This window comes from Pogoniulus pusillus, chromosome 11, assembly GCF_015220805.1.
Source record: "Pogoniulus pusillus isolate bPogPus1 chromosome 11, bPogPus1.pri, whole genome shotgun sequence".
Classification (NCBI taxonomy): domain Eukaryota; kingdom Metazoa; phylum Chordata; class Aves; order Piciformes; family Lybiidae; genus Pogoniulus; species Pogoniulus pusillus.
Window position 1 is genome coordinate 33,617,925 of NC_087274.1, and position 137,043 is coordinate 33,754,967.

The 137,043-nt window shown below is 58.5% G+C and overlaps 2 protein-coding genes across 4 annotated transcripts; one reads left to right on the top strand and one right to left on the bottom strand.

The window, feature by feature from the left end:
• The first annotated feature begins 4,200 nt into the window (after positions 1-4,200).
• EIF2AK3 (eukaryotic translation initiation factor 2 alpha kinase 3) lies at positions 4,201-70,834 on the top strand. 2 transcript variants are annotated; one of them, XM_064151683.1, is made up of 17 exons: positions 4,201-4,556; positions 15,433-15,562; positions 34,833-35,027; positions 38,810-38,940; positions 43,670-43,904; positions 44,128-44,290; positions 46,856-46,993; positions 47,752-47,874; positions 48,674-48,894; positions 49,904-50,016; positions 51,719-51,841; positions 53,475-53,624; positions 55,284-56,052; positions 60,548-60,715; positions 64,037-64,138; positions 67,378-67,440; positions 69,417-70,834. In XM_064151683.1, the coding sequence occupies exons 1-17, from the start codon at positions 4,294-4,296 to the stop codon at positions 69,591-69,593; spliced, it is 3,264 nt and encodes a 1,087-aa protein (XP_064007753.1). In that variant the 5' UTR covers positions 4,201-4,293; the 3' UTR covers positions 69,594-70,834. The 2 variants fall into 2 exon arrangements, with proteins under 2 accessions (XP_064007753.1, XP_064007754.1); XM_064151684.1 differs by lacking the exons at positions 4,201-4,556; positions 15,433-15,562 and adding an exon at positions 32,093-32,224.
• Positions 70,835-72,782: 1,948 nt separating this feature from the next.
• LOC135179641 (octopamine receptor-like) lies at positions 72,783-83,457 on the bottom strand. Of its 2 annotated transcripts, XR_010304063.1 has the most exons (5): positions 82,886-83,457; positions 79,766-80,054; positions 76,888-77,064; positions 73,989-74,777; positions 72,783-72,888 (listed from the first exon to the last, which is right to left on the bottom strand). XR_010304063.1 is itself a non-coding variant. In XM_064151685.1 (4 exons), exons 2-4 carry the CDS (start codon positions 80,035-80,037, stop codon positions 74,102-74,104), a joined length of 1,125 nt encoding a protein of 374 aa, XP_064007755.1. In that variant the 5' UTR covers positions 80,038-80,054; positions 82,886-83,457; the 3' UTR covers positions 73,847-74,101. The 2 variants fall into 2 exon arrangements, 1 of the variants encoding a protein (XP_064007755.1); XM_064151685.1 differs by lacking the exon at positions 72,783-72,888 and having other exon boundaries at positions 73,847-74,777.
• Positions 83,458-137,043: the final 53,586 nt, after the last annotated feature.

Below are 137,043 nucleotides of genomic sequence, written 5' to 3' on the forward strand. Positions count from 1 at the left end.
CGCGCTGCGCGGTGCTGCCGCCTGGCTGCGCGGGGGGCGCAGGCACCGACCGAGGCAGGGGAGGGAGCGGCGCTGCGGGGGGCTGCAGCCGCCCACCCTGCCGCGCAGCCGGTACCGGCAGAGAGCCGGCGGGGCGGGGCGGGGCGGGCCGGGAGGTGCTGTCGGCTGGCTGGAAGAGATGCCTGGGGCAGAGGGGCAGAGGGGCGGGTGTGAGCCACGGCGTGCGGAACGCAGCAAGTCTGGGGCCGGTAGCGGAGTTGTTGGCATACAGAGAGCAACTTTACTGTTGCATTGAAGTGCTTGTCCCGGGGCTTTGGGACCCGAGAAAACCTTGTCCGTGAGAAAAGGCGCAGCTTTTAGCTGCCTCTCTGGTAAGCCAGCTGGGATTAGTCCAGAGGACAGCACTGAACGCTGGTAGAGCCTCGCCCCGGAGAGGAAGCGGCTGCAGCTGGGAGGCTGCTGCTCGGGTCGGGGGCTGGGAGGAGGGACAAGCGAATGAGCTCAGAGACCCTTGCGCAAGGCTGTGGCTGCTGTGCCTGAAGCTAAGTCTCCGTGACCCAGCCGGAAGGCGGAAGGGGGAGTCCGCCTGTGTCTGGGGCTCTGAAGCCGGCTGCGGGCTGTGCTCGCTGCCTGTCCCTTGGCACCCTGCACAGCTGCTGGGGCAGGAGAGGAGTTCCTGCCAGAAGCAGGGCACAGGGTTCTACCTTCTGTGCGCCCTGTGTCTATAGTGGGGCTTAGGATTTACACAGCCCAGCGTCCCAGCGTGGTGGGGTTGGAAGGGACCTCTGGAGAACATCCAGTCCAGCCCCCTTGCCACAGCAGGGCACCCACAGCAGCTTCCCCAGGATCGCACTGGCCAGGGTAGTCTGGAAGCTCTCCAGAGGTGGAGACTCCACAGCCTTTCTGTGCAGCCTGCTCCAGGCTCTAGCACCCTCACACCAAACAAGTTTCTGCTCACGGTAACTAAGTCAGAGTGGTCCTTCAGCCTGACCGCCCCAAACACTGCTGTGCTTCAAGGGGAAGAGGGGCAGGGGAGAGCTGGGGAGGGGCACAGGGCAGCAGAGAGCCAGGAGTGGAAGGAAGAATGAAAGCCCTTGGCTTGGTTTGCCAAGCAGAACAGAAGGGACTTGGTTACCCTTCGTAAACACAGGAACGGGAGAACACTGAGGAGAGAGGAGTCAGTGGGGCACTATTAGCAGAAGGCTGATGGGCACCCTAAGAAATTGTCACTTAAGGGACTCAGAGTGACATGAGGCACAAGGGGAAGGCTTCTGGACTTTGTTAGAGCAAAGTAAAACCCTCCAGAAACCAAAGGCTGCAGAGTGCAGTTCCCTGGCAGCTGGGGAGCAGTGTCCATGGCCTGACTGCCAGCAGCTGGTGCCTCATGGGTGCACACTGAGGCCACACCACCCATCCTGGGGCAGTTTCGGGCCACTCACTGCAGGGAGAACATTGAGGGGCTAGAGTGTGTCCAGAGAAGTGCAGCAAAGCTGGGGAAGGGTCTGCAGAAGAGGGCTGGGGAGGGGCAGCTGAGGGAGCTGGGGGTGTGCAGTGTGGAGAAGAGGAGGCTGAGGCAGAGCTCACTGCTGTTTGCAGCTCCCTGAGAGGAGGCTGCAGGCAGGTGGGGGTTGGTCTATTCTCACATGCAGCAAGTGACAGGACAAGAAGCAGCCTGAAACTGTGCCAGGGGAGGTTTAGGTTGGATGTTAGGAAAAATTTATTGCCCAAGGGTTTCTCAGGCATGGGAACAGACTGCCCAGGGATGTGGTGGAGTCACTGTCCCTGGAGATGTTTACAAGAGGTGGTAGTGGTTGGATTGTGATCTCTAGACCAGTAATGAGCGCACTTGATGATCTCAAAGGTCTCTTCCAGCCTCAACAGATCTATGATTCTATTCCAATTCACTCAAAACAAATGCAAGAAGGAAGCAAACTGTAGGTGGAAGTCTGAAGATGGCAAAGACAGACTCTAACAAGAGTTCACTGAGCTGTCAATGAGCCACTTTCAAAGTCAGGAGGGAAGGAACTTTGGCAACTCTGCTGCGTTAGTGGAAAGAGTCATTAAACAGGAAGGATAAAGAGCCTGAATGAAGACTACTGCTTCACAGCTGGCATTGGGTTGGAAGGAACCCTCGAAGTGCATCTTGTCCAACCCCCCTGCAGGCAGCAGGGACACCTCCAGCTAGAGCAGGTTGCACAGGGACACATCCAGGCTGATCTTCAGTGTCTCCAGAAATGGGGTCTCAAGCACAGCCCTGAGCAGCCTGTGCCAGTGTTTGGCCACTCTGGAAGTGTTGGTGTAAAGGAGAGGTTCTGAGCAGCAGAGCAGTTGTTGGAAGTGAAGCCCATCAGAGCCAATCCACCCCTGGCCAGGCTAAATGCCAGCAGCCCCTACTGATGGGACAGGCCCAATGCTGTGGCCACAATTAAAAGTCAGTAGGGGTGCAGCGTTCATTGGCCATTGATAGGACCACAGAATCAGTCAGGATTGGAAGGGACCACAAGGATCATCCAGTTCCAATCCCCCTGCCATGCCCAGGGACACCCTACCCTAGAGCAGGCTGCCCACAGCCTCAGCCAGCCTGGCCTCAAACACCTCCAGGCATGGAGCCTCAACCACCTCCCTGGGCAACCCATTCCAGCCTCTCACCAACTCTCCCCACCTCCAGCTTTGCTCCATTCCCCCCACTCCTGGCACTCTCTGAGAGCCTCAAAAGTCCCTCCCCAGCTTTTTTGGACATCCCCTTCAGATGCTAGAAGGCCACAAGAAGGTCCCCTGGGAGCCTCCTCTGCTCCAGCCTGCATAGCCCCAACTCTTTCAGTCTGTGCTCATAGGAGAGCTGCTGCAGCCTCTGAGCATCCTCCTGGCCCTGCCCTGGACACGCTGTCTGTAGAGAGGCAGCACACCCGTGGGTGGATTACTTAACAACGATGGCAGACTTCAGTGCATCAGTAATCATTAGCAATCAATGAACTCTCACCTTGTAGTGGGAGCTGCTGCTGTGGAGCCTCTTTGTCTGGGCAGGTTCATCTCTGGGAAACCTTCATGCGCTGGGGCAGCTCTAGGAAGCTGTCGAAGGGCCAGGCTGTGGCTGGCCTCAGGAGGGACAGCTGCATGGTTGGTAGGACATGGAGAGGCAAGAACAGTGCCTGCCTAAAGCAGAAGTGGGCTGTGCCTCAGGGGCGGCCGCTGGCTGCATGAGGGACTGGCTGGACAGCTGCACTCAGAGGGTTGCAGTGGCTCAGTGTCCAAACGGAGACCAGAGACCAGTGGTGTCCCTCAGGGCTCTGTGCTGTTGGACCTCTCTGTCAGTGACATGGACACTGGGACTGAGGCACCCTCAGCAATCTGTGGGTGACACCAAGCTGTGTGGTGCGGCTGGAGGGAAGGGATCCAGCCAGAAGCACCTGGACAGGCTGCAGAGGGCACAAGCCAACCTCCAAGGTCAACAAGGCCAACTGCAAGCTCCTGCGCCTGAGTCAGGGCAATGCCAAGCACAAAGCCAGGCTGCTGCAAGGCTCGGCCTAGCCGCTGGAGCTGCCGTGGGGACACACATCCACCGACCAGCCAAGCTCGCCCGCCGGAGCCCCTGCCTGGGGAATGAGCTCCCGTAGGCAAGGATTAGAGGCACCGGAGGCAGCGCGGACCGCCAGCCCCGGGAAAGCGACGGCCGCTACGGCAGCTCAGCGAGCCGACCCCCGCGGCTGCCGCCCCTCACTCCCTCCGCCGTTCCCGCCCGACGAGTGCATTCGTTTCGGAGGGGTCCCCGCTCCGCCCCGGCCGCGGGTGGTGCGCGCCGCCGGCCCCGCCCCGCAGGGCGCAGGAGCAGCCACGTCCGCAGCGAGGCCGAGGGCCGGCCGCCAGGGGGCGGGACCGCGCCGCCGGGCACCACTCAGCGGCGCGCCTGGTGCCGCGGCCTGCCCAATCCCGGAGCAGGTCGGTGAATCATGCACTCCCGATTGGCCGGAGCGGCGGCGGAGGGCGGGGAGGCAGCGGCGTGACTCCAATTGGCCCGGCGCCTCTGTTGACAAACACCGCTTCTCCCCGCCCTCCCCGCCAGCCGCGCCAATCCAGAGGAAGCGCCAGGCGGAGCGGCGTGGCTTCCGTCCAATGGGCTGCGTCCCCGCCGCGGAAGGGCGGGCGGCGGCGCCGGGGGCGGCTGGCGGGGGTGCCGGTACGTGGCGGGCGGGGCGGGAGCAGCGCGGGCGCCCATTCTGCGGCGGCGGCGGCGCTGGCGGCGGCCGTGTTCATGTCCTAACGGCTGTGCGGCGGCGGGCGAGGCGGGGCCCCTCCATGCGGGGGCTGCGGTGCCGCAGCGCTTTGGCCGCCTTCACCTTGCTGGTGCTGTTTGGCGTGGCGGCGGGCGGCCCGGAGCCGCCAACGGGCGATGCCGCGGCTGTGGAGGCCGCTTTCGGGTTGGGGGCGGCCGCCGCTCCTGCTGTTTTGCCGGCCGGTTCCGCTGACGTGACGGTGGAGGATGATGAGGCCGGTGTGACCTCGGCGGCGCCTGGCGACCAGGAGGCTGAGGAGAGCGGAGAGGCCCGGACCGGCGGCAGGTGGGCCGGGGAGGGCGTACCTGGGGCTGCGAGGGGACGAGGGAGTGGGGGGTCAGCTGCTTGGGTGAGGGCCAGTGCTCGCCGCTGCTGCGGGCAGGAGTCGGCCTTTTAGGCGAGGGGTCAGTGCGTGGAGATGCTGGGGAGGAGTCAGCGCCCCGTTAGGGGGTGCTTGGCATCGATCGGTGCACGGGACGGGGGGCAGTGCCCCGTGAGAGAAGGGAGCAGCGGCTGGTGTCAGTGTGCGGCGGTGCTGGGGCCGGGAGGGCTGTGTGCTGGAGAGAGCAGCTGGGTGCTGCCTAAGGGGCGATGGCAAGGGAGCTGCTCGGTTTTGGGGGTCGTGTGTGGGGAAGAGGCCGTGCGGTGGTGGGGTTCGCTGGAGGGGCTCTTGGCAGGGTGGGGAGCGGAGGCGAAAGTCGGCAGAGTTGCGCTGTGGGGTGTCGGTGTGCGGAGGGCTGCGCTGGGAAGGGCTGCGCGGAGAGCCAAGGGCGCTGCAAGCTGCAGCCTGGGCTTGAGCTGTGGGGCTACGCAGGACAGTGTCTGAAGGTGGGAGGAGAGGCAAAGCGGTCCCCTGAGGGAGCTGCAGGCACGGAGCGAGGGGCGAGGGAAAGGCTGTGGCAGGAAGGAAGGGGCCTCGCCGTCATCGCGGTGCTTGTGCTTTCCGCGGCTGTTAGCAAGCAGAGCGCTTTAGTTCCTAGACGAATAAGCCGCCAGCTGTCGCACCGGGTGACAGACCTCGGCCACTCTGCTCACCCTGGCAGCACCCAGTCGCAGGCCCTCCCCTGGCTGGTTCCTGAGTGGCAGTGCTGTGCCAGCAGGAGGGAGACCCCAAAGCAGTGCTCCTGTAGGCTCGGCTCTGCCCGCCGGCGGCACTCCGCAGTGGTTCAGCGCAGCGCTGTCTGCCTTCCCTCTGCTGAGCTGGCTTAAAAGCAGGCTCTGCTGTGTGCCCGAGGGGAAGCCAAACGTGCGAGACGAATTGCCGGGCAGGTTTCAGGAGCTGGCGGGAGGAAACAAAACACTCAGGAGTCTCACAGAACAAAAAGCTCTGGCAAAAGGAAGAGTTCCCCGAGTGACTCAAGCGCAGAAGTGTTACTGAGTTGTTTGCGCTCTGCTTCCGAATTGGCTGCGGCAGATGAGGTGAGGAGCCGCAGGCAAAGGTTAAAGAAAGGAGCGTGGAAGCTGAAGCGTGGGAAGTTGCTTGGAAACATGAGGACAATCTTTTTCGCTGTGAGGGTGACAGAACCGTGGAGCAGGCTGCCCAGGGGCGTTGTGGAGTCTCCCTCTCTGGAGATACTCAAAGCCTGCCTGGGCATGTTCCTCTGTGAGCTGGTACAGGAGATCCTGCTCTGGCAGGGGCGCTGGACTGGGTGAGCTTTGGAGGTCCCTTCTGACCCCTGCCGATCTGTGACAAACGCCTGCTGTGTCTGAGAACCCATTCTAAAAGTGAAAAGCCCAAAGCTCAGGGTAGCTGAGCAAGAAACCAGCTGAGAACTCGACGTCCTGCTTGCCATGGGGAGAATCTCTTCACCTCTCGGCAGCAGGATGGTTCTTTTGTGTGCCATGCCCTCGGGATCCGGACTGGCTTATTGTAATTCTGCTGGGTTCAGGTTCTAATGGGACTCTCGTTTGGCCCTGGCTATATCTTTTAAAGTGAACCTTCTGTTTGACTAGCAGGAGCGAAGTCAAACACACTGAGGCTGTTCAATAGAGCAATTCAAGGCTGAGATTAAATGTAGCTGTTCTCTAATTGGTTAGTGCATAGGAATAGATTTGCTGTCATCAAATAAAAATAGAACATCTGCCTGGCCATAGTATTTGCCTCATTTCTGCCTTTTTTTTCCTTTGCCATGTGAATTTGTCAGCTAATTGTTCTTCAGCAATAAAATATCTGAGTAGTGTAGCAGGTCAGCACAGCCCGAACAAAACCCCGGCCCCAGCTGCTCTTGCTGCAGGCAAGGGAAGGTGATCAGCTCTCTTCTGAGGCTTCTTTGCGTTCCCAGAAGGAAACGTGAGGGTCAGTGAGCCCTGCTGCTCTGTACCTGCACTCGGGCAGGCTCTGCAGCTGGCACTGCTGTGGGAGTTGGAGCTTGCCCGACAGCTGTGTCTGCAGTGGCCCAATGGCTTCCCAGGGTTTTAAGGTTGTGAGGCTTTTTAAGCTGCCAGCAGAGCAGAGGTAAAGGTTGCACCACAGCGATGCTCAGTGCTGCTTTGTTCTCCTGAAAGAAGACAGCTGATCTGAACATGTACAAAGGGATTGCTTAGTGGCAGGGTGGAGGGGAGCTCGAGAAGTGCTCCTCCTCTGTCCTGTGTACATCCAGTACCTGAAGGGGCTCCAGGAGAGCTGGGGAGGGACTTTTGACAAGGGCTGGGAGAGACAGGAGGAGGGACAATGGATTGAAGCTTGAGGAGTAGAGATTGAGGCTGGAGACAAGGAAAAAATTCTTTGAATGAGGATGGTGAGACACTGGCACAGGTTGCCCAGGGAGGCTGTGGATGCTCCCTCCTTGGAGCTGTTCAAGGCCAGGTTGAGTGAGGGCTTGAGCAGCCTGTGCTGGTGGGAGGTGTCCCTGCCTGTGGCAGGGGGCTGGAACTGGATAATGTTGAAGGTCCTGTCCAACCCTTTCTTCTGCTCTTGGGTGGAGCTGCTACCCTCTGAAGTAGAGCAGAGGTGTGACCAGGCCCCTGGGTCTCAAGGAGTGGGAATGCACCCAAGGGTGTGAAGGGCCAGGGCTGGCCTTTGGTCAGTGGCTGTGGAGGCTGCAGGAGGTGTTGGTGAAGCAAACCTTTCTCCTTGAGCTGTGGTGGCTGGGGCAGGGGAAGTGTGTCCAGATGTCTTCTCATTGCCAAGGTGCCAGTAAGGTCTGACTGTGTAGTGCTGCTGTTGTCTCTGCTGGCTGCTGTCATTACTGATACCTCAGTGTGTGCCATCTTGTCCTGGCCCCTTGCTTTAGTCCTCCTGCTGGCCACCTGTGAGGCCACAGAGGCATTTTCTTCCCTCCGTCACTTGATTCATGTGTTCTGGAGCAGCAGCTGGAGGCCAGGTGAAGCGTGTGAGTGTCTTCAGCATGTCACTGCTGGCTGGCTGCTGGGGCTTGAGTAGCTGCCTAGTTTGGAGGGATACCTTCTGGGGAGGGTATTTGCTTGGGTCTGTTCTGGTCCAGGCCTGTGGCGACTGCTTTACCACTCGGGGTTTGTGTTGGGTGTTTTCCCTCCTGTAGTAGCTGTGGTGGGATTCACCCTCTGCTGGAGTCCCTAATTTCCTCTCAGCACCAGTCCTGCCACTGCAGGAGCCTGCAGCCTGGGTGCTCTTTGTCTCTTCTCCTTGCTTCCTTGGCATGACTGTTGTGACTTTTGACCTTCAACTTGAAGTAGTTGGTAATGGTTTGTGCTTCAGGTAGGGTGATAGGCAGAATCCAAGTCTGCTTTGGTAGTGCTCTTGGAGCACTTGGCTGTTGCTGAAAGATGACTTCTTTGGTCAAGGCAGTCTTGAAGCTTTGCCATTCCCAAGAGGAGGTGTTGGTGGAGCCTCTGTTAAGGAATTGTTTTGCTGAGAACAGCAGAGTTGGTCAGACAGGTTAGGCTGGAGATGAGGGCAGACTGAGACCTCCAGGGAGACCTCAGAGCAGCCTTCCAGTACCTGAAGGGGCTCCAGCAGAACTGGGGAGGGACTTCTGACAAGGGCTGGGAGTGACAGGAGGAGGGACAATGGCTTTGAGCTGGGAGAGGGGAGATTGGGACTGGAGATGAGAGAGAAATTCCTGGCAGTGAGGTTGGTGAGCCACTGGCACAGGCTGCCCAGGGAGGCTGTGGCTGCCCCCTTCCTGGAGGTGTTTGAGGCCAGGCTGGGTGAGGCCTTGAGCAGCCTGGGCACTAGGGAGGTGTCCCCGGGCATGGCAGGGGCTTGGAGCTGGATGATCTTTAGGGTCCCTTCCAACCCCATCTGTGAATCTATTCGTGCTACCCAAAGTGGAAGTGAGCACAGAGATTCCTGCTCCTTGCGAGTTCTCAGCTGGGAGCCCCAAAGCTGCAGGCAGAAGGTGCTGCTGCAGTGAGGTGTGCTGGAGCTGCAGGCACAGCCTCAGGGGCAGCTGAAAGCTCTCCCCCCTGCCGCCGTGCTGCGAGAAGCGGGCAGCATCCGCGCCAGGGCACCTGTGCCAGCGCAGGGCGGGCACAGAGCAAGCTGCCTGCTTCGAAACAGTTTGAGCTCCAGAACTGGTTCCTTGAGGTAGCTGTGCCAGTGTTTTATTTGGCAGTCTAGTGCCTGGTCAGAAAGCTGGGAAGCTCTTGTCACCACCTCACGCTCTCAGCAGGCAAAGGTGCAAGCAGAGAATCTCACAGAGAGATTTGAAGGGGAAAGTGTGATAAGGAGAGAGTTTGGCGCTGGCACCCTTGGACAAATGGCAGCATTTACACTGATTAATAGAGGGTGAGAGGAATCCAACTCGCTGCAGGTTGGGAGAAATCCGAAACCTCATCGAGAGTTCAATTTGCATTAAAACAGAGTAAGAAACAAAGGGTTTTATTACAAGAGTAAAGAGCTTCTGCAGGTTGTTTTTCTGACACAGAGGCCGGTTTTTGTAGAGCCAGATGAAGATAGCACAGAAACACAACTGTTGGGTTCAGACCCCCGGAGTGCCAGGCTGCCAAGGGTCCCCTGCTGCAGCCCTTCTCGGTGGCAGTGCAGCTGGAATGAGCTGGCCCAGCAGCCTGGCAGGCTGAGGCTGCAAACTGCCCCATGCAGGGCACTGCACTGCTTCCCCTGGGAGCTGATTCCAGAGTCTGACTGTGCTCAGGGGGGGACATTTCCTTCTGGAGTGCAGGGGGAATGTCCCCAGCAGTCACTTGCCCCCATCAGCCCTTGTCTTTCCCATGGCACTCCTTGTACCAAGGGAGCCTCCATCCTCCTGGTAGCCACCCTTGGTGTCCTGGTCCATGGTGATAAGGTCTGCCCTGAGCCTTCTCCAGGCTGAACAGCCTCAGCTCTCTCAGCCCTTCCTCGCCTGGCAGAGCTGCCAGGCCTCTGAGCATAAAATTGATCACTTCTTACGAAAAGCAGAGAGCAGCTCCTGATTTTCTTGCAGCCAGTCCCAGTTCTGGAGGCAGATGCATGGTTGCACCCTCTGGCTCTCTACAGCTCCCTGAAAGGAGGCTTCAGTGAGCTGGGGTTGGTCTCTTCTCCATACTACCAGGTCATAGGACAAGAGGAGATGTCCTGAAATTGTGCCAGGGGAAGGTTGGAGATTGGGAAAAATGTCTTTGGTGCAGGAGTGGTCAGGGATTGGCAGAGGCTGCCCAGGGAGGTGATGGAGTCCCCATCCCTGGAGGTGTTCCAGAACCATGTGGCCTTGGCACCTGGGGCCGTGGTTTGGTGGCTGTGGTGGGGTTGGGTTGCTGCTTGGACAGGGTTGTCTCAAAGAGCTTTTCCAGCCCAAGCCATTCTGTGTGATTCAGGTGTGGCTGAGCTGGTCCTGTTCCTGTGTGTCATGGAAATGTTTGCTCAGCAGGTGGAATTTGGGAAGCAAAGTCTGTGCCAGAGCTGGTGGATTGATAAGAGGCTGCCACTGCCCTGGGGTGATGCAGGAGGGCTTGGTCAAACCAGCTCCTCCAGGCGAGTGCTGCGGGAGGGAGCTTCCCTCTGGAGCGGTGCTCCTCCTCCTTCCCAAGCGTTCACCTGAACCCCCAGTCTGGGCACACCACCTTTTGGGTGGCCACAGGCACAGCTGCCAAAGCTGCTGCCTTGGCTGGCAGTGCTGAGGCTCTTGGGGAGGGCTGAGGTTTGCATCTCTTGGGGAGAGATAATAGATGGAAGTGAGGTGCACAAAGGCATCAAAGATGTGTTGCTGGAGGAGAAGCCAGGCGGGAGCAGACAAGGGCAGTGTCCACGGGCAGCTTGGGGGGGTTGTTTTCCGCAGCATTCTCTGCCACAATCCCTCTCTCCCAGCCTGGATGCTGCCTCTCCTCATCATCCTCATCCTCATTGCTGCCTTTCCTCCTCACCCATCTCTCAGCTTCATCACCAGACCCACCTGGGATAATACTTTAATGCAGTGCTTCAGAGAAGTGGTTTTAGCATGAAGCTGGCAGGTTCTTTCCTGTGTGTCCAGAGCCTCAGAGAACCTCAGAACTGGTTCTGTGTCGGGAAGCTCATCCAGTCCAGCCTTCAGCCTGACCCCACCACGGCCCCAGGTGCCACAGCCACGCGATTCCAGAACCCCTCCAGCCATGGGCAGTCCAGCACCTCCCTGGGCAGCCTCTGCCAATCCCTGACCACTCCTGCACCAAAGACATTTTCCTCCTCTCCAACCTAACCCTCCCCTGGCACAGTTTCAGGCCATTTCCTCTCCTCCTATCACCTGAGACCAGGCAGCAGAGCCCAACCCCCACCTGCCTGCAGCCTCCTCTCAGGGAGCTGCAGACAGCAGTGAGCTCTGCCTCAGCCTCCTCTTCTCCACACTGCACACCCCCAGCTCCCTCAGCTGCCCCTCCCCAGCCCTCTTCTGCAGACCCTTCCCCAGCTTTGCTGCACTTCTCTGGACACACTCTAGCCCCTCAATGTTCTCCCTGCAGTGAGTGGCCCGAAACTGCCCCAGGATGGGTGGTGTGGCCTCAGTGTGCACCCGTGAGGCACCAGCTGCTGGCAGTCAGGCCATGGACACTGCTCCCCAGCTGCCAGGGAACTGCACTCTGCAGCCTTTGGTTTCTGGAGGGTTTTACTTTGCTCTAACAAAGTCCAGAAGCCTTCCCCTTGTGCCTCATGTCACTCTGAGTCCCTTAAGTGACAATTTCTTAGGGTGCCCATCAGCCTTCTGCTAATAGTGCCCCACTGACTCCTCTCTCCTCAGTGTTCTCCCGTTCCTGTGTTTACGAAGGGTAACCAAGTCCCTTCTGTTCTGCTTGGCAAACCAAGCCAAGGGCTTTCATTCTTCCTTCCACTCCTGGCTCTCTGCTGCCCTGTGCCCCTCCCCAGCTCTCCCCTGCCCCTCTTCCCCTTGAAGCACAGCAGTGTTTGGGGCGGTCAGGCTGAAGGACCACTCTGACTTAGTTACCGTGAGCAGAAACTTCTCCACTCTAACCCCCCCCAGCTCCCTCAGCTGCCCCTCCCCAGCCCTGTTCTCCAGACCCTCCCCCAGCTTTGGTGCCCTTCTCTGGACTTGCTCCAGCCCCTCAATGTCCTTCTGGGGTGAGGGACCCAAACAGAATCCAGCACTCAAGCTGCAGGCTCACCAGTGCTGATTCCAAGGGGACAGTCCCTGCCCTGCTGCTACTGGCCACACCACTGCTGCTCCAGGCCAGGCTGCTGGTGCCCTTCTTGCCCACCTGGGCCCACTCTGGGTCATCTTCAGCAGCTGTCACTCAGCACCCCCAGGTTCTTCTCTGGGCAGTTTCCAGCTGCTCTGCCCCAAGCCTGGAGCCTTCCTGGGGCTGTTGTGCTGCAGGACTCAGCACTTGGCCTTGTTGAACCTCATCCCCCTGACCTTGGCCCGTTGATCCAGCTTACCCAGGTCTCTGCAGAGCCTCTCTACCCACAAGCAGACCAGCAGTGCCACCCAGCTTAGTGTGTGAGCTGTTTACAGTGCTTGAGAGCAGTCTCCTGCAGCCTGGTTTATCATCAACCTGCGCTTGCTTCCTGTGCCGTTGCAGTAATTGTGTGTGCTCAGCATGTAAGAGCTGATGGAGGCTGCTGCTCAAATATTTGCACAGTTGGTACTTTCCTAACAGTTTCCTTGAGCTGCAGCAGGAAGAGGCTCTTGGGCACCTCAGCAGCAGAGCTGCCACCTTTGTTTTTCTGCAGCTTACAGAGCTGGAATTTTCTGCTTGCTGACAATCACAGGTTGATGGAATGGTTTGGGTTGGAAGGGACCTGCAACATCAGCCACCTCCAACCCCCTGCCATGCTCAGGGACACCTCCCACCAGCACTGCTTGCTCAAGACCTCTTCCAACCTGGCCTTGAACACCTCCCTGTGTAGCCTGTGCCAGTGTCTCACCACCCTCACTGCTAAGAATTTCTCTCTCGTCTCCAGTCCCAATCTCCACTCTCCCAGCTCAAAGCCATTGTCCCTCCTCCTGTCCCTCCCAGCCCTTGTCAGAAGTCCTTCCCAGCTCTGCTGTAGCCCCTTCAGGTACTGGAAGGCTGCTCTGAGGTCTCCCTGGAGCCCTCACTTTCCCAGGCTGAACACAGCCTCCCTGGGCAACCTGTGCCAATGTCTCACCACCAACACTCTAAAGAGTTTCTTCCTCATCTCCACTCTCAGTCTGTCCTCCTCAAGCTTTTTTATGACAGGTGAGGTTCTCCCCAAGTGTTGGGTCACTTTTCTGTGTTTAACTGCAGTGTTTTCCATGGCCTCTGTTGTAGGATGTAAGCCTCTGTCTCTGGGCATGTCTGTTACGGTAATGGCTTCACTTTTCTCCTCTCTGAAGCCAAATGACAGCTCCCATCCTGCCCTTTCTGAGATCCCCCAGCTCCCTGCACTGGCACTTCTGGACAACTTAGCATCTTTGTCTTCAGTTCTCCACAGTGTCCCCTCCTGTTTGGCATAACCAAGTCACACCCAAAGCCTGTCTGTGCACTGCCACCCAAAACCAGTTCGTCTCCCCAGCAGGTTCCACAGGCTCACAGGATGTCAGGGTTGGAAGGACCTCTGAAGATCTTTCTGTCAAACTCTGCCAGAGCAGAAGCAGAGAATCCAGCACAGGTGGCACAGGAACACATCCAGAGAGGGCTGGAAAGGCTCCAGAGGAGACTCCACAGCCTCTCTGGGCAGCCTGTGCCAGGGCTCTGGGACCCTCACAGTCAAGAAGTTCTTCCTCATGTTGAGGTGGAACTTCCTGTGCTGCAGCTTCCATCCCTTGCCCTTGTCCTGTGCCAGGGCAGAAGTGAGCAGAGGCTGTCCCTGTCCCTTCCTTCCTGACCTCCAGCCCTCAGCTATTTGCAGACATTGATCAGATTCTTCTCAGATCAGACCAAGCAGCCCCAGGTCACTCAGCCTCCTCCTCAGGCAGTGCTGCAGCCCCTTCAGCATCCTTGTAGCCCTCCCCTGGACTCTCTCCAGCAGATCCCTGTCCCTCCCAAACCGGGGAGCCCAGAGCTGGATGCAGTATTCCAGGTGAGGTCTCTCTAGGGCAGAGCAGAGGGGAGGGAGAACCTGCCCCTCTTTCTTATGCAGCCTTTGGCCCTCCTGGCCAGAGGGCACACTGCTGCCCACGCAGAGCTTGTTTGTTTGCACAGTTCTTCATTCTCATTCAGAGCAGTGTCTGGAAGGGTCCTTCTGGGTCAGTGCCTGCAGCTCGCTCAGTGCAAGCTGCCTGCGAAGTGATCAAGCTGCCTTGAAGAGTGGTGAGCCTGCTGCAAGCCAGCCCAGCTTTGTCAGGGCAGAGGGAAACAGCCTGCAAAGGGATAAAAAAGGCCCTCCAGAGCTGCCTTGACAGTGTTTTGTCTCGGGGTTGTTCTGGTTTGTTGGGAGGGTTATGCCTTGTTTGTGTTTTCTTTAAAGCCTGAGCTGCAGCCCAGTGAGCAATGCTGCTCCTGGCTGTGCTGCTGGGTGAGGAGCAAGGCTGAAATGGGTGAGCTTCAGGCAGAGCAGAGATCTGCTAGCCTGCCCTTACCATGGCTCTCCAGCCAGAGAAGGTACTTGCAGGTTAAGCTGTGTCAGGAACTTTGCTTTGTCCCCTGCAGAGGTTAGAGGTTGGTTCTGGTGCCCTGCCTGGGCCTGAGGTGAGACTTGGTTTGTTTGAAACTTTGGCAGACCTCCTGCACTTCAGTAGTTCCTGCAGAGGTACTGAAAACTTAGCTGGAGCTTAGTATTTCTTAGGTACTGATTTGCTGGGCTCATGGAATCACAGAATGGAAGGGGTTGGAAGGCACCTCAGGAGATAGCCCAAGCCCTGCCAGAGCAGGGGCACCCAGGGCAGGGCACACAGGAGCACAGCCAGGGGGGCTTGGAAAGGCTCCAGAGCAGGAGGCTCCACAGCCTCTCTGGGCAGCCTGCTCCAGGCTCCAGCACCCTCACACCAAACAAGTTTCTCCTCATGCTGAGCTGCAACCTCCTGGGCTCCAGCTTGTGCCTCTTGTGCCCTGTGCTGTCACTGGGCACCACCAAACCGAGCCTGGCACCTTCCCCTGGCACCCACCCCTCAGCTACTGACAGACATTGCTCAGAGCCCTCTCAGCCTTCTCCTCCCCACACTAACCAGCCCCAGGGCTCTCAGCCTCTCTCCACGGCAGAGCTGTCCCAGGCCCTTCAGCATCCTCCCAGCTCTCTGCTGGACTCTCCCCAGCAGGTCTGTGTCTCTCCTGAACTGGGGAGCCCCAAACTGGACACAGCACTGCAGCTGTGGCCTCAGCAGGGCAGGGCAGAGGGGCAGGAGACCCTCCCTGGCCCTGCTGGCCACACTCCTCTTGCTGGCCCCAGGCTGCTCTTGGCCCCAGGGGCACATTGCTGCCCCAGGCAGCACTTGCTGCCCACCAGCACTCCATGAAGGAGGTGTCTGAGGGTGAGGGCATTTTGGAGGGATGTGCTAAAGAGGAGTGTGGAGGGCCTGGGGACAAGTCGGAGCTGCTGTGAGTGTAAATACCTCAGAAGGTGATGTCAGGCAAGGCTGCAGTGCTGACTCTTGCACCTGGGAGCAAAAAGTCACTGGCCCTTTCGGAAGCCCAGCCTGGCTCACAGCCTGGGCATGAGTTGGTGACATCCAGCCGGAGGCTGCAGCTCTCCTGCTCTCTCGTGGCAGCCTAGAGGGAGGTGCTGAGCGCAGCTGCTGGTTGGCAGTGTGGGAGACTTCCCTGGAGAGCTGGAGCTTGCCTCCACGCAGTCTGGCTGGCAGGCAGCAGGCAGAGGCGCTGTGGCTGCCGCTCTGACAGCTGTGTCTGCACCCTGCAGGTCTCTGGTGGTTATCAGCACCCTGGACGGACGCATTGCTGCCCTGGACCCCGAGAACAGCGGCAGGAAGCAGTGGGATCTGGATGTGGGGTCGGGTTCTCTGGTGTCATCCAGCCTCAGTAAACCAGAGGTAAGGCTTAGTCCCTTCCTGCCTAAAGCTTGGAATCCTGAGCGGGGGGTGAGATGAATGCAGCTTCCTTGTGGGCTGGGGTCCTGGAGTCCTTCAGGCTGGAATCATCAGGGCCACACATTAACCCTGCCCTGCCAGGTTCTCCACTAAAGCAGATCTTGAGAGGCCAGGGTAGAATGACAGCACTGTTGGGTTGGGAAAGCCCTCTGAGACCAGCTGAGTCCAGCCACTCACCCAACCCCACCCTGGCCACCAAACCCTCTCCCCTGGTGCCATGGCCACAGGTTTCTTGAACACCTCCAGGGATGGGGACTCCATCACCTCCTTGGGCAGCCTGTGCCAGTCCCTGACCACTCTGTCAGTGAAGACATTTTCCTGATGTCCTACCTAACCCCCACCTGGTGCAGCTTGAGGCCATCCTCTTGCTTCTGTCACTAGGAGACTAGCACCAACCTCTCTCTGTTGTTCTTTCAGGGAGTTGTAGAGGGTGATGAGGTCTCCCCTTGGCCTCCTCTTCCTCAAACAGTCCTACTTGCCTCAGCTCCTCTTCATCAGATTCATTCTCTAGGCCCTTCACCAGCTTAGTTGCCCTTCTCTGCAGCCCCTCAGTGTCCCTTTTGTAGTGAGGTGCCCAGGGCTGAACCCAGCCCTGGAAGTGGCCTCAGCAGCGCTGAGCACAGAGGGCCCTGCCCTGCCCTGAACTGCTGAACAGCACAGCAGGCTCGGTGTGGGTAAAGTTTGGGAGCTGTTGTCAAACTTGGGGCTGGGAGCTGTTCTGGAGCCCCTTTTTTTGGGGTGCTTACATCATGTTGCCATTGCAACCCAGAGTGTGTCAGTGGCTGAGGTAAGTGATAACTGTCAAACCGGATGATGCAAGTGAGCCTGGGAATTGTTTGCAGGAGCTGAACGAAACCAGTCCCTGGGAATGTGAAGCCAAAGGGAGGATCATCTGCTCTGCCTCCCTGGGCTGTCTTTTGGCCAGTGCTGCCTTTGGTTGGTTGGCTTTTCCCCCTGCTCAAGAGGAGCAACAGTCCTTGTGGCTTAATAGATGAACAAAGGGCTGTGGGGCTTTTCTCCTAGGAAAGCAGCCTGGCAGGAAGCACAATGAGCAGTGCTGAAGGTCACCCCAGGCACGGAGTGCTGCAGGCTTGCATCACTCCTCAGGGAAGAGCTGGCTGCCTTGCTTGGTGCTCTTCACACCAGCAGCTCAAGTAGACAGGCTGGAGATGGGAGAGAAGGGTTTTGCTCTTTCCTCCTGTGCTGAAGAAGTGAGGTGACACCCACAAAGCATTCCTGCCTGCAGCTAGGAGCAAATACTCCAGCTGGGGCACTTGGTGAGGGCAGAGTGTGTGGTCCCTAGAGCCACACTCCCTGGAGTCATGCCCCTTGGAAAAGACTCTTGGGATCAAATCCAACCTTTCCCTAACCAGCCAGGGCTGTGCCTAAATCAGGTCCCTCAGCACTACAGCCCTGCCTCTGAACCTCCTCCAGGGATGGGGATTCAACCACCTCCCTGGGCAGCCTGTGCCAGGCTTTCACCCTTGTGAGAAGTCACTGCAGCCTTCCTGTGGGACCCCTTCAGGTGTTGGATGGCAGCTCCTCAAGGTGCCCCCAGAGCCTTCTCTTCTGCCTTCAGCCTGTCCTCACAGCAGAGCTGCTTCAGCCCTTGGATCATCTTTGTGGCCTCCTCTGGACTCACTCCAGCAGCTCTGTGTCCTTCTTACTCTGGGGACATCAGAGCTGGAGGCAGTACTGGAGGTGAGGTCTCAGCAGAGCAGAGCCAAGGGGCACAATCCCCTCTCACCAGATCTCAGCCTTCCTGGCCTCCTTGGCCCCTCAGGACTGCCCCACAAGGGAACCTGTCCCCCAGACTGCAGAAGTAATGAGAGTTGTAGCTCATGGTCAGGTCTGAGAATGAGCTTTTTAGTCATGGATCCAACTGCTTTTGCCTTTTCAGATCCGTTTTCCTTTCTTAGAAAAAGCACTACCAGGAGAGCTTTCCCTCGGTATATTGTAGGGCAGAACTGAACTGCCTCAGCCCTGGGAGCAGTGTTTGTGCAGAGCTCTGTGCAGAGGCAGCTGGCAGCTGCAGGCTCTGCTCCCTCACCAGTGTTTTCAGTGCTAGACACTTACAGTAATGCTCTGGCATCTGTAAGGAGCTGCTGCTCGGCAGCAGTGTGCTCAGCAGGTTGAGGGAGCAGATTCTACCACTCTGCTCTGGGGAGAGCCCACCGGGGCTCTGGGCATGGAGCTGCTGGAGAGGGTCCAGAGGAGGCCACAAAGATGCTCAGAGGGCTGGAGAACCTCTGCTGTGGGGACAGGCTGGGACAGTTGGGGCTGCTGAGCCTGGAGAAGGCTCCAGGGAGCCCTTAGAGCTGCAGTTCAGTATCTGCAGGAGGCCTGCAGGCAGGCTGGAGAAGGGCCTGTGGGGACAGGACAAGAGGCCATTGCCTCTGGAGCAGGGCAGAGTCAGGTTGGGCACCACGAGGAAGTTGTGCACAGTGAGGATGGTGAGACACTGGCACAGGATGCCCAGGGCTCTGTTCCTGGACACATTCAAGGTCATATTTGATGTGTCCCTGGGCAGCCTGCTCTGGCTGGAAGTGTCCCTGCTGCCTGCAGGGGGTTTGGATAAGATGCTCTTGGAGGGTCCCTTCCAACCTGAGGCAGTCTGTGAACCTGTGGTGAGCACAGTGCAAGCAGAACCCCTGGTTACAAGACACAGATTTGGAATCTGTGCAAATCTGAACCTGATTTTCACTGCAAATGAAGGTCTGAGCCCAGGGTGTTAAGGGTGTCAACAGTGCAAACATTTAATAGGGCCAGAGTGGTTCTGCACTGCTGGATGTTGTCACTCAGCTGCTCTGCTCAGAGTTTGGATCGTTTTCAGTGTGCTGTGACTGCAGAAACCAAAGGCTGGTGCTTAGACAACATAAATGGTAGCTTTTTCCACACAGCCCTTCTGTGGCTGCAGGTTGTGGAAGTCCTAAAATGGCATTGCCTGTTTTTCCTAAGGAGGGTTTGTTATGCATAGAGGAAGCCTTCAGATGGGCTCTCAAACTGCTTCTACAACTGTGGCCAAAGACACTGATGGATTCTGGCAGTTAAGATGCAGAGCCCAGGAGAGACCTAATCTGGGAAGCCAAACTTGAGAGCATCCTTCTAGAAGCCATGAAGTGTGAGGAGCAGAGGCCCTTTTGGACTCCCTGCCATGTAAACAAATGCTGCTGAGATCAGTCAGGGCTGGATGAGAAGCACAAGTGCTGAGTGATCCAAATAAGCTACGTGTAAACACTTACATCCTTATTTTGAGCACTCCAGTGTTTGGTCTGCTGGAGGACTCCATGCAGTGTATTTGGGCAGTGCAGGGAGCAGTTGGCCTCAGAGTTCTGAGGGCAGTTCTGCTCTGGGTTGAAATGCCACTTCCATTGGAGCCCCAGCCTGGCATCTCTGCACTCTGCAGCGCCTCCTCTCCCCTCTGGCCGTGTGACATGGTCAGCCTTTCCTACACCAGGGAGGCTTCTCCTCCTTCTTCCTACACTTTTGAGCTAAGAAAGGTCTCTGCTTACAACCAAAGTAGTATGGAGGGAGGGCATCCAGCCAGGGGGACCTGGACAGGCTGCAGAGGTGAGCCCAGGACAGCTTCAGGAAGGATAACAAGGCCAAATGCAAGCTCCTGCAGCTGGGTCAGGGCAATGCCAAGCACAAACCCAGGCTGGGTGAGCAGTGGCTCCAGAGCAGGCTGCAGGAGAAGGCCCTGGGGGTGCCAGTTGGTGCCAAAGTGCCCAGCAGCCAGCACTGGTCCCTGGCAGCCCAGAGCCAGCTGTGTGCTGGCTGCAACCAGAGCAGGCAGAGCAGCAGCACAGGGAGGGGATTCTGCCTCTCTGCTCTACCCTGCTCAGCTCTCACCTGCAGCACTGCCTCCAGCTCTGGGGAACACAGCACAAGAAGGACCTGGAGCTGCTGGAGAGGGTCCAGAGGAGGCCACAAAGATGCTCAGAGGGCTGAAGAACCTCTGCTGTGGGCACAGGCTGGGAGAGCTGGGGCTGTTGAGCCTGGAGAAGGCTCCAGGCAGACCCTAGAGCGGCCTTCCAGTACCTGAAGGGGCTCCAGGAGAGCTGGGGGGGGGACTTTTGACAAGGACTGAGAGTGACAGGAGGAGGGACAATGGATTGAAACTTGAGGAGGGGAGATTGGGCCTGGAGATTTAGGAAGAGATTCTTGGCAGTGAGGGTGGTGAGACACTGGCACAGGTTGCCCAGGGAGGTTGTGGCTGCTCCCTCCTTGGAGGTGTTCAAGGCCAGGCTGGATGAGGCCTTGAGCAAGCTGTGCTGGTGGGAGGTGTCCCTGGGCATGGCAGGGGGTTGGAGTGGATGATGTTGCAGGTCCCTTCCAACCCAAGCCACTCTGTGTGCTGCAGCAGTAGGAGGATGTGAGCTGCTAACCTGTGCCTTGCAAGCAAAGGCAGGTGAGGAGCCTCCTGTGCCACAGCTGCAGCATCAAAGGTTTGGGCCCCTTTGGAGTGAAGGAAAGGCTGCTGCTGTCTCAGAGTCGTTCTGAGGAGTGGGTTTTACGTTGTCGTGGGTGAGTGCAGGGAAGTGGCCCTGGTGTGGAAGCCTCTGCTGGGTTTCCAGGTACCTTTTAAGGGCAGGCAGCAGATCTTCAAAGGCCGAGTGCGGAGCAGAGCTGCCAGCAGCGCCTGTGCCTGGCTGCCAGGTGCCAGCTCTGCTCTCTGGAGCTCATGTGTTAATTAGGGAAGTGAGGCAGGGAGATTTCAACTGTTCCAGCAGCTCTGTCAAACACTTCAGCTCTTGAAACTGCTGCTTAAGATGCTGACAAGTGAGATGTTCATCATTTGTCATGTGAGCAGATCAATTAGAGGGGAAGAGCTGCTGGGCTGCTCACGGTGTGTCTAGGTACCCACCATGGGAACCTTCCTTCCGTGCCTGCAAGCTGCAAGAGAGAGAGAGAAGGGCAGCTGGCAGTGCTGGAAGGTGGCATCTGCATCTCAGTCTTGTGCAGAGGAGTTACAGAAGTTTGCTTTGCTCTCCAGTGGTCAGATGAAAAGCTCTGCTCTAGAGAAGCTTGCTGCTTGCAGCTGCCAGGGCTCCTGTTCCTTGCATGCAGAGATTGCTGCCTGGGGCTGGGGCTGAAGTTACTCAATTTCAGCCTTCACAGAGTCACAGAATGGGCTGGGCTGGAAGGCACCTCTAGAGCTCATCCAGTCCAGCCCCCTGCACTCAGCAGGGGCTTCCTCCACTGGAGCAGGTTGCCCACAGCCCTCTCCAGCCTCACCTGCAATATCTCCAGGGATGGGCCTCAACCACCTCCCTGGGCAACCTGTGGCAGTGTTCCAGCAGCCTCCTGGGGCAGAACTTGTTCCTCACATCCAATCTCAATCTGCTCTGCTCTGGTTTGCAGCCATTGACCTCATCCCATCCCTGCAGTCTTCTTGTAGCCCCTTCAGGCACTGGCAGGTTTCTATTAGGTCTCCCTGCAGCCTTCTCTTCTGCAGGCTGCACACCCCCAGCTCCCTCAGCCTGTCCCATAGCAGAGCTACTCCAACCCCCTGAGCATTTCCATGGCCTCTTCTGGACCTGCTCCATCAGGTCCATGTCCTTGTGTTGAGGGCTGCAGAGCTGGTCACAGCCCTGCAGGTGAGGTCTCAGCAAGCCTCAGGAGGAGCTTCCCTTTGGTGCAGACACTGCAGCTGACTCGTTGTGGTGAGTGCACCGTCTGAACTCAGACAGAGCAGACTTAGGGAAGAATCAGCTCGTTAAAATAATGATGCTTAATGGCAGTGACAATAGAGAGGTGTCTGTCAGGCAGGAGAAGCAGCTCCCAGCACAGGGGTGAGGCTGCTGTCATTCCCTGACGGGGCTGACAGCTCCTGTAGCTGCACAGCTGCGAGCTGAACTGCTTCATGGGCTTCTGGCTCCTGCTGTCCTGGGCATCTGCTGCAGTGGCTGCCCAGGAGTGGCTGGTGGGACTGACCACAGGATGGGCTGGGCCAGGAAGGACCTCCAAAGCTCATCCAGTCCAACCCCCTGCACCTCCACTAGAGCCTCTTCAGAGCCCTGTCCAGCCTCACCTGCAATATCTCCAGGGATGAGGACCCAACCACCTCCCTGGGCAGCCTCCTAGTGTAGAACCTGGGGCAGAGGAGGTTGGAGAAGAGATGGAGACAGGGTAAAGCCTGCCGTGGAGGAGGGAGATGGCAGGGAGGCTGCCGTGGAGAGGCTGGTACCTGATGTTTGAGCAGAAGGGTGGAAGTGGCACAGCTGATGGGGGGAGGTGAGAGTGACAGCTGGGGAAGACATCTCCCCTTGCAGTGGTGGCAGTGCTGAGGGCGTTCACGGTGACAGGGCAGCTCCTGTGGTGAGATGGCAGAATCCTTTGGGTTGGAAGAGCCCTCCAGGATCATCCAGTCCAGCCCTTCTCTAACTCTGCTGAGGCTGGGGCTAACCCACGCCCCTCTGCACCACAGCTCTGCCTCTTTGCAACACCTCCAGGGACAGGGACTCGACCACCAACATGGGCAGCCTGTGCCAGGCTTTGAGAACCGGCTCACTTGAGAAGTGTCTTCTGATGTCCAACCTAAAGCTCCCTTGGGGCAACTTGAGGCCACTTCCTTCTTCTCCTGTCATCTGATATTGGGAAGCAGAGCCCAACCCCCACCTCACTGTAGCCTCCTCTCGGGGAGCTGCAGAGAGCAAGGAGCTCTGCCTCAGCCTCCTCTCCTCCGGGCTGCTGCAAGCCCCCAGCTCCTTCAGCTGCTCCTCCCCAGCCCCTCTCTTGCCCTTCCCTGGACTCATTCCAGACAAGGGGGATCTGGTCAGTGCTTACAAATACCTAATGGGTGAGCGTGCAGAGGATAGCACCAGACTCTTCTCAGTCACTCAGACACGACCACCCATCCAGGAGGCTTCCATCTGACCACGAGAAGGAGCTTCTTGACTTTGAGGGTGCTTGAGTACTGGAGCAGGCTGTCAGAGAGGGGCTGGAGTCTCCATCTCTGGAGCCTTTCATGGTCTGCCTGGATGTGATCCTCTGTGATCTGTTTCAAGGTGATCCTGCAGGAGATTTGGACATGGATGACCTTCAGAGGTCCTTTCCAACCCCCACCATTCTGTGCTGTTCTGATTCTTGCCATTTTTTACATGCTGATAGCCACATCAGATAAACTTTTCTAGGAGCTTGGACAGATGTCTGCTCATTTTCAGACTTGAGGAGCAGGTTGTTGGGGAACAGCCCAGCAGCATCTGTATGGTTGCTTTCTCCAGGGCCTGAAGGGGCTCCAAGAAAGCTGGGGAGGGATTTCTTACAAGGGCTTGCAGGCAATAGATTGAATCTGGAAGAGGAGAGATTGAGACTGGAGAGGAGGAGGAGATTCTTTATGGTGAGGGTGGTGAGACACTGGCACAGGTTGCCCAGGGGGGATGAGGCTTTGACCAATCTGGGCTGCTGGGAGGTGTCCCTGCCCATGGCAGGGGGTTGGAGCTGGATGATACTGAAGGTCCCTTCCAACCTAGCCCATCCTGTGGTTCTGTTTAGAGAGTCAAAGTTGGTTCTCTTAAGCCTCGGAGCAAGACTAAAGCCAAGTCTCAGCCCAGCAAGCACAGCATCTACAAGTGTCTCTTCATGCTGTGAAGCTCCTTTGCAGCTGTGCACCTCTGGAGCCAGACTGGGAACCTGAAAGTGCCAACGGAGTTGTTACGGGGGCCACTCTCCTGGAGCACAGCTCTTGCCTTGCCTGGGAGAGCTGCTGGTGTCCTGCAGCCTCCTGCCGAGGCTCCGAGAGCTGAGCTGCTGCCTGTAGCCAAGCCTGGGGCACCCCCAGCTGTCAGTGGTGCAGATTTTCTGTCCTGGGCATGGCATCCAAGAGTGGGAGCCGAAACCCAGGATGTGGGGGCTGATACTGGCAGCTGGGGGGGGAGGTCAGAGCTGACCAGTGTGAGAGCTCCCCTGGCAGGCTGCCAGCTGCCTTCTTCTGCAGGGGAAGGGAATGGGATCCTGTGCTGCCTGGAGGAGGAGAGGGGGGCATGAGAGTTTGCAAAGGGCCTGGGAAAGCTGCTCCTGAGTGAGAAACGAGTGTCCAGAATTGTACTTCACAGGCAGGTAAAGGCCAGCTGAGGCACACAGGGCAAATCAGGGCTGAGAGGGAGTGGAGCCTTCCTTGTGCAAGAGCAGAGTGGATGTGGCTGCTCTGGAGCTGCAGAGATGTGTGGGGAGTCCTGGTGGCATGAGTACTGCTGGGCACACGCAGGGTGGACATGGCTGTCAAAGGGGGCAGGCTGGGGAGAGCTGCTGCAGAGACCTGGGGGCTTGGGAGTGCAGTCCTCTGCTGCCTGCTTGGTGAAATGAAATACAGAATCCTCCTGAAAACAGACTTCTGCAGGATGCTCTGTGGGCAGGCAGCCACTGGCCAAAGGTTGGGGTCCCTTGCTGCAAGAAGGACACTGAGATGCTGGCATAGGCTGCCCAGGGATGTAGTTGAGGCTCTGTGCCTGGAGACATTCGAGGTCAGCCTGGAAGTGTCCCTGTGCAGCCTGCTCTAGCTGGAGGTGTCCCTGCTGCCTGCAGCAGCTTGGCCAAGATGCCCTTGGAAGGTCCCTTCCAACCCAGTGCAATCTGTGACTCTGCTGGAGCAGGTCCAGAGAAGGGCAGCAGAGCTGGGGAAGGGTCTGGAGAGCAGGGCTGGGGAGCGGGAGCTCGGGGGGTGCAGTGTGCTGAAGAGGAGGCTGAGGGCAGAGCTCATTGCTCTCTGCAGCACCCAGAGAGGAGGCTGCAGTGAGGTGGGGGCTGCCAGTGAGCAGTGCTGGCACCTGGCAGGTCTGTTACCAACTGACACCCCCAAGGCCTTCCCCTCCAGGCTGTTCTGGTGCCCAGGCTGCGTTTGTGCTGTCACATGTGTGGTAGCAGAGCTCTCTGCAGGCCTCACAAGTGCTGCTCTGCCCGTGACAAAGCCAAGCCACTTTCTCAGTCACTCGAGGCTAATGCCTGTCAGCAGCTTTCATCTGCCACCCGCCCAGGCACGGTCAGGATGCATTGCTGCAGAGCTTGGAAAGGTCATCTGCCATCAGCTCCCTTTCTCTGGGCTGGCTCTCCTGTTCGGCTCCCTCTGTAGCAGCTTGTGATTTAATTACTTCTGGTGCATTGCATGCTTTGTGTTGGCTGTTCCACAGCCCTGCCCTTGGCAGATAATTGATGGCTCACACTCCTAATGCCCAGCCAAGGACCTGCTGCGGCGCAGGGCCAGGCTGGCTTGGGTGCCTGGAGCTCGGCTGCCCTGCCCCGAGGCCTCCTTGGGCTCGCAGCTGGAATCTTCACCTGTAAAAGGAAGGGCCTTTCTCAGCCCCCTAGAGACAGAGCTGGTTGGGTTGGAAATGCCCTCTGAGGTCATCCAGGCCAACCAGCAGCCCCACCCCACCCTGGCCGTCCTGCCGTGCTGAGGTTCATTGGAGTATTTGAATGAGAGAAATCAGATCGTGGGGTGTGAACAGACATCATCATTCACTGGTGTGCTGAGAGGGGTAAAAAGTCAAAACACAAGCAAGGAGCTCTCCCCTTGTCCTGGGATGTGGCCCTGTTGGCTTCTCTGCTCCGAGTGGTCAGATCCAGTCACTTCCTTTTGACCTGATCTGCTCTGATACCTCCCCTCTAATCTCAGCAACTGTTCTGGGGAGAGAAGAAGGCAAGAAAGGAACATGAGAAAGTGAAGGACTTCATAAAGCAGCAAGAGGAGTTGAAAGGGCTCTGGGAGGTTGGTGGATTGTGACGAGTGCCTGTCTGAAAGGCAGCACAGGGAGATGTTTGCGTGCCCCATGGCTCAGCTGCATCACCCATTCCTGGTGCAGCATAAGCTCAGCGCTTACCACCTCAGCTGCTGTGAGACCTGTTGAAGAGAAGTGAAGGTCTAACAGCACAGCAGAAAAAGGTGAAAGAATTCTCCCCCTCCAAAGAGGGAGGCTGGCCGAGGCACTTGGTGCCATGGGTTAATTAGAAGGGTTAGGTGATGGGTTGGGCTCCATGATCCTAGAGGTCTCTGCAGACCTGGTTGGTTCTGCGATTCAGTGAACTAACACCGAAGCTTTGCTTAGGCACCAAACTGTGGCCCCAGGCACCATGGCCACACCTTTAGCACAGAATCAGACAATGGTTTAGGTTGGAAGGGCCCTCAAAGCTCATCCAGTTCCATAGGCAGGGACACCTCCCACTAGAACAGGTCGCTCAAGGTCTCATTCAGCCTGGTCTTGAACACCTCCAGAGAGGTTGTGGAACACAGAAGAATGTGAATCATTTTCTGTGCTCCACAGCCTCCCTGGGCAACCTGTGCCAGTATCTCACCACCCTCACTGCGAAGAACCCTTTGCTAACATCCAGTTTCAGTCTCCCTTCTGCCAGCTTAAACCCATTACCTCTCATCCTGTCATTACAAGCCCTTGTCAATAGTCCCTCCAGGGATAGGGGCTCCACCACCTCCCTGGGCAGCCTGCAGCCAGTGTTTAAAAAACCTGTCAGTGAAGAAATATCTTCTAATACCCACTTCAGCCCTGCCCTGGCACAGTTTCAGGCCACCTCCTCTCCTGTCGCCTGATCCTAGGCAGCAGAGCCCAACCCCCACCTCACCGCAGCCTCCTTTCAGGGAGCTGTAGAGAGCAGTGAGGTCTCCTCTCAGCCTCCTCTTCTCCAGGCAGTTTAGCACCGGGCAGTTAATCAGAGCACTCCTCTAGCTGCTGACAGCTCATTTCCAGCTCCTCCTGCCCTCTCCTGCTTAGGCAGGGAAGTCCTCATCTGCCTCAGTCGCTGCCTCTTCCCTGCGCTCCCTGCAGCCCTGGGACAGCAGAGCCTGCATTTGTTGGCTTCTCCTCTTCTGTTCTCTTTCTTTGCTCTGTGACTTAATTCCTCAGGACACACAGACTCTTGTGTCTTACCTGCAAACACCTCCTGGCCAGGCAGGGCCAGGGGAAGCATCAGGAGAGGTCTGGCTAAGATCACCTGAACCCCTGGGCCCTTGAAGCGAGATAGAATCATAGAATCAGGCAGGCTGGAAGAGAGCTCCAGGCTCAGCCAGCCCAGCCTAGCCCCCAGCCCTGCCCAACCAACCAGACCATGGCACTAAGTGCCCCAGCCAGGCTTGGCTGCAACACCTCCAGCCACAGCCACTCCACCACCTCCCTGGGCAGCCCATTCCAGTGCCAATCACTCTCTCTGACAACAACTTCCTAACAACATCCAGCCTAGACCTGCCCTGGCACAGCTTGAGGCTGTGTCCCCTTCTTCTGGTACTGGCTGCCTGGCAGCAGAGCCCAACCCCACCTGGCTACAGCCTCCTTACAGGCAGCTGCAGACAGCAACGAGCTCTGCCCTGAGCCTCCTCTTCTGCAGGCTGCACCCCCCCAGAGATGGAGCTCTGCTGTTGCTCCTTCTCCCCACCTCTGAAGAGATCACTGCTCAGCTCCCAGCTGGGGCTTTAGAAGCCCAGGTAGGCTGCAGAGGAGCTTGAGGGGTTAGAGATGGTAAAGGGACTGGAGAGCAGGGCTGGGGAGGAGCAGCTGAGATGGCTGGGGGTGTGCAGCCTGGAGAAGAGGAGGCTGAGGGCAGAGCTCATTGCTCTGCAGCTCCCTGAGAGGAGGCTGCAGTGTGGTGGGGGTTGGGCTTTCTTCCAAGTAACAAGTGATGGAGGGTGAGGAAATGGCCTCAAGTTGCCTCAGGGGAGGGTTAAGTTGAAGATGAGGAAAAACTTCTTTGGTGCAAGAGTGGTCAGGGATTGGCAGAGGCTGCCCAGGGAGGTGGTAGAGTGCCCATCCCTGGAGGTGTTCCAGAAACCTGTGGCCATGGCAACTGGGGCTGTGGTTTGGTGGCTGTGGTGGGGTTGGGTTGCTGGTTGGGCTGGATGGTCTCAGAGACCTTTTCCAACCCAAAGAGTTCTGTGAGTCTGTGAGATGGTGGTGGAGGTTAAAACACAGATTTGGAGCATAGTTTGGGTTGGAAGGGACCTTCAAGCTCATCCAGTTCCAACCCCCTGCCGTGGGCAGGGATGCCTCCTTCTAGCCCAGGTTGCTCAAGGCCTTATCCAGTCTGGCTTTGAACACCTCCAAGCTTGGAGCCTCCACAGCTTCTCTGGGCAGCCTGTTCCAGTGCCTCCCCCCTCACGGGAAAGAATCTCTGCCTGGTGCCTCGTGTACCCCTGGCTCCTTGCAGCTGGAAGCCATCCCCCCATGCCCTGTCAGCACAGCGTGCGTCAGCACCCCCGCGCCGCTGAGCGCCCGTCCTGCCGCCGTGCCTGCTGAGCTGCTGCACAGCTCCTCTCCTGAGGGGGTGAAGGATGGAGCATGGCTCAGCCTGAAGCAGCCCCAGCAGCAGCTCTGGGTTGTCTCAGCAAGGGCTGCTCCCATGTTCCAGCAGGCTGTTGCAGGCTTTTCTTCTGAGCAGAACCTAAGGAGGGGGATGGAATCCTGTCACAAGGAAGTCTCTTTCCCAGCACCCTGCGTTTTTTGATGATGATTATTAAAGAGCAGAGTTTTTAAAAGTCTGTTGCCATGGCAGCAGAGCAGGCTGGCAGCTCTGTAGTCACAGCCCCAAGTCTTGTCTGAGTGTGATTAAAGCAGGGCTGGGGTTCTGCTCTGCCAGCCTGCAGAGGAAGGCTCTCTGCCATGGCTCAGCATGGACTGGGGCCTGAGCTCTTCTGAAGCTGGACCACTCTGCTTACCACTCTGCAGCTCCCTCCTTGCTTCTCAAGGGATGGCTAAGTCTTTTGATGGAAAGGTTAAGGCCAACAAGCTTCTGTGGACCCCAGCACGAGAGGGCCATGGACCTGCTAGTGAGGGTCTGGAGGAGCCCACAGAGATGCTCAGAGGGCTGCAGAACCTCTGCTGTGGGCACAGGTTGGGAGAGCTGGGGCTGTTGAGCCTGGAGAAGAGAAGGCTCCAGGGAGACCTCAGAGTAGCCTTTCAGTACCTGAAGGGGCTCCAGGAGAGCTGGGGAGGGACTTTTGACAAGGGCTGGGAGTGACAGGAGGAGCAGCAAAGACCTTGAGCTGGAAGAGGGCAGATTTAGTTTGGGCATCAGGAGGAAGCTGTGCACAGTGAGGGTGGTGAGACAGTGGCACAGGCTGCCCTGGGAGGTGGTGGAGTCCCCATCTCTGGAGACATCCAAGATGTGTCCCTGTGCAGCCTGCTCTAGCTGGAGGTGTCCCCAGTGCCTGCACAAGAGGCCCTAGGAGGGTCCCTTCCAACCCAATGCAGTCTGTGGCTCTGCTGCTGGAGAGGACAACTCTGCAGCCCCTCTGTGCTGCCAGCTGCTGCTGTTTGTGGTGTTTCAGCTGTGTCAGACCTGGGAGCTTACCCCTGAGCAGATGCTTCAGATCTCAGCATCTGAAGTGCAAGCCCCTGGCAGGATGTTGCTTTGAGGGGAGAGGAAGGAGGAGTTGGCAGAGTTCTGTAGCCCTCAGCCCAGCACAGGATGCCAGCAGCACTTCGTGCACTGCTCCTCCACGACGTGCAGGGCCAGGGAAGTTGTGTGCATGGCTGGGCCCAGGCTCCTCTGATCCATGACACATGGAATCAATTGGTGGAGTGTGGGGAGGGTGGAAGGAGAAGAAAGCCTGGAATGGATAGAAAGTGTCAGAAGGTGAGCAGGAGCAGCCAGTGTGGATCTGCCAAAGGAAATCATGTTGGAGTGAGCTGGTGGCCTGCAATGTGCTGGCTGCATGGACCGGCACAGGAGAGCAGTGCATGTTGTCTGCCTGGACTTCAGCAAGCTCTTGGACACTGTCTCCCATTACATCCCTGTAGGCAGGCTCAGGAAGTGTGGGTTAGAAGAGTGGACACTGAGTGGGTGAGAACTGGCTGAAAAACAGAGCCCAGAGGGTGGTGATCAGTGGTGCAGAGCCCAGCTGGGGGCCTGTGGCCAGTGGTGGTCCCCAGGGGCTGGTGCTGGGCCCAGGCTTGTTCAGGTTCTTCATCAACAACCTACACAAGGGCACAGAGTGAACCTCTGCCAGTTTGCTGTGGCACCAAAGTGGGAGGGGTGGCTGAGACCCCCCAGGCTGTGCTGCCATCCAGTGAGCCCTGGGCAGGCTGAGAGCTGGGCAGAGAGGAACCTCCTGAGGTTCACCAAGGCCAAGGGCAGAGTCCTGCAGCTGGGCAGCAGCAAGAGCAGGCAGCAGCACAGAGTGGGGGGCAGCTGCTGGAGAGCAGCTCCCTGGAGAGACAGCTTGGGGTGCTGGTGGGCAGCAAGTGCTGCCTGGGGCAGCAGTGTGCCCCTGAGGCCAAGAGCAGCCTGGGGCAAGCAAGAGGAGTGTGGCCAGAAGGGCCAGGGAGGTTCTCCTGCCCCTCTGCCCTGCCCTGCTGAGGCCACAGCTGCAGTGCTGTGTCCAGTTTGGGGCTCCCCAGTTCAGGAGAGACACAGACCTGCTGGGGAGAGTCCAGCAGAGAGCTGGGAGGATGCTGAAGGGCCTGGGACAGCTCTGCTGTGGAGAGAGGCTGAGAGCCCTGGGGCTGGTTAGTGTGGGGAGGAGAAGGCTGAGAGGGTTCTGAGCAATGTCTGTCAGTAGCTGAGGGGTGGGTGCCAGGGGGAAGGTGCCAGGCTCTGTTTGGTGGGGCCCAGTGACAGCACAGGGCACAGCAGGCACAAGCTGGAGCCCAGGAGGTTGCAGCTCAGCATGAGGAGAAACTTGTTTGGTGTGAGGGTGCTGGAGCCTGGAGCAGGCTGCCCAGAGAGGCTGTGGAGCCTCCTGCTCTGGAGCCTTTCCAAGCCCCCCTGGCTGTGCTCCTGTGTGCCCTGCCCTGGGTGCTCCTGCTCTGGCGGAAGGATTAGAGTGGATGATCTCTGCAGGTCTCTTCGTTATGTGGTTCTGTGATAAGGATTTCATGTGGGCAGCTCTGGTCACTTCCATGCTCCTGTCAGGTGTTTCTGGTTGAGCTGTACAGCCTGGTGGGAAAAGTGCTGCTGAGGTTTGAGAAGCACTTCCAGTGCTTGTGCTGTGCAGAGCTGCTGTGTCCCCAGCCCCCAGGTGAGGTCCCTCGCACAGCTTCCCTGGCTTGGGCTGGCTCTTAGCCCTTCAGAGGAAGGCAACCTGATCGTGCTTCAGGAGGTGCAGCAGGAACGCCTGCTGTGGTGTGCCAGGGTGGCCAGGGGCAGCCTCTGCACAGGGCCTGCTGAACAGCCTGGGCTTGTCTGCTGGTGGCTGCTGTGGCTGCTGTGTCAGCAGGAGTGATGGGCTCACAGGGAAAGCTCTGCTGGAAGCCTGCACCTGTCCTTCCGCGTTCCCTGCTGCAGCTCCCTCTCTGCCCTTGGACACAGCTTAGAAGGGCACTTTGCTGATGTCCTGCACTGCCTTTGCAACCCACTCTGTTCCTCCTGGGCTGCTCAAACAGCTCTGGAAGCTCTGAGGAGTGCTTTGCTCTGCCACCAGTGCTTTACCATAGAATCACAGAGTTCAGCAGGTTGGAAGAGAGCTCCAAGCTCAGCCAGCCCAGCCTAGCACCCAGCCCCAACCAGACCATGGCACTAAGTGCCCCAGCCAGGCTTGGCTGCAACACCTCCATGCACAGCCACTCCACCACCTCCCTGGGCAGCCCATTCCAGTGCCAATCACTCTCTCTGCCAGGAACTTCCTCCTCACACCCAGCCTAGACCTGCCCTGGCACAGCTTGAGGCTGTGTCCCCTTCTTCTGTTGCTGGCTGCCTGGCAGAAGAGACCAAGTTGTTGGCAGAGAGTGGCCATGGTCTGGTTGATTGGCCAGGGCTGGGTGCTGGGGTGGGCTGGATGAGCTTGGAGGTCTCACCCACCCTGGCTGATTCTATGGTTCTAGTGCCAGGCACAGCAGATGCCTGTCCCAGCTCCCACAGCCCTCGGTGCCCCAGCTCTCTAGAGCCCCTTCTGCTGTCCGTTCTGTGTCCCCCCGCAGCCTCACCCTGCCGCCCGAGCTGCCTGCGCTGCCCTCTCGGGCGGGCAGGGGCAGGGGCAGGGGCAGGGGCAGGGGCAGGGGCAGGGGCAGGGGCAGGGGCAGGGGCAGGAGCAGCGGCAGGGGCAGGGGCAGGAGCAGCGGCAGCGGCAGCGGCAGGGGCAGGGGCAGGGGCAGGGGCAGCGGCAGCGGCAGCGGCAGCGGCAGGGGCAGGGGCAGGGGCAGGGGCAGGGAGCCTGCCGTGCGCTGGCAGTGCCGCTGCCCGCCGCGGGGGCTGCGCGGGAGCTGCATTACCTCAGCGCTGTCGGCCTGGAGACTGAGCCGCCGCCGGCGCTGATAGGCTGCGGCCGCCTGCGCGCAGCCAATGGAGCGCTGCGCTGCCGCTCCGCACGGGCGCCGGAGCGGGGGGGCCGCGGGGGGCCGCGGGGTGCCGCGGGGTGCCGGGGGGTGCTGCGGGGTGCCGGAGGGTGCCGCGGGGTGCTGCGGGGTGCCGCGGGGTGCTGCGGGGTGCCGGAGGGTGCCGCGGGGTGCTGCGGGGTGCTGCGGGCTCGGCTGGTGTGGCTCTGAAGTGTTGGTTGCGCTAGGCGGGGCCGCGGGCTCGGCGGCGGCTTGGCGGGGCAGGCAGCCCGCGGGCGTAGCTGTTTCCATGCGAGCCGAGCGGCGTGAGAGCATCCTGCTAACCTACATTTGCTGTGCCAGGAGATTTGCAGCTGACTGCCTGGGTGACTCACCGCCGGGCTGAGGGGATGAGGTAATGCTTCAGAGATACAGGCTGATGTCATTCCTCTACCTGAGCCGCATGCCGATGCTGCCTGCCTGTGCTTTCAAGGAAAGTCCCTCCCCGCCTGCCCGTGCTGGAGGCAGAGCGGAGCGCAGCTGCTCGGCAGTCACACAGAGCTTTGGCGCCTTCGGGATCAGCCACTTCCAGCCCCACTGCCCACCGTCTGGGGCAGCTTCCACCAGAGCTGGTCAACCTGCCTCGGAGCACTTCCAAGGAGGGGATATCCACAGCCTCCCTGGGCAACCTGTTCCAGTGTCTCACCACTATCAGTCTGAAGAATTTCTTCCTCCAGTCTGAGTCTGCCCTCCTCAAGTTCCAGATGGTGCAGACTGCATTGGGTCAGAAGGGACTCTCCGAGGGCTTCCTGTGCGACCCCCTGCAGGCACAGGGACAGTCCCAGCCAGAGCAGGCTGCACAGGCACCCAGCCAGGCTGACCGTGAATGGCTCCAGGGACACAGCCTCAAGCACAGCCCTGGGCAGCCTGTGCCAGTGTCTCACCACCCTCACTGTGCAGAGCTTCCTCCTCGTGTCCAACCTAACTCTGCCCTGCTCCAGTTTAAACCGTTGCCTCTTGTCCTATCTCCGCAGGCCCTTCTGAACAGTCCCTCCCCAACACTCATCTGTGTGGTGGTCTGGGCTGCAGTGTTTTGTTTGAAGGAGGATTTTCTCTGCCATGAGGGAGCTGGAAGTGTTCAGCCTGGAGAGAAGGCTCCAGAGGGACCTCAGAGCTTCCTGCCAGTGCCTGAAGGGATCCTGCAGGAAGGCTGCAGAGGGACTTGTGCTGAGAGTGTCTGAGACAGGCCAAGGAGGAATGGTTTGGAGCTGAGGCAGAGCAGGGTTAGAGTGGAGCTGAGGAAGAAGTTCTTCATCAGGAGGGTGGTGAGAGCCTGGCACAGGCTGCCCAGGGAGGCTGTGGCTGCCTCCTGCCTGGAGGTGTTGAAGGCCAGGCTGGATGAGGCAATGAGTAACCAAGTCTAGTTGAGAGGTGTCCCTGCCCGTGGCAGGAGAGTAGGAGTAGAGGATCGCTGCTTATGCACAGGGCTTGGACAAGATGATCTTTGGAGGTCTCTTCCCACCTGGCCCGTTCCATGACTCTGAGGTCATGTTTGAGCTGAGCACTACACACGCACTACACACTCCTTGCTTCCTGCCATGTGAAGTGGCTGAACCATTCTCCTCATGCTGAGGAGAGCTGCCCACATGGACAGGGCTTGTGGAGAAGCCTCATTACCATCAGCCCTCTTAATGCCTCTTCTCAGAAGCTGAGCTGCTGCGGGTTGCAGTTTCTCAGTGGTGTGGGTGGGCACAGCCACTGTGGCTCCAGTGAGCAGTGCTGTGTATTAGTTCTGGTCTATCCTGCTGCTAATGAGCTTCTGCAGCAGTCCCTAAGCACTCACTCACAGTGACTCATGCTTCCCAACAAGGGGCTCCCTGCAGGATGGACACCAGGGCCTGGGCAGGACTGGGCTGCTCTCTTTTTCTAGCACTCGTGTGCTTAAGGAGAGGCCAAGGAGCAGTGTGCTGAAAGCTGAGGAGTTCTGGGGAGGAGAGGTTGGATTTAACTCTCTGTAAAGGCAAAAGGGAATGTGGGCTTGAATGCCTCTGCTCTGATCTCTCACCTGGAGTGCAGCACTGCATACAGCCATGAGAACCCCAAAAGAAGGACATGAACCTGCTGGAGAGGGTCCAGAAGAGGCCACAAAGATGATCAGAGGCCCGGAGGACAGGCTGGGGGAGTTGGAGCTGTTCAGCCTCAGGAAGAGAAGGACTGCATGGAGAGCTTAGAGCTGCAGTTCAGTATCTGAAGTGGCTCTGGGAAGGCTGGGGAGGGACTGTTCAGAAGGGCCTGTGGGGAAAGGACAAGGGCAATGGTTTGGAGCTGGAGCCCAGCAGAGTTATGTTGGACATCAGGAGGAAGTCCTCCCCAGCTCACCTGTAGGTACTGGAAGGCTGCTCTAAGGTCTCCCTGGAGCCTTCTCCAGGCTGACCAGCCCTGATTCTCTCAGCCTGTCCCCATAGCAGAGGTTCTGCAGCCCTCTGATCGTCTTTGTGTCCTCCTCCGGACCCTCTCCGACAGCTCCAGGTCCTTCTTGTGCTGGGGGCCTTAGGGCTGGAGGCAGGTGAGGGCTGAGCAGAGCAGATGCAGCCAGCACACAGGTGGGCAGGGAGGGCTCACAGCAAGGGGAGCAAACAGTGCAGCAGAACCCTCCCTGCACTACCATTGTCTGGGAGCTGTCAGGAACCATCTGCACAGCTTGCAGTGGAACCAGGACCTGTGTCTTCAGGAGTGCAGTTTGTCTGAATTCTGATCTGTGAGCTGGTTGAGCTTTAAAGTGTTTTGCTTCAAAGGGAACAAGTGCCACAGGCTGAACTTCTTGGCTTAGACGAGTGGCAGAGAGCTGTGGGTGGAATGCCTGAGCACTTCCTGTCCTCAGCAGAGCTCTGCAGGAGAAGCCTCTGAGCTGCAGAGTGGGATGCAGTGCAGGGCAGGGCAGCATTGCTGCTTCCAGCTGTGGTCTGTCTGCTTCGATCCAGCCGTGGTTCAGCGGTAGCCAACCTTCCCTTCCATCCTTCCAGGTGTTTGGCAATAAGGTGATAATCCCTTCCTTGGATGGGGACCTGTTCCAGTGGGACCGGGACCGAGAGAGCATGGAGGCTGTGCCCTTCACAGTCGAGTCCCTGCTCGAGTCTTCCTACAAGTTCGGTGAGGACGTTGTCTTGGTTGGGGGAAAGTCTCTGACAACCTATGGGCTGAGCTCATACTCAGGGAAGGTAAGAGCCTGAAAAGTTGTCTTCTGTGTCTGTGTTTTGAGCACCGTTGCAAATAGGATGGTCTTGAGCTGTGGACTGCAGGGCAGCTCTGAGCTGACAGCTGCACAGCAGAGGGGAGCAGAGTCTGCGCCACCTGGGAACCAGGGCAGTGGCTTGGGGCTGCTGCACTTAGAATCACACAATTGGGTTGGAAGAGCTCTCTGAGATCACCCAGCACCCCCATGGCCACCAGACCATGGTCCCAAGTGCCATGGGCACACCTTCCCTGAACTCCACCACCTCTCTGGGCAGCCTCTGCCAATCCCTGACCACTCTTGCACCAAAGAAGTTTTTCCTCCGCTCCAACCTAACCCTCCCCTGGCACCATTTCAGGCCATTGCCTCTCGTCCTGTAACCTGATAGTAGGGAGCAGAGCCCAACCCCCCCCTCACTGCAGTCTCCTCTCAGGGAGCTGTGGAGCACACTGAGCTCTGCCTTCAGCCTCCTCTTCTCCAGGCTCAACACCCCCAGCTCCTTCAGCTGCTCCTCCCCAGCCCTGTTCTCCAGATGCTTCCCCAGCTTCGTTGCCCTTCTGTGGACCTGCTTCAGCCTCTAAATGTCCTTCTGGGGTTGAGGGCCCCACAACTGAACCCAGCACTCAAGATGTGACCTCGCCAGTGCCCAGTCCAGGAGGACAATCCCTGCCCTGCTCCTGCTGCCCACACCATTGCTTGATCCAAGCCATGCTGCTGATGCCCTTCTTGTCCACCTGAGCACACCCTGGCTTTTGATCAGCAGCTGTCACCCAGAACCCCCAGGTCCTTCCCTTCTGGACAGCTTTCCAGCCGCTCTGCCCCAAACCTGAGGCGTTGGTTAGGTGCAGGACCCAGCCCTTGGCCTTGCTGAACCTCATACAGCTGCCCTTGGCCTGGCCTGTGGATCCAGCCTGGGCAGAGCCTTCCTACCCTCCAGCAGATGAAGACTTCCACCCAGCATGGTGCCATCTTCAGACTGACTGAGGAAGCCTCCATGCCCTCCCCCAGGTCACTGATAAAGACACTCAGTGGAGCTGGCCCAGCACTGAGCCCTGGGGAGCAGCACTGGTGCCCACCCCTGCAGCTAACTCCATCCCCCAGCAGCCAGCACCAGTAGATGATGTTGCTGAGCTGCTCACTGCAGCCTCCTCCTGTCTGTGAGCTGCTGCTGTGCCCCTGTGCTGCCCTGCACACTTCCCTGGCTGGCTGCTGAGTGATTCAGCTTTGTCAGCCAGGGCTGAACCTTTCCCTCCTTGTTAGCTCACTTCTGTGATGAGCTTGCTGGAGCCAGCCCAGGGGAAGGGACAGGGGGTGTGTGACCAGAGGGGACTGGGGGGAAGAAAAAGGGATGACCCAGCTCTGCTGAGCTGGAAGAGAGGTGCAGTTTTAGCACTGAATCACAGAATGAGTTGGGTTGGAAGGGACCTTACAGCTCATCCAGTTCCAGCCCCCTGCCGTGGGCAGGGACAGCTCCCACCAGCACAGCTTGCTCAAGGCCTCATCCAGCCTGGCCCTGGACACCTCCAGGTAGGGCACATCCACAGCCTTCCTGGGCAGCCTGTGCCAGTGTCTCACCACTCTCACTCTAAAGCATTTCCTCCTCATTTCCATTCTCAATCTCCCCTCCTCAAGCTCAAATCCATCCCCCCTTGTCCTGTCACTCCCAGCCCTTGTCCAAAAGTCCCTCCCTAGCTCTCCTGGAGCACCTTCAGGTACGAGAAGGCTGCTCTGAGGTCTTCCTGGAGCCTTCTCTTCTCTTGGCTGACCAGCCACAACTCTCCCAGCTTGCCTCCACAGGGGAGGTTCTGCAGCTCCCTGAGCAGCTTGGAGGCTCCAGCAGCTCCAGGTCCCTCTCTTTGAAGTTGTATATTTTGAAAAATAAAAGCAAAAAGCAAACCAAAACCACCCCAGAAAAGCAAAGGAGGCTGGAAAAAGGCAGCGAAATGAATTGCAGTGCTCAGAGTCGCAGAAGGGACAGCCCCTCTTTGATGTCAGATGTCACCAGAGTGCTTCTAGAGACCTCCTGTGGTGCTGACCCTCTGCCGGGTCAGAAGCATTTGGTGCAGTTTGAAACCAGACAGACGAAGAGGGAATGGCCTAAGCTGCTCCAGAGGAGGTTTGGACTGGACATTAGGAAACATTTTTCCTAGCAAGAGTGGTCAGACGCTGGAATGAGCTGCCCAGGGAGGTGGTGGAGTCGCCAGCCCTGGCTGTGTTTCAAGGTGGTTTGGCTATGGTGCTTGGGGCTATGGTTTAGGGTGCACCTTGCAGGGCAGGGATAAGGGTTGGACTTGGTGAGCATGGGGGCTTTGCCAACCTGAAGGGTTCTGTGGTTCTATCATGAAGGGAGGCTGGGCTTGAAAACATGGAAACTTCCAAGGTGTGTTCTGCCAGGGATGACTTTTCTCCTGCTGACCTTGGATTCTGGGGTAGCCTATTGCAGGGGTGGTCAGTGGTGATGGAGAGCAGAGACCCAGTGTGAGTGTGGATGGAATCATCTTGATTTCCTCTCTGAGAGCAGGGGGCCCTGGCACCCACAGCTGGCTGCTCCCCCAGGGTGCAGGACGTGGACCTTACAGCCTCTGCTTGGCCTCCAGCCCTGTGCCCCCAGCAGCAGGGCAGTGTCTCCCAGGCAGTGCCTGGCTCTCAGTAGGAGCTTTGCAGGCTTCTGTCTTTGGCAGCGCCACAGCAGTGGAGATTTCCTGAGTCACTGGAGCAGGCTGCCCAGAGAGGTTGTGGAGTTTCCTTCTCTGGAGACTTTCCAACCCCTCCTGGATGTGTTCCTGTGTGCCTGCCCTGGGTGATGCTGCTCTGGCAGGGGGGTTGGACTGGGTGAGCTCTGCAGGTCCCTTCTAAGCCCTACCATTCTGTGACTCTGTGCAAGAGGCTCCAGGTCCCTTTGCCAGACACCACTGCCCAGGTCAGCCACCTCCTGTGAGGCCAAGTCTCTGCTGCTGCCAGGGTTAGGCAAGGTCCTCAGTGCCCTTTAATAGCTGACAGGGCAAAAGGGGAATCACAGAATTGGGGGATTTGGAGGGGACCTCAGAAGAGCATCCAGTCCAACCCCCCTGCCTGAGCAGGATCACCTGGAATGAATCACACAGGAGCAGTGCCCAGGCAGGTTTTGGATGGCTGCAGAGGAGGAGACTCCACAGCCTCTCTGGGCAGCCTGCTCCAGGCCTCCAGCACCCTCACAGGTGAAGTTTTCCCTTATGTTTGCATGGCACCTGCTGGGTTCCAGTTTGTGCCCATTGCCCCCTGGCCTGTCACTGGACACCGCTGAGAAGCCTCTGGCTTCGAGCTCCTGACACTCGCCCTGCAGCTGTTGATGAGCATCAATGAGACCCCCTGCCCAGTCTCCTCCAGGCTAAGCAGCCCCAGAGCTCTCAGCCTTCCCTCCCAGGACAGATGCTCCCTCACCTCCCTGGCGCTCTGCTCTTCCATAAATCAGTAGCTTGATGTGGAGCTGATGGATCTGTGCTGACAGAGGCACGGCAGGAGGCAGAGTCGCACCGTGGGACACACAGAGATGTTCTTTTGAGGGCTGTGGAAGCAGGGAGGAAAGAGAGGGCTAAGAGTAGCCCAAAGTGGAGCTCTCTTGGCGCCCGTGGAAGCTGTGCCTGTGCCCAGGCGTCGCTCCGAGCCAGGCGTGCAGCAGCCGCGGGCGCGCAGCCAGCAGCGTCCTCTCAGCGCCCTTGTCCTGGCCGCGACGCTGCTTTGCTTGGAGCCGCTCGGAAGCATGTGCGAGCCTCTCGCCTTGTCCCTCAGGTGAAGTACATCTGCTCAGCCGTGGGCTGTCGGCGCTGGGACGACGAGGAGACGGAGCAGGAGGAGACTCTGCTCTTGCACCGCACGCAGAAAACCGTGCGGGCGGTGGGACCGCGCAGCGGCACCGAGAAGTAAGTGCAGGGGCTGCGGAGGGCAGGGAGCGCTGCTCGCTGCCTGCTGGCTGCGCGGCGGCTCGGAGGGGCTCCAGGGGGCACGGAATCGCCATCGAGTCCCAAGTGTCACCGAACACCTTCTGATCAGCTAACCCCTGGCACTAAGTGCCTCATCCAGCCTCCTAAACACCTCCAGGGATGGGCACTCCACCACCTCCCCGGGCAGCCCATTCCAATGCCAATCTCTTGCTTTCAAGAGCTTCTTCCTAACACGCAGCCTGAACCTGCCCTGGCACAGCCTGAGGCTGTGTCCTCTTGTTCTGTCCCTGAGTGCCTGGGAGCAGAGCCCAACCCCACCTGGCTACAGCCTCCCTGCAGGCAGTGGTGGAGAGCAATAAGGTCTGCCTCCTCCGGTCCAGTGCCCCTGCTACCCAGGACCACCCAGGGGCACATCTCTCTAAAGGAGACTCCACAACCTCTCTGGGCAGCCTGTTCCAAGGCTCCCTCAGAGTTTTCTCTCGTTGAGGTGGAACTTCCTGCGCTCCACTTTGTGTCCATTGCCCCTTGTCCTGCACCGGGCACCAGTGAGCAGAGCTTGGCCCCTTCTTGGCACTCACCCTTCAGATGCTGCCGTTTGCAGCTGGGCTGCACTTGCAGTAGCTCTAAGGAGTGAACCGAGCAGAGGTAAAGTCTGCTCCCGGGAGCAGGCAGGGCTGTGTGCAGCCTGTGTTTTGCACACCTGGCTCTGCCAGGAAGCGAGAAGAGCTTCATTCCAGTCACAGAGTCCTGGGATGGGTTGGGTTGGAAGGCCCCTTGCAGGTCACCCAGTTCCACCCCCCTCCATGGACAGGGACTCCTCCCACCAGAACAGGGTGCTCCATGCCCTGCCCAAAACCTTTTCAGTCTTCAGTTTTTAAAGTCTCATTCTGAAATCTGCTTTGGTGGTGCTCAGAGCATAGGTCCTGTCCTTGAGCTGCTGTGGGGACCAGTTGAGGCTGTGGCCTTGCTGATGCTGTCCCATGGGAGTGTGAATGCAGCAGGATGGCTGTAAAATCCAGACACCTTTTCTGCTCCAGAACACAGGCTGACAAGGCTGCTCTGCTTGGCCTACAGAGCTACAGCTTGGAATTGCAGGATGGCTTGGGTTGGAAGGGACCTCCAGAGGTCATCTAGTCCAACCCGTTGCCGTGGGCAGAGAGGCCTCTCAGCTAGACTTGGCTGCTCAAGGTCTTATCCAGCCTGGCCTGGAACACCTCCAGGCAGGAGGCAGCCACAGCCTCCCTGGGCAGCCTGTGCCAGGCTCTCACCACCCTCCTACTGAAGAACTTTTTCCTCAGCTCCATTCTAACCCTGCTCTGCCTCAGCTCCAAACCATTCCCCCTTGTCCTGTCTCCAGACCCCCCTCAGCAAAAGTCCCTCTGTAGCCTTCCTGCAGGATCCCTTCAGGCACTGGCAGCAGCTCTGAGGTCCCCCTGGAGCCTTCTCCTCTGCAGGCTGCACACCCCCAGCTCCCTCAGCTGCTCCAGCCCTGGGAGCATCTGATGCTTTCCTCATGGGCTCTAGAAGAGGCTCAGTGAAAATGAGCTCTGATCTCCAGCTTGTCAGTGTTTGTCTGGAAGGAGAATGGAGAGAATCTGGAAAGCATCCAGGGAGAACAAAGCATGGAAAAAAAGACCTGAAAACCGAAGCTGCCCTCAGGCCCCTCTGCAGCCTTCCTGTAGGCTCTTTCAGGAGCAGGTGTAGCACAGGAGCAGCCATTCCCTGTGCCCTTGCTCCCTCTCCTGTCTGCAGCAGGCTTTGGCAGGCTGTGCAGCTGCTGTGTGTCACATTGGCCTCATTACAGCTGTTATGGATTCCAGCTTTGATGCCTGCAGAGCGAAGCCTTGGCTTGTGTGGCTCCTGGGCTCTGCTCTTGGCAGGGGAGGGATCTGCTCCAAACCTGTTCTCCCCTCTCACAGCTCTTTCAAAACCAGGCTAGCATCTGCACCAGGACCCTGCTGGCACTGTAGGCAGGAGCAAAGATTCCTTCCTGGTGACACAGTAAAGCTGCTCTGGAGTTCACAGGGTAGAGCTGGGGTGGGGTTAATCCAGAGACTAAATCCTGAGTGTATAAAACCTGCCAGACTTTTACCAGAAAGGTGTCAGCTCTTCAGGAGACAGTTTGGGCTCCTGCTGCTTGCCAAAGTGGCCTCGAGAGGTTTTGGGTAGCAAAAGAGTGTTTGAGAAATGTTTCCCTCCCTTCTTGCCGTTCAAGACACACATTTGCCATCTGCATCCTCTCTACAGCACTGGGCTGTGGGGGACAAAGGGAAGACAAGGAAGAGTGAAAAGAGACAAATAACAAAGAAGTAAAAAAGAGGGAGAAAAGAAGAAGAAATGAAAGAAGACAAGAGGAGAGGAGGGGGAAGAGGAGAGAAAGAGGGAAAAGAAAAGAGGAAGGAAAAGGAGAAAGGGAGAGAGAAAAAGGGAGGGAAAAGAAGAGGGAAAAAGGAGGGGGAATGAAGAGGAGGGAAAACAGAGGGGGAAAGAAAAGGAGGGGAAATGGAGGGGAAAAGAAGAGGAGGGAAAATGGAGAGTAAAGGAAGAGGAAAGAACAAAGAGGAAAGGAAGAGGAGGGGAAAAAGAGAGGAAAGGAAGAGGAAGGAAAAAGGGGAAGAAAAGGAGGGGAAAAGAAGAAGAGTGGAATAGGAGAGGAGAAGAAAAGGAGGGGAAAAGGAGGAAAAAAGAAGAGGGAAAATGATGAGGAAAAGAGGGGGAGGCTGCGGGAGCCAAAGCAGATGTACCTGCTTTATTCTTTGCCCTTCTGAAAGTGTTCAGCCTCAGCCCCAGTTTGGTGTGCAAAGGCGTCTGAGCTGCTGGCTCTGAAGGTCAGCTCTGTGCTCCTGCAGCTGTACCTGGCTCAGACCCTGGCTTGGCTTCTGTGAGATTCAATCAAGCAGGGTAAAACAAAAAGCACTGCCCCACCCTGAGCGTGGAGAACCTCCTGGGGCTAATTAACTCCACTTCGTTAATGAGGAGAAATGTGTGCAAAGAACTCTGGGGGCGGTTCCGGGGCCCTCACTCCAGTAAGGACATTAGGGACTGGAGCAGGTCCAGAGAAGGGCAGCAAAGCTGGTGAAAGGTCTGCAGAACAGTGCTGGGGAGGGGCAGCTGAGGGAGCTGGGGGTGTGCAGTGTGGAGAAGAGGAGGCTGAGGCAGAGCTCACTGCTGTCTGCAGCTCCTTGAGAGGAGGCTGCAGTGAGGTGGGGGTTGGGCTCTGCTGCCTGGTCTCAGGTGATAGAAGGAGAGGAACTGGCCTGGAATGGTGCCAGGGGAGGGTTAGGTTGGAGGAGAGGAAAATGTCTTTGGTGCAAGAGTGGTCAGGGATTGGCAGAGGCTGCCCAGGGAGGTGGTGGAGTGCCCATGGCTGGAGGGGTTCTGGAAACCTGTGGTCATGGTTTGGTGGCCATGGTGGGGTTGGTGGTTGGACTGGATGTGTGCACTGAACCTTTGCTGCCACTGGCCCTGCTCCAGCTGCCTTCTCACCTTGCCCACCATCTTGAGCCAGAGTTCTTAGCTTGTTTGGTGTGGCCAAGTTATTATTTTCCCCCATGATTTCATCCAAGACTTCATCCCTTCAGAGCTCCAAATCAGCCTGCAACTGTACAGAGGCATGAAGCACAACAAGGCCAAGGGCAGAGTCTGGCATCTGGGAAAGAACAGCCACATGGACCAGGATAGGCTGGGGCTGACCTCCCGGAGAGCAGCACTGGGGAAAGGGACCTGGGGGTGCTGGTGGGCAGGAGAATGCCACAAAGGCCAAGGGCAATGTGGGATGGATTGGAAGGGCTATGGTGAGTAGGTCCAGAGAGGTTCTCCTGCCCCTCTGCTCTGTCCTGGTGAGGCCGCATCTGGAGCCCATCCCAGAGCCAAAGCTGCTGCAGGCAGTGAACATCTCCTGTGGGGCCAGGCTGAGGCAGCTGGGGCTGGGAGCTGGCAGCAGAGCAGCCTGAGGGCTGCCCTCCGTGCTGTGCTGAAGATGTGCAGGGCAGTGTGGGCAGGACACAGCCAGGCTCTGCCCAGGGGTGGCCAAGGGCAGCACAAGGGGCACTGGGGGCAAGCTGGAGCAGAGGTGCCATGGTCTGAGGGGCCCCAGGTTATCCCAGACTCCCTAAAAAACTGCAGAGACAAAGATCCATCCCAGGGGATGAACCAGTAATGGGAGGTGCCAGGGAACAGGAGGGGAAACCTTGTCACTGAGGGTGCTGGAGAAAGCTGAGAGGGAGCTGAGCAATGTCTGTAACTGCCTGAGGGGTGGGAGCCAGGGGGAAGGTGCCAGGCCCAGTGACAGGCCAAGGCACAAGAGGCACAAGCTGGAGCCCAGGAGGTTGCAGCTCAGCATGAGGAGGAACTTGTTTGGTGTGAGGGTGCTGGAGCCTGGAGCAGGCTGCCCAGAGAGGCTGTGGAGCCTCCTGCTCTGGAGCCTTTCCAAGCCCCCCTGGCTGTGCTCCTGTGTGCCCTGCCCTGGGTGCTCCTGCTCTGGCAGGGGTTGGCCTGGCTGAGCTCTGCAGGTCCCTTCCAAGCCCTAACGTTCTGTGATTCTGGATTAGCGCTCCCTGCCCTGGCACAGTTGTGTCCACTGCCAGTGAGAGCTTGCTGGCAAAATGTGGACCGTGTCTAGCTTGTTGGGACTAAGAGCCTGCTGGGTGGAGCATGTGGAAGTTGCTTGGACTCAGTTTCCATCCAGCTTTTGCTGTTTCCCTTGCAGGTGGAATTTCAGCGTCGGTCACTTCGAGCTGCGCTACGTCCCAGAGCTCGAAAGCAGAGCTGGGTACCTGGAGGGCAGCTTGAAATCAACTGTGGGCAAGGAGGACACCAAAATCATTTCAGATGTGGAGGAGCAGGAAGCTGTGATGAAAGACACAGTGATAAAGGTCTCAGTAGCTGACTGGAAGGTGATGGCTTTTAACAAACGAGGAGGACATCTGGAATGGGAATACCAGGTAGGGGAAAGGACAGCAGAGAGCTGCGGCATGGATGGTGGCTGTGAGCCTGGGGGTCAGGAGTGGGCTTCACAAAGGAGCAGACAACTGCTGGGCACTGAAGTTCTGGCTCAGAAGCACTGCAGAAGGATCCCGAGGAGCGTTAGTGCTGTGGTTAGCATTGTCCTTCTCCCCTCTCTGCTTCCCCCAGCGGTAATGTGGCACTCGCCTCTCTCCTCTGCAGTTCTGCACTCCCATCGCCTCTGCGTGGCTGGTGAAGGACGGCAAAGTGATCCCCATCAGCCTCTTCGATGACACGAGTTACACTGCCAGCAGCGAGGTGCTGGAAGATGAGGAGGATCTGGTGGAAGCTGCCAGGGGGGCCACAGAGTCCAGCGTCTATTTGGGTGAGGCACTGCCTGCAGCCTTCTCTGTAGGGAACTGGGCTGAGCCCTTGCTCTGCTCAGCCTGGAGTGCAGCAGATCAGCCAGTCCAGCCTTACCTCGGGACCAGCCTGCTGTCCCTCAGCACCACCTCTCTGCCTCTTTGAAACACCTCCAGGCATGAGGACTCAACCTGGGCAGCCTGTGCCAGGTTTGGAGAAGCCTTTTGGTCAAGAAGTTTCCTTCTCATGTCCAACCTAACCCTGCCCTGGGGCAGTTTGAGGTCATTTCCTCTTGACCTAGCCCTTGTTACTAGGTAGAACCCAACCTCCTCTCAGGAAGCAATGAGCTCTGCCTTCAGCCTCCTCTTCTCCACAGTGCACATCCCCAGCTCCCTCAGCTGCTCCTCCCCAGCCTTGTTCTCCTGACCCCTCACCAGGTTCATTGCACTCTTCTGGAGCTGCTGCAGTGTCCACCTTGGAGTGAGGGCCCCAGAACTGAACCCAGCACTCAAAAGCGTGGCCTCCCCAGTACTGATTCTAGTGAGAGAATCCCTGCCCTGGCTCTGCTGGGCACAGCACTGCTGATCCAGGCCAGGCTGCTGCTGCCCTTCTTGGCCACCTGGGCTCACTGCCTGCTGTCCATCAGCACCTCCATCTCCAGCCCACTCATGTGCCACATTCATTTCTCCTCTCTGCTCCTTACAGTACCTTCCCATGAAGACAATCCCTGGGAGATTTGATGTGACTGTCAGCATTTGTTTGGGGTGGTTTGTGAGAGCTGGCAGGAGAGTGGCCCTGGGCCCTTCCTCTCTGCTGGCTGTCCCTGGGTACTAAATGTTCAGACCCTTTCTGGGCCGCAGCCTTTTCTGTAAGTCTTTACCCTGTTAGTGTGTTCCATTAGAACCCTGGGAGGAAGCTAAATTGTTCCAGCACTGCTGGTAATGGCTGTTGAGGAATGGTGTGGTCAGCAGGAGCAGGGAGGTCATTCTGCCCCTGTACTCTGCACTGGTTAGACCACACCTTGAGTGCTGTGTTCAGCTCTGGGCCCCTCAGTTTAGGAGGGACATTGAGATGCTTGAGTGTGTCCAGAGAAGGGCGACGAGGCTGGGGAGAGGCCTTGAGCACAGCCCTGCGAGGAGAGGCTGAGGGAGCTGGGATTGGTTAGCCTGGAGAAGAGGAGGCTCAGGGGTGATCTTATTGCTGTCTACAGCTACCTGAGGGGTGGTTGTGGCCAGGAGGAGGTTGCTGTCTTCTCTCAGGTGGCCAGCACCAGAACAAGAGGACACAGCCTCAGGCTGCACCAGGGGAGATTTAGGCTGGAGGTGAGGAGAAAGTTCTTCCCTGAGAGAGTCATTGGACACTGGAATGGGCTGCCCGGGGAGGTGGTGGAGTCACCGTCCCTGGAGCTGTTCAAGGCAGGACTGGACGTGGCACTTGGTGCCATGGTCTGGCCTTGAGCTCTGTGCTAAAGGGTTGGACTTGATGATCTGTGAGGTCTCTTCCAACCCTGATGATACTGTGATACTGTGATACTGTGATACTGTGTGTGAATTTGAAAGGAGCCTCAGCTCTGCAGAGCCTGAACTCCTTTAGAGCTGGCATTTCTCTGTAGCAGCTCAGGAGGTGCTTCATGGTTAGGAATGTTCTCATCTCCTGTTTTTCTGCAGCAAGGGGAATGCATCACTTGAGTGCACCCAGCCTAGCAAGCAGAGTCAGCATCTCAGATTGGCAGAGGAATTCAACAGGGCAAAGTGCAAGGTCCTGCCCCTGGGTCGAGTCAGTTCTCAATGTCAGCCCAGGCTGGGGATGTGATGTTGAGAGCAGCCCTGCAGAGAAGGGCTAGGGGGTGCTGGTGGGGAGAAGATAGACAGGGGCCAGCAATGGGCACTGGCAGCACAGAAGTCCAAGGGCATCCTGGGCTGCATCCAAAGCAGTGTGGGCAGAGCTGGAGAGGGGATCCTGCCCCTCTGCTCTGCTCTGGGGACACCTCATCTGCAGGGCTGTGGCCAGCTGTGGGACCCCAAGATGAGAGAGACCTGGGGCTGCTGGAGAGGGTGCAGAAGAGGCCCAGAGATGCTCGGAGGGATGGAGGACCTCTGCTGTGAGGACAGGCTGGGAGTTGGAGCTGTTGAGCCCTGGAGAAGAGAAGGCTCCAGGGAGACCTCAGAGATGCAGTCCAGTATCTGGAGGGGACCTGCAGGCAGGCTGGGGAGGGACTGTTCAGAAGGGCCTGTGGGGATAGGCTGAGGGCAGTGGTGTGGAACTGGAGCAGGGCAGAGTTAGGTTGGACATGAGGAGGAAGTTGTGCACAGTGAAGGTGGTGAGACACTGGCACAGGCTGCCCAGGGCTGTGCTTGAGACTCTGTCCCTGGAGCCATTGAAGCTCAGGCTGGCTGTGTCCCTGTGCAGCCTGCTCTGGCTGGAGGTGTCCCTGTGGGCAAGATGCCCTTGGAGGGTCCCTTCCAGCCCAGTGCCATCTGTGAAGCTCCTTTCTGTGCTGTTTTTAACCACCTATCTTAACTGAGCAGTTCTCCAAGGATGAGGAGAAGTACATCTGAGCCCTGACCCCCTCTGGTTTGCCACTCAGGTATGTACAGGGGCCAGCTGTACCTGCAGTCCTCAGTCAGGATCTCTGAGAAATTCCCAAGCAACCCCAAGGCTCTGGAATCCAGGAATGACAACTCCATTATCCCTCTGCCCAAGATCAAGTGGAAGCCTTTGATCCGTGAGTACCAATTTGCAGTTGCCTTTCATGCCTGCTCCCTGCACACACAGCACAGCTTCCTGCTTGCCAGTCCGCTTCAAACCAGGGCAGTGTTCCCCTCTGGAAGCTGCTCCAGGAGCTAGCTCTGTGCTGCATTAGTGGTTGGTTTGGGGCAGACAAATGGCTACTGTTTGCTTTCTTTCCCTGTTAACTTGACAGGACCAAATCTCAAGGGGCAAAAATAATAAAGCTTTTTGTTTTCCAAAGCAAAGTTTCGATCACAGAGGGGAAGATGTTTGCAGTGATGGGGATGAGTGAGTTGACTTGTCCCAGACCAGTGTTTAGTGGGGGGGGAGAGATATTCACAGATGGCATTGGGTTGGAAGGGACCCTCCAAGGTCATCTGATCCAACTCCCCTGCAGGCAGCAGGGACACCTGCAGCTGGATCAGGCTGCTCAGGGCCACATCCAGACTGATCTTGAATGTCTGCAGGGTATTAGTAACTGTTCCCATCAGATGCCCTTCTTAGTGTTTCCTTGCACTCCTTGGGGTTCTCTTGGTCCAAGAGGTGCTTTCTAAGGCTCTGCACTTGTATGAAATCATAGAATCAAGCAGGTTGGAAGAGAGCTCCAAACTCATCCAGCCCAACCTAGCACTCAGTCAACCAGACCATGGCACTGAGTGCCCCAGCCAGGCTTGGCTTCAGCACCTAAACGCATGCAGGAGCAGAAGCTGTCTGACAGTTGAGCTGAGAGCAGTCTGCCTTCTCTCTGCTCAGATTCTCCTTCCAGGACTCCCGTGCTGGTGGGCTCTGACGAGTTTGACAAGTGCCTCAGCAACGACAAGTTCTCCCATGAGGAGTACAGCAACGGAGCGCTCTCGGTGCTGCAGTACCCCTACGGTAGGTGGGGGCTCTGCCCTGGGACGTGCCACAGGGAGCACAACTGCATCCTGGAATGGTTTGGGTTGGAAGGGACCCTATAGCTCATCCAGTTCCAGCCTTTGAGACGTGGGCAGGGTCAACTTCCCCTAGCCCAGGTTGCTCAAGGCTTTATCCAGCCTGGCCTTGAACATAGGTCTGAGCAGAGCAGAGGGGCAGAATCCCCTCCCCTGTGCTGCTGCTCTGCCTGCTCTGGCTGCAGCCAGCACACAGCTGGCTCTGGGCTGCCAGCCACCAGTGCTGGCTGCTGGGCACTTTGGCACCAACTGACACCCCCAAGGCCCTCTCCTCTAGGCTGCTCTGGAGCCACTGCTCACCCAGCCTGGATTTGTGCTTGGCTTGCTCTGACCCAGCTGCAGGAGCTTGCACTGGGCCTTGTTGTCCTTCCTGAGGCTGCCTTGGGCTCACCTCCACAGCCTGTCCAGGTCCCCCTGGCTGGATCCCTTCCCTCCAGCCTGTCAGCCACACCACACAGCTTGGTGTCACCCACAGACAGCTGAGGGTGCCTCAGTCCCAGTGTCTGTGCCACTGACAGGTGTTAACCAGCACTGGTCCCAGTACAGAGCCCTGAGGGCTGCCACCTGCCCCTGGTCTCCATGTGGGCATTCAGGAGGGACCAGCACTTGCTGATGTGCCACTGAAGCTCCTGGGGCATGCAAGCAGACCCCTCCTTGCCTGCTGAGGACTCGTGCCAGGGAGAGGACCAAAGCATTGGTGGTGCCCCCAAGCCACTGTGCCCCTCTCTGCCCTTCCCACCCAGACAATGGCTACTACCTGCCCTACTACAAGCGGGAGCGCAGCCGGCGCAGCACCCAGATCACCGTCAGGTTCTTCGAGGACGCCGGCTACAAGAGCCTCCGCAAGAAGGACCCTGTGCTGCTGCTGCACTGGTGGAAGGAGATCGTGGGCACCATCCTCTTCTGCATCGTGGCCACCACCTTCATCGTGCGCAGGCTCTTCCACCCCCAGCCGCACAGCAGGGTGAGCGCTCGGCCGGGCTGGGGCCTCGGCGCTGCCGCAAGCTGCTCAGGCTTTAGCCCTGACTCATGGAGCCATGGCATGGGCTGGGCTGGGCTGGGAGGGGGCTTAGAGATCACAGTCACAGGATGGGATGGGATGGGATGAGATGGGCTGGGCTGGAAGGCACCTCCAAAGCTCATCCATCCCAACCCCCTGCACTCAGCAGGGACATCCTCCACTGGAGCAGGCTGCCCACAGCCCTCTCCAGCCTCACCTGCAATATCTCCAGGGATGGGGCCTCAGCCACCTCCCTGGGCAGCTGCTGCAGTGTTCCAGCAGCCTCCTGGTGCAGAACTTGTTCCTCACATCCAATCTCAGTCTGCTCTGCTCTGGTGTGCAGCCATTGCCTTCATCCTGTCCCTGCAGGCCTTTGTGAACAGTCTCTCTGTAGCCTTCTTGTAGCCCCTTCAGGCACTGGCAGGTTTCTGTTAGGTCTCTGCAGAGCCTTCTCTTCTGCAGGCTGAACACCCCCAGCTCCCTCAGCCTGTCCCCATAGCAGAGCTGCTGCAACCCCCTGAGCATTTTTGTGGCCTCCTCTAGATCGTCTCCACCCCCTGTCATGGGCAGAGTCACCTCCCACCAGCACAGCTCACTCAAGGCCTTATCCAGCCTGGCCTTGAACATCTCCAAGGAGGAGACATCCACAGCCTCCTTGGGCAGCCTATTGCAGAGTCTCACTGCCCTCCTACTGAGGCACTTGCTAAGACCCAGCCTAACCCTGCTCTCCCTCAGCTTAAACCTGTAATGGAGAGCCTAAAGTCCAAAGTTTGTTCAGCCACCACAGCTCCAGAGCTGGCAGCTGCCATGCACCGTTGGCCTCCTTGTTCAGAGTGCATCAACCAGAGCTTTGGAGATGCTTCCAGTGACATCATTTTGTGCCATAGCTGAGGGGTGCAAACTGCCTCAGGGGCTTGAGGAGCTGATTGGTTTGCTTGGGTTTCGTTGTTCTTGCCTTGGTGACCCCCCTCAGCTGCGGAAGGAGTCGGAGACGCAGTGCCAGACAGACAGCAAGTACGAGCCTGCTGCTGAGAGCGTCCAGGACAGCAGCTGGAGCGACCTCAAGAGCTCCGGATACGTGTCCAGGTGAGCTCAGCCAGCACTGCACTGCAGGGTGTGCCAGGGGCACCTCCCTCCAGCCCAGCCTGCTCAAGGCCTCATCCAGTCTGGCCTTCAGCACCTGCAGGGAAGGGCATCTGCAGCCTCCCTGGGCAACCTGTGCCAGTGCCTTGCCACCCTCACTGCCGAGAACCTTCCCAGTCTCCAGTCTCAGTCTGCCCTCCTCAAGCTTCAGTCTGTTCCCTCTCATGCTGTCACTGCCAGCCCTTGTAAAAGGCAGAGAATCCCAGAATGGTTAGACTTGGAAACGACCTTAAGGATCATCTCCCACCTCCCACTAGCCCAGGTTGCTCAGAGCCTCACCCAGCTTTCTTGTGGCCTCCTTCAGGCACTAGAAGGCTGCTCTAAGACCTCCCAGGGGATGTCAGTGTGAGAACCACCCAGGGGAAAGAGCAGATTCTGCTCTTGTCCTCCAGCTTGGCAAATAGTCAGCAGCTGCCACAAGGCACCCTGCCAGCCCAGTGCCAATGGCAGCCTGCAGCTGCAAGCGATCCCAGAGGGCCTCCTGGACTCCTGTGATCAGGAATGTTGCTCTCATATCTCCTGCTCCTCCATGAAATGGGAGATTGCTTCGTGAAGGTTTTGATCAGTTCTGCCTTCCTGTGTCCCACTCTGTGCCCACTGTCCCTTCTCCTGTCACTGGGCTCTACTGAAAACATGTCAGCTCCAGCTTCTTGCCCTCACCCTTTAGGGCTTGCTGAGCACTGAGCAGATCCCTTCTGGGGCTGCTTTTCTGCAGGCTCAACAGCCCCAGGGCTCTCAGCCTCTCCTCCTCACAGAGCTGCTTCAGGCTGGATTCCCTCCAGTAGTTTCCTGTCTCTCTGGACCTGGGGAGCCCAGAGCTGGCCATGATACCTGCATCCTTTTCAGGGTAGAGTGGAGGGGGAGCAAAAACTCCCTCAACCTGCTGGCCACACTCCACAGATCAAAGAGTCACAGAACATCAAGGGTTGGAAAGCACCTCCGGAGCTCAGCCAGGCCAGCCCCTGCCAGAGCAGGGCACCCAGGGCAGGGCACACAAGAGCACAGCCGGGGGGCTTGGAAAGGCTCCAGAGCAGGAGGCTCCACAGCCTCTTGGGCAGCCTGCTCCAGGCTCCAGCACCCTCACACCAAACAAGTTTCTCCTCATGCTGAGCTGCAACCTCCTGGGCTCCAGCTTGTGCCTCTTGTGCCCTGTGCTGTCACTGGGCACCACCAAACAGAGCCTGGCACCTTCCCCCTGGCACCCACCCCTCAGCTACTGACAGACATTGCTCAGAGCCCTCTCAGCCTTCTCCTCCCCACACTAAGCAGCCCCAGGGCTCTCAGCCTCTCTCCACAGCAGAGCTGTCCCAGGCCCTTCAGCATCCTCCCAGCTCTCTGCTGGACTCTCCCCAGCAGGTCTGTGTCTCTCCTGAACTGGGGAGCCCCAAACTGGACACAGCACTGCAGCTGTGGCCTCAGCAGGGCAGGGCAGAGGGGCAGGAGAACCTCCCTGGCCCTGCTGGCCACACTCCTCTTGCTGGCCCCAGGCTGCCCTTGGCCACCTGCCCACACTGCTGCTCCAGGGCTCACTGCTGCGTGAAGTGTTGCACAGGAAGGTTGCCCTCTCAGCCACAGGTGGCTCAGGGTTCCAGCTGTACTAACACATTTTCTGCCCCCTCCTTTCTTCTGTGCCTCCCTCCCCCAGGTACCTGACAGATTTTGAACCCATCCAGTGTCTGGGGCGTGGAGGCTTTGGAGTAGTCTTCGAAGCCAGGAACAAAGTGGACGACTGCAACTACGCCATCAAACGGATCCGGCTGCCCAACAGGTACCCGGGGCTGCCTCTGCCAGCTGCTGCTGCCCTGCCTGCTCAGCTCTCCACGGGGAGCAAGGACAGGCTTGTCCTGGGGGGCTGGCCTGGACTGGCATCGCAGCAGAGGGGTGACCTGCTCAGCTGAAGTGCTTGCAGAGCAGGAGCCTTGTGAGGATGCTGCAGCTCCATGGGAACTCACAGATCCATAGAGTGGGTTGGGTTGGAAGGGACCTCAAAGATCATCCATTGCCATGGGCAGGGACACCTCCCACTAGCCCAGACTGCTCAAGGCCTCATCCAGCCTGGCCTGCAGCACCTCCGGGTCAGATGAAGGCCTGAACTGCTTTGGTTCCCTCGCTGATCAGAGCCTTTGGCAACAGCATGACTTATTTGTGGCACTGTTAATTTGCTTCTCTCCTTCCTCTCCTTACCTTTCCTACTTTCCTTTTCTTTTCCCTCTCTCTCCCCAGCTTCTCTGGCTCCATTCCTCCATTTTGTTTCATTTTTTGGCCCCACAACCCCTCCCTTTTCTTTCAGTCGTAGGTGGTCAAGCCATGCTGCTGAATTACCCTACCCAGAGCTTGCAGCAGTTCCTTTTAGTGGGAGATGGGAGACTGCTTCTGGAAATCTCAAGTTAGAACAGCACCAGGCAGGCCAGTAGAGGGAGGGGGTAAAGCCATGGCATCCAGACTGCCTTTGGAATGTGTTGCACAAGTGTGGCTCTTGGACAGGGAAGGAATTTATGGTAGCCCAAATTCTTCTTTCTCAGGCACGTTCAAACCCATTGACTAAAAGCATCTGACTTCATCTGATCCACCTGGGGTCTTCTGAAGAGAAATGAATTAGCTCAACAGGCCAGCAGCTGACTTCCTGTCCACAGAGTGGCAGGGGGTGGAAGGGACCTCCAGAGCTCAGCCAGTCCACCCCCCTGCCAGAGCAGGAGCACCCAGGGCAGGGCACACAGGAACACAGCCAGGGGGGCTTGGAAAGGCTCCAGAGCAGGAGGCTCCACAGCCTCTCTGGGCAGCCTGCTCCAGGCTCCAGCACCCTCACACCAAACAAGTTTCTCCTCATGCTGAGCTGCAACCTCCTGGGCTCCAGCTTGTGCCTGTTGTGCCTTGTCCTGTCACTGGGCACCACCAAACAGAGCCTGGCACCTTCCCCCTGGCACCCACCCCTCAGCTACTGACAGACATTGCTCAGAGCCCTCTCAGCCTCGTCTCCACACTACCCAGCCCCACACTGGAGATGCTCTTTCTGCAGTCTCCCTGTCTGTGCCATTAAAAAAGAAGCCCCAAGGTGTCCCTGCCTGTCTCCCTTGCTGTCAGTGTCTTCTGCATTCCTCTAGAAGTGTTTAGTGCTCTTTTCCCTGTTCCTTTGAAGAGTGAAGAGCAGGAAACTCTTCTCCTGAGCTCTGCTGCCTGTCAGGGTTTGAGGAGGGCTGGCTGAGAGCTGAGCTTTGGGAGCACCCCCTGCAGCTGCAGCCCTCCAGAGGAGTTCTCAGGGCCTGAAGGTCTGTCTGTTGGCATGGGGAGCACCACTGCTGGCCTCTCCCTGCTCAGCTAGCTGAGATTGAGCTCCTGTGCAGAGATCAGTGTGCCATGCTGCTGCTCTCTGACCCTGTGCCTGTTGTCTCCTGGCCTGGCAGGGAGCTGGCGCGCGAGAAGGTGATGCGGGAGGTGAAGGCCTTGGCCAAGCTGGAGCACCCAGGCATCGTCCGCTACTTCAACGCCTGGCTGGAGGCTCCCCCCGAGAGCTGGCAGGAGAAGATGGATGAGCAGTGGCTGAAGGATGAAAGGTAACTCGAGGGGGTTAACAATTCAGTCTGAGACTGGGCAGCAACAGAACTGGAGAACTGGTGAAGAGCCCAGAGCTGGTTGTGAAATGTGCCTTGGCAGCTTGTGCTGGGAGAGCTGGGGCTGCTCAGCAGGGAGAGGAGAGGGCTCCAGGGAGACCTCAGAGCTGCACTTCAGGATCTGCAGGGCACCTGCAGACAGGCTGGGGAGGGACTGTTCAGAAGGGCCTGTGGGGAATGGACGAGGGCAGTGGTTTGGAACTGGAGCAGGGCAGTTAGGTTGGACATGAGGAGGAAGTTGTGCACAGTGAGGGTGGTGAGACACTGGCACAGGCTGCCCAGGGCTGTGCTTGAGGTCCCATCCCTGGAGCCGTTGAAGCTCAGGCTGGCTGTGTCCCTGTGCAGCCTGCTCTAGCTGGAAGTGTCCCTGCTGCCTGCAGGGGTCGCACAGGATGCCCTTGGAGGCTCCTTCCAAGCCAATCCATTCAATGATTCTGTGATTCAGGTATATCACACCTGGTCATTTTTGGGTCCTGCCTTGTGGCTCCTTCTTTCAGTTCAAGACACACCTTGCAATGCTTAAAACAACCTCTGTGACTGAATCTTCCCACGGTTGGAGCATTGCTTTTACACTTTGGCATCTCCCTCTTCTTTGCTCCTTTCATTCAGTACTTCAGTGGTTTCATGTCAGCAGCAGTCTGGGGGGGATTGCGAGAGTGATCATTTATAAAGCTTAGTAGAAGTAGTTAAAAATGGAAAGTGAGATGAAGGAGCTGGAGGGTGTTAGGAGACAGGCAGAAGTGGGAGTGTGTTAGCATTTAAAAAAGGAAGCCTCATCTCAGACTGTTTCCTGGCCTCACAATAACATCTGAACGTGCCCAACCCTTTGTAGAGTGTAGCAACATTTATGGTGTCAGGCACCAGTGACCATCTCACAGCCTTCAAGGTGGCTCAAAGAGTCACTGTCAGGCATCTGAGTGTGCAGGGCTGCATCTCCTCCTGCTGCAGATGAGCCTGACTCTGTGTTGGGAGTCCAGGCACTAGATCTTGCTCAGTGGCCTTTGATCAGCTCTCTTGTCTCACTGAGAACATCAGTCCCTGCCAGCTGAGGCCTGCTGCTTAGTGGTTCCCACACCTGAGCACTCAGCCTCATGGTGTGACATGGCCCTGCAGAGGAGGTCACCAGGATGCTCAGAGGGCTGGAGAAGCTCTGCTGTGGGGACAGGCTGGGAGTTGGGGCAGTTGAGCCTGGGGAAGGCTCCAGGGAGAGCTCTTACAGTACCTGTAAGAGAGCTGGGGAGGGCCTTTGGACACTGACTGGGTGTAACAGGACAAAGGACAATGGATTGAAGCTTGAGTAGCAGAGATCGAGGCTGGAGATGAGGAGGTGATGGTGGGGGACACTGGCACAGGTTGCCCAGGAAGGTTGTGGCTGTCCCCCTCCCTGGAGGTGTTTGAGGCCAGGCCTTGAGCAAGCTGTGCTAGTGGGAGGTGTCCCTGCCCATGGCAGGACTGGATGATGTTGAAGGTCCCTTCCAACCCAGCCCACTGTAGGAGGCTCTGGTGTGGTCCTCAGTAGCAGCAGTTCAAAGCTGGGCTCCTGCAGCGCCTGTGAGCGGATTGCAGGTCCCTGGTGTTGACCTCTTGGTTGTGTTCCTGCAGCACTGACTGGCCACTCAGCTCTCCCAGCCCCATGGATGTGCCATCCTTCAAGATCAGAGCAGAGCCTTTCTCTGCCAAGGAGCAGGTGGAGGTGGCTGCCACTTGCTCGGAGAGGCTGGCCTCCGTGGGAATACCCTGTGGGCAGTCTGACACCTCTGGAAGCCACTTTTCTCCTCTGGAGTTCTCTGCCACGGACAACAGGGACTTGCAGCAGTCAGAGGACCCTCTGCTGAACCTGCAGGACAGTGTCCTGACAGGCTGTGATGCAGAGGACAGCACCATCAACAGCAACGTCCTGGAGCACTCCCTGGGAATGTGCTCTTCGGCTGCTCCTGGAGGGCACCTGAGGGAAGGGACCTCCTCCTCCATTGTGTTTGAGGATTCAGGCTGTGGCAACGCCTCCAGTAAGGAGGAGAAGGTTGATGTTTCACACAAGGAGAGCTTTTCTGACGGGAAGGCAAGAGGTGCAAAGGAACCTGAGCATCAGAAGTCTACTTCAGGAAGTCCTCTGTCTGTGTCTCCGCCGAGGCCAACCAGCCTGAGCCTGGACCTTTCTAAGAACATTGCAGACAAAGTCAAGCCTCCCTCCCCAAAGGTCTACCTGTACATCCAGATGCAGCTCTGCAGGAAGGAGAACCTCAAAGACTGGATGAGCAGGAGGTGCAGGATAGAGGAGAGGGAGAGGACGGAGTGCCTGCAGATATTCCTGCAGATAGCTGAAGCTGTTGACTTCCTGCACAGCAAGGGCCTGATGCACAGGGATCTGAAGGTTGGTACTCAAGGGGCACAGTAGCAAGGCAGTTGGTTCGGGGGGGGGGGGGAATTTATTTACTACCATGATCACCACAGAATTCAATAGGGCCAAGGGCTGGGTCCTGCACTTGGGTCACAACAGCCCCAGGAAGGCTCCAGGCCTGGGGCAGAGTGGCTGGAAGCTGCCCAGCAGAAAAGGACCTGGGGGAGGTTGGTTGACAGCAGCTGAAGATGGTCAGGATGTGCCCAGGTGGCCAAGAAAGGCACCAGGAGACTGGCCTGGATCAGCAGTGGTGTGGCCAGCAGCAGCAGGGCAGGGATTGTCCCCTTGGAATCAGCACTGGTGAGCCTGCAGCTTGAGTGCTGCGTTTAGTTAGGGCCCCTCACTCCCAGAAGGACATTGAGGGGCTGGAGCAGGTCCAGAGAAGGGCACCAAAGCTGGGGAAGGGTCTGGAGAACAGGACTGGGGAGGGGCAGCTGAGGGAGCTGGGGGTTGATCAGCCTGGAGAAGAGGAGGCTGAGGGGAAACCTGGCTCTCTGCAGCTCCCTGGGAGGAGGCTGGAGCAAGGTGAGGGTGGTCTCTTCTCCCAAGGAACAAGTGACAGGTCAAGAGGAAATGAGTTCAGGTTGCCCCAGGGGAGGGTTAGGTTGGACATTAGAAGAAACTTGTTGATTGAAAGGGTTCTCAGAGACTGGGACAGACTGCCCAGGTTGGTGCTTGAATGCCCACCCCTGGAGGTGACTGGCAGAGGCAGAGCTGTGGTGCTGAAGGCCATGGTCAGCCCCAGTCTGGGCAGTCAGGCAGTCCCTGGGCTGGATGCTCTGAAAGGGCTTTGCCAACGCAGAGTTCTGTGATTCTCTGCCCGCCTGAGCTCTGCACCTGCTGGCTGCAGCTGGTTAGCTGCCTGGCTGTGTCCTGGGGGCGAGCAGCCCCTCGGTTACTGCTCTGAGGTGACCTGTGACTGACCTGTCCCCAGGCTGTCCTGCAGCAGCCGCTGGGGCTGCAGTTCCCCGGGAGGCCTGGACTGGCTCCAGTGACATCACAGGGTCGTGGTCCCTCTGCTGCTTGCCAAACCTGGGCAGCAGCAGCCCCAAACCTGCCTGCTCCTCATGCAGCAGTGCCAGGCTGTTAGCTCAGTGCCAGGTCCTGCTTTAAACTGGCAGATCCCGAGTGTGGTTCCTGGCACCAGTTGTTTCTGGTGTGTGGGAGCAGTGTGGAAGTGGAGCGGAGTCCTGCTGGAGCAGCTGAGTCTCATCAGCCACCTCGCCGGGGGGTGCCAAAAGCAGAGTGAAGGCCTGGAGGTGCAGCACTCCGGGGGAGACAGAGGAAGCATCGCTCAGTGCAGTGAGAGCCTCTGGCAGCAGGGCTCCTTGCAGCTGGCACACAGCAGTCCCCCTGGCTCGGTGGCATTTTGGGGTACAGGTTCTTGCTGCAGGGCTGAGCTGGGTGCCAAGGGAAGCTGCTTTGGATCCACTTCTGCCAGCTCAAGTGCAGCAGATAAATGATGGTGTCAAGTCTACAGATGGATTCTTGATACCAGTCCAGGCTGGGGATGATGAGGCTGAGAGCAGCCCTGCAGAGAAGGGCTTGGGGGTGCTGGTTGGGGAGAAGCTGGACAGGAGCCATCAGTGAGCACTGGCAGCACAGAAGGCCGAGGGCAGCCTGGGCTGCATCCAGAGCAGTGTGGGCAGAGCTGGAGAGGGGATCCTGCACCTTGCTCTGCTCTGGGGACACCTCACCTGCAGGGCTGGGGCCAGCACTGAGGGCCCCAAGATGGGAGAGACCTGGAGCTGCTGGAGAGGGTGCAGAGTAGGCCACAAAGGTGCTCAGAGAGCCCTCTGGGAACCTCTGCTGTGGGGACAGGCTGGGAGTTGGGGCTGTTCAGCCTGAGGAAGAGAAGGCTCCAGAGGGACCTCAGATGCACTTCAGTATCTGGAGGGGACCTGCAGGCACGCTGGGGAGGGACTGTTCAGAAGGGCCTGTGGGGACAGGAAGAGAGGCAATGGGTTGAAGCCTGAGGAGGACAGATTGAAACTGGAGATGAGGAAGAAGTTCTTGGCAGTGAGGGTGGTGAGACACTGGCACAGGTTGCCCAGGGAGGCTGTGGATGTGCCCTCCCTGGAGGTGTTCAAGGCCAGGCTGGATGAGGCCTTGAGCAAGCTGGGCTGGAGGGAGGTGTCCCTGCCCATGGCAGGGGCTGGCACTGGATGGTCTTCAAGGTCCCTTCCAACCCAACCCCTTCTGTGAATCCATCTGAGCGTTGCTGCCGCAGCTCAGCACCGACAGTGTCTGTCTGTCACTCAGAGCAGCCCCCGCAGGGTGGCTTCTGCTGGACGCCTGAGGGGCAGCTCCTGCTCCTCTGGGCTCAGCTCAGGGGGCACTGGGGGCAGCAGCTGAGGGAGCTGGGGGTGTGCAGCCTGGGGAAGGGGAGGCTGAGGCAGGGCTCACTGCTCTGCAGCTGCCTGAGAGGAGGCTGCAGTGAGGGGGGGTTGGGCTCTGCTGCCTAGGGTCAGGTGAGAGGAGAGGAAATGGCCTCAGGTTGCCCCAGGGCAGGATTAGTTTGGACATCAGAAGAAACTTGACTGAAAGGGCTGTGGAGCCCTGGCCCGTCCCTGGAGGCGTTTCTCAGAGGCAGAGCTGTGGCGGTGAGGGCCATGGCAGAGCCCGGTCAGGCTGCAGGCCATGCCTCGGAGCTGGGCTGACTCTGGCCTCGCCCAGCAGGAGAAGCTGCTGCCCAGCCCGCGGGGCAGAGGAGGGCACCGCAGGTCAGCTCCCGCTGCAGGGTCAGGCTCAGCAGCGGTCGTCGGTGGATGGCAGAGGAGCTGCAGGAGGGCTGCCTCGGGAGCTGGCTGTGCTGGGCAGGGCTGCAGTGCCAGCTGCGGAGCAGACCTTCCGCGCTGCAGCGCCCTGCCCTCCCCTGCACAGGCCCGGGGCGAGGGGGAGCCTTAGCAGCGGCAGGGGCTCAGGGGCAGCCTCAGCAGCGGCAGGGGCTCAGGGGCAGCCTTAGCAGCGGCAGGGGCTCAGGGGCAGGCTCGGCAGCGGCAGGGGCTCAGGGGCAGGCTCAGCAGCGGCAGGGGCTCAGGGGCAGCCTCAGCAGCGGCAGGGGCTCAGGGGCAGGCTCAGCAGCGGCAGGGGCTCAGGGGCAGGCTCGGCTGCGGCAGGGGCTCAGGAGCAGGCTCGGCTGCGGCCGGCGCTCAGGGGCAGGCTCAGCAGCGGCAGGGGCTCAGGGGCAGGCTCAGCAGCGGCAGGGGCTCAGGGGCAGGCTCGGCAGCGGCAGGGGCTCAGGGGCAGGCTCAGCAGCGGCAGGGGCTCAGGGGCAGGCTCAGCAGCGGCAGGGGCTCAGGGGCAGGCTCAGCAGCGGCAGGGGCTCAGGGGCAGGCTCGGCTGCGGCAGGGGCTCAGGGGCAGGCTCGGCTGCGGCCGGCGCTCAGGGGCAGGCTCAGCAGCGGCAGGGGCTCAGGGGCAGGCTCGGCAGCGGCAGGGGCTCAGGGGCAGGCTCAGCAGCGGCAGGGGCTCAGGGGCAGGCTCAGCAGCGGCAGGGGCTCAGGGGCAGCCTCGGCTGCGGCAGGGGCTCAGGGGCAGGCTCAGCAGCGGCAGGGGCTCAGGGGCAGGCTCAGCAGCGGCCGGCGCTCAGGGGCAGGCTCAGCAGCGGCAGGGGCTCAGGGGCAGGCTCAGCAGCGGCCGGCGCTCAGGGGCAGGCTCAGCAGCGGCAGGGGCTCAGGGGCAGGCTCGGCAGCGGCAGGGGCTCAGGGGCAGGCTCAGCAGCGGTCGGCGCTCAGGGGCAGCCTCAGCAGCGGCAGGGGCTCAGGGGCAGGCTCGGCTGCGGCAGGGGCTCAGGAGCAGGCTCGGCTGCGGCCGGCGCTCAGGGGCAGGCTCAGCAGCGGCAGGGGCTCAGGGGCAGGCTCAGCAGCGGCAGGGGCTCAGGGGCAGCCTCAGCAGCGGCAGGGGCTCAGGGGCAGGCTCAGCAGCGGCAGGGGCTCAGGGGCAGGCTCAGCAGCAGCCGGCGCTCAGGAGCAGCCTCAGGGTCTCAGGAGCAGGCTCGGCTGCGGCCGGCGCTCAGGGGCAGGCTGCTGCCCGCCGGGGCTGCTCCTCTGCGCCTGGCTCCGCTCCACCGCTGCCCGCCGGCCCCTGGCCGTCGTCTGCGGGCACAGAAGCCAAAGCTGAGCTGTGGCACCTGGGGCTGAAGCCCAGCAGTCAGCACCAGCAGCTGCTGGGAGTTTGCCCTGTGAGGGAGAGCTTCTCTGTGCTCTTCCCAGCAGCTGCTGGCTTCCCTGCAGCCCTCGGTGCTGCCAGGACACCTCTCCCACCTGAGCACTCTGGGGCCTAGTGCCAGGATAGTTCCTTCTCTCACAGCTTCTCAGCTGGCGCTGCCAGCCTGCTGCCAGCCTGCTGCTGCCTGCTGAGCCTGCCTGGCCTTGGCAGCAGAGCAGAGTGGGCGAGGATGCAGCGGGAGCAGGACACCTCCTGCAGCCCTCTCTCTGCCTCACACTTCTGTTTCTTCTTCCTCTCAGCCTTCCAATATATTTTTCACCATGGATGACATAGTGAAGGTTGGGGACTTTGGGCTGGTGACTGCTATGGACCAGGACGAGGAGGAGGAGTCGGTGCTCACCCCAATGCCAGCCTACGCCAGGCACACAGGACAAGTAGGGACCAAACTCTACATGAGCCCAGAACAGGTTTGTGCTCCCTGCTCTGAATCTGCACTGGGACACCTGGAGGTCTTCCAGGCCCTCTTTTGAGGCAGTTGTTGCCAGCAGGCTGTTCAGCTGGGTCGGGGCAATGCCAAGCACAGATCCAGGCTGGGCAGTGCCAGGCTGGAGAGCGCCAGGCTGGAGAGCAGCCCTGAGGTGAGGGACTTGGGGGTGCTGCTGGAGGAGAAGCTCAGCAGGAGCCAGCAGTGTGCACTTGCAGCCCAGAAAGCCAAGCAGAGCCTGGGCTGCAGCAGCAGCAGAGTGGCCAGCAGGGCCAGGGAGGGGATTCTCCCCCTCTGCTCTGCTCTGCTGAGACCCCACCTGGAGTCCTGCATCCAGTTCTGGAGCCCCTGGGACAAGAGGGATGTGGAGATGCTGGAGTATGTCCAGAGCAGGGCCAGGAGGATGCTGAGAGGCTGCAGCAGCTCTGCTGTGAGCACAGCCTGAAAGAGTTGGGGCTGTGCAGGCTGGAGCAGAGGAGGCTCCCAGGGGACCTTCTTGTGGCCTTCCAGCACCTGAAGGGGGCTCCAAAAAAGCTGGGGAGGGACATTTTAGGCTGTCAGGGAGTGGCAGGAGTGGGGGGAATGGAGCAAATCTGGAGGTGGGGAGAGTGAGGCTGGAGGTGAGGAGGAAGTTGTTGAGCAGGAGAGTGGTGAGAGGCTGGAATGGGTTGCCCAGGGAGGTGGTTGAGGCCCCATGGCTGGAGGTGTTTGAGGCCAGGCTGGCTGAGGCTGTGGGCAGCCTGCTCTAGGGTAGGGTTGGAAGTAGCTGCTCCTTGTGGTCCCTTCCAACCCTGACTGATTCTATGATTCAAATTCTCACCCCTCAAAGCAGAGTTTGCAGTTAAGTTGAATCCCAGAATTGATATTTGTGCATTTAGATGGAAATTAATCCCAATATAGCTTCAGATGGAAATTAATCTCAATATAGACTTGGATGGGAATAAATCCCAATATGCATTCAGATGGAAATTAATCTGAGTATAGCTTCAGATGGAAACATAGATTTAGATGTAAATAAATCTAAATATAGATGAAGATGTAAATGAATCTGAATTTAGTTATAAACAAATCTAAATGTAGATTTAGATGTAAACTAATCTGAATTTAGATATAAATAAATCTAAATGTAGATAAAGATGTAAACTAATCTGAATTTAGATATAAATTATATTTAGATAAAGGTGTAAACTAACCTGAATTTAGCTGTAAATAAATCTAAATGTAGATTTGGATGTAAATACATTGAAATATGGATGGATTGAGATATAAACCTAAATGGGAATAGATTTAGGTGTTAATAATTATCAATATAGGCAGATTTAGATGTAAATCAATCTAAATACAGGTAGATTTAGATGTAAATCTAAATGTAGGTAGATTTAGGTGTGAATAATTCTGAATGTAGATAGATTCAGGTGTAAATAAGTGGAGATAGATTTAGGTGTCAGTGAATGTAAATGGAGGCAGATACAGATGTAGAGAAATCTAGGTGTAGATTTAGTTGTAAATTAACCTAAATGTAATAGATGTAAATAAATCTAAATACAGATAGCTTTAGATGTAAATAAATCTAAGTACAGATAGAGTTAGGTGTAAAGAAATCCACCTGGAGGGAGACATAGGTATAGATCTAGGTGTAAATTAACCTAAGTATATAGGGGTAAATAAGTCTGAATACAGATGTAGGTGGGAATTTAAATACAGATTTAGATGGAGATTTAGGTACAGGTAGCTTTAGGTGTAAGGAGATTTAAATACAGATAGATTTAGGTGTAAATCTAAATATGGGTAGATTCAGTTGTACATTAACCTAAATATAATAGATGTAAATAAATACAGATAGTCTTAGGTGTAAATAAATCTGAATACAGATAGATTTAGGTGTAATTAATTACAGGTAGATTTAGATGTAAATGAATCTAAATACAGATAGATTTAGGTGTAAAGAAATCTGAATACAGACAGAGGTGTAAATAAGTCTAAATACAGATAGATTTAGGTGTAAAGAAATTGAAATACCTATTTAGATGTTAGTTTAAATATGGAGTGAGATGTAAATAAATCTAAATAAAGATAGATTTAGCTGTAAATTAAGCTAAATATAGGTTTAGATGTGAATAAGTAAAAATAGATTTAGCTGTAAATTAAGCTAAATATAGGTTTAGATGTGAATACATTTAACTATAGATAGGGTTAGATGTAAATTGAATGGAGTCAGGTGTCAATAATCTCTAAAGAGAGATAGCTTTAGATGCCAATAATTCTAAGATACAGATAAGATTTAGATGTAAATGTAAATAGATTTCATTGCAGATAGATTTAGGTGTCAGATCTTACTACAGACAGATTTAGGTGTCAAGTCTAACTACAGATAGATTTAGGTGTCAAGTCTAACTACAGATAGATTTAGGTGTCAAGTCTAACTGCAGATAGATCTAAGTGTCAGTAAATCTAAGCAGAGACAGCTTTAGTTGTCAATCTGAACAGGGACAGACTTAGCTATAGAGCAGAGTGGCTGCTGGTGGCTGCTTGAGTACCTTCCTTGCTCTTGCTCTGAGTGCAGCTGAGGGGTAAGTGCCTGATGTGCAAATGGACTGAGCAAGGACACTCAGCTCTGCACGAGGTTTGAGTTGGAACCTGTGAGCAGGTGAAGCTTTCCCAGCCTTGGAGACTTAGAGGGTGTTTGAATTCAGGGATGCAAACAGCTTGCATGCAGCTCTGCACACAGCAGCTATGCCCTGGGCTGCAGCAAGAGCAGTGTGGGCAGCAGGGTCAGCGAGGGGATTCTGCCCCTCTGCACCCTCTGCTGAGACCACACCTGGAGCACTGTGCCCAGTTCTGGAGCCCCTGAGACAGCAGATGCTGGAAGGTGTCCAGAGAAGGGCTGGAGCAGAGGGCTGGAGCTGCTCTGAAGTGGGTTGAGGCTGTTCAGTCTGGAGAAGAGAAGGCTCCAAGGAGACCTTATTGTGGCCTTCCAGTATCTGAAGAGGGCTACAAGAAAGCTGGGGAGGGACTTTTTAGGGTGTTGGGCCTGGGGGGAATGGAGGGGAGGTTTAGATTAGAGGTTAGGAAGAAGTTCTTCAGCATGAGGGTGGTGAGAGACTGACACAGGCTGCCCAGGGAGGTGGTGGAAGCTTCATCCCTGGAGGTGTTTAAGGTCAGGCTGGATGTGGCTCTGGGCAACCTTATCTAGCGTGAGGTGTCCCTGGGCATGGCAGGGGGGTTGGAGTTGGATGGTCCTTGAGGTCCCTTGGGGTGTTGTCTTCCTCCAGCCTGGCTGACCTAACCCGTGTTGCACTTGCAGATCTGTGGGAACACTTACTCACACAAAGTGGACATCTTCTCCCTGGGGCTGATCCTCTTTGAGCTGCTTTACCCTTTCAGCACGCAGATGGAGAGGGTCAGGGTACGTATGGCACTGGCTTCTCACTGTGGTGCTTTGCTTCAGACAGCTGCTCCCTTGGGCAAACAGCTCCAGGAGCAGCTGCTCCGGTTTGGAACAGCCTTGCAGTTAGGAGCACAACTTCTGTGTCAGCTCTGAGCAGAGCCCCTGAGTCCCTGCAAGGAGATTGCAGTCTTCTGGTGTGTGCAGTTGAGTTGAGGCCTCCGTTTCTGCACAGAGCTCCTCTGTTGGCAAGCCAAGAAAGAGCAAACTATTGAACTGGCCAAGAGTGCAAGCAGCAAATGCAGCTTGTGGCTTGGTTCTCGTGCCAGAGCTGGAGCCACACTGTGAATTCCTCCTTCCCTGCTCTGCATCTGCAGTGCTTGACACCCAGAGCTCAGTGACAGCTCTGCTCGAGCTGTGTCTCGCAGCTTCAAGCACTCTTCACACCCGTGCCCTGCATTGCTCCCACTGTGAATCTGGGAGGAGGTCTGGAGTGCACCACGACCCACCCTTGCTGTTAAAATGCACTTGAGATCCATCTGGCCCAGTTACAAGGTCACAGAAAACAGGAGCTACAGACAGGAAGGTGTTTCCCTTGTTTATGGTGACCAGGAAGGAGTCACTTGAGCTTGAATTTGAGCTTGGAGCGCTTCATTTCTCCTGTGAAGATGGATTGGCTTTAGCAGAGATGCCAGGAGCAGCTTGACCCATGCCATTAGGGCAGCCTCACCTGTGCTGGTGTTGGATTCTCTTGCTTCAAGTGCTCTGGCTTTTGATAGGACAACAAAGCATGGTCTGGAAGAGGAGTGACAGTGCTTGGTTTGAACCCCTCCTACTCACACCAGTTGCATGCTCCCCAAACAAACCCAGTTTTACTGAGCTGTGCACTCAGCATGGAGCTCTCTGCTCCGTTCTCCCTAGTCTCAGGTGATCGAAGGAGAGGCAATGGCCTGAAGTTGTGCCAGGGAAGGGTTAGGTTGAAGAGGAAGAACAATGTCTTTGCTGCAAGAGTGGTCAGGAACTGGCAGAGGCTGCCCAGGGAGGTGCTGGAGTCCCCATGCCTGGAGGTGTTGAAGAAACCTGTGGCCATGGCACCTGGGGCCATGGTTTGAAGGCCGTGGGGGTGCTGGGTTGCTGATTGGACTTGGTGGTCTCAGAGGGCTTTGCCACCCAAAGAATTCTTCCATTCTCTCCTGGCTTCTGATGTCCTGCAGCAGTCACTACAAGCTTTGCCCTTCCAGTTTCTGTCCTGAGCCTAGAAGCAGAGCAGATGATCAGAGGGGATCTTAAACTGCCTCCAGCTCTGACGTTTTACTTGGTGAGGATGAGGCCTTGAGCAACCTGGGCTAGTGTGAGGTGTCCCTACCCATGGCAGCAGTGTTGGAGCTCTTGAAGGTCCCTTCCAGCACAGACTGCTCTGTGAGTAAGTGGGCAAAGAGCCTGCCCCAGCTTCCCAGGCTTCTCACTGCCCTTCTGCTCTATTTGGTAGCACCACCAAGCAGTCCCAGCCCTGCACTGCCCACACCTGCAATTCAGCTACTCCAGCAGCTGTGCCCACATTGGTACACTGAGCCTCTCCCTGGCATCAGGCAAGCATTGGCCCTGCTTCCTGAGGCAAAACCTTCTCTGCCTGATGAGGCAGCCCAGCAAAATCTGTGACAAAGAGCTGGAAACAACCCCAGAGCAGAAGACTGAGACCTGCTTCTGTCTGAGGCTATCAGCACTGAGGCTGGGGCAGGGCATTTTGTTTCCACATTAGATGTTTGGAAGCAGATCTCTAAAGGCTGAGTGATGAGATAGAGGAGAGCAAAGTCCTAGTGGGCAGCAGGATGCCCAAGAACCAGAAATGTGCCCTTGTGGCCAAGAAGGCAAAGGGCAATGTGGGATGGATTGGAAGGGCTGTGGTGAGTGGGTCCAGAGAGGTTCCCCTGCCCCTCTACTCTGTCCTGCTGAGGCCACATATGGAGTCTTGTGTCCAGTTCTGAGCCTCTCAGCTCAAGAAGGACCTCAGGGAAGTGCTGCAGAGAGCCCAGCCCAGAGCCAAAGCTGCTGCAGGCAGTGAACATCTCCTGTGGGGCCAGGCTGAGGCAGCTGGGGCTGGGAGCTGGCAGCAGAGCAGCCTGAGGGCTGCCCTCAGTGCTGTGCTGAAGATGTGCAGGGCAGTGTGGGCAGGACACAGCCAGGCTCTGCCCAGGGGTGGCCAAGGGCAGCCCAAGGGGCACTGGGGGCAAGCTGGAGCAGAGGAGGTGCCAGGGAACAGGAGGGCAATATTTGTGCCTGTGAGGGTGCTGGAGCCTGGAGCAGGCTGCCCAGAGAGGCTGTGGAGCCTCCTTCTCTGGAGCCTTTCCAACCCCCTGGATGTGTTCCTGTGTGCCCTGCCCTGGGTGCTCCTGCTCTGGCAGGGCTTGGCCTGGCTGAGCTCTGGAGGTCCCTTCCAGCCCCTGATGTGCTGTGGTCCTGTGAAGGTTTTGAAGCATTTCAGTACCATGGAGCTCAGTTCTCTTCAACAGCAGAGGGCTGGCTCTTGCCCACCCTGCTGACTGCTCAGCTGAAAGCATATTTCAGTGCAGCACTCAGGGAACTGAGTTCTGCTTGAACATTTTCTGTTCAAACCTTTACCAAAGCTGCTCCTTCCTAAAACAAAGAGCTAAATGTTGCCCTTCTGTGCTAAAAAGCGTCCTGAGGTGGGTGCTGGGTTGCTGGCAAACCTCCCCAGCGGTGCTCAAGGCCAGGCTGGATGGGGCCTTGAGCAGCCTGGGCTGGTGGGAGGTGTCCCTGCCCATGGCAGGGGTTGGCACTGGCTGATCTCGAAGGTCCCTTCCAGCCCAAGCCATTGTGAGTCTCTGAGCAGCGGGAGAATGCTGTCAGCAGGTGGAGCCAATGCCCTTGGCATGCAGGGCAGGCGGAGGGCTGCCAGCCACCTGAGGAGGACGCAGGCACGGGCACAGTGAAGGCGCTGAGGAGCCTGCTCTGCCTGAGCTCTGGGCTCGGGGGTGCTGCACAGAGGTGCTCCAGGCTTTGCTGAGTGACCTGGCTGCAGGAGGCAGAGCTCTGGAGGGGTGGTTCTTGGTGCAGCCTGGGTGCTGCTGGGTTCAGACTCAGCCTGCTCGAAGGGCCAGGGGCATCAGGTTGTGGTTTTTAACCACAGGAGACTTCCAAAAGCAGTTTTCCCATCGGGCTGAATTGTTTGCACAGTTTGGGAACAGTCATGGTTGGTGTTTTGGAAGAGTTCCCATCTTTCTCCTCCTGTTCTTTTGCAGACCTTGAGTGATGTTAGAAATCTGAAGTTTCCACCACTGTTCACTCAGAAATATGCACAAGAGGTGAGTCTGACACTGGGCACTGCAGCTGCTGCTTGCCTCACTGCAGCTCTTTGCTTTGCAGGTACAGCTGAGGGGGAAGGAAAGGCTATTGTGCAGTGTTTTGTGCTACTGCCCAGATGGGGATGGAGTTAGCTGCAGGGGTGGGCACCAGTGCTGCTCCCCAGGGCTCAGTGCTGCCCCAGCTCCACTGAGTGTCTTTAGCAGTGACCCGGGAGAGGGCACTGAGGCTCCCTCAGTCAGTCTGCAGATGGCACTACATTGGGTGGCAGTGTTGATCTGCACAGGAAGGCTCTGCAGAGCCCCAGAAAGGCTGGGTCCAATGGCCAGGGTCAGTGGGATGAGGTTCAACAAAGCCAAGTGCCAGGTCCCGCACTTGGGTCACAACCACCCAGGGAGGCTCCAGGCTGGGGGCAGAGTGGCTGGAAACTGCCCAGCAGAGAAGGACCTGGGAGTGCTGGGGGACAGCTGCTGAAGATGAGCCAGGGTGTGCCCAGCTGGGCAAGAAGGGCACCAGCAGCCTGGCCTGGACCAGCAGTGGTGTGGCCAGCAGCAGCAGGGCAGGGATCATGCCCATGTGCTTGGCACTGGTGAGGTCACACGGGGTTCAGTTTTGGGCCTCTCACTCCAGGAAGGACATTGAGGGGCTGGAGCAGGTCCAGAGAGGGGCACCAAAGCTGGGGAAAGGTCTGGAGAAGAGGGCTGTGGAGGGGCAGCTGAGGGAGCTGGGGGTGTGCAGTGTGGAGAAGAGGAGGCTGAGGCAGAGCTCACTGCTCTCTGCAGCTCCCTGAGAGGAGGCTGCAGTGAGGTGAGGGTTGGGCTCTGCTGCCTAAGGTAATAGCAGGGGAAGAACTGGCCTGAAATTGTGCCAGGGGAGGGTTAGGTTGGAGACTGGGGAAATGTCTTTGGTGCAGGAGTGGTCAGGGATTGGCCCAGGGAGGTGGTGGAGTCCCCATCCCTGGAGGTGCTCAAGAGAGGTGTGGCCATGGCACCCGGGGCCATGGTTTGGTGGCCAAGGGGGTACTGGGTTGCTGGTTGGACTGGATGAGCTCAGAGAGCTTTGCCAGCCCAAACAGTTGTGTGGCTCTGTGATTTCCTGCCACATGCCCATGTTCTGAAGCAGGAAGTGCAGAGTCCTAGGCACGTAAGGATGTTGGTGGTAGCTCCATCCTAGTAGCCAGGGATCCTGTCTTGCTGTGCAGCTGCCTGGGGCACTGGGATCAGCTGTGCTCAGCTGCAAGGGCACCAATGCTGCCTGGGTGTGAGACAAAGCCTCCAGCTGCCTCAGGGGGCAAAGGAAAACCTCCAGTTCAGCATGGAAGACCACTGCCTGCTGGATTGGAAGGGAAGTGGAGGCCTAGGAGGAAGGTACTGACTTGGAAAGAGGTGGCTGTGGCTTGGAAATTGATGGTGGCAGCTTAGAAGGTGGTGGTGGCTTGTAGGGAAGGTGGTAGTGGCAGCTCAGAAGGAGCTGGTGGTCTGGAGCTGGTGGCATGTAGGGAAGGAGCTGTGGTCTGGAGCTGGTGGCATGTAGGGAAGGAGCTGGTGGCCTGGAGCTGGTGGCATGTAGGGAAGGAGCTGGTGGCCTGGAGCTGGTGGCATGTAGGGAAGGAGCTGTGGCCTGGAGCTGGTGGCATGTAGGGAAGGAGCTGTGGCCTGGAGCTGGTGGCATGTAGGGAAGGAGCTGGTGGCCTGGAGCTGGTGGTCTGTGGGGTAGGAGCTGGTGGCTTACCCAGGAGGCTGCACAGGACCTCTGAATTCCATTTCCTGAGTTCGAGGTTTTTGGGTTGCAAACAATGTCCAAGGCTTCCACAGCTGAACCCTGGGCCAGCTGGGACTGGCCTGTGCCCATGGCCTCGGCACAGACAGCTCCTGATGTGCACCACCACCGAGGGCACCTGTGGCTCTGCTGCCCGAGCTCCAGCAGCGCCGGGGCCGCGGAGGCTGCTGACTGCCCGCCGGTGCCTGCTCTCTTGCAGTACACCATGGTGAAGGAGATGCTCTCGCCCAGCCCCACCGAGAGGCCAGAGGCGGCAGCAGTGATCGAGAACCCTGTGTTTGAAGAGCTGGAGCTGCCCCCCAAGCCGGTGCTGAGGCAGAGGTCACGGACAATGAGCCTGTCGGGGAACAAGCACTGCAGGCAGCCCAGCAAATGACTGCTCAGGACCCCCCTGCCCGCCCAGGCTGGGTGGGCTGGGGCAGCAGCAGCATGCCCAGCAGGATGCCCAGCCTGGCAGTGGGTCACCAAAGCTCTTCCTGCTGTGCTGGATGGAGAAGATGTCTTGGCCAGAGTTGGGTTTCCTTTGCCAGCCAACAAAAGCCACACTTCCCACATTCCACTTCCTCTCCTGGGCAGGGGGTGCAGCCCCTGTGCCCACCACTCTCCTGCCCCAGTTTCCTTCCTTTGCTGGGGGGTGGGGGGCATTTCTTTTCCTTTGGGAAGCTTGTAAATGTCAGCTTGCTGGGTAAGGGAGAGCTGTAAGGTGTAAATAGAACTAAATCCTGTATTTTTATAGAGCAAATTACAGTCTCTAAGCCTGGTGAGGATCTCTCCTGCTCCTTGGTGAAATGAAGATGATTTTGCAATGAGCTGCGACTCCACTTTTGTTGTCTCTGCTGGGGGAAACTGGGGACCTGCACTGTTTTTAAAGCAAAAACCACCCCTGAATCCCACAGCTGTATCAACTGGCACTGGCCAGAGCCAGCCACCCCCTCCCTCTGCACTCTGCTCTAGCTTAGGGAATGCATTTTAGCCCGAGAAGGAAAAGGAGCTTCTGCTGGTTTGGCCATTAAGAAGGGCTTGGGCTGGGTTTTTAACCTTAAGGCAGTGGCTGGAAGAACCCTAGTTGGAAACTAAAATCATCTAGGAAAAGCTTGAGGTTCTGCAAGCTTCAGGCTGATGAAGTCATCCCTGTCCTGGGGCAGCTGCTGCAGTTGGACTTGGGAAAGGCAAAAACATCACAACACCAGGCAGCAGGGCCCTGTGTGCTCTGCTGCTGGAGCTGCCTCCTGCCCTGCTCCTGCTCCTGCCTCTGCCCTTCTCAAAGCTCCTTCTCCAGCCTCTTCTCCTCCCCTGCTCCTTCTCCAGCCTTTTCTCATGCCCTTCCTCTGCTCCTGCCTTTCTCAAAGCTTCTTCTCCAGCCTTTTCTCTTGCCCTGCTTCTGCTCCTGCCTTTCTGAACACTCCTTCTCCAGCCGTGTCTCCTGCCCTGCTGCTCCAGCTCCCGCCTCTCCTCCTGCCCCGCTCCCGCGGTGATTGTGTATGGCAGCCAGGCTCAATCCGTTTGGGTTGGTGGTGTACAGAAGGCACTTGCTGTCACTGTCGAGTGCACTGAGATTATTGTGACTTCTTTCAAGTCTGAACGATTTAATAAACTTCTCTTTGTTTTATTTATAAACCCCTCCCCCCGGTGTCATCGCTCTGTGCCCAGCCCGCAGGAGAGAGGGAAGGTGGCAGCAGGCTGGGTGCTGCGGGCAGCAGGCTGGGCGCGGCGGGCAGCAGGCTGGAGGGAAGGTGGCAGCAGGCTGGGCGCGGCGGGCAGCAGGCTGGAGGGAAGGTGGCAGCAGGCTGGGCGCGGCGGGCAGCAGGCTGGAGGGAAGGTGGCAGCAGGCTGGGTGCTGTGGGCAGCAGGCTGGAGGGAAGGTGGCAGCAGGCTGGGCGCTGTGGGCAGCAGGCTGGAGGGAAGGTGGCAGCAGGCTGGGCGCTGTGGGCAGCAGGCTGGAGGGAAGGTGGCAGCAGGCTGGGCGCTGTGGGCAGCAGGCTGGAGGGAAGGTGGCAGCAGGCTGGGCGCGGCGGGCAGCAGGCTGGAGGGAAGGTGGCAGCAGGCTGGGTGCTGTGGGCAGCAGGCTGGAGGGAAGGTGGCAGCAGGCTGGGCGCTGTGGGCAGCAGGCTGGAGGGAAGGTGGCAGCAGGCTGGGCGCTGTGGGCAGCAGGCTGGAGAGAAGGTGGCAGCAGGCTGGGCGCGGCGGGCAGCAGGCTGGAGGGAAGGTGGCAGCAGGCTGGGCGCGGCGGGCAGCAGGCTGGAGGGAAGGTGGCAGCAGGCTGGGTGCTGTGGGCAGCAGGCTGGAGAGAAGGTGGCAGCAGGCTGGGCGCGGCGGGCAGCAGGCTGGAGGGAAGGTGGCAGCAGGCTGGGCGCGGCGGGCAGCAGGCTGGAGGGAAGGTGGCAGCAGGCTGGGCGCGGCGGGCAGCAGGCTGGGTGCTGTGGGCAGCAGGCTGGGCGCGGCGGGCAGCAGGCTGGAGGGAAGGGAGGGCAGCCAGAGGGACCTGCACGGGCTGCAGCCGTGAAGCTCAGCAAGGCCAAGGGCGAGGTCCTGCCGCTGCAAGCACGAATCCAGGCTGGGTGGGGAAGGGGCAGAAAGCAGTGCTGAGGAGAAGGACTTGGGGGTGCCGGGTCAGAAGCTCAAGGTGAGCCAGCAGTGGGCACTGGGCTGCATCTGAAGCAGCATGGGCAGCAGGGCAGGGAGGGGATTCTGCCCCTCTGCAGCCCCCAACACAAGAAGGACTTGGAACTGTTGGAGCGAGTCCAGACGAGGCCACAAAGGTGCTGAGAGGGCTGAACAGGCTGGGAGAGTTGGGGCTGTTGAGCCTAAGGCTCTGGGAGGACCTCAGAGCAGCCCTCCAGTAGCTGAAGGGACTCCAGGAGAGCTGGGGAGGGACTTCTGAGCAGGGCTGGGGGTGCCAGGAGGAGGGACAATGGCTCTGAGCTGGGAGAAGCCTTGCTCCAGCAGTGTCCCCTTGCAGCTTAGCCTGGGCACTTCTGCTGGTTGCCTGCAGGCTGCAGCAGCCGTCCCTGGCCTGAGCAGCTGCCTGCACACTCCAGAGGGGCTCTTCCAGAAGCCACCCCTCAAGTGTTGCATGTGCACAGAAGCTGGGTCTCAGGGCAGGCTCTGGGTGCAGCAGTTCCTCACCCGAGGCTGCTCAGGAGCACTGTGGCCGGGGCCTTTGGCCGCAGCCTGCACCCACTGCACGCCGCAGCCTGCGCTGCCAGGGTGGCGCTGCAGCAGCTGCTGCTGCTCCGTGCGGTTCACAGCCAGGCAGGTGCTTGGGGCTGGGAGGCTGCGAGCAGTGCCCCTGCCCACGCAGCACGGGGGGGTTGGAAGGGACCTGTAGAGCTCGCCCAGACCAACCCCCTCCTCTGCCAGAGCAAGGTCACCTGTGGCAGGCCACACAGGAACACATCCAGACTCCAGAGCTGCAGATGCCACCACCTCTCTGGGCAGCCTGCTTCAGGGCTCTGCCACCCTCAGCACCTTTGGTTATGGCTCTGTGGCCCAGCAGTGCTCTCCAGCTGCAGTCACAGCACCAAGGCATGGGCACCACAGTGCCAAACACGCAGGCAAGCGTCTCCCTAGCTGGGCTTGGTCACCTGGAGTCCCCTTGGAGGCCCCTGCAGACTCTGTGCTGCCAGCATCTCTTCCCCTGGGGCTGCCAGGCAGGAGAGGCCCTTCCTGAGCTGAGAAGGGACGTCACAGAAGCCACTGAAGGCTCTGAGCCTCGCCCTGTGTCAGAACACTCTGACTGGGGCACCAGAAGATATTTGCCCACAGCAGTTCACAGCCTGAGTTGTAAAGTTGTAGGCAGGTGGAGAAACCAGAACAGTTCATCCCAGAATAGGTTGGGCTGGAAGGGACCTCAAAGCTCATCCAGTGGGCAGGGACACCTCCCACCAGCACAGCTTGCTCAAGGCCTCATCCAACCTGGTCTTCAACACCTCCAGGGAGGTTGTGGAGCACAGAATCACCCAATGTGATCAAAGATAACACTGAGTGTTTCTGTGCTCCACAGCCTCCCTGGGCAACCTGTGCCAGGGTCTCACCACCCTCAGTGCCAAGACTTTCTTCCTCATCTCCAGTTTCAATCTCCCTTCAGGCTTCAATCCATTGTTCCTCCTATCACTCCCAGCCCTTGTAAAATGCCCCTCCCCAGTTCTCCTGTACCCCTCTTCAGGTACTGGAAGGCCAACCCCAACCATTCTATGAATCTCTGAACCCTGAGCAACAGCCCAGGCAGCAGAGTGGTGCCTGTGTGACCAAGTGGCTTCTGCTCTCTGACCACATCCCCGGGGCCCCACACACAGCCTGACACAGGAGGGTCACTGACCCTGGCCAGCTTTGTCATATCAGCTGGAGGGGCTTGAGCACTGTCCCACCTCCTGGTGTAGCTCAGCAGGACCTACAGAAAGAGGTCACATCACTGAGGGCCTTTGCCCCAGCATGAGGAGTGAACCTGCCTTAGGAAGCACCAACAGGAACAACGACCCCAGGAGGAGCTGCCCCCAGCACAGCACCATCCAACCCTTCCACTCCCAACAGGCCTTTAGGATCCTCCAGTCCAAGCACTGACCCAGCACTGCCCTCTCACCACTAAACCACCTCCCCCAGCATCCTTTAAATGCCCCTGGGGATGGCTGCCTGGCCCAGTGCCTCACCACCCCTTCAGCCCAGAACTGCTTCCTAACATCCAGCCTAAACCTCCCCTGCTGCAACCTGAGGCCATTTCTTCCTGCCCACACCCAGGTTCCTCTGCAAAGCTGTGGAGGATGAAGACACACACCTGTGCCACATGCCCCCAGCTGCAATATTCCAGCCCCTCCTCGCCCTGTTTTTCTCCCATGGTTTCTCCACTGGGATGTGCTCTGGACCCCAGCAGCTGGCTGGGAGTCCTCCTCACTTGGGTTTGCCCTTCAGGACGCCGTTGGGCCCCGGCACCGCGATGCCGTAGTCGAGGTCTGGAGCAGTCCTGGAGAAGGTGGCTATGGACACCACGTCCTCGCCAATGGCCACCTGAGACCTGTGCCTGCAGACCAGCAGCTTCTTCAGCGCCCGCTGGAAGTCCCTGTTGAGGAAGGCATAGAGCATGGGGTTGATGGTGGAGTTGCAGTAGCCCAACCAGGTGATGATCTTGAAGGTGCTGGCCACAAGGGCGCTGGTAGAGCTGGCACCGCTGGCGGCCAGCCAGATGTTGAGGATGAAGTAGGGCAGCCAGCAGAGCACAAAGGCTGAGATGATGATGCTGATGGTCCTGGTGGCCTTGTTCTCCAGCTGCAGGTGGTTCTGCCGCTGGCTGCTGGGGTGGTAGTGGATGTCCAGGGCCTGGGACACGATGCGAGTGGCCTTGAGGCGTGAGGCTCGGTAGATGAAGAAGTACATAGTGCACATCAGCAGGGAGGGCAGGAAGAAGGCCAGGGCAGAGGCCACCAGGGCAAACACCCAGTTGGTGACAAAGATGCACTCCCTGCCCGCGTCGAAGTCCTCCCCGGGGATCTCGTTCCAGCCTTGCATGACAGGGAGGAAGGAGATGAGGGAGGAGTAGACCCAGACCATGCAGGTCATCAGGATGCATCTGCAGGAGGGGAGAGGACAGGGGAGAGGGGCTCTGAGCAATCTTGTGCTGCAACATCCAGGGCCACTCAGCCCCCTGGCAACCTGTGTGGGACAGCACAGCTCAGGGGGGACAGCCAGTCCCAGTGAGTGGCTCTGATGGGGCTGTGGCTGCAGGACTGGGCTCAGGCTGAGGGGTGCTCAGAGCTGCCTGAGAGCAGAGGAGAGGTTTCCCCCAGGGCTTTTGGTACTATTTAAACCCACAGCAGGCAGGTCTCTGCAGGTATTTTTTCCTTGGAGCAGCCTTTGAGGACTTGGTGGGGACCTCCAGGGAAGATGAGGAGCAACTTCCACCAGGGCAAGCGGCAGGACCAAGGCAGTGGTTTAAACTGAGAGAGGGGAGGTGTAGATCAGACAAAAGGGAGAAATTCTTCCCTGTGCTGAGGCATGGAGCAGGCTGCCCAGAGAAGTTGTGGAGCTTCAAGCCTGGAAGTATTCAAAGCCAGGCAGGATGAGGCCTTGAGCAACCTGAGCTCGTGCAGGTGTCCCTGCCCATGGCAGGGGGTTGGAACTGGATGGTCTTGAGGGTCCCTTCCAGCCCAACCCACCCTAGGATTTGGCTGCAGCTTTAGTGGTGGCCATTGCCTTATCCTCTGAGGAGCCACAGGGGTGGAGCTGACAGACCCCAGCAGCACTTGCTCTGCAGTGTGCCCCCTCCTCATTGTGCCCACTGCCAGCACTCCCCAGATCACACACAGCAAGAGCTGCAGTGGGTGAGACACCCCCAAAAGGGCCTGAACCCACCTTGGCCAACACCCTGCAGCTGCATCATCCTCCCTGCCACCCCCAGACAACCTGCCCAGCCCTGCAGCCCTCACTTCAGTGTCTCCCAGGAGGCTTTGGCAGGAGCTGAGAAGCTCCTCCTGTTTTCCCTGCACTCCCCCCTCGGCAGAACTTCAGAAGGCATTGTGAGGCTGCCAGGAGGAAGCCACCACTGCTGCCTGGCTGCTTCTGGGAGTCACTTCCCTGGGCCCTGGGCAGGGTCTCGTTAAATGCCTGCAAAGAGCAGAAGCTCCTAGAACCAGAGAATGGGTTGGGGTGGAAGGGACCTCAAAGCTCATCCAGCTCCAACCCTCTGCCACAGGCAGGGACATCTCCCACCAGCACAGCTTGCTCAAGGCCTCATCCAGCCTGGCCTTGAACAGCTCCAGGGAGGGAGCATCCACAGCCTCCCTGGGCAACCTGTGCCAGTGTCTCACCACCCTCACTGCCAACAATTTCTTCCTCATCTCCAGTCTCAGTCTCCCATCCTCAAGCTTCAATCCATTCCTTCTCCTCCTGTCACTCCCAGCTCTTGTCAGAAGTCATTCCCCAGCTCTCCTGGAGCCCCTTCAGGTACTGGAAAACCTGCTCTGAGGTGTCCCTGGAGCCTTCTCCTCTGCAGGCTGCACACCCCCAGCTCCCTCAGCCTGTGCTCACAGCAGAGCTGCTCCAGCCCTGGGAGCATCTGATGCTTTCCTCATGGGCTCTAGAAGAGGCTCAGTGAAAATGAGCTCTGATCTCCAGCTTGTCAGTGTTTGTCTGGAAGGAGAATGGAGAGAATCTGGAAAGCATCCAGGGAGAACAAAGCATGGAAAAGAAGACCTGAAAACCGAAGCTGTCCTCAGGCCCCTCTGCAGGGACATGGAATGGACCTTCAAGATCATCCAGCTCCAAACTCCTGCCATGGGCAGGGACACCTCCCACTAGAACAGGTCACTCAAGGCCTCATCCAACCTGGCCTTGAAGCCCTCCAGGTAGGGCACATCCACAGCCTCCCTGGGCCACCTGTGCCAGTGTCTCACCACCCTCACTAAAGCATTTCCTCCTCATTTTCAGTTTCAATCTGGTTCCTCCCCCATTTTGCAACCCACCTATAGCTCAAACTGTGCTTTCCCAGCAGCACCATCAGCCCAGCCCAGCTGCATTCTCCTTTCCTCTGCACCACATCAAAAACCTTCTGTGAGGTGTGAAGTGTTGTGAGGGTCCTTTGGCCACATCGCTCTGCTTTGGGGCACCAGGCCCGGAGTCGGTGCAGACCACAGCCCAGTGACACTCTGGAGGGAGCCAGGGTGAGCAGCAGCTGCACTTACCTGCCTCGGGACATCCTCCTGGGGTAGTGGTAGGGAGTCACCACCGAGCAGTACCTGTCCAGGCTAATGAAGCACAAGGTGACAATGGATGCCGTGCAGAACATGACATCAAAGGAGATCCAGACCTTGCAGAACAGCCTCCCAAACAGCCACATCCCTGTCACCTCATAGATGATGCTGCAGGAGGGAACAGGGAGACGTCAAAGCCAGAGGGACTCAGCCCAACCCTCATCCAACTGCCCAGCCTGGGGCTGACCCTGGCCCTCAGCACCGCACCTCTGCCAAACACCTCCAGGCATGGGGATCCAACCTCCTCCCTGGGCAGCCTGTGCCAGGCTTGGCGAACCCTTTCAGTCAAGAAGTTTCTTCTAATGTCCAACCTAAATCTGCCGGGGGGCAACTTCAGGCCATCTCCTCTTGTCCTATCACTTGTCCCTTGGGAGAGGAGCCCAAACTACACCTCACTGCAGCCTCCTTGCGGGGAGCTGGGGAGAGCAACGAGCTCTGCCTCGGCATCCTCTTCTGCAGGCTGCACACCCCCAGCTCCCTCAGCTGCTCCTGCCCAGCCCTGTTTATCGCAGTGCCCTGTGCAGCACAGGCTTTACCAGGGCTCCCTAACTCCTGAGGCAGGGACCATGCTCTCTCCAAAGAGAAACATCCATTTGCTTCTGGTCTCATGCTCCAGACTGAGAGGATTTCAGCTCCAGGCTGGGGAACAGCTGCCCAGAGGCAGCCTGCGGGGCTCAGCCACGCTGCAGCTCAGCTGCTCAGTCACCCGAAGCCAGCAGAAGCAGGCAGATACTGCCTGGGAGAAGTGAGCAGGGACAGAAGGGACACTGGCAGATACTGCCTGGGAGAAGTGAGCAGGGACAGAAGGGACACTGGCAGCTGTGGCAGGGCTGAGCCATGCTCCAACAGCAGCCTTTCAGCAGCCTGCTGCAGCACTTCTTGGGTGGCAGCGTGAGAAGAGCTGAGTGCACACAGCCTGCTGAGCTGCCACCCCCCACTGCAGCACTGCAACATCACTGCCAGCCCCACAGCAGCAGCACTGCAGCAGCACTGCCATTCCCCTGCAGCCTCACTGCCACATCAATGCCACTCCCCCGCAGCTGCACTGCCACATCACTGCCATCCCCTCACAGCCTCACTTCCACATCACTGCCCCCGCCACAGCCTCACTGCCACCTCACTGCCCCCCCCCCCCCCAGCCTCACTGCCACCTCACTGCCCGCCAGGTGGGCTCTGTGCTCCAGCCCCGCGGCAGAGGGCTCAAGGCAAGCCCTGCTCTGCAGCCAGCCAGCAGCAGTTCATTACAGCCATTTGCAAAGGCCCTCCTGGAGCCGGGCAGCTGCGGGGCAGGGCTTCCCGTGGTGGGATCAGAGACTCACCTTGGTGGCAGAGCCCTGTCAGATCCTCCAGCCCAACCCTCCTCTGCCTCTGCCGAGGCTGTGCCTGACCCTCAGCACCACAGCTCTGCCTCTTCTCAGCACCTCCACGGACGGGATTCAACCACCACCCTGGGCAGCCTGTGCCAGCCAAGAGGCTTCTTCTAATGTCCAGCCTAAACCTCTCCTGGGGCAACTCGAGGCCATTTCCTCTTCATCTGGCACCTGCTACTCGGGAGACCAGCCCCGACCTGGCTCCAAGCTGCCTTCAGGCAGCTGTAGAGAGCCAGCAGCACCGCCTGACCCCAGCACATGAGCAGCATGGAGGATCCCACAGCACACACAGGGCAAGGCTTCATGGCTCTTCTCATGGCACCAGGGGCACCTCCAGCCAGAGCAGGCTGCACAGGCACACAGCCAGGCTGACTTTCAACGTCTCCAGGGACAGAGCCTCAAGCACAGCCCTGGGCAGCCTGTGCCAGTGTCTCACCACCCTCACTGTGCAGAGCTTCCTCCTGATGTCCAACCTAACTCTGCCCTGCTTCAGTTTCAAACCACTGCCTCTTGCTCTATCCCCACAGCCCCTGCAGAGGGACTTTTGACACAGGTTTGCAGTGACAGGGTGAGAGGCAATGGACTGAAGCTTGAGGAGAAATTGAAACCGGAGATGAGGAAGAAATTCTTGGCAGTGAGGGTGGTGAGACTTGGCACAGGTTGCCCAGGGAGGCAGGATGCCTCCTTCCTGGAGGTGTTCAAGGCTGGGTTGGATGAGGCCTTGAGCAAGCTGTGCTTGTGGAGGGTGAACCCCCAAGCTCCCCTGGAGACCCTTCAGGTACTGGAAGGTTGCTCTAGAGTCTCCCTGGAGCCTTCTCTTCTCCAGGCTCAACAGCCCCAACTCTCCCAGCCTCCTGTAGGGGAGGGTCTCCAGCCCTGTGAGCATCTTTGTGGAGTACTGGGCCCTACAAAAAAGCTGTGGACAGGCTGGAAAGTGTCCAGAGAAGGGCCAGGAGAATGCTCAGTGGCCTGGCAGCTCTGCCAGGTGAGGAAGGGCTCAGAGAGCTGAGGCTGTTCAGCCTGGAGAAGGCTCAGGGCAGACCTTGTCACCATGGACCAGGACACCAAGGGTGGCTACCAGCAGGATGGAGGCTCCCCTGGTACAAGGAGTGCCATGGGGAAGACAAGGGCTGATGGGGACAAGTGACTGCTGGGGACATTCCCCCTGCACTCCAGAAGGAAATGTTCCCCCCTGAGCACAGTCAGACTCTGGAATCAGCTCCCAGGGGAAGCAGTGCAGTGCCCTGCATGGGGCAGTTTGCAGCCTCAGCCTGCCAGGCTGCTGGGCCAGCTCATTCCAGCTGCACTGCCACCGAGAAGGGCTGCAGCAGGGGACCCTTGGGTCCCTCCCAGCCTGCCACTCTGTGACTCATTCACAGGCGGCAGAGGTGACACTGCCCAGGCTCTGCTGTCTGATCTTACCCTGCAGCACTTCTTACCTAAAGGGCATGACCAGACAAGCCACGAGGAGGTCTGCCATGGCCAAGGACATGATGAAGATGTAGGTGACGGTGCGAAGCCTCTTCTCCACCACGGGGCAGATGAAGACCACTGTGTTCCCCAGCAGGGTGAGCAAGTCGATGAGGGCCAGAACCAGCCCAACCACCACCTCCTGCAGGCCGATGCCCACCAAGCTGTCACCTCCTTTCACAAAGGATGAGGCAGCAGAGGAGAAATTAGACAACCAAGATTCATTTTTGTCCACCAGCATCTTCCCACCGCTGGAAGCTGAAAGAGAGGAGAAGAGCAAAGGAAGCAAATCAGCGCAGGGCTGGTTGGGCTGCGTGGGGAGGCTTCCTCTGCTGCCAGGAAGAACCCACACACCCTGCTGTGCCATCACTGTGCCATCACTGTGCCCTGCTCACAGCTCCAGCAGAAGGCTCTCAGCTCCTGAGGACAAGGCTGAAGGTGCAGCTCTTGCTGAAGTCCTCCCCATGGCAATGGCAAGGCCTCCTGTGAACAGAAATGCAGCAGCGGGTGAAGGGTGAGACCAGAGGAGCCAGAGACAGGGAGAGCAGAGAGAGCAGGAGGCTGCAGCCAGAAGGGAAGCAGCTCAGCTAAGTCAAGGTAGAGCCAGTCCAGAGGAGGCCACCAGGATGCTCAGAGGGCTGCAGCAGCTCTGCTATGATCATAGGCTACAAGAGTGGGGGCTCTGCAGCCTGGAGAAGAGAAGGCCTGGAGGTGACCTCGGAGTGGCCTTGCAGGATCTGAAGGGGGCCACAGGAGGGCTGGGGAGGGACTGTTGGCAAGGGCTTGGAATGACAGGACGAGGGATGGGTTTGAACTGGCAGAGGGAAGACTGAAATTGGATGTTAGGACAGGGTTCTTTGCAGTGAGGGTGGTGAGACACTGGCACAGGTTGCCCAGGGAGGTTGTGATCTTTCATCACACTCTGTGCTTCTGTGCTCCACAGCCTCCCTGGAGGTGTGCAAGGCCAGGCTGCAGGCTGGATGAGGCCTTGAGTGACCTGTTCTAGTGGGAGCTGTCCCTGCCTATGGCAGGAGGTTGGAACTGGATGAGCTTTGAGGATCCTCACAACTTAAATGATTCTATGATTCTAAGTCCCACTCCAGGCACTGCCCAGTCACAGCCTGGGAGCTGAGCTCTGGACATATGCACATGGATGCCCTTCACTGCCCATCACCCACCATGGAGCAGGCAGCATCCTCTGCCAGCTGGACCCTGGTGGCCTTCCAGGACTTCCAGGAGTGAGAAGAAATGTGGGGACAGACCCTTTAGCAGGGTTGTTGTGCCAGGACAGGGGGTACTGGTTGGAACTAAGGGAGGGAGACTCAGAGTGGAGAGAAGGAAATGTTTGAGATGGTCAGACAGTGGCCCAGGGTGCCAGGAGTGGTGGTAGATGCTCCATCCCTGGAGATCTTCCAGGCTGGGTGGGACAGGGCTCTGAGCAAGCTGCAGCATGGACTAGATGACTTCTGAAGCTCTCTTCCAACCCAAAGCATTTTGTGATTCTGTAATCCTAAGCTTCCTTAAAAGCTCCCACCACAGAGGGAGACTCCTTTGCTTGGAAGACACCTTTAAGATCAAGTCCAGCATTGCCAGGTCACCACCAAACCATGGCCCTCAGCATCACATCTCCATGGCTTTGAAACCCCTCCAGGGATGAGGACTCCACCACTGCCCTGGGCAGCCTGGGCCAGGCCTTGACAACCCTTTTGGAGAAGAAATTGTTCCTCATATCCAACCCAAACCTCCCCTGGGCAGCTCGAGGTGTTTTCCTCTTGTCTCTGGGAGCAGAGCCCAACCCCACACAGAATCACAAAAACACCCAGGCTGGCAAACCCCTCAGGATCACCAAGTCCAGCCTAGAGCCCTACTCGACAAGATTCACAATAAACCATAGCCCCAAGCACCACATCCAAACCACCCTGAAATACCTCCAGGGTGGGTGACTCCACTACCTCCCTGGGCAGCTCATTCCAGTGCTCTGGCCAGCAGCACAGCCACAGCAGCTCACAGGAGAATTCCAAAGCTCCCATATCTCAGTGCCTGGCCTTAACATCAGTCTTGCAGCCTTCCCCATTAGGAGCCCCTGGGATAAATGCCCAGCTGTCCCACGGGGTGGGGACGCCCCAGCTCCCCAGGGGACCCCAGCTGTGCTGTGCACATTTGGCACCTGATGGGCTAGATCTTGCTCTCAGCCTGCCCAGGCAAAGCAACTCCATCCTTTCAGCAGCTTCCCCTTAGCACACAGAGAGAAGAGCATACCATAGCATAGCATCAAGTAGGTTGGGAGAGAGCTCCAAGCTCAGCCAGCCCAACCTAGCACCCAGCCCTGCCCAACCAACCAGACCATGGCACTCAGTGCCCCAGCCAGGCTTGGCTGCAACACCTCCAGGCACGGCCACTCCACCACCTCCCTGGGCAGCCCATTCCAGTGCCAATCACTCTCTCTGCCAACAGCTTCCTCCTAACACCCAGCCTAGACCTGCCCTGGCACAACTGAGACTGAGTCCCCTTGTTCTGGTGCTGGGTGCCCAAGTTATTCTGCAGACAAATCCCCAGGAGAAAGTTCACCTCATCACTGAATGCTTTGCTTTGACTGCAGCAGAGGGGGAAAAAAAGCTCTGCAGCCTCAAGGCTGACTGCACATTAAGAGGAATGGTGAAGACTGGAAATACATTTCCTGCAGACCATGGCCCCCACCACCCCAAGCAGCACCGAGGGCACGGCAGTATGGACCAGTCCTGCTCCAGGACCCCCAAACATCCTCCTCCTCCTTTCTGCTGCCGGCCGGGGCTGCAGCAGCTCAGCCGCCTATGGAGCAGTGCGAGCAGAGCTGATGTCTGGTGAGACAGGAGGGGGCACATGCCTCGGGATGCTTCCACCTGTACAACAGGCAGGTCTGAGGAGGCCGGGCAGCAGGAGACCCTTGGCACGGGCTCTCTTCTGTCCCTCTGCCCCCATCCGACTTTCCCGGATGAAAGGCAGCACTTCTCTGGACACAAATGGTTTCTTTACACCCCAACACCAGTGCAGAACAACTCCTACAACCTCTCCATCAGCTAACCAGCCCCAGCAAAACACAAAGTCCTTACCTTAAAAGCCCGCTGGTGAAGGCAGCCAGCGTGGGGCAGCTGCAGCACGGCTGGGACGGATGCCTCCTGCTTGGCCCAGCTACCAGGGGCTCTTGTTGGCTCTCAGATGCCCGTCCACGGAGCCGCTTCCAGCCTGGCTGTGCGAGGAGTGCCCCCCGCAGTTTATGCTCTTCCCCAGCAAATCTGAGTCTATCGCAACCACCCCTCTGCGGAGCGAGGAGAGAGCGAAGCGAAACGAGGGCTGCAGAGGCTGGGTGCCCTCGGCGCTAGGGGAGCGAAAGAACCGGGGTGCCAACCTGGGGGCCAAAACCCACCAGCCCCCAGGGCGCAAACCGCCAGTCCCCAGAGGCCAAATGCTAATATCTGGGGAGGGCAAGAAACCAGCCCCCGAGCAGCACACCCCCAGCCCTCGGAGGGCAAAGCTTCGGTGCTGCCGGAGAGCACATTCTGCAGCCCGGAGCGGGGCGGCACTGCCCGGGAGGAGGCGGCAGGCTCCGGCCCGGCAAACGGCCTTCTGCGGCGGGAGGGAAGCAGCAGGAGGAGCCCTGCCCAGGGCCGCGGGGGTAGTTTGCGGGGTCCTTTGGCCAGGGTGTCGGGGACTGGCTTGGTGAGAGCCCACCGAGAAGGGGATCCTACATGAAGAGGACGAGCAGCGGCGGAAGCCCGGGGCCGGAGCCGCAGAACCCGCGGGGAGTGGGAGAGGGCCCCGGCGGCAGCGCCGCTTACCCAGAACGGCTGCCGCTGCCGCCTCCCGCGGGGCCCACGGCCGGCAAAGGCACCAGGAGCGGCCGCTAAGCTCCGCCGCACAGCCGCCCGCGCTCCGCCCGCTGCCGGCCCCGCCCCGCCCCGCCACCGGCCCCGCTCCGCCGCACAGCCGCCCGCGCTCCGCCCGCTGCCGGCCCCGCCGCGCTCCGCCCCGCCCCGCCCCGCCACCGGCCCCGCCCCGCCCCGCCACCGGCCCCGCTCCGCCCCGCCACCGGCCCCGCTCCGCCCCGCCACCGGCCCCGCTCCGCCCCGCCACCGGCCCCGCTCCGCCCCGCCCCGCCACCGGCCCCGCCCCGCCGCACAGCCGCCCTTGCTCCGCCCCGCTGCCGGCCCCGCCCCGCTGCCGCTCCGCCCCGCTGCCGGCTCCAGGGCGCTGGAGGCTTTTTTCCCTGCCTTCGGAGTGGTCCCTGCCGGGCACGGCGAGGGCCAGCTGGGTTAAAGTAGCACAAGCAGAGAGGCGTTCAGCAGAGTCGCCAGGGGCTGCTTTGCTCTCCAACAGAACCAGAATGCTAAACGCCCGCAGCCATCGGGAGGCATGGCAGAGCCGCAGCCTGCCGAACTGGAACGGACCTCAAGCATCTCCCGGTTCAGCCTTTGCTGACAGAAACATAGACCCAGCCCCTTCACTTAAACAGCAGGAGAAACTTCTTCACTGTGAGAGTGCTGGAGCCTGGAGCAGGCTGCACAGAGAAGTTGTGGAGTCTCCTTCCCCGGGAACATTCCAAACCCACCTGGGCCATTGTGACCCTGGGCAAGCTGCTGTTGGTGCCCTGCTTGAGGGGAGGGAGGGGCTGCACTGAGGACAGAGTGGTTGGAGATCATCCAGGCAGAGAGGGATCTGGGGGTGCTGGGAGAGAGGAGCTGAAGATGAGCCAGCAGTGCCCAGGTGGGCAGCAGAGCCAATGGCATCCTGGGCTGGCTGAGGAGCAGTGTGGGCAGCAGCACAAGGGAGGTTCTTGTGCCTCTGTGCTCAGCACTGCTCAGGCCACCCCTGGAGTGCTGTGTCCAGTTCTGGGCTCCTCCATTGCAGAGAGCTGCTGAGGTGCTGGAAGGTGCCCAGAGAAGGGCAGCAAGGCTGGGGAGGGGCCTGGAGCACAGCCCTGTGAGGAGAGGCTGAGGGAGCTGGGGGGGTGCAGCCTGCAGCAGAGGAGGCTCAGGGCAGAGCTCATTGCTGCCTGCAGATGCCTGCAGGGAGGCTGTAGCCAGGTGGAGTTGGGCTCTGCTGCCAGGCAGCCAGCAACAGGAGAAGGGGACACAGCCTCAAGCTGTGCCAGGGCAGGTCCAGGCTGGATGTTGTTAGGAAGTTGTTGTCAGAGAGAGTGATTGGCATTGGAATGGGCTGCCCAGGGAGGTGGTGGAGTGGCTGTGGCTGGAGGTGTTGCAGCCAAGCCTGGCTGGGGCACTTAGTGCCATGGTCTGGTTGGTTGGGCAAGGCTGGGTGCTAGGTTGGGCTGGCTGAGCTTGAAGGTCTCTTCCAACCTCGTTGATTCTATGATCTCCAGAGGTCCCTTCCAACCCCACCATGCTGGGATTATCATGGGATCATAGCATCGCAGGAGAGCTCTGCAGATCAGGTAGTCCAGCCCCCTGCTAAGGCATGGGAAGATGCCCAGGCAAGTTTTGAAAGTCTCCAGAGAAGGAGGCTCCACAACGTCTCTGGTGCCCTGTCACCTCCAGAGTACAGAAGTGTCTCCCTAAGTTCAAGTGAAACTTCCTGTGTTCTAGTTTGTACCTATTGACCCTGCCCTGGCACTATTGTTCTTTGCCTTGGCACTGGCCACCACTGCCTCTCTGCCTGGCTGCTCTCAGCCACTCTGGCCCCAGCCTCTAGTGCTGCTTGGGGCTGTTGTGGCCAACGCACAGAACCCTGCACTTGGCCTTGATCAGTCTCATCCCATTGGCCTCTGCCCACCCATGCAGCCTGGCCAGGTCCCTCTGCAGGGCTCTGCTACCCTCCAACAGCTCCACAGCTGCTCCTAGCTTGGTGCCATCTGCAAACTCCCTGCTGCTGGACTCAATCCCCTGCTGCAGATCATCTGCTTTGAGAGCATCCCTGTGGAGAAGGACTCGAGGGCACTGGTGGGTGAAAAGCTGGACGTGAGGCAGCAATGTGTGCTCACAGCCCAGAGCCTGGGCTGCACCAGAAGCAGCCTGGTCAGCAGGTCGAGGCAGGGGATTCTCCCCCTTTGAAGTGTAGCTAGTTTCTCCTGGCACCGTGCCCAGACAAAGGCCACCAGCCCGTTGCACTGAGCCTGACTCAGTCTCCCCAGCAAGGCAAAGAACATCTGTGCAGGTAACAGCTCACCTATGTCAGACCTAGGGACTAGGAAGCTGCCATGGGAGGAAAGGCTGAGAGAACTGAATCACAGAATCAATTAACCAGGTTGGAAAAGACCTCTAAGATCATCAAGTCCAACCTATCACCTAACCCTTCTAATTACCTAACCCATGGCACTAAGTGCCTCATGCAGCCTCCTCCTAAACACCTCCTGGGTTGAGGACTCCACTGCCTCACCTGGTAGCCCGTTCCAGCAGCCAATCTGTCCTTGAAGAGCTTCCTCCTGACATCAATCCAGCTGAGTCTATGGACACAATGCAGCCAGCCTTGAGCTCAAACCCAGCTTTACAGATGGATTCATCTTCAGGTCCTCTCGAAGGATTTCCTTAATGGAATCCAGAAAAAGCATTGGTTAATGCTCTTGCAGTTAGATCTGCCCTTGCTGGTACAGTTTCCAACCCATGGCTAAATCACATTTCTTCCCTGGACCTGGCATAAGGCAATAACAATGAACACATCATCTAAACCATGAAGGCTAATTAGCAAAACCACACCAAGAAGTTCAACCTGCACAAAAATCACATCAAAGATCTTCAGGGCTTGTTCAGCCTGAAGAAGGCTTGGGGGAGAACTTCTCAGCATGTTCCAGGACCTGGGGGATGGCTAGGAAAAAGAGGGAGGCCTCCAGGGAAGTGGTGAAGCCCCCAGGGAAGTGGTGAAGCCCCCAGTGTTGGATGCTTTTAAGGTTGGGCTGGACAGAAATCTAAGAGAGGGAGACTCAGACTAGACATGAGGAAGAAGTTTTTTACACTGAGGGCGGTGGGAGCCTGGCACAGGCTGCCCAGAGAGGTGGCAGCTGCCCCATCCCTGGCACCAGTGCAGGTCAGGCTGCCTGGGTTCCGAGCAGCCTGCTCCAGCTGCAGGTGTCCCTGCTGGCTGCACGGCAGTCTGGATGGACTTTTAAAGCTTTTAAAGCTCTCTTCCAAGCCAAAGCATTCTATGACTCTATGACTCGCCCGGGTGGGAGGTGGTGGGTGGGGCCTGCTGCCCCTCTCCCTGGTGCCTGCGGTCCTGCTGCTCTGCCTCCCTTGGGCACGGTGTCCTTCCTCTGCTTGTGGCTTCTCTCCAGGCCGTCGGAGTGGAGCCTCTAGGCAGTAGAGAGCAACGACAGAGGCCTGCAGTGCCTGGAGAGTAGCAGCAGAGATGGCAGCAAGCTGACACAGAAGGCAGGCAGCAGCAAGGGGAAGAAGCAAAGCGCTGCAACTGCTGCCTCAGGCACTGGTACTAATGGCACCGGCGGCCAGGCTGCCCTGCCCGTGTGTCACAGACCAGCGCGGCCCGCGGTGACTTCGTGCTGGCTGGGGTCTGCAGGGGGGGGCAAGCAGGAGCTCCTCGGGGGGCTGGGGATTGCTTTTTCTTACGTGCTGTGCAGTGCTGCCCGGAGAGGGAGGAGTGAGGGAATGGGAGCTTCATGGGCATCCTGATCTCGGCAGCAGCAGTCACAGGAAACGCAGCTCCCAGAGCCCTCTGCACATCACCAGCAGCCTGAGCTCGGCAAATCCGAGCAGCAGCAGAGCTGTGCTCTTGCACGCACGGAGGTACAGCCGAAGGTGAAAGGCAGAAGTCTCCTTCCTTCGCCCAGTCCGAGGGCACAGGGAATGCTTTGGGAAGCACTGCTAAAAGCCCTGGGAAAGGGGACAGGGGCTCAGGGTGATGTGTTTTGTTGCCAAGTGGGAGGATACGGAAGAAACACCGTGATGGGGCTTGGATGTCAAGGCTTCAGCAGTGAGGATGCTGCCGGGGGCACAGCCTAACCCCAGCACACAGGGAGCTTGGCCAAGAGCACAGGGAAAGACAAACCCAAAAGGCTGCAAATCAGATTGACTCACAGAGTGCATCAGGTTAGGAAGGAGCCTCCAAGGGCATCCTGTGCAACCCCCTGCAGCCAGCAGGGACACCTCCAGCTACAGCAGGCTGCACAGAGACACATCCAGCCTGATGTTCAGTGTCTCTAGGGACAGAGCCTCAACCATCTCCCTGGGCAACCTGTGCCCGTGTCTTACCACCCTCACTGTGCACAACTTCCTCCTGATATCCAACCTAACTCTGCTCTGCTCCAGTTTCAAGCCATTGCCTCTCATCCTATGACTCCAAGGCTCCTCAACAGTCCTTCCCCAGCACCCCCAAGGCCTTTCCTTCAGGGCTGCTCTCAGCCTCATCATCCCCCAACCTGGATTGTTATCAAGGATCACCCCAACCTAGGTGTGGGACCTTGAACTTTGCCTTATTGAACCTCATGAGATTGTCCTCAGCTCACATCTTCAGCTTGCCCAGGTCCCTCCAGATGGATCCCATCCTTCAGTCTTCTCAGCTGCACCACTCAGCTTGGTATCAGCACCAGACACTGGGTAAATGGCCCTGTAGGAAGGACAGACTTGGGGCTGTGTTTCCCCTTCCTTTGTCTCAAAAGCAGGAGCCTGTGCTGATGGAACTGCCTCTTCTTCAGCACCTTCCCCAGGGCAGTGGCATGAAAGGTGGGAGGCAGAAATGAGCATCTGCTTTCCTGCCTGCCCTCATCCAGCCAGGCCTGGAGCTGTGCAAAGAGTTGTGTCTGCCAATGTGAAACCCTTCACTGGACAGGGCTCCTGAGCAGAAGCCACCAAAGATGCCTGCCAGCTGCTGCAGCTCTGGAAGGCAGCTGCCTGAGCTGAGCCTTCTGCCAGGCATCACTGGTGCGCCACAGCTGCTGTCTCTGCCAGGAGCTCAGTCATGGGCTGAGGGCAGGACCTGCGCTGCTCTTGCACTGTGCTGCCTTCACACCTCCTGTGCTGCTCTGCCCAGACACTGCTTGTGCTTGAATTCTGTCTCACAACTTCCCTTTCATTTTCCCCCCTCAGACTCCCTGTGTTTGTTTGCTCTTTCCAGTGGGGTCTGTCATTCTCCTGCCTTGATATAGTCACTCCCAAAATCAACACTCAAGGGTTGCCCTAACTGCCTGCTGCAGGCACCCATCTCAGCCCTGCTGTGCTGCTTCCACTCACCTCTCTGGCCTCAGAACTGGTCTCACTTTTCATAGAGTCACAGAGTGGGTTGGGTTGAAAGGGACCTCCAAGCTCATCCAGTTCCAAGCCCCTGCCTTGGGCAGGGACACCTCCCACCAGCACATCTTGCCCAAGGCCTCATCCAGCCTGGCCCCGAACACCTCCAGGGAGGTTGTGGAGCACAGAATCACAGAATGTGATCAAAGATCATACTGGGTGATTCTGTGCTCCACAGCCCCCCTGGGCAACCTGTGCCAGTGGCTCACTCCCAGCAATTTCTTCCCCATCTCCCGTCTCACTCTGCCCTCCTCAAGCTTCAATCCATCACCTCTCATCCTGTCACTGCTAGCCCTTGTCAGAAGTCCCTCCTGTGCTTTCCTGTAGGCTCCAGTGGCTCTCCAGGGGTTACTCACCCCTCATTTATCCTGTTCCACTTGTATTTAATTTCTACCCTGGCAGTAGAGAGCACAGGTGAGCCCCTGGCCTTCCACACTGGCTGCCTCTGTTGTTTCTGTTGATGCACCTTTAAGTCTTCATCCATGTACTGCCTGCACTACAGCCTGTGTCATTCTCTTGAAAAATCCTCCTCCTCCTGGTGTGCAAAGCAAGTAGAAATCCCCAGAATGCCAGAATGTCTCTGGCTGGCAGAGCCCTCCCAGCTCAGCCAGGCAGACCTTGGTCCAGCACTGCAGGCTCAGCACCAAGCCAGCTCCCTCAGCACCAGCTCCACAGCCTGCTGCAGCACCCCCAGGGATGGGGACTGCAGCACTGCCCTGGGCAGCCTGTGCCAAGGGCTGAGAACCCTTCCAGTGCAGGACTGTTCCCTGAGCTCCAGCCTGAGCCTCCCCTGGGGCAGCCTGGAACCATTTCCTCTGCTGCTGTCCCTTGGCCCCGAGCAGCAGAGGCTGCCCCTGCTCACTGCAACCTCCCTGCAGGCAGCTGCAGAGAGCAGTGAGCTCTGCCCTCAGCCTCCCCAAGCCTGCAGCCTGCACTCCCTCAGCCCCTCCTCAGAGGTCCATATTCCTAAGACCACAGCCACTGGTGGAGCCCGGGACAGTGTCTGGCAGGCAGGTATTGCTGCAGCACCCCTCGCTGGAGGCAGAAGGATGGATGGGCTGTTGTGGAATTACATCAAGAAGAAAAGCTGAATCTGGCTGCAGCAGTGTTTGCAGGCACCAGGGGAGCTTTATGGAGTTGCTCAGAGGTTTTGGTGTTGGGGAGCAGTTTGGGGTCATTGGCTAAATCCCACTTGCAGAGGAAGAAGAGCAATTGTGATTTCAAAGCTTCCAACCCAAAGCTCTAAACTGCAGTGTTTGTCTTCTGTCCAAGGGCTGACCCACTCCAGTCCTTCTTGGTGATGAGGCTGCAAACATCATAGCTGGAGCAGCTCTCCTGCAAGCTAGGCTGAGCTTCAAACCACTGCTCCTTGTCCTGTCCCCACAGCTCCTCCTGAACAGTCCCTCCCCAGCCTGCCTGCAGGACCTGTAGCGAAATGCAGCTCTGAGGTCTCCCTGAAGCCTTCTCCAGGCACATCAGCTCCAACCCTCCCCATAGCAGAGGGTCTCCAGCCCTCTGAGCATCTTTGTGGCCTCCTCTGGACCTCCTCCATCAGGTCCAGGTCTCTCTTTTGTTGGGGGTCCCACAACTGGCCCCAGCCCTGCAGGTGAGGTGTCCCCAGAGCAGAGCAGAGGGGCAGGATCTCCTCTCCAGCTCTGCCCAGGCTGCTTTGGAGCGGAAGCAAAAAGACCTCTTCACGGGCAGTGAAAGGAATGAACAGGCCCTGAGGAGTTTGTCTTATCTTGCTCAACCCCAGCTGCCTGCACAGCTCCCACCTCTCAGCAGCATGGTCTGAAGGCCAGGGCTGCTTCCACGGGGGAGGCACTGATCTGGGTCTGCCCTCCATGCCCTTGTTGGCCTTTGTGACCTGTCAGACTCAGTGATCACCGAATCACAGAGTCACAGGCTGGGCTGGAAGGCACCTCCAAAGCTCCTCCAGCCCAACCCCCTGCACTCAGCAGGGACATCCTCCACTGGAGCAGGCTGCCCACAGCCCTCTGCAGCCTCACCTGCAATGTCTCCAGGCATGGGGCCTCAACCACCTCCCTGGGCAACCTGCTGCAGTGTTCCAGCAGCCTCCTGGTGCAGAACTTGTTCCTCATATCCAGTCTCAGTCTGCTCTGCTCTGGTTTGCAGCCATTGCCCTCATCCTCTTCCTGCAGGCCTTTGGAAACAGTCCCTCTGCAGCCTGCTTGTAGCTCTCTTCAAGTGCTGGCAGGCTGCTGTTAGGTCTGGAGAAGAAGAATCTGAGCATGGCACAAGTGGCAGAGCAAACAGCCACACCTGGCAGCACCAGAGGACAGCAGGATGCTGAGCACAACTCAGAGTGGCTTTCTTCTCCTGCGCCCTGCTACTGCAGCAGCCACACAAAGCAAAGCCCAGACCTGCCCCTGCTGACTCTCTGCTGCCTTTACTTGAATTTCTCCCCCGTGACAGCCCTGGGAAAGCCTGCAGAGTGGGGCCACGAGATGCACACATTCACAGAACAGGTTGGGTTGGAAGAGACCTTCAAGCTCATCCAGTTCCAAGGCCCTGCTGTGGGCTGGCTCAAGGCCCCATCCAGCTTGTAGTAAATTAATAAGGAAACAAATCAAGAATGACTCCAGGTCACCTCTGAAGCCCTGGAGAACTTTGGAGGACCACATCCCTTCATGGGCAGAGCATTTCTCACCTGCTCTTCCTCAGCTCTCTTGGCACTGGGTTGCTGGCACACACCACAGTGCCAGGACCTGTCTGGTCCACACATTCACAGATGGCATCAGGTTGGAAGGGAGCCTCGAAGGGCATCCTGTGCAGCTCCCTGCAGCCAGCAGGGACACCTCCAGCCTCATCTTCTGTGTCTCCAGGGATAGGACCTCCACTACCTCCCTGGTGCCAGCGTCTCACCAGCCTCACTGTGCACAACTTCCTCCTCATGTCCAACCTCACTCTGCCCTACTCCAGTTCCAAACCACTGCCCTCATTCTGTCCCCAGAGGCCCTTCTGAACAGCCCCTCCCCAGCCTGCCTGCAGCTCCCCTGCAGATATTGAACTGCAGCTCTGAGGTGTCCCTGGAGCCTTCTCTCCTCCAGGCTGAACACCCCCAGCTCCCTCAGCCTGTCCCCACAGCAGAGGTTCTCCAGCCTCTGATCGGCTTTGTGGCCTCCTCTGGACTCTCTCTGGCAGGTCCTTGTCCTTCCTGTGTTGAGGGCTCCACAGCTGGCCCCAGCCCTGCAGGTGAGGTGTCCCCAGAGCAGAGCAGAGGGGCAGGATCCTCTCTCTCCATCTCTGCCCACCCTCTGCTGTCCTCTGCCTTTGTTGCTGGGCAGACAGAGCTGTGGTTTATTTTTAGCTTTAATTGAATATTTCCTTTCAAATCTTGTCAGCACCAGCCCAGATGAAGGGGAAGGGAGAGAAACACAAGTGTGATGTTGCCTGCTTTATGCTGAAGAGCACAAGAGCAGCAAATCCATCAGCTGTTGGGTGCTTTTTCTTGCCAGGCAGCCTGGGAGAGCCTTGTTTACTGCTGTGATTCATAGCTGAAGAGCCAAACGCTGCCTGGCAAGGCTGATGTGTCTGACATCTGCATGTGGATTTTTCACCTGAGGAGCTCAAAATGTTTACAAACCAATTTTTGTGCAGCAAATATCCTTTTGCTGCTGCTGCTGTTGTTGTTCATTATGATCACGAGCTTCCCCCTGCCCCCCGGTGCTGCTCAAAGCAATCACAAGCAGCACCACATTGTTTGAGGCTGTGTACTTTAACTCCCTTGCCAATAGGAGAAACACTTCTGCTCACTGCAGTGCCTTGCTGCCTGCTTCCAAAGCCTTGTGGCACTGGGACAAGGGGCAGAGGTTTTGAACCAGAGCAGGGGAGATTTATACTGGACCTCAGGAGGAAATTCTGCACTGTCAGAGTGGTGGAACCCTGGAACAGGCTGCTCAGGGAGGTGGTGAAGGCTCCATCCCTGGAGGGGTTCAAGATCAGGCTTGATAGGGCTCTGTCTGGGCAGCCTGATCTGGTTGGGAATGTCCTTGCTGGCTGCAGAGGGGTTGGACTGGATTCATAGCTTCATAGATGCACAGAATGGGTTGGGTTGTGAAGGGACCTTCAAGACCATCCAGTTCCAACCCCCTGCCATGGGCAGGGACACCTCCCGCCAGCACAGGCTGCTTAAGGCCTCATCCAGCCTGGCCTTGAGCACCTCCAGGGAAGGGACAGCTCTGAGGTCTCCCTGGAGCCCTCTCTTCTGCAGGCTGAGCAGCTCCAACTCTCAGCCTGCTCCCATAGTGGAGGTGTTCCAAGCTCTATGATCAACTCCTTGGCCCTTGTCTCTTCCATCCCAACCCATTCGCAGGATCACAGAATCAGCCAGGGCTGGAAGGGAGCACAAGGAGCAGCCAGCTCCAACCCCCTGCCATGCCCAGGGACACCCTACCCTAGAGCAGGCTGCACACAGCCTCAGCCAGCCTGGCCTCAAACACCTCCAGCCATGGGGCCTCAACCACCTCCCTGGGCAACCCATTCCAGCCTCTCACCACTCTCCTGCTCAACAACTTCCTCCTCACCTCCAGCCTCACTCTCCCCACCTCCAGCTTTGCTCCATTCCCCCCACTCCTGCCACTCCCTGACAGCCTCAGAAGTCCCTCCCCAGCTTTTCTGTAGCCCCCTTCAGATCTTCAGATGCTGGAAGGCCACAAGAAGGTCCCCTGGGAGCCTCCCTGCCCTCTCTAACCCCGACACCACCTCGGCTTGCCTTTGCCAGCCCCACTGGTGGGGAGGCCTTGCAGCTGCAGGGCTGGTGCTGTGTGTGCTGCGTGCCCAGGCGGTGCCCAGGTGCCACCTGAGCCGCACAGCTGCGCAGGCTGAGCAGACCTGAGGCTGTGCTCAAGCAAGCAGCACGAGAAGCTGCTTCCCTCTGATGGCAAACCAAGCCTGGCAGTGGTATTCTGCTCCAGAGCCAGGTAAGCCCTGGGGACATTAAAGCAGCATGGGCTGGAAATGAGATGCTGCACTCCAAGGATGTATTAGCTCTTGCTGGATGCCTGGGACGGTCATAAACTGCGGATGGGAAGAGAGGGGGCAGGATATAAATGCAGGGGAGTGAAGGCAGGTGAAAAATGGAACTGTGTGCAAGGCAGCAGAGTCCCTGCACACAGCACCATGGAGCTGCTTGGGCTGGCAGAGACCTTTGGCACTGTCACGTTAGCCCCGCAGCGAAGCATGGCCCTCAGCCCCGCTCCCAAACGGCTTACAGCCCCTCCGGGCATGGGGACTCCACCACTGCCCTGGGCAGCCTGCTCCAGGCCTCGACATCCCTTCTGGGGAAGAAATTGTCCTCTTGTCCTACCTAACCCCTGCCCCGGGGCAACTCGAGGTGTTTTCCCCTTCTCCTAGCCCTTCTGTGGGAGCAGAGCCCAACCACCCCCAGCTCCAGCCTCTTCTCAGGCAGCGCAGAGAGATGAGCTCTGCCCTCGGCCTCCTCCTCCCTGGGCTGCACACCCCAAGCTCCCTCACTGCTGCTCCCCAGCCTGCTCTCCAGACCCCTTCCTGGCCCTCCTCCAGCCCCTGACGTCCTTCCTGGAGCGAGAGGCCCCGAACCAAGCACAGCACTGCGGCCGCGGTGCCCCCAGCGCTGAGCACCTGGGCACAGTCCTGGCCGTGCAAGTGCCAACCCCCTGCCATGCCCAGGGACACCCTACCCTAGAGCAGGCTGCACACAGCCTCAGCCAGCCTGGCCTCAAACACCTCCAGCCATGGGGCCTCAACCACCTCCCTGGGCAACCCATTCCAGCCTCTCACCACTCTCCTGCTCAACAACTTCCTCCTCACCTCCAGCCTCACTCTCCCCACCTCCAGCTTTGCTCCATCTCCCCCACTCCTGCCACTCCCTGGCAGCCTCAGAAGTCCCTCCCCAGCTTTTGTGTAGCCCCCTTCAGATGCTGGAAGGCCACAAGAAGGTCCCCTGGGAGCCTCCTCTGCTCCAGCCTGCACAGCCCCAACTCTTTCAGTCTGTGCTCACAGCAGAGCTGCTGCAGCCTCTCAGCATCCTCCTGGCCCTGCTCTGGACACTCTCCAGCATCTCCACATCCCTCTTGTCCCAGGGGCTCCAGAACTGGATGCAGGACTCCAGGTGGGGTCTCAGCAGAGCAGAGCAGAGCAGAGGGGCAGAATCCCCTCCCTGGCCCTGCTGGCCACACTGCTGCTGCTGCAGCCCAGGCTCTGCTTGGCTTTCTGGGCTGCAAGTGCACACTGCTGGCTCCTGCTGAGCTTCTCCTCCAGCAGCACCCCCAAGTCCCTCTCCTCAGGGCTGCTCTCCAGCCTGGCACTGCCCAGCCTGCATTGGTGCTTGCCATTGCCTCCACCCAGCTGCAGGACCTTGCCCTTGGTCTTGTTGAACCTCCTGAGCTTGGCTTGTGCCCACCTCTGCAGCCTGCCCAGCTCCCTCTGGATGGATCCTGCCCTCCAGCCTGGCTGAGCACCACACAGCTTGGTGTGGGCAGCAAACCTGCTGAGGCTGCACTCAGTGCCTCTGCCCATGGCACCCACAGAGATGTTGAACCAGGCTGGTGCCAGGACTGATCCCTGAGGGACTCTGCTTGTCACTGCCTGCACTTGGCCATGGAGCCATTGACAGCCACTCTTTGGGTGCCCACCAAGCCAGTTCTGTCTCTGTCTCATGGTCTTCCCATCAAACCCATGTGGCACCAGCTTGGAGAGCAGGCTGTGCTGTGGGACAGTGCCAGAGGCCTTGCTCAGGGCCAGGTCAATGCCATCAGTTGCTCTCCCTCATCTGTTCATGGTGTGACCTGTTCCTAGAAGGCCACCAGTTCTGTCAGGCAGGACTTGCCCTTGGTGCAGCCATGCTGGTTGCAGCCAATCACCTCTTCACTCTTCTCCTGTCTCAGCAGTGCCTCCAGGGGGATCTGCCCCAAGGGATCCAACATGTCTGAAACAGGTTGGGCTGAGAAGCTGGAACGAGCAAAAACTGCCTGGACAGATCCCAAACAGCAGGATATGAGAGAAGAAAGTTTGCAGAGCCTCCTCTGCACCAGGATGAGGGCAGGATTTAGGCAGCACAGACTGGGGCTGAGGGCAGGATTTAGGCAGCACAGACTGGGGCTGAGGGCAGGATTTAGGCAGCAGAGAGTGGGGCTGAGGGCAGGATTTAGGCAGCAGAGACTGGGGCTGAGGGCAGGATTTAGGCAGCAGAGAGTGGGGCTGAGGGCAGGATTTAGGCAGCAGAGAGTGAGGCTGAGGGCAGGATTTAGGCAGCACAGACTGGGGCTGAGGGCAGGATTTAGGCAGCACAGACTGGGGCTGAGGGCAGGATTTAGGCAGCAGAGACTGGGGCTGAGGGCAGGATTTAGGCAGCACAGACTGGGGCTGAGGGCAGGATTTAGGCAGCAGAGAGTGAGGCTGAGGGCAGGATTTAGGCAGCAGAGACTGGGGCTGAGGGCAGGATTTAGGCAGCAGAGACTGGGGCTGAGGGCAGGATTTAGGCAGCAGAGAGTGAGGCTGAGGGCAGGATTTAGGCAGCAGAGACTGGGGCTGAGGGCAGGATTTAGGCAGCACAGACTGGGGCTGAGGGCAGGATTTAGGCAGCAGAGAGTGAGGCTGAGGGCAGGATTTAGGCAGCAGAGAGTGAGGCTGAGGGCAGGATTTAGGCAGCAGAGAGTGAGGCTGAGGGCAGGATTTAGGCAGCAGAGACTGGGGCTGAGGGCAGGATTTAGGCAGCAGAGAGTGAGGCTGAGGGCAGGATTTAGGCAGCACAGACTGGGGCTGAGGGCAGGATTTAGGCAGCAGAGACTGGGGCTGAGGGCAGGATTTAGGCAGCACAGACTGGGGCTGAGGGCAGGATTTAGGCAGCAGAGACTGGGGCTGAGGGCAGGATTTAGGCAGCAGAGAGTGAGGCTGAGGGCAGGATTTAGGCAGCAGAGAGTGAGGCTGAGGGCAGGATTCAGGCAGCACAGACTGGGGCTGAGGGCAGGATTTAGGCAGCAGAGAGTGAGGCTGAGGGCAGGATTTAGGCAGCAGAGAGTGAGGCTGAGGGCAGGATTTAGGCAGCAGAGAGTGGGGCTGAGGGCAGGATTTAGGCAGCAGAGAGTGAGGCTGAGGGCAGGATTCAGGCAGCAGAGAGTGAGGCTGAGGGCAGGATTCAGGCAGCACAGACTGGGGCTGAGGGCAGGATTTAGGCAGCAGAGAGTGAGGCTGAGGGCAGGATTTAGGCAGCAGAGAGTGAGGCTGAGGGCAGGATTTAGGCAGCACAGACTGGGGCTGAGGGCAGGATTTAGGCAGCAGAGAGTGAGGCTGAGGGCAGGATTTAGGCAGCAGAGAGTGAGGCTGAGGGCAGGATTTAGGCAGCAGAGAGTGGGGCTGAGGGCAGGATTTAGGCAGCAGAGAGTGAGGCTGAGGGCAGGATTCAGGCAGCAGAGAGTGAGGCTGAGGGCAGGATTCAGGCAGCACAGACTGGGGCTGAGGGCAGGATTTAGGCAGCAGAGAGTGGGGCTGAGGGCAGGATTTAGGCAGCAGAGAGTGAGGCTGAGGGCAGGATTTAGGCAGCAGAGACTGGGGCTGAGGGCAGGATTTAGGCAGCAGAGAGTGAGGCTGAGGGCAGGATTAAGGCAGCACAGACTGGGGCTGAGGGCAGGATTTAGGCAGCAGAGACTGGGGCTGAGGGCAGGATTTAGGCAGCAGAGACTGGGGCTGAGGGCAGGATTTAGGCAGCAGAGACTGGGGCTGAGGGCAGGATTTAGGCAGCAGAGAGTGAGGCTGAGGGCAGGATTTAGGCAGCACAGACTGGGGCTGAGGGCAGGATTTAGGCAGCACAGACTGGGGCTGAGGGCAGGATTTAGGCAGCAGAGAGTGGGGCTGAGGGCAGGATTTAGGCAGCAGAGACTGGGGCTGAGGGCAGGATTTAGGCAGCAGAGACTGGGGCTGAGGGCAGGATTTAGGCAGCAGAGAGTGAGGCTGAGGGCAGGATTTAGGCAGCAGAGAGTGAGGCTGAGGGCAGGATTTAGGCAGCACAGACTGGGGCTGAGGGCAGGATTTAGGCAGCAGAGACTGGGGCTGAGGGCAGGATTTAGGCAGCACAGACTGGGGCTGAGGGCAGGATTTAGGCAGCACAGACTGGGGCTGAGGGCAGGATTTAGGCAGCACAGACTGGGGCTGAGGGCAGGATTTAGGCCTCTGGAGGTGCCTTCCAACCCCTGCCGTGCTGTGGTTCTGTGACATTCTGTGTGCAGAAGAGGCGCAGCGGAGGCTGATTCGAAGCAGGACTTCGGAGCGCTGCTTGCTCTGTGCTTGGGCAGCGCACACAGGACCCCGCGGCAAGCGCACAGCAGCTTACAGCAAACGCTCGGCTAGGGGAGGGGCCTGGAGCTGCATCTTTCATGTCTGATAGAGGGGAAGGGGATACTTGCTTGTGAACCTTCATCAAGCTGATTGCCTGTAGGCTGCCGATGCTTTCACCCAGGAAATGAAAATCCCCACCCAAAGGTAAAGCCTGGCTGCTCTGGCTGGGAAATAAATCACACTCAGGGAGCCCCAGCCAGCTCTAAAGTGTACTCCAGGAATATTCCACAAGTTAATCTGGAGTTAAATTGCTCTTCTGTAAAACCAAATCCACCTGGAAGCAATAAAGGGCAGGTGCAGTGTTCATAGGTTTCCAAAGAGGAGAAGCCTCCATCTTCAAGGGGTTGCTAAAGCCCTTAGCTGGAGGCTCCAAGCAGTGTCTCTGCACTGGCTTGTGGTGGGACAAAACTGCCTGCTGGTGGCTTGGATGGACACAGCTCTGCTGGATAAACACTGCTGGGTGAAAGGGCTCAAAGGGTGGTGGTCAGTGGAGCAAAATCCAGCTGCCAGCCAAGGACAAGTGGTGTCCCTCCTGCCTCAGTGTTGGGACCACTTTATTGATGCACTTGATGCAGACAGAGTGTGCCAGCAGGGAGTTCACAGGTGCCACCAGGTGAGTTGGCAGTGTTCATCTGCAGGAGGGTAGGGACAGCATGCAGAGGGACTTGCATAGTTTGGATCCATGGTCAGTGTCAATGGGGGGAGATTCAACAAGGCCAAGTCCTGTTCAACATCTTTCCTGATGATCTGCAGCAGGGGATTGAGTCCAGCAGCAGGGAGTTTGCAGATGACACCAAGCTAGGAGCAGGTGTGGAGCTGTTGGAGGGTAGGAGAGCCCTGCAGAGGGACCTGGCCAGGCTGGATGGGTGAGCAGAGGCCAATGGGATGAGACTGAACAAGGCCAAGTGCAGGGTTCTGCACTTTGGCCACAACAACCCCAAGCAGCACTACAGGCTGGGGCCAGAGTGGCTGAGAGCAGCCAGGCAGAGAGGGAGCTGTGGGTGCTGGCAGAGAGGAGCTGCAGAGGAGGCAGCAGTGCCCAGGTGGGTAGCAGAGCCAATGGCATCCTGGGCTGGCTCAGGAGCAGTGTGGGCAGCAGCACAAGGGAGGTTCTTGTGCCCCTGTGCTCAGCACTGCTCAGGCCACCCCTGGAGTGCTGTGTCCAGTTCTGGGCTCCTCCATTGCAGAGAGCTGCTGAGGTGCTGGAAGGTGTTGAGAGAAGGGCAGCAAGGCTGGGGAGGGGCCTGGAGCACAGCCCTGTGAGGAGAGGCTGAGGGAGCTGGGGGGGTGCAGCCTGCAGCAGAGGAGGCTCAGGGCAGAGCTCATTGCTGCCTGCAGCTGCCTGCAGGGAGGCTGTAGCCAGGTGGGGTTGGGCTCTGCTGCCAGGCAGCCAGCAACAGGAGAAGGGGACACAGCCTCAAGCTGTGCCAGGGCAGGTCTAGGCTGGGTGTGAGGAGGAAGCTGGCAGAGGGGGTTGTGCCATATGAAGGGCAGCTGGGTGCAGGTGGTGGCCTGGTGCACACAGAGCTGAGCAGGGGCCTTTGTAGCTTGGGCACTTGGGATGTCAGAGGTATGGAGCATGGGCTGCAAGTGCTGCTTCTCCTGCAGGCACAGCACTGCCCCTCTAACGGGGTCGGCACACAGCCCCCTGCATGCACACAAGTGTAAAGCAGGCTAAGGGAGAGAAGATCAAGACCAAGCCCCGGGCACAGGCTGAGCAGCTGGACCTGGCTTGCATCCACACTAATTAAAGCTAATCTTCTGGAGCAGGTTTGTCTTGGAAAGGCAGGGAGGAAGCTGCCAGTTCAGTTATGTCTGCCACAGTGGTCCAGCAATCACAGATTCACAGAGCACAGAACGGCAGGGGTTGGAAGGCACCTCCAGAGCTCAGGCAGTCCCACCCCTGCCAGAGCAGGGGCCCCCAGGGCAGGGCACACAGGAACACAGCCAGGGGGGCTTGGAAAGGCTCCAAAGCAGGAGGCTCCACAGCCTCTCTAGTCTCTCTCCAGGGAGCTGCTCTCCAGCAGGTCCCCCCCAGTCTGTGCTGCTGCCTGTTCTTGTTCCTCCCCAGCTGCAAGGCTCTGCCCTTGGCCTTGCTGAATCTCAGGAGGTTCTCCTCAGAACTTCAGCTGCTGTCTCTGCCCCTCTGGTCCAGCAGCACAGCTGTGCCTTCAGGATTCCTCTTAACCCCATTCTTCAGGGCCAGTTCAAACGTGGGAACAAGAGCAACAGCCCACCCCCCATTTTCAGGGCCACCCCCAGAGGACACCACTCATTTCTGATACTGATGGAGTCTTGCAGTGGGCGAGGGACAGAGGAGTGAGGTCCTCCCACTTCCACGGGGAAAAGAACACAGGCCCTGAGTGAGCAAGCCTCTGGTGCAGGCTGTGCAGTTAGCATGGAAAATGTGAAGCCAGGAGCAGCTTTATGAGAGGGTGACTCAGACTTTGGTCATCTCCACGGAGTGGTCACAACAGGCAGGAGCAGGGAAGCAGCTGCATTGCAGGGCTGGGCTGACTCAGCCCTGGAGGTCCCTCTGCAGCATCCCTGACTAGCAGCTGCAGACCTGGGAGCCCAGGGCTCAGGCTTGGGCACTTTTTCTCTCCCTCCCAGAGCTGAATTCTGGGGGCAGGGTCCCCTTCAGTGCAGCATTCACTCAGAGTGAAAAACTCCCTTGGCCACGAGGCCATTTAAAACTTGAGGCAGGTTGCAGCTGGCACCAAGCTCGGTGGCTGTGTCCATCTGCTGCAGGGCAGGGAGGCTTTGCAGCAGCACCTGGACAGGTGAGAGCCATGGGCCAAGGCTGTGTGGAGTTCAGCAAGGCCAAAGCCAGGTCCTGCCCCTGGGTCACAACAGCCCCGTGGGGAGCTACAGACCTGGGGATGTGTGCTGGGGAAGCTGCAGCTGGGAGAGGGCCCTGGGGGTGTTGGTTGGCAGTGACTGACCAGGAGCCAGCAGTGCCCAGGTGGCCAAGAAAGCCAATGGCATCCTGCCTTGGATCACAAGCAGGGTGGGCAGCAGGGACAGGAGGGGATCACTCCCTGTGCTCAGCACAGGAGAGGCCACAGCTCGAGTGCTGTGTTCAGCTCTGGGCCCCTCACTGCAGAAGGACACTGAGGGGCTGGAGCCTGTCCAGAGCAGGGCAGCGAGGCTGGAAAAGGGCCTGGAGCAGCTGGGGGTGAGGAGGGGCTGAGGGAGCTGGGGGTGTGCAGGCTGCAGCCTTGGGGAGGCTGAGGGCAGAGCTCATTGCTCTCTGCAGCTGCCTGCAGGGAGGTTGCAGTGAGCAGGGGCAGCCTCTGCTGCTCGGGGCCAAGGGACAGCAGCAGAGGAAATGGTTCCAGGCTGCCCCAGGGGAGGCTCAGGCTGGAGCTCAGGGAACAGTTCTGCACTGGAAGGGTTCTCAGCCCTTGGCACAGGCTGCCCAGGGCAGTGCTGCAGTCCCCATCCCTGGGGGTGCTGCAGCAGGCTGTGGAGCTGGTGCTGAGGGACCTGGCTTGGTGCTGAGCCTGCAGTGCTGGGCCGAGGGCTGCCTGGCTGAGCTGGGAGAGCTCTGCCAGCCACCTGTGCTCTGTGACCCTGTGGCTGACTGCAGCTGCACAGCAGAGGTGCAGGGATCAGGCACTGCACCTTCTCCAGGAGAGTTTCCCCTTGGCCCCAGGAGGTGGCACCAAGGCACTCACACAGCATCGCCTCCACCTTGCCCAAAGCCTCCTTCCTCGGCTGTGCTGGGGATGGGGAATGGTGCAAAGTTGGCACTGCCTGGGTTGTGCCTCTTGTGATGGGACCAGAAGAATGTCCTGGAGGGAGACATTTCTGGATGCTCTGCGGGTGCCCTCACCTGGGTTTGAGGTGGATTGTCCTTCTCGTGGCTCCAGGGGCTTGCCCACTAGAGCACAGCTTCCACCCAGGCTGTGCTCCCCCTTTTTGGACACACAGCAGCACCAGGTGCAGCTTGGATCAACCATAGGAAACGTGGTCCTGGGCAACACCTTGAGTGCTGTGTCCAGTTCTGGGCTCCTCCATTGCAGAGAGATGTTGAGGTGCTGGAAGGTGTCCAGAGAAGGGCAGCAAGGCTGGGGAGGGGCCTGGAGCACAGCCCTGTGAGGAGAGGCTGAGGGAGCTGGGGGGTGCAGCCTGCAGCAGAGGAGGCTCAGGGCAGAGCTCATTGCTGCCTGCAGCTGCCTGCAGGGAGGCTGTAGCCAGGTGGGGTTGGGCTCTGCTGCCAGGCAAGCAGCACCAGAAGAAGGGGACACAGCCTCAAGCTGTGCCAGGGCAGGTCTAGGCTGGATGTTGTTAGGAAGTTGTTGTCAGAGAGAGTGATTGGCACTGGAATGGGCTGCCCAGGGAGGTGGTGGAGTGGCTGTGGCTGGAGGTGTTGCAGCCAAGCCTGGCTGGGGCACTTAGTGCCATGGTCTGGTTGGTTGGGCAGGGCTGGGTGCTAGGTTGGGCTGGCTGAGCTTGGAGGTCTCTTCCAACCTGCTTGATTCTCTGATTCTATGACTCTATGAGTCTATGATTTTATCTGATCTCCACAGTCTGACTCCTGTCCAGATTTCCTCTGTGCTGTTTTCTTTCCCCCCTGGACTTTATTGCTGGTGTTAAGATCTGGTCCCTCCATGCTGCAGCCCTTTCTGAATCCTGCTGAGCTCTGTTCTCACCTGGGACCATGAGCCCAGCTTCTCAGAACCACAGGAAATCACAGGGTCATGGAAAGGCCCTTCCAGATCACCCAGCCCCACCGTTCTCTGACTGCCCAGGCTGGGGCTAAGCCATGGCCCTCAGCTCTGCCTTTTAGACACCTCCAGGCGTGGGGACTCCACCACCTCCCTGGGCAGCCTCTGCCAATCCCTGACCACTCCTGCACCAAAGGAGTGCAGGATTGCATTGGGTGATTCTGTGCTCCACAACCTCCCTGGAGGTGTTCAGGGCCAGGCTGGATGAGGCCTTGAGCAAGCTGTGCTGGTGGGAGGTGTCCCTGCCCATGGCAGGGGTAGGCACTGGATGAGCTCTGAGGTCTCTTCCCATCCAGCCCATTCTGTGACTCTCTCATCGCTGAACTCCTCGGGCATGCCTCACCCAAAGCAAGGGCTGCTAGGCGCTAGGAAGAGACTGCTCCACACCTCTAGCCCAGGCTAATTTCGGCATCTGTGACACAGAAGAGCCGGGACAGAGCAGCGAAAGCAGAGGCTGTGCTGGGCACGGCGACGCCAGCCCCTGCCAGCCCATCGGCGGCTCTGCATTGCCATCTGCAGGGTGGAAGCAGCTCCGCTCCCGCCTGCGGAGCTCCCAGGCGCAGCAAACTGTTTGACACTGGCTCGGAAGTGAATTGGAACGAGGCTGATATAAAAATGATCAAATAGTTCATTAAATAGAGAAGGAAAAATCCCCCAAACGTATTGGCAGCTACAGCCACAGGATCAGGCAGGGCTGGAAGGGAGCACAAGGAGCAGCCAGTCCCAACCCCCTGCCATGCCCAGGGACACCCTACCCTAGAGCAGGCTGCACACAGCCTCAGCCAGCCTGGCCTCAAACACCTCCAGCCATGGGGCCTCAACCACCTCCCTGGGCAACCCAGTCCAGCCTCTCACCACTCTCCTGCTCAACAACTTCCTCCTCACCTCCAGCCTCACTCTCCCCACCTCCAGCTTTGCTCCATCTCCCCCACTCCTGCCACTCCCTGACAGCCTAAAATGTCCCTCCCCAGCTTTTTTGTAGCCCCCTTCAGATGCTGGAAGGCCACAAGAAGGTCCCCTGGGAACCTCCTCTGCTCCAGCCTGCACAGCCCCAACTCTTTCAGGCTGTGCTCACAGCAGAGCTGCTGCAGCCTCTCAGCATCCTCCTGGCCCTGCTCTGGACACTCTCCAGCATCTCCACAGCCCTCTTGTCCCAGGGGCTCCAGAGCTGGATGCAGGACTCCAGGTGGGGTCTCAGCAGAGCACAGCAGAGGGGCAGAATCCCCTCCCTGGCCCTGCTGGCCACACTGCTGCTGCTGCAGCCCAGGCTCTGCTTGGCTTTCTGGGCTGCAAGTGCACACTGCTGGCTCCTGCTGAGCTTCTCCTCCAGCAGCACCCCCAAGTCCCTCTCCTCAGGGCTGCTCTGCAGCCACTCACTGCCCAGCCTGCATTGGTGCTTGCCATTGCCTCCACCCAGCTGCAGGACCTTGCCCTTGGTCTTGTTGAACCTCCTGAGCTTGGCTTGTGCCCACCTCTGCAGCCTGCCCAGCTCCCTCTGGATGGATCCTGCCCTCCAGCCTGGCTGAGCACCACACAGCTTGGTGTGGGCAGCAAACCTGCTGAGGCTGCACTCAGTGCCTCTGCCCATGGCACCCACAGAGATGTTGAACAAGACTGGTGCCAGGACTGATGCCTGAGGGACTCTGCTTGTCACTGCCTGCACTTGGCCATGGAGCCATTGACAGCCACTCTTTGGGTGCCCACCAAGCCACTTCTGTCTCCTTCTCATGGTGTTCCCATCAAACCCATGTGGCACCAGGTTGGAGAGCAGGCTGTGCTGTGGGACAGTGCCCGAGGCCTTGCTCAGGGCCAGGTCAATGCCATCAGTTGCTCTCCCTCATCTGTTCATGGTGTGACCTGTTCCTAGAAGGCCACCAGTTCTGTCAGGCAGGACTTGCCCTTGGTGCAGCCATGCTGGTTGCAGCCAATCACCTCTTCACTCTTCTCCTGTCTCAGCAGTGCCTCCAGGGGGATCTGCTCCATGATCTTACTGGGCACAGAGGTGAGCCTGCCTGGCTCCTCCTGCCCACCCTGTTTGACAATGGGAGTTCTTTCCCCTTTCCCGGTCAGTGGGGACTGCCCCAGGCTACCAGGGCTTTCGGAGTAGAACAGAGAGGGGTTTAGCAGCCTCACCTGCCAGCTCCCTCAGCACCCCTGGGTGCACCTCATCGGGTCCCATGCACTTGAACACTTTCAGATTCTTCAGGTGATCACGAACCTGCTCTTCACTTCTGGTGGGCAGTTCTTCCTGCCAGCCCCTGCCATTATCTTCCCTGGCTCCAGCAGTGTGGCTGCAGGCCCTTGCACTGAAGGCTGAGTGTCTGGGTTCTAATTTAAATTCCCAGAGCCTCAAATAGAGCTGACAGAACCAATGACAACTGCTAGGATGCCCTTCCCTCTTCCCCTTCACTCCCAAAGGAAAGGAATCAAATAGAGAGAGTAAAGGTAATCACTCCCACGTGAACAATCTCACTGCCATTTGGGAGTTAAAAGGAACTGAACAGTAAGTGAAAGGTGTTTGAGGCAGGGGAGTTACAAAGGTGCAGGGAAGGGAAAGAAAGGTACAAACCATGCACATACACAGCCAGGTTTGCTGGCAATGGCTTTGGCTGCCCCGTGCTGCCGATGGCCACCTGGTGAGACAGAGCAGCAGGAGACAGGAAGGGTGATCGGTGGTGAGCAGGAAGGCAGGGGAGAGAGAGAGGGAGAGCAGGAACTCTCTCTGCTTTTGTGGGTCTCAGACAGCAAGAGGGACTGGGCTAAACCACCACCTGGTAGCTTTCAGACCCACCCCTGGGGAGGGCTCAGGCCCACCTGGGGTCAGGTTCCAGATCACTCCCCAGGAGGGTTAACCCTGCATGCTGGGGCAGAGAAGCTGTGGAGAACAGCAACCCTTCCAATGGCACCCTGCCTGTTCCACCTGCTCCTTCCCATGGCACCCTGCCTGTTCCACCTGCTCCTTCCCGTGGCACCCTGCCTGTTCCACCTGCTCCTTCCCCTGGCACCCTGCCTGTTCCACCTGCTCCTTCCCCTGGCACCCTGACTGTTCCACCTGCTCCTTCCCATGGCACTCTGACTGTTCCACCTGCTCCTTCCCGTGGCACCCTGCCTGTTCCACCTGCTCCTTCCCCTGGCACCCTGACTGTTCCACCTGCTCCTTCCCATGGCACTCTGCCTGTTCCACCCTCTCCTTCCCGTGGCACTCTGACTGTTCCACCCACTCCTTCCCATGGCACCCTGACTGTTCCACCCGCTCCTTCCCCTGGCACTCTGACTGTTCCACCTGCTCCTTCCCCTGGCACTCTGACTGTTCCACCTGCTCCTTCCCGTGGCACTCTGACTGTTCCACCTGCTCCTTCCCGTGGCACTCTGCCTGTTCCACCCTCTCCTTCCCGTGGCACTCTGACTGTTCCACCTGCTCCTTCCCATGGCACTCTGCCTGTTCCACCCTCTCCTTCCCGTGGCACCCTGACTGTTCCACCTGCTCCTTCCCGTGGCACTCTGACTGTTCCACCTGCTCCTTCCCATGGCACTCTGACTGTTCCATCTGCTCCTTCTCGAGGCACCCTGACTGTTCCACCTGCTCCTTCCCGTGGCACTCTGACTGTTCCACCTGCTCCTTCCCATGGCACCCTGCCTGTTCCACCTGCTCCTTCCCGTGGCACCCTGACTGTTCCACCCGCTCCTTCCCGTGGCACTCTGACTGTTCCACCTGCTCCTTCCCGTGGCACTCTGACTGTTCCACCCTCTCCTTCTCGAGGCACCCTGACTGTTCCACCTGCTCCTTCCCGTGGCACCCTGACTGTTCCACCTGCTCCTTCCCGTGGCACCCTGACTGTTCCACCTGCTCCTTCCCGTGGCACCCTGACTGTTCCACCTGCTCCTTCCCGTGGCACTCTGACTGTTCCACCTGCTCCTTCCCCTGGCACTCTGACTGCTCCACCTGCTCCTTCCCGTGGCACCCTGACTGTTCCACCTGCTCCTTCCCGTGGCACTCTGACTGTTCCATCTGCTCCTTCCCGTGGCACCCTGACTGTTCCACCTGCTCCTTCCCGTGGCACTCTGACTGCTCCACCTGCTCCTTCCCGTGGCACTCTGACTGTTCCACCTGCTCCTTCCCGTGGCACCCTGACTGTTCCACCTGCTCCTTCCCGTGGCACCCTGACTGTTCCACCTGCTCCTTCCCGTGGCACCCTGACTGTTCCACCTGCTCCTTCCCGTGGCACTCTGACTGTTCCACCCACTCCTTCCCATGGCACTCTGCCTGTTCCACCCTCTTCTTCCCGTGGCACCCTGACTGTTCCACCTGCTCCTTCCCGTGGCACTCTGACTGTTCCACCTGCTCCTTCCCGTGGCACCCTGACTGTTCCACCTGCTCCTTCCCGTGGCACTCTGACTGTTCCACCTGCTCCTTCCCGTGGCACCCTGACTGTTCCACCTGCTCCTTCCCGTGGCACTCTGACTGTTCCATCTGCTCCTTCCCGTGGCACCCTGACTGTTCCACCTGCTCCTTCCCCTGGCACTCTGACTGCTCCACCTGCTCCTTCCCGTGGCACCCTGACTGTTCCACCTGCTCCTTCCCGTGGCACTCTGACTGTTCCATCTGCTCCTTCCCATAGCACCCTGACTGTTCCACCTGCTCCTTCCCGTGGCACCCTGACTGTTCCATCTGCTCCTTCCCGTGGCACTCTGACTGTTCCACCTGCTCCTTCCCATAGCACCCTGACTGTTCCACCTGCTCCTTCCCCTGGCACTCTGACTGTTCCATCTGCTCCTTCCCATGGCACCCTGACTGTTCCACCTGCTCCTTCCCGTGGCACTCTGACTGTTCCACCTGCTCCTTCCCATGGCACCCTGACTGTTCCATCTGCTCCTTCCCGTGGCACTCTGACTGTTCCATCTGCTCCTTCCCATGGCACCCTGACTGTTCCACCTGCTCCTTCCCGTGGCACCCTGACTGTTCCATCTGCTCCTTCCCGTGGCACTCTGACTGTTCCACCTGCTCCTTCCCATGGCACCCTGACTGTTCCACCTGCTTCTTCCCGTGGCACCCTGACTGTTCCACCTGCTCCTTCCCGTGGCACCCTGACTGTTCCACCTGCTCCTTCCCCTGGCACCCTGACTGTTCCATCTGCTCCTTCCCGTGGCACTCTGACTGTTCCACCTGCTTCTTCCCATGGCACCCTGACTGTTTCATCTGCTCCTTCCCGTGGCACTCTGACTGTTCCACCTGCTCCTTCCCCTGGCACTCTGACTGTTCCACCCTCTCCTTCCCGTAGCACTCTGACTGTTCCACCTGCTCCTTCCCGTGGCACTCTGACTGTTCCACCTGCTCCTTCCCATGGCACTCTGCCTGTTCCACCCTCTCCTTCCCGTGGCACTCTGCCTGTTCCACCCTCTCCTTCCCGTGGCACTCTGACTGTTCCACCTGCTCCTTCCCATGGCACTCTGACTGTTCCATCTGCTCCTTCCCGTGGCACTCTGACTGTTCCACCTGCTTCTTCCCATGGCACCCTGACTGTTTCATCTGCTCCTTCCCGTGGCACTCTGACTGTTCCACCTGCTCCTTCCCCTGGCACTCTGACTGTTCCACCTGCTCCTTCCCGTGGCACTCTGACTGTTCCACCTGCTCCTTCCCCTGGCACTCTGACTGTTCCACCTGCTCCTTCCCCTGGCACTCTGACTGTTCCACCCTCTCCTTCCCGTAGCACTCTGACTGTTCCACCTGCTCCTTCCCGTGGCACTCTGACTGTTCCACCTGCTCCTTCCCATGGCACTCTGCCTGTTCCACCCTCTCCTTCCCGTGGCACTCTGCCTGTTCCACCCTCTCCTTCCCGTGGCACTCTGACTGTTCCACCTGCTCCTTCCCATGGCACTCTGCCTGTTCCACCCTCTCCTTCCCGTGGCACTCTGACTGTTCCACCCACTCCTTCCCATGGCACTCTGCCTGTTCCACCCTCTTCTTCCCGTGGCACTCTGACTGTTCCACCTGCTCCTTCCCATGGCACTCTGCCTGTTCCACCCTCTCCTTCCCGTGGCACTCTGACTGTTCCACCTGCTCCTTCCCATGGCACCCTGACTGTCCCACCCGCTCCCTCCTGCGGGGCTCGACCTTCCCCCGGCTGCTCCTGGCCACTGGCACCTTTCCAGGGCACACGTCGGGCCCCCGTGCAGCCGGCAGGGTTGGCTGCAGTCTGTCTGTGCAGGCAGGGGAACGCTGAATGACTGGGGCAGGGCTTCTGGAAACGGCTGCAGAGTCACAGTATCACAGTGTCACAGCATAAGCAAGGTTGGAAGAGACCTCACAGATCATCAAGTCCAACCCTTTACCACAGAGCTCAAGGCCAGACCATGGCACCAAGTGCCACGTCCAGTCCTGCCTTGAACAGCTCCAGGGACGGCGACTCCACCACCTCCCCGGGCAGCCCATTCCAGCGTCCAATGACTCTCAGCGAAGTCCTGCAGCGCGAACCGAGCCTCAAGGCTGAGCACAGGCTGCAGCAGTTCACTCACTGGCAGAGCCTCAGCTGTCGCGATCCGAACGCCCTGTGGAAGCCCGAGGAGGGGAAGCACAGCCCCCGGTGCGCCGTGGCCTCCCCTCGGGCGGTGGGGAGCGGCAGGGCCCCGCCGCCTCCCGAGCCCGGCTGAGCACGGGACACGATCCACGGGAGCCAGGCAGGTCCTCCGCGGCGACCAGGAGGCCGTGGGAGCGGGCACCCGGGCGGAGGAGCACGCAGGCTTGCCGGCTGGAGCGGCCCCATCGGGTGCTGTGCACGGCACGGGAGTTAGCCCTGCGGCTGGGGCTGGAGCTGGGGCTGGGGCTGGGGCTGGGGCTGGAGCTGGGGCTGGGGCTGGGGCTGGGGCTGGAGCTGGGGCTGGGGCTGGGGCTGGGGCAGGCGGGTCCGGGGGCACCGCCCGTGGCTAGGTCGTTGCCTGCACTCGGGTGCGGCTGAGCTCAGGGGGCAGCTGTACCCCAGCCCGGGGCGAGCCGTTCCAGTCGCTGGGCTGGCTCAGGCAGGGCCAGGGCTGCCGTTCGCGGGGAGGCAAGTCCCCAGCTCCGCGCAGGGCACAGTGCGGTGGCACAGGGGCACGCAAGGCAGACAGGCGGCAGCCAAAACAAGGGCAGCAGCAGCAGCCAACGGACACACCGGCTAGGTTGGCCAAACAAGCCGGCTTAAAAGCATCCTGATGAGTCTTTGACCAACAGCATCAGACCAAGACAGCCCTAGAACCGACCCCTCACCAAGCGAGGGAGATGCACAGGCCCAGCATCCCTGCCCCGTGCCCGCAGAGCGGAGCAGGCTGCAAAGCAAGGCCAGATGTGGCGCCTGTGGCAGACCCAGGGGCACCGAGGCTTTTGCCTGCTCTCCCGCGCCTCTGCCCCCCGGGAAGAAGGGAGGGGACACACACCGAGGAGGGCACTCAGCTGGGTGCTTAGGACATGTCTTGGAGATGTACTCTAGGTATCATTTGGACCTTCCACCACAAAGCCAACCCCAGCTCACCCGGCGCTGCCGCAGGCTGTTGCCCAAACGCTGTGAAGATGGTGCCAAGCATAGTGGGGGGGGGGAGGAGGTCCCCGAGGCTGGTGCCCAGCTGCCCTGGGAAACACGGGTGGTGGGTGCCCCCTGCCAGCACAGGAGGCTTTGGAGAGCAGTGCTGTGGGCCACTCCTCACCTGCTGGTGCCAGGCAGAGTTAATGGGGCAATGCTCTGTCAGGGACAGAAACAGAGGCTGCCTGAGTGATTTGAGCTCTGCAGCCTGCACTGTCCCCCACAAAAGCTTTTTCTGACAAAAAAAAAGAAAGCTCAGGTTATGGAAGATTTTAATGTGCTCAGCAAGGTCTCTGCCAGCACCTCCCACACTGGTGTGTCTGGAGATGAAGAGGTCTGCAGACTCCCAGAGGGTCCAGCTTGGAGGGCCATGGAGCTGTAAGCAGAGGACAGCACAGGTAACAGCCTAGAACAGAGCAGAACAGGGCATGGGGTGATGGAAGTGTTCTGGCACAGCACAGGAGAGGTTGCTCAGACCTTGTCTTGGCAGCTCCCTGTGACCCTGTGAGGGTGCTGGAGCAGGCTGCCCAGAGAGGTTGTGGAGTCTCCTGCTCTGGAGACTTTCCAAACCCACCTGAATGTGTTCCTGTGTGCCCTGCCCTGGGTGCTCCTGCTCTGGCAGGGGGCTTGGACTCAATGATCTCAAGGTCCCTTCCAACCCCTCCCATTCTGACTCCCCTCTCTGGTCTCCAGGCAGTGTTTGACCACCCTCTGTGGAGAAAAATGGTCTCCTAATAAGACCTGTCTGGAAAACGACTCGCACAGGAGCACAGGAAATCACAGCTCCTTAGAATCTGGGGCTGGAGGTTTAGCCTGCTCAGGCCAAGCCTCCTGCAATGAGCAGGGCCAAAGGCCAATGTTCAGCATCAGAGCATCCTCGGGTGGGAAAACACCTCTAAGGCTGTCAAATCCAATCACTGACCAGCAGCAAACCATGGCCACTCTTTCCTTCAACACCTCCAGGCATGGGGACTCCACCACCTCCCTGGGCAGCCTCTGCCAATCCCTGACCACTCCTGCACCAAAGACATTTCCCCAGTCTCCAACCTAACCCTCCCCTGGCACAATTTCAGGCCAGTTCTTCCCCTGCTATTACCTGATCCTAGGCAGCAGAGCCCAACCCTCACCTCACTGCAGCCTCCTCTCAGGGAGCTGCAGAGAGCAGTGAGCTCTGCCTCAGCCTCCTCTTCTCCACACTGCACACCCCCAGCTCCCTCAGCTGCCCCTCCACAGCCCTCTTCTCCAGACCTTTCCCCAGCTTTGGTGCCCCTCTCTGGATCTGCTCCAGCCCCTCAATGTCCTTCCTGGAGTGAGAGGCCCAAAACTGACCCCTGTGTGACCTCACCAGTGCCAAGCACATGGGCATGATCCCTGCCCTGCTGCTGCTGGCCACACCACTGCTGGTCCAGGCCAGGCTGCTGGTGCCCTTCTTGCCCAGCTGGGCACACCCTGGCTCATCTTCAGCAGCTGTCCCCCAGCACCCCCAGGTCCTTCTCTGCTGGGCAGTTTCCAGCCACTCTGCCCCCAGCCTGGAGCCTCCCTGGGGTGGTTGTGACCCAAGTGCGGGACCTGGCACTTGGCTTTGTTGAACCTCATCCCACTGACCCTGGCCATTGGACCCAGCCTTTCTGGGGCTCTGCAGAGCCTTCCTGTGCAGACCAACACTGCCACCCAATGTAGTGCCATCTGCAGACTGTCTGAGGGAGCCTCAGTGCCCTCTCCCGGGTCACTGCTAAAGACACTCAGTGGAGCTGGGGCAGCACTGAGCCCTGGGGAGCAGCACTGGCGCCCACCCCTGCAGCTAACTCCATCCCCCAGCAGCCCTGGGCCAAGACACCAGGCAGCATTTTACCCAGCAAAGCATCCACTGGTGCCCTCCTCTGGTCGTGCTGCAGCCCCCAAGCTCTCCCTGTTCTCTCTCAGCCATGCTGATGTCTGTGCCAGGCCTCACTACTCTGCAGATCTTCCCCCGTGCAAGCTCAGCCTCAGTCCTGGCTCTCAGGCCACAATTTGTAGGATCAGAGAATCTTTGATTCCCCTCCCAGGTAGTCCTGGTACTTACCAGCACTCACTGGGCTGTGTCCGTGGCAGTGCCTTTGCCAGGGCAGAGCCCAGGGCACAGCCCCGCTGCTGGGAGCTGAGGCAGGCAGCTGCACCTCCGCTGGAAGATGCTGTAGCTGTCCTCGTACTCAGAGACCCAGCGATGCCTGCAGGGGCCCAGGGGGTAGGAGTCAGAGTCAGACAACTGTTTGGCCTGGAAAAGCCCTCCAAGGTCCAAAATCCATCCCAGCACCCCCACGGCCACCCAGCCATGGCTCCAGGTGCCACGGCCACACCTTTCTTCAACACCTCCAGGCAAGGGCACTCCAGCACCTCCCTGGGCAGCCTCTGCCAGTCCCTGACCACTCTGGCACCAAAGAAACTTTTCCCAATCTCCAACCTAAACCTCCCTGACACAATTTCAGGCCATTTCTCTCCTCCTATCACCTGAGACTAGGGGGGAGAGCCCAACCCCCACCTGGCGTCAGCCTCCTCTCAGGAAGCTGCAGAGAGCAGTGAGCTCTGCCTCAGCCTCCTCTTCTCCACACTGCACACCCCCAGCTCCCTCAGCTGCTCCTCCACAGCCCTCTTCCTCTCCAGACCCTTTCTCAGCTTTGTGCCCTTCTCTGGCCCTGCTCCAGCCCCTCAATGTTCTTCTTACAGTGAGTGGCCCAAAACTGAACCCAGCACTCAAGCTGTGGCCTCACCACTGCCACATCTAGAGGGACAATCCCTGCCCTGCTCCTGCTGGCCACACCATTGCTGGTCCAGGCCGGGCTGCTGGTGCCCTTTCTGGCCGCCTGGGCACACCCTGGCTCTTGGTCAGACAGCTGTCACCCAGCACCCCCTGGTCATTGCTTGCCAGGCAACTTTCCAGCCGCTCTGCCCCAGAGGAGAGCTCCATCCTCTGCTTTAGGCAGCTGGACAGGGTGGCCTCTGCTCTGCAGCAGCTGAGCACCCATGCAGAAAGTGCGCCTGAAAGCAGAGTCTGATGGCATGGGCAGAGAGGGAGCAGCCTGCCTGCCGCAGCAGGGCGGCAGGGGCTGGACACACGCAGCGCTCCCGCCTCGATCAGCCGCTGCGGGGGCCGGGGCTGCAGCCCCCCAGCAGCAGGATCCCAGATCCCAGGAGCCCCTCAGCTCTGGGCTCCGTGCGGCGGGGTGCCGCGGGGAGCTGCGGGGGCTGGGGGAGCTGCGGGGGCTGGGGAGCTGCGGGGGCTGGGGGAGCTGCGGGGGCTGAGGAGCTGCGGGGGCTGGGGGAGCTGCGGGGGCTGGGGAGCTGCGGGGGCTGGGGGAGCTGCGGGGGCTGAGGAGCTGCGGGGGCTGGGGGAGCTGCGGGGGCTGGAGAGCTGCGGGGGCTGAGGGAGCTGCGGGGGCTGGGGAGCTGCAGGGGCTGGGGGAGCTGCGGGGGCTGGGGAGCTGCGGGGGCTGGGGAGCTGCGGGAGCTGAGGGAGCTGCGGGGGCTGGGGAGCTGCGGGGGCTGGGGGAGCTGCGGGGGCTGGGGAGCTGCGGGGGCTGGGGAGCTGCGGGGGCTGGGGCAGCAGGGGCAGCAGCCGGGAGCTGCTGTTGAGGCGAGGCACAGGAGCCGAGGAGCAGTTCCTGCCTGCTTGCTCACAGCGTGAGGATGTCAGCCTGCGGGGAGCTCCTGCCCTGACTCCGGAGCGCCTGTCCCAGGAGAAGCCCAGGCACGGAACGTTCAGATTTGTCTCCCACCCTTGGCCCCGCAGCGACTTCAGGCAGCTTCCTCGCCCGGGGCCGAGGCTGACCCAGGAGCAGCTGTGCCCGCTGCCAGCACCCCGGGGAGCCCTTCGGAAGGCTTTGGCCCCCAGGGCACCATTCGGGCTTGCTGGGTGACAGCACCGCGCAGAGACGGAGCCGCCAGCCCGGTGAGCTTCGCAGCCTCCCTGCCTACTCCAGCCCTCCCTGCGCTGCCGGCAGCAGCCTCCCCCCGCGGCCCACCGCTCCCTCACCGCTGGAAGTGGTCTGCAGGGAAGATGTGAGGAAGGCTCTCCCTCGCCCCGCAGGATGCGCCAGGGGCTGCTGGCCAGCGCCCGAAAGCTCTGCTGTAGGCACTCCTCCAGCCGCGGCCCCGGCGCTCTGCTGAACGGAGGTCAGACAGCTTCAGCTGGGACCCGCTGCAAGGTCCCAGCCTCCTGCACCGCACTCTGGGCGCTCCCCTCCGCCTGCCCCGCTGCCTGCTCATCCTTTCAGGAACCCACGATCGAAGGATCAGCTGGAAATAACGCTGGACCAAGCAGAGCCTAATTTGGAAGAGACTGTGCCACTCCAGCTTCCTCCAGCTTAGCAAAAGCCTCCTCAGCTGCAACAGCAATTTCCCTGGGGAAGGTTACCTGAGCTGTTGGCACCCCTGAGGCTGTGAACTGCCCAGGTCAGGCTCTACAGAGCAGATATGCAGATAATCACAGCATGGCAGGGCTTGGAAGACACCTCCAGAGACCATCCTGAGCCCAAGCCCCCTGCCAGAGCAGGGGCACCCAGGGCAGGGCACACAGGAGCACAACCAGGGGGGCTTGGAAAGTCTCCAGAGCAGGAGGCTCCACAGCCTCTCTGGGCAGCCTGCTCCAGGCTCCAGCACCCTCACACCAAACAAGTTTCTCCTCATGCTGAGCTGCAACCTCCTGGGCTCCAGCTTGTGCCTCTTGTGCCCTGTGCTGTCACTGGGCACCACCAAACAGAGCCTGGCACCTTCCCCCTGGCACCCACCCCTCAGCTACTGACAGACATTGCTCAGAGCCCTCTCAGCCTTCTCCTCCCCACACTGCCCAGCCCCAGGGCTCTCAGCCTCTCTCCACAGCAGAGCTGTCCCAGGCCCTTCAGCATCCTCCCAGCTCTCTGCTGGACTCTCCCCAGCAGGTCTGTGTCTCTCCTGAACTGGGGAGCCCCAAACTGGACACAGCACTGCAGCTGTGGCCTCAGCAGGGCAGGGCAGAGGGGCAGGAGAACCTCCCTGGCCCTGCTGGCCACACTCCTCTTGCTGGCCCCAGGCTGCCCTTGGCCCTCTTGGCCCCAGGGGCACATTGCTGCCCCAGGCAGCACTTGCTGCCCACCAGCACCCCAAGGTGTCTCTCCAGGGAGCTGCTCTCCAGCAGCTGCCCCCCAGTCTGTACTGCTGCCTGCTCTTGCTGCTGCCCAGCTGCAGGACTCTGCCCTTGGCCTTGCTGAACCTCAGGAGGTTCCTCTCTGCCCAGCTCTCAGCCTGAACTTGTACACTTGCCTTGCAGCCCCACACACAGCAGCAGTCAGCTCCAGCTGCCTCAAGGCAGGATGTAGCCCAAGCAATGGCATGAAGACTTCCTGAGCTCTCTTCTGCTTCAAAGTGAGCTAAGCAGCACCGTGCCCTCTGCCCTGACAGCACAGGGATTGCCATTCCCCTACCCCACCCTGCACCTCTCTCAGCTCTGCACAGGACAGATCCAGTCTTCCTGTCACTGGTGGCCACTGGCTTCAGCCAGAGAGGGACTTTATTTCTTATCTTTGCAGGAGGGTGAGCTGGGTGCCAGCTGCAGGAAGGAAACCCTGAGGAGCCCTCCTCGCACTCCCCAGCAGGGGAGCAGCTCGCTGCTGGCACAGCATCTTCCAAGCAGACTTAGAATCATAGAATCATAGAATCAACCAGGTTGGAAGAGAGCTCCAAGCTCATGCAAGCCAACCTAGCACCCACCCCTGCCCAACCAACCAGACCATGGCACTAAGTGCCCCAGCCAGGCTTGGCTGCAACACCTCCAGCCACGGCCACTCCACCACCTCCCTGGGCAGCCCATTCCAATGCCAATCACTCTCTCTGCCAGCAACTTCCTCCTCACATCCAGCCTAGACCTGCCCTGGCACAGCTTGAGGCTGTGTCCCCTTCTCCTGTTGCTGGCTGCCTGGCAGCAGAGCCCAACCCCACCTGGCTACAGCCTCCCTGCAGGCAGCTGCAGGCAGCAATCAGCTCTGCCCTGAGCCTCCTCTGCTGCAGGCTGCACCCCCCCCAGCTCCCTCAGCCTCTCCTCACAGGGCTGTGCTCCAGGCCCCTCCCCAGCCTTGCTGCCCTTCTCTCAACACCTTCCAGCACCTCAGCAGCACTCTGCAATGGAGGAGCCCAGAACTGGACACAGCACTGCAGGGGTGGCCTGAGCAGTGCTGAGCACAGGGGCACAAGAACCTCCCTTGTCCTGCTGCCCACACTGCTCCTGAGCCAGCCCAGGATGCCATTGGCTCTGCTGCCCACCTGGGCACTGCTGCCTCCTCTGCAGCTCCTCTCTGCCAGCACCCCCAGCTCCCTCTCTGCCTGGCTGCTCTCAGCCACTCTGGCCCCAGCCTGTAGTGCTGCTTGGGGTTGTTGTGGCCAAAGTGCAGAACCCTGCACTTGGCCTTGTTCAGTCTCATCCCCTTGGCCTCTGCCCACCCATGCAGCCTGGCCAGGTCCCTCTACAGGGCTCTGCTACCCTCCAACAGCTCCACAGCTGCTCCTAGCTTGGTGTTATCTGCAAACTTACTGCTGCTGGACTCAGTCCCCTGGTGCCCTTTGGGCAGCCTGTGCCATGGATATGATGGAACCAGCTGAGTTTGGCAGAAACTCTTTGTGAGCAGTTGGTGCTCACCTGTTCAACCCAGGGCTAAGCCACAGCAAACTGGCAGAGGTTCACTCTGTGCCCTCGTGCAGGTTGTTGATGAAGAACCTGAACAAGCCTGGGCCCAGCACCAGCCCCTGTGCACCACCACTGGCCACAGGCCCCCAGCTGGGCTCTGCACCACTGATCACCACCCTCTGGGCTCTATTCCTGAGCCAGTTTCCAACCCAGCTCACAGCCCAATCAACCAGCCCACTCTGCTGGACCTTCCTTATGACAAGGTCTTCTGGATGAGGTTGTTCAGCCCTGATTTCCTGCAGCCTTTGATGCCTGATGGGTGTCCCTCAAGGCAGATCTGGCTGTGGTGTCTGTGCCTGCTCTTTCTGGACGTTGAATTCTCAGTGGTGGGCAGATGGACAGTTTGGACCTTTCCTGCAACTTTCACTTTCCCTTCCCCTTCCTCAGTCTCTTTCTGCATTCAGTGAAGGACCCCCAAGCCAGGCTGAAGGCCAAAAGTCAATTGCCCAGGACAGCTGCCACAGCCTCCACCTACTGACCTTCTGCCAAGCCAGAGGAGCTCCTGTCCCTGTTGTGCTGAGCGTGGCACAGCAGTGCCCGGTGGCTCTCCAGGAGGAACCGCTGGTAGGTGGTCCAGCCTGGCACCAGCTTCTGCCTGCACAGCAGCTTCCCTGAAAGATGGCAGAGCATTAGTTTGGTAGCACCAGAGGTTACTGCCCCAAAGCCTACCCTGGGCTGAGAGCAAGCAATAACAACAGCGAGTTGGAGCCTGAGCTGGCATAAATCAGAGCAGACTTATTTGCTGCAGCAGAGCTTTGATGAGAAGCACCAATTTTGCATCAGCCTGGTTCATGAAGCCAGCAGAGGAAGAGTTTGTGGTGCTGTGAACCATGGTGTCTCCGTGATGCTCTGGAGTGCTGGAAGCAGGTGGGACCTCTGCAGGAGGTCTGTATGTGAAAGGCTCTGTGGGGAGTGCTGCACTGCTGGGCCACGGAGCAGAGAGGGAAGGGAAAAGCCCCCAGCAGACTGCTCCCTGGGACAAGAGAGGTTCGGATGTGCTTGGTGAGGAGATGCTTGGAACCCTCAGGTAAGGGGAGGCTAAATGGTGACCTGCCCAAATGGAGAGTGTCCACTGAGCTCTGCTGCAGGCTTGACTTCTGCTGACTGGGGACACAGGAAACCTGCCAGGGTTTGCTTGCCCTCATCCTCAAGGAGGCATTTAAGCTACAGGAGATGACTGTGCCTTTTGTCCCCACTTCATCATGAGATGATCAGAGGATGTTAGGGGTTGGAAGGCTGCCCAGGGAGGTGGTGGAGTCACCGTTCCCTGGAGGTGTTCAAGAAAAGCCTGGATGAGGCACTTAGTGCCATGGTCTGGTTGATTGGATAGGGCTGGGGGATAGGTTGGACTGGATGATCTTGGAGCTCTCTTCCAACCTGGTTGATTCTATGATTCTATGATTCTGTGATCTCTGGAGATCTTCCAATCCAACCCCTGCCAGAACAGGAGCGGAGAACCCAGCACAGGTCACACAGGAACACATCCAGAGAGGGCTGGAAAGGCTCCAGAGAAGAAGGCTCCACAACCTCTCTGGGCAGCCTGTGCCAGGGCTCTGGGACTTTCACAGTCAAGAAGCTCTTCCTCATGTTGAGGTGGAACTTCCTGTGCTGCAGTTTATACCCATTACTCCTTGTCCTATCCCAAGGCCCAAGTGAGCAGAGTGTCTCCTCCCTCCTGACCCCCAGCCCTCAGCTATTCACAGACACTGATCAGAGCCCTCTCAGCCTCCTCATCAGATCAAGCAGCCCCAGGTCCCTCAGCCTCTCCTCCTCAGGCAGTGCTGCAGCCTCTTCAGCATCCTTGCAGCCCTCCCTTGGACTCTCTCCAGCAGATCCCTGTCCCTCCTGAACTGGGGAGCCCAGAGCTGGATGCAGTGTTCCAGGTGGAGCCTCACCAGGGCAGAGCAGAGTGGGAGCAGAACCCTGGAGAGGACATCCCTGCTCATGTGCTGCTTGATCTTGGAGCATTGCTGAACAGTGCTGCTCTCTTCTATCTCAAACAGCATCTCCAAGGAAGGTCTCTGCTGCTCTGGGAAGGTGGAGCATGGCTGGGTGGTGCCTGGTGACCCTAATTTTGTTCCCCTGACTTCCACCAGCATTTCCATCCTCACGAGCAAGCTGCCCTGCAGTGTGGCTGAGGGCTGCCTCTCTGCCCCTTGGTGGCATTTGCTCCTAGGGAGATATCCCTGGGAGAAGGGCACTGAAGGCTGATGGTTTGGACCACCCAAGTCCTTCATGCTCAGCCATGGAGTCCTTTTGCTTCCCTGCACTTCTGATGGGCCTGCAGCATGGGGTTAAGAGCAGCTCCCCCTGTCCCAGAGGAGCTGTGCAGGTGAAGCCCTAGCCTTGCTGGCAGGGGATCTCCATGCACCATGCATGCCTCTGCAGATGTTTCAAGGGCTCTGTCTCACTAGGTCTGCACTTTATGCTGGCCTGGAAGCTGCATATCAGTTTCAATAAGATGCTGGGCCCATGCTGCTAGTCCTGGGCTGCATCAAAAGCAGCAAGGCCAGGGGAGAAGATTCTGCCTCTCTGCTCTGCTGAGAGCCCATCTGGAGGACAGTCTGGGGACAGGCTGAGACAGCTGGGACTGTTCAGCCCAAAGAAGGCTCCAGGGGGACCTTAGAGCTGCCTTCCAGTATCTGAAAGAGACCTACAAGAACACGGTAAAGGCAATATTGACAAGAGCTGGGTGTGACAGGACAAGGGGGAATGGATTGGAGCTTGAAGAGGGGAGATTGAGATTGGAGATGAGTAAGAAACTCTTGCCAATGGAGGTGGTGAGACACTGGCACAGGTTGCCCAAGGAGGCTGTGGATGCCCTCTCCCTGGAGGTGTTCAAGGCCAGGCTGGATGAGGCCTTGAGCAGCCTGTGCTGGTGGGAGGTGTCCCTGCCTGTGGCAGGGGGTTGGCACTGGATGATCTCTGAGGTCACTTCCAACCCAGACCTTTCTGTGGTTATGATCCTGGCCAGGCTCAGCTCTGCACCCGCAGCTCACCAGGCTGCTGCCACCTGTGCACATCCAGCCAGGGTGGGTGGCAAGCAGGGCTCAGCTGGCTAAAGCCCAGGCAGGCAGAGCTTTGGGTAGCTGAATGTGGCCAGTCAGCCGCCAGCCAGGGCGGGGGTTAGCTGCTGCTGCTGCAGCCTGGGCAGCCGCTGGAAGGGCTGGCACTAAGACGACTCCTCTGGCTCACCCGGCGCCCGTGGCCTTTCCATGGCCGCTGCCCCTGCCGCTGGCAGCCCGGCGGCAAGGCAGTGCTTTCGGCGGCAGCTGTCCGCAGCAGGAAGGGCTGCAGCCAGATGCTCTCCGTGCTGCGAGCCCTTGGGGCCAGAGGAGCTGCCTCCTGCCGTCCTCCACCCCGCGCCACCAGCGCGGCTGCTGCCGCTGGGGCTCCCTGCTGCGACCACCGCTCTGCTCTCCTCAGCAGCGCTGGCACTGCAGGGCACTGCCAGCTTCTCCCGGGGGATGGCAAACTCCTTGGCTTTTAGCTGGGCATCTGCAACCTGCAGCTTCTGCGGAGAGACAAGTGCCATGTGAGCGGAGAGGGGAAAGAGGACTGCTGAGGTCCGGTCTGGCTCTGGCGATGCTCCCTGCCTGCCCTCCAGTGGCGCCAGACCCCCGGGCACAGGACGGCCAAAGGGCAGGCCCGTGGCTGTCACTGGAGAGGCACAGAGCAGCACAGCTGGGCCCCAGGTGGGAGGCAGGGAGCCTCAGAACAGCGGTTTGCTGGTGGCAGAGGGAATGCCTAGAGGGTTCCTGCCAGGGAGAAGCTAATGGGGCTGCTGGCATGGCTGCTCTGGGGGCCTGCTGGCTGCAGCACCTGGCACAGTTTCAGGCCATTGCCACTCCTTCTAGCACCGGAGACTAGGGAGCAGAGCCCAACCCCCAACTCACTGCAGCCTCCTCTCAGAGACAGCAACGAACTCTGCCCACAGCCTCCTCTTCTGCACACCCCAGCTCCCTCAGCTGCTCCTCCCCAGCCCTCTTCTCCAGACCCTTCCCCAACTTTGGTGCCCTTCTCTGGCCCTGCTCCAGCCCCTCCTATCTCTCCTATCTCTCAAACAACACCGAGACCTCCAGAGGCAGCGTGGAGACTTCCCCAAAAAATCCTGAACGGTTTAAAATCGTTTCAAGAAGCAGAAGCAGAGAAGGGAAAGCTCTGGAGGTGGCTGCTGTGGACACTGCGCCAGCAGCAGGGGTTAAACCCTGCCTGCCCGGCCAGGATCTGCTGGCAGCAGAGCAACCACCGAAGGCTGGGGGTGCCCGGGAAGCCCTGGCCAGCCCCCGAGCAGTGGGAGCCACGAACGGGGCCCTTAATGAAGGTTGCTGGCAACAGGAGCCCCCGGGAGAGAGTGGAGCGGGCTCCCCAGGCTGCTGCCAGGCGTGGATGGCAGTGGCGGCCACGGCCAGCCCCCCTGCCCCGGCGGGCACCGCCGCACAACGACTCCTCTGTCGCTATCCCCCCCCTCGCCCTCCCCAGCACCGACCCTTTTCCCTCCCGTCGGAGCCCAGAGCCCCGCAGCGGCCGAAGGTGCCCCCTGCCAGGTGCCCCAGCGCAAGGCACAGCTGTCCCCAGGGTGCTGCCACAAGCAATTAGACCAGGGCCTGCCGAGCAGGCAAATCAGATTAAATAGCTCGGGGGGGGCAGGGGAACGTAAACAGCCCCACCGGAGCCTTCCCAGGCCTGTGTCAGGGCAAGCAGCCACGGCCAGCCCCGCCGTGGCTCTAATCCTAAGGACTGCATCAGCCCACGGGGAGGGGCAGAGGCCAGGCGCAGGTTCTGCAGGCAGTCCTCAGCGCCCGGACTTAATGAGCGTAATTAGCACTGCTGCCCCAAGGGCTCCTCCGGAGGGTGCGGGGCAGGTTTCCTGCAGAAGGCATGGGGACACAAGCCCAGGGCACCTGGGCGCGGTGGCACCTGCCGGTTACGGCCGCCACAGCAGCACCCACCCCGTCTGCAGCTGTCCTGTGGCCGTGCGAGAGGAGCTGAGGGCGAGGGCTGAAGAGCCAGGGCACGGAGCAGCCCGGGTACCTGCGGGTCCGGTGCCCCGGCTGGCCTGCGGTGCTGGCACCAGCGGTAGTCTCTCCGGTAGGAGCTCCTGTACGTGCCGGCGGACACGGGCGGCTGCGACCAGAAGAGGCAAGTGCGAGGAGCTGCCAGGACGTGGGGGAAGCCTTCGAAAGCGGTGATGTTAACTCAAAATGCTCCCGTGCAGCTCAGGAGGGGATGAGCTGCTCTTTCTGGGCACAGCCTTTGTCCCCTGGGCCAGCGGGGGCCAGTCCGACAGGGACAGCTCCCTGCTCCGTTGAGCCCTGAGGAGCACAGCCAGGGGAGTCCCTGTGCTCGTTCGGCAATGGCCCCCGGGGACTCCTGATCCCTGGCAGCCCCTCGCAACAAACACTCTCCTCCTGCCTTTCTCCAGCCCCCTGCGCCTGCCCAGGTGCCCGCGGGGAGAGCGCTAACAAAAGCGGCAGCAGTGCTTTGATCAGCTCTGAGGTCCAGTGTCACCCAGGTTCAACCAGCATCTGCTTCCCCTTTCTGTCCCACGAACACTTCCCAGGTGCTCCCCACAGCCTTCAGGTGAAGCACTGCCCAGAGCTGCTCCTCAGCCTGCAAGCTCTCCAACATCAGGACAGTTCTGCCAAGGCAAATGCCAGTGACTCTTGCCCCAGTGCCAGGGATGAGCCAGTGGTGCCTGCCCCAGCACCCAGAGTCACCACAAGGCAGATTTCTGCAGGTGGGAAGGGGAGACCTGAGCCAGGAGGGCTGAGCCAGGAGGGCTATCTCAATGCTGGAGCATTAGATGTGCAGAGCTGTCACTGCACAGCAGAGGGCTGGGGTGGCTGAGCTGAAGGGGTCCCTGCATCTCCACAGCGACACAGGCATGCCTGCCAGGAGGGCTGCTTGCCAGCCAGAGGCACAGAGATGTGCCCCCAGGCCCCTGTGATAGGAAGGGGCCAACTTGCTCCTCCTGCCCTGCCGCCGGCATCACCCATTCCTGGCCAGGGTCTGTCTGCTTTCTTCTTTTCTGGCATTGAGCTCTTGTCCCACTCTGTGCTTCTCAGCCCAAGGCCCAGCACCTGGGTGTCACCAGCCCCCCTTGTATTCCCAGCCTGGCAGACCCTGCACCGCCAGCACTCGGTACCAGAGAGGGTGAGTCCCAAGTGTCCTTCACCTTCCATCCACCTGTTCCACTCGTTGTGTGCTCCATGGTGACCCAGGAACCTGGACCAGAAAAGTCAGTCAGCAGCCAGCAAACCCCCTCCTCCTCACCTCCCCAAGGATTTGGGCATCTAGAGCCCTGCGGCTGGGCACTGGCAGGAGGAAGGGATTCAGCTGATGCCATAGGTGCTGCAAGAGCCCTGTGCACCCCAAGTCAGCAGTTAGGGGACAGCTGACTTACTCCAGCTTCAGCAGTGCAAAAGATGCCTGCCCTGCCCAGCAGCCAGCACCTATGGCATCAGACACCTCAGAGGATGCATCCTGGTGGGACCCAGCAGGGAACACAGAGGGTTGCTCTCCACCAGCAGCAGAGACAGCCAGAGGCTGAACACAGGTGTCCTGTCCTGGGCCGGGCTGTGTGTGCAGTGGGGTCCCCCAGGGCCTGTGTGGCCACAGTGTCTGCTGGCACACGGCAGAGCTCTGCCCCTTTGTGAGACACTCATGCTCTAGAACACTGCAGGCTTTGGTGCCAGGGGAGGGGCCCATGAAGGTGTGGACTACCTGCAGGGAGGCTGTAGCCAGGTGGGGTTGGGCTCTGCTGCCAGGCACCCAGCGACAGGAGAAGGGGACACAGCCTCAAGCTGTGCCAGGGCAGGTCTAGGCTGGATGTGCCCAAGCCTGGCTGGGGCACTTAGTGCCATGGTCTGGTTGGTTGGGCAGGGCTGGGTGCTAGGTTGGGCTGGCTGAGCTTGGAGCTCTCTTCCAACCTGCTTGATTCTGTGATTGTATGACCGAGGGTTTCTTGGAGGAGACACTCCACAGTCACAGCCGGGGAGCTGCTACCCACTCCTGCTGCTGCAGCCAGCCACGCTGGGGAGGTGTGGCCAGGAGAGGGACAAACCTGCCCTCAGCTCTCGAAGCATGCTCAGCTCCTGCTAAAGATGGGAGCAAATGATGGGGACACTGGGGAGAAAAAGACCTGCTTTGTGGGTGCGTGGAGCAGAAACCCCAGCACAGAAGGGGTAAGGCAGGCAGGGACTTCTGCTGGGTCTTGCAAGGTGGCCAAGTCTCTCTTTGAGCTGATCCTTCATGGCATGTTTAGCCCAGCTCAGGTGATCAGTGTTCTTGAGGATGCAATTCCTTCCTCAGAAAGCCTGAGCTTGGAGGGCTCAGTCTCATCCAAGAGTTCAACATCTGAGCCTGGCTCTTGGTTCAGGACTGAGACTGCCCAGCAGTGCAGCAGTGCAGGCAGCAGAGGCTGCTGCTGGTGTCCCCAGTCTGAGAGACTCACACAGAACCACAGAAGCAGGGGCTGGAAAGAAACTCAAAAGATCATCCAGGCCAAGCCCTGCCAGAGCAGGAGCACCCAGGGCAGGGCACACAGGAGCACAGCCAGGGGGGCTGGAAAGGCTCCAGAGCAGGAGGCTCCACAGCCTCTCTGGGCAGCCTGCTCCAGGCTCCAGCATCCTCACAGGGACAGTTTCCCTCTCCTGTTCCCTGGCACCTCCTCTGCTCCAGCTTGCCCCCAGTGCCCCTTGTGCTGCCCTTGGCCAGCACTGAGCAGAGCCTGGAGCTGGTCTGAGGCCTGTGTGCTCAGGCCCCACCATAACTTCCAGAGCTGCTTCTCCTGGCTCACTGCTGGGCAGCAGTGTCCAGCTGGGGCCCAAGGATGCTGAGGCTCTGTCAGGTGTTGTGTTCTGCCAGCAGCTCAGCACTGGAGTCAGGCAGGATAAGAAGTCCTGCACCTCCTCTGCAGGTTATGCAAATCAGTGTTAGGAGAAATGGTGCAAGAAGGAAAGCAAAGGAGCAATGGATTCCAGAGCTGTGAGGCTCTCCTCTGCTCCTGTGCTTATATTAAAGGGATTACACTGCACTTCCTTCTTAATACAGCTAATGCTCTCTGGGAAGTCCTCAGGCAGGGATTAAAGCACTTATTCAATTAATTAGGAACAAACTTCTGCCTTAAAGTCAAACACACAGATACCAGTAAGTCCTTGAGAGTGTCTTCCTTCTAGGGCAGGGAAAATGGATCTTGTTTCTGATGTAAATGAAACCAAGCCTGAGCTCTGGAATTGGCAGGGAACATGGAAATTAAGAAGATTCACTCCTAAAATATTGTAGCTGTGGAAAGCAGCACAGGAAAGCAGGGACAGGACTCTCAGCCTCAGCTGAGCACTGGGATCCCCACCAGTTCCAGTGGGAGCAGAATCAGGCCCTACAAGAGCAGCTGTAGGTGAGAGGCAGTTTGGGGATGTGAGGTTGGTAACAAGCTGCAGGCAGCAGTGTTTGGACAGCTTTGCAGTTAGGGGCAAAGCCCTGGCCCTGCTGAACTCCAGACCCAAAATGCTCATCCAGGAGGATCTGAATTTCACCTAAGGTGTCTGATTCATTACTGAGATAGGAGATGATTTCCCAAACCTGGCTCCAAATCCCAACCTTCCTTGCTGATGGCTTGCTCCTGCTGCAGGCACAGCTCACACGGAATGAAAGGGCATTTTGCCAGGACAGCTCCTGCAGGGGCAGCCCAGCACTGCTCCTCACCTTCCCCTTTCTCCTCCCCATCTACCAGGCAGTGTAGACTGATCAGAGAATCATAACATGGTTTAGATCATCCAGTTCCAACCACCTCCCACTAGAACATCTTGCTAAAGGCCTCATCCAGCCTGGCCTTGAACACCTCCAGAGAGCTTGTGGAGCACAGAATCATCCAATGTGATCTTTGATCACAACCTGTGCCAATGTCTCACCACCCTCAACCTGTGCCAGTGTCTCACCACCCTCAACCCGTGCCAGTGTCTCACCACCCTCAACCTGTGCCAGTGTCCCACCACCCTCACTGCAAAGAACCCTTTCCTAACATCCAGTTTCAGTCTCCCCTCTGCCAGTTCAAACCCATTCCTCCTCATCCTGTCACTGCAAGCCCTTGTCAATAGTCCCTCCCAGATCATGCAAGGCCACTCCAAGGTCTCCTGGAAGCCTTCTCTTCTCCAGGCTGCAGAGCCCCAGCTCAGTTTGTCAGCAGAGCAGAGCTGCTGCAGCCCTCTGAGCATCTTTGTGGCCCTCCTGGCCTCGCTCTAACAGTTCCAGGTCCTTTCCAACCTAAGCAATGAATCTGTATACCTCTGGAAAGTGAATTCCATCACCTCACTAAGACTGCAGTAGCATAGAGAACATGGCACAGAGCTCAGCTTCACTTCATTCTGGCCCTACCTTCCCAGCTCTCTGTTCTGTTTCCCCACTTGTGTCACACCAGGGTGCTGCCTGCACCTGCTTTGCTCTTCTGCGAGGTGCTGCAGCCCATAACCAGCAGGGCTCAGGTGAACCATTTCAGCTATTAGCAGTTCGAGGCAAGAAAGCATGGCCCAGGAGGACATACCTCTGTCAGCCCAGCTCTTGACAAGTGCTCTTTGGGCTAGGAATAAGATTCATTGTCCCTGTGAGGATGTTGAAAGAGGGCAGTGATGGGTAAGCAGGACCTCCATCGTGTGAAAGAGGCAGGGTTTAATCTGTGCATCTCCCTTCAGGTTATCACCACGAGGAGCTAAAGTGCCAAGGGGAGATTGCTCTCCGAGGCAGGAGTGTTGACAGCCTCTTCTGTCAGCGTGAGGTCACTCACCCGTTTGGGCCTGAAAGCACAACCCAGGGCCGACGCTGCCAAAGCCAGCGGCATCGCAGCAGCGCCGCCGCACCGCAGCTGCCTTCCCACCCAGCCAGGCCTGGGACACCCGTGGGGGCACTGCTGGCATCTTGTCATCAGACACCAGCAGCATCCTTTAGCCCCAGTCTGGGGCACCGGTGACCCTCTGCCAGCCACCTAAACCGCTTGCAGGCCTGAGCTCCCCCGGCCAAAGTCCCTGCTGCCCAGGCACCCCTCTCTGCAGAGAGCCCCTGGGGCTCCCCCAAACCTTCGGGCAGCTCTGCCTCCTAAAACAGTCACTGTTTGCTCTGAGTTCCCCCTCCAAAGGGCATCCATCAGCAGGCGGTGGCCAGAATCTCCTAGCTGCCCCTGCAGCCTGTCCTGGGCTACAAACCAGTGCACATTTAGGCACCTGTGTAAGGCAAATGCATAAAAGTGTTGTTGGAGAAGCTAAAGCTGCTCTCCAGTGCCATTGTTTGAACAGCTCTTTAACCACAACACTTTTCTCCTCCTTAGGTTAAGGCGCTGGAGGTGAAAAAGTCCTTCCAAAAGGGTTTTCACTCACTCACTCAGCCCAAAGTAAACATGCCTCTGGGACCATTATGGGTATCAGATATCCAAGGCTTTGTTAAGAGCTTGCCTGTTAGGTAAATCCTGCTTCTCTTTTGCCTCGGAAGGGAAAGGTTAACAGCAGAGATGGGCTCAGGTGAGTACAGCAGAGCAGCACTGAGCGCCAGGGGTGAGATTCAGAGCAGTGCACACAAGGGACCCAGGGCTCAGGGAGGCCTCTGAGCTGACATAACTTTGGTTACAGCAATGACATCGGTTTGACTTATGCCTGTCACTTGCAATCACACTGATCACAGATCTTATGGTGGCCAAGAGCCTGGCATCTTCATGGGCAGTCAGCAGAGCCTCCACAGAGGGCAGACAGCCCAGAACGAACAAGCAGGAGCCATAGCTAGAACAAGCACAGGGCAAAGGTGCATGTAGAGCATGTCATGGAAAGTCATAGAACCCCAGAGTGCCAGGCTGGGAGGCACCCCAAGCATCAGCATCATCTGCTCCAACCCTTCTAGGTGGCAGCCTGGCAGGCTGAGGCTGCAAACTGCCCCATGCAGGGCACTGCACTGCTTCCCCTGGGAGCTGATTCCAGAGTCTGACTGTGCTCAGGGGGGAACATTTCCTTCTGGAGTGCAGGGGGAATGTCCCCAGCAGTCACTTGCCCCCATCAGCCCTTGTCTTTCCCATGGCACTCCTTGTACCAAGGGAGCCTCCATCCTGCTGGTAGCCACTCTTGATGTCCTGGTCCATGGTGACAAGGTCTGCCCTGAGCCTTCTCCAGGCTGAACAGCCTCAGCTCTCTCAGCCTCTCCTCACATGGCAGCTCTGGCAGCCCTCTGAGCACTGGCTCAGGAGCAGTGTGGCCAGAAGGACAGGGAGGTTCTTCTGCCCCTTTGCTCAGCACTGCTCCGGCCACACCTGCAGTGCTGTGTCCAGTTCTGGGCTCCTCCATTGCAGAGAGATGCTGAGGTGCTGGAAGGTGTTGAGAGAAGGGCAGCAAGGCTGGGGAGGGGCCTGGAGCAGAGCCCTGTGAGGAGAGGCTGAGGGAGCTGGGGGGTGCAGCCTGCAGCAGAGGAGGCTCAGGGCAGAGCTCATTGCTGTCTGCAGCTGCCTGCAGGGAGGCTGTAGCCAGGAGGGGTTGGGCTCTGCTGCCAGGCAGCCAGCAACAGGAGAAGGGGACACAGCCTGAAGCTGTGCCAGGGCAGGTCTAGGCTGGATGTGAGGAGGAAATTGCTGTCAGAGAGAGTGATTGGCACTGGAATGGGCTGCCCAGGGAGGTGGTGGAGTGGCTGTGGCTGGAGGTGCTGAAGCCAAGCCTGGCTGGGGCACTGAGTGCCATGGTCTGGTTGGTTGGGCAGGGCTGGGTGCTAGGTTGGGCAGGCTGAGATTGGAGCTCTCTTCTAACCTTATTGATTCTCGGATTCATTTCAGTGGCCCTCAAGCCATGTGCCCACATTTGGAGGTGTTTATGGGCTTCAGTCAGCAGGACTCCCCTTAAGTTTCACCTCCCCATATGATCACATCTGCCTGCTAAAGGCCAGCTCAGCAGGCTAACTGCCACCCCACTCAGCTCAGCCAGGCCTCGTCCACAAGTGGCAGCTGCAGCAAATAGAAGCATCCCCATGGACTGCACCAAGGCCTGGAGATTGTCCCACTGCAGCCAGTAACTGCTCAGCTGATCTAACCCTGCCGGGGAGAGTAAAGCAGCCAGCTGCTCCCAGTGACAGGGCAGACAGAGAGAGATCAAACGCTGGCAGGAGCACGGAACTCAGGCAACACCAGAGGTGGCTGCATGTCAGCTCAGAAGGCTCCTTCAGCCTTTGATCTGTGCTTAGGAAGTGGGCATCTCTCGGATCAGGTGGTCATTAGAGAAGTGTGCCACTGAAGTCATCCCACCTTGAAGTCTCAAGTGTTTGCTTTCCCCAGGGATCCCCCCTGCACTTCCGCCGCTGTGTCATTCATCTGCCCCTTGGGACGGAGGATTAGCACAGGCTGGGGAGCAGAGGCCAGCTCTGTGTCCTCCTCTAACGCCAGCATTGCTCACTGTGATGAAGCTGAGGCTGCCCTTCTATGACTGTATTATACCTGCACAGGTTGGGCCTCCAAAGATCAGAGGAGAATCACTACAAGAGCTGTTACACAAGAAACCATCCTGGCCCCAGATTGCTCACAGACAGTCACAGCTTGCACTGGGTCAGAAGGGAGCCTCAGGGAGCATACTGTGCAGTCAGTGGGACACCTCCACCTACAGCAGGCTGCACAGGGACACATCCAGTCTGATCTTCAGTGGATCCAGGGATGGGACGTCAAGCACAGCCCTGGGCAGCCTGTGCCAGTGTCTCTCCACCTTCACTGTGCCCAACTTCCTCCTCATGTCCAACCTAACTGCCCTGCTCCCGTTTCAAACCATCATCCCTTGTTCCTCCAAGCTCTTCTGAACAGTCCCTCCCCAGCTCTCCTGGAGCCCCTTCAGGTACTGGAAGGCTAATATCTCCCTAAAGACACTCCCTGAGACCCTAAGGTCTCCCTGGAGCCTTCCCTTCTGCAGGCTGGACAGCCCCAACTCTCCCAGCCTGTCCCCACAGCAGAGGTTCTCCAACCTCTGAGTATCTTTGTGGCCTCCTCTGGAGCCTCTGCAGCAGCTCCAGGTCTCTCTTGTGTTGGGAGCCCCATAGCTGGACAGGGCAGTGCAGGTGAGGTCTCAGCAGAGCAGAGCAGAGAGGCAGAATCGCTAGGTCAGCAACAGCACTTTGACTGGAGGAATTTTACAGGCCAAGTACCCTGGGAGAGAGCAAGCTACAGCTCACACAGATCTGTGGCTACACCCCGCTCTGCTGATGCCTCTCCTGGGCTGCTGCCTCTGCTTTAGCAGCACTAAGTCAAGCACTGTGCAGTTTGGAGGCGGTGGGCACAAGCTGCTGCCTTTCGAGGGCAGGCATTTAGAGCAGGCACCGCTGCAGAGGTTTGCCAGTGCCAGGCATGGGCTCAAATAAACCCTTTGCATGTGGCTTGTTGATACCTTCGGTGAGTGCTAACGAGAGGCAAAATCAGAGCCTGGTCTCAGGTTACCCCCGAGATTGGCTGAGGCTGCAGGGAGGATTACAGTCCCAGAGCCACCCAGAGCACGGAGGTGTCATTGCGGCAAAATCAAAGGTAACCGTGGGGCTCGGCAGGGAACTGTCAACAGCTAGGGCAAAGAGGCAGCCCGAGAAGCAGCTCCTCATCAGGATGAAATTCAGTCACCTTTATTTTCATTTCAGCTGAGGGGTCAAGCAGAAAAGCTCTCCCCAGTGGCCTTTATTTACAGTCTTGCAGGGAGTGGCTGATGGAGCATTTAGAGGCAGGATGAAGGCAGCAGCCCCTCACCCGCCGGCACTCGCCGATGACAGACAGAGGATGCTGAGATGGCACAAGGGCTGGGAAGATGACTTGAATAAACGAAGCAGCACTGCTTCTAATGAAGTCATTGCCAACCTTGCCAGCGACTTGAGCCAGGCTGGACCTTCATCTGGAACATTTGCAGGGAGACCAAGGCAAAGATCTCCCCATCGGGACCTCACTCTGCAGTACAGAAGTTGGCTCAGTGACAACAGCAGAGCCCCAGAAGCAGCTTTCATTCATGGATTCACAGAAGGGCTTGGGTTGAAAGGGACCCTAAAGATCACCCAGTTCCCACCCCCTGCCATGGGCAGGGACACCTCCCACCAGCACAGCTTGCTCAAGGCCTCGTCCAGCCTGGCCTTGAACACCTGCAGGGAGGGGACATCCACAACCTCCTTGGGCAACCTGTGCCAGTGCCTCACCACCCTCACTGCCACGAATTTCTTCCTCATCTCCAGTCCTCGAGCTACAATCCATCCCCTCTTGTCCCAGCCCAATGAGGCATTTCTCAACCTGAGTTTCTATCCACATCTCACAGTAGCCAACCTGAATTTCCAGGACACCACAGTATGGTTGTTCTTTCCCTCTTAGACATGCTGCCAGTTTGTGATGCAACTTTGCAAGACTTCTGCACTTCTCTGTGTCTCCTGTTGATGGATGGGTACAGAAGCTCAAAATGATTGTGTGTTGTCACGTCCATGCTGGAGAGCATACCAGGGGCTGCTCTTTGGCCCTGGGCTCACACCCATGCAGCCCACACAGCATTCCCCACAGCCATCTGGTCTCATGGAAACTGCCCACTGGTAAGCTTGTAGCCTCTTAGCCACAGCAGGCCATGAAGAGAATAGAATCACAGAATTAAGCAGGTTGGAAGAGAGCTCCAAGCTCAGCCAGCCCAACCTAGCACCCAGCCCTGCCCAACCAACCAGACCATGGCACTCAGTGCCCCAGCCAGGCTTGGCTTCAGCACCTCCAGCCACAGACACTCCACCACCTCCCTGGGCAGCCCATTCCAGTGCCAATCACTCTCTCTGCCAACAACTTCCTAACAACATCCACCCTAGACCTGCCCTGGCACAGCTTGAGGCTGTGTCCCCTTCTTCTGTTGCTGCTTGCCTGGCAGCAGAGCCCAACCCCACCTGGCTACAGCCTCCCTGCAGGCAGCTGCAGGCAGCAATGAGCTCTGCCCTGAGCCTCCTCTGCTGCAGGCTGCACCCCCCCAGCTCCCTCAGCCTCTCCTCACAGGGCTGTGCTCCAGGCCCCTCCCCAGCCTTGCTGCCCTTCTCTCAACACCTTCCAGCACCTCAGCAGCTCTCTGCAATGGAGCAGCCCAGAACTGGACACAGCACTGCAGGTGTGGCCTGAGCAGTGCTGAGCACAGGGGCAGAAGAACCTCCCTTGTCCTGCTGCCCACACTGCTCCTGAGCCAGGCAACTGATACAAAACTCTTAATCTCCAAACATGTGTGGCCCATGCTGATAATTAACAGAATGGACTGCTGCAAGCCACTGCCCACAACTGGAAATACAGCCCAGAGTGTCCACAGTGGGCACCCTCTGCCTTTCTCTGGTGCTATCCAGCAAGGTAGAGAACTTGCAAGAAAGATATAAGACCTTACAGCTTCAAGCTGACATGCATGGGGAGGCAGAAGGTGATGGCACCTTGTGAGACCCAGAAGAAGGATAGAAAGAGACTCATTACAAAGGAAGTGTGCAGAGCAGATTGGGATTGGATGTGAGGAATAAGTTCTACCCCAGGAGGCTGCTGGAACACTGCAACAGGTTGCTCATGGAGGTGGTTGGAGCCCATGCCTGGATATGTTCTCAAGGTGAGGCTGGAGAGGGCTGTGGGCAGCCTGCTCTAGCTGACGATATCCCTGCTGAGTGCAGGGGGTTGGACTGGATGAGCTTTGGAGGTCCCTTCCAGTCCAGACCGTTCTGAGATTCTGTGATTCCATGACCCAGCAGGGCAGAGCTGTGGCCCTTCCATGGGCCTTGGGGTGCAGCAATGCAATGAGTCAAGTGCAGGTCCCTGCCCTGAAATCGCCTCCTAGCACCAGAAACAGGAAGCAAAAGGTAAAACTTCTCCCTTTGCACTCAGACACAGGAAAGCTTCTGTCGCCCTACCTCCTCTTTAAGGACCTGACCCTAAGCAGCAGCCAGTTTTGCAAGGGTTAACCAGCCAGAAATGAATGTGGAGAGACAGTCTGGGAGGGTAATCACTTATTATTTTCAGGTAATATGCTTTATCTCTGCCTAATCTGCTCATCTGCAGAAACACTGACTGCAGCCACGCGTCACCGAGGTTATCTCTGGTGCTGGAGCTCTGCGCAGCGCTGGCTGCGAGGGACCCGGCGGCGGCCGAGGAGAGGTCTTCACTTGTGGCCTGAACTCTGCTCTGGTGGCTGAAGGGCCGTTGTTTAATCTGCTAGAAATCAACTCCTCTAGCAGCTGACGGGATTGCCTGCGTTTCCTTTTCCCCCTGTTATTGCAGCTGCCCGTGGAAGAGTCAGCAGCAGAGGGAGAAGCGGTGCAGGTATCAGGAGAGCTGCCGGGGAGATGCGAACTGATCGGCACCCTTTGATGCTGCTCCATCACCTCCGTCGCTGCCCACCCTCCCTGCAACCCGGATTAAGTCACCTGACTCTCTCCGTCCCGCATTCTGATCTGTGCTTTTAAGGGCTCCCACCCCAGGGAGGGTGAATCCAGCGCCCCGCAGAAGCCTCCCAGCTGGTGCAGAGCCCCGCAAGGAGAGGGTGGATCTTGCTGCTTCTGCACACTTGGTGCTGGCTGCTGCCTCACAGGGCTCTGCCTGGTGGCCTGTTGGGGTGATAGAGTGTCGCAGGCTCAGTGCTCGGGAGCTCAAGAGTGGCTTCATCGATCAAGGCTGAACTTGAAACTGCTGCATGCATAAGGATGCTGTGTGCTCCTTTTCCCTCTCAGTCCCCTGTCTTTAGGGAGGTGTGCCCTGTGTTTTTTCTGTCCCACGGGCCAAGCAAAGAACAGTGGCAAGTCATTCTCCAGTGCTCCCCTGTGTTCAGCAAAGACAGAAGCATTCTCCTCTGTCACCTCTTCGATGCGTGGGCTGCAGAGCCAAAGGCTCCGTGACGGAAGGTTAAGAAGCAGCAGATGTCAGCTCAGTAAGTAGGGTCTGCACCTCTGCCAAGAAACTTGTAAGCCAAACCCATGGAAGCAAAAGCCAGCCCTCTCCTTTCTCCTGCCATCAGGGCTTTGGTCCTCTTCCCTTCCCCAGAAGAAAGCACAGAGCAGTCAGGGAGCAGGCAGCCAGCAGGCAGCTTCCTCTCACAGTGACTGCACAGCCTGCTGCTGTCCCTCCTGTGTCTGTGGTCTGACTCTCAGCCATGTTACACTCAGCTCTGCTTTCTTGCTCTGCCTTCCTCACCACCATTTCTTAGCACACAGAGCAAGGCCTGAGCAGGCTGATTTTTGCTTCCACTTGTCTCTGTCTGTGATTGTTTCGGATGATCTGTGCCCACGTGTGCCAGCTATGTCCTCCTCCCAGTCTCTGCAGAGGAACCTGTTGCTGTCCCGTGTGGTGAGATGTCTCAGGTAAATGGAGTTGTCCATCTTGTCCACCTGGCTGCTACCTGCCTGTGCAGCACTCATCCTTTCTCCCTTTCCTCCTGGTCTTTGGCTCAGTCCAGTGTTTGATCTGCATTGTTCATCATGGGACACGGCAGCCTGGCTTGGCACATCTGATGAGCTGGCACCACCACTGAAGATGTGGTCATCCTGGGCCTTTTGATCTCCTTGTCTGACTTTGCCCAGAGTCTTTGGTGCCTGTAGCTCCATCCTTCACTTTCCACAGGCAGTGCCAGGAGTCAGTGCAAATTATCAAGGCCCCCTGCCCGCTGCCGGTGCTGAACCAGTTCAGCTCGCTCCTGGCCAGGACTGCTGACCTCATCTCCTCATGGTGCCTTTAGCAGCTTCTTACACATATCCTATAGCCCTGGGACACTCCACACAGCTCTTGCAACACTCTGGGCCAGATGCCTTTTAGAAATTGTGCAACTGAAGTTCTCCTCGATGCCTCTGAACCTGCCAGGCAGTGAGCAGCCTCTTGCACCGCCTTTGCTGCACTTTCCCTCTGCTTTGCAGAAACTGATTCATCCTCCAGCAGGAAACTCAGTGAGGAATTTGCTCAAGGTCTCAGGGCTTGGAAGGTCACCACTGTGGGAATTCACTTATTAGGATCCACTTTTCCCTGTTTAGGGGATCTTTCCTTCCCTGATAACATACAATTGCCCAGCTTGGTCAATGACCCATGCTACAGCTCCACTGATCCATTCTCAGCTCCTCATATTTCTTCAGTCTCCTGACCCTTCTTAGCAGTCTCTGCTAGCAAGATCCTTCTTGTCACCCTGCTCCTGAAGCGTTATAATCTCCCAAACACAGAGAATCCCTTCCTCTCTTGATCTGCCATCTGTGAAAACTCTGGTAGCATTGCCCCCAGCTCTTCTGAGAGCTCTGTTCAGCACTAGGGCCATGGTGGGCACACTTCTGCTTCTTCCTTGCTGCCTGCTACAAAAGGCCACCTCCGTTTGGACAGAACCACAGACTGGGCTGGGCTGGAACGGACCTCCGAAGCTCACCCAGTCCAACCTCCTGCACTCAGGGACATCCTCCACTAGAGCAGGTTGCTCACAGTCCTGTCCAGCCTCACCTGGAATATCTCTAGGGATGGGGACCCAACCACTTCCCTGGGCAACCTGTTGCAGTGTTCCAGCAGCCTCTTGGAGCATCACTTGTTCCTCACATCCCAGCTCAATCTGTTCTGCTCTAGTTTGAAGCCATCACCCCTGCCCTGTCCCTGCAGCCTTTGCAAACAGTCTCCCTCAAGGTTTCTTGCATCCCCTTCAGGCACTGGCAGGCTGATATTAGGTCTCCCTGGAGGCTGAACATGCCCAGCTCCCTCAGCCTGTCCCCATAGCAAAGCTGCTCCAACCTCCTGATCATTTTTGTGGCCCTTCTCTGTACCCTCTCCATCAGGTCCATGTCCTTCCTGTGTTGAGGGCTGCAGGGCTGAGGCCCCAGCAGAGCAGTGTGGCTTTCCCCATATGCATTGCTGCCTTCTCTCTCTCTTTTCAAAAGGTGAACACTATCACAGAATCCTTTGGGATGGCAAAGCCCTTTCTGAGCATCCAGCCCAACCATCCTCTGACTGCCCAGGCTGGGGCTAAGCCATGGCCTTCAGCACCACAGCTCTGCCTCTGCAAAACACCTCCAGGGATGGGGTTCAGCCACCAACCTGTGTGGCCTGTTCCAGTCCCTGAGAACCTTTCTGGAGAAGAAGTTTCTTCTGCTGTCCAACCTGAGCCTTCCCCAGGGTCATTTCCTCTCGTCCTGTTGCTTGTTGTTGTGCTGGCACAGCTCCAACATGCTCATGGTGAGACTGCACTCCAAGTGACTCCTGTTTCTGCTGGCCATCAGCAGTAATGCTCTCACTGAATCACCTCCCCTCATCAGGCATCTGTCAGCATCCACACGGCAGAGAATTCTGAGCTGACCCCAAAACTCTCCTCACTGCCAGCAGATGTTTGAGCATCCTTTGAGCACTTGTCATGAAAGAGGCCATGGCTCAGGTACAAGCTGCTCAGACCTTCTCGTGAGAATCACACTTCCAACAAAGAGCAGTTCTTTAGGCATCAAAGCAGCACCCAGAGTAGCAAAGTGCCCTGCCTGGCTGGACAAAGAATCCTGGGCAGCTGCACCACTGAACTCATCTGTAGTGTGCAAACTTCAGTGCAGCAAGGACAGCAAACCAGCTGAGGGCAGCTTGGAATCTGCAGCTGAAGTATGCTGCAGTGTCCAAGGTGGGACTGCTGGTGGGGAAACAGGACCAGAGGAGATCATCATGGACAGCCTGCAGGCATACAGGAGGCTCTCAGCTGTGGCTTCTCCTCCTGGTGTGGTGGTTTAGAGCTGACACTCCAGACAAAG

Coding starts and splice junctions, on each gene's coding strand:
- EIF2AK3 (XM_064151683.1), top strand. CDS start 4,294: ATGCGGGGGCTGCGGTGCCGCAGCGCTTTGGCCGCCTTCACCTTGCTG. Junction 43,905..44,127: donor ATCTGGAATGGGAATACCAG/GTAGGGGAAAGG, acceptor TCTCCTCTGCAG/TTCTGCACTCCCATCGCCTC. Junction 44,291..46,855: donor AGAGTCCAGCGTCTATTTGG/GTGAGGCACTGC, acceptor TTTGCCACTCAG/GTATGTACAGGGGCCAGCTG.
- LOC135179641 (XM_064151685.1), bottom strand. CDS start 80,037: ATGCTGGTGGACAAAAATGAATCTTGGTTGTCTAATTTCTCCTCTGCT. Junction 77,065..79,765: donor TGTCTGGTCATGCCCTTTAG/GTAAGAAGTGCT, acceptor TCCCTCCTGCAG/CATCATCTATGAGGTGACAG. Junction 74,778..76,887: donor AGGAGGATGTCCCGAGGCAG/GTAAGTGCAGCT, acceptor CCCCTCCTGCAG/ATGCATCCTGATGACCTGCA.